This window comes from Talpa occidentalis, unplaced genomic scaffold, assembly GCF_014898055.3.
Source record: "Talpa occidentalis isolate TD23 unplaced genomic scaffold, MPIMG_talOcc4v2.1 talOcc4.8, whole genome shotgun sequence".
NCBI lineage: Eukaryota > Metazoa > Chordata > Mammalia > Eulipotyphla > Talpidae > Talpa > Talpa occidentalis.
The window spans coordinates 16,299,347-16,439,187 of NW_023605194.1; the positions used below are offsets into that span (position 1 = coordinate 16,299,347).

The 139,841-nt window shown below is 37.4% G+C and overlaps 1 long non-coding RNA gene across 1 annotated transcript; it reads left to right on the forward strand.

Annotated features, from left to right (window-relative positions):
• Positions 1-25,267: 25,267 nt before the first annotated feature.
• Positions 25,268-111,600, forward strand: LOC119233837 (uncharacterized). The gene is made up of 5 exons (XR_005122486.2): positions 25,268-25,435; positions 31,837-31,969; positions 107,873-108,009; positions 110,132-110,230; positions 111,307-111,600. It is a non-coding gene; the product is annotated as an uncharacterized LOC119233837 (long non-coding RNA).
• The last annotated feature ends 28,241 nt before the right edge of the window (positions 111,601-139,841 follow it).

A 139,841-nucleotide genomic window follows, 5' to 3' on the forward strand; every position in this document is an offset into this window, starting at 1 on the left:
ATTGTACTGAAAAGAAATGAGGCTTAAAGTAGTGAGGAGACTTGCCTGACAGTTTGCTCCCCACAGCTTAGGAAGAGTGATTACCAGACAGATGTTCAGAGGCAATCATAGGCATATGGCCTCCCACCATCCCTTGGGCTCTGGGACCCATGTAAGGATCCAGGTAGGACCAGATGTCAATTGCGAAGAGAAGGCTGGTTCCAGGTGATGAAGTTATGTAGCTGCATGATGAGGATAAGACTGCCTTGTGATAACATGGTGGATCAGAGGTCTCCATGTCCTGTTATTGAACCCTGAAATAGGTGTGTTGTGACACTGGCCCCGCCCTGTCATAACTGGGAGCGAAGTCCCTGCAGTGTCTGCAGCTCTCTGCTCCTGACTCTTGGTGAGAAGCTCAAGTTTCTTCCTTATATGATGAGACTCTGTAGATCTGGTATGATCACTGCCTCAGAACTATAATCAAGATCGATTGCCTAACCTACCAGTTTCCATGGCGTGGATTTCAATTCTCAAATGACCCTGCTCTGTAGGAGACCAGCTCCCTCCTGGGAGGCCACTTGTCAGGCAATCCATCATCCCTGAGTTACCCTGTACCAGTAATCATTAAAAATATTTGTCCAAGGCCACATATCCAATGCATTTGGCAAGTCAATATTTAAATACAGATCTTTCTGATTCCAGGAATCAAAGGTGGATTTACTATGTAATATTGATATCACATATTTATTCATTCTCTCAGAACATGCTGATTGAAGATTTGGTCATTTCTAGATCATTTTCTAAGTTCTGGGGATACAATAATCAGGTTTGAGAAGCAAACACATGTTTATCAATGCTAGATCAAATGCACACATTTTCATTTAAGCAGATATGAGACATGCCTGAGAGAAAAGGACTGGCAATGTCTGAGAGTAACCTAGAAGAGCAAAGAGGCTTCCGCTGGAAGAGTTGGACTTGTGCTACAAAATGCTCCAAAGTGAGGGATGTTTGAAACTTCTTACTCGCCAAGTAACACTTCATGAATCAGCAGAGTTGAAATTAAGAGATCTGCAGTGGTAGATGGTTTCTGAAGAATATGCAAAAGACCCCAGAGAAGAAAGAGTTAGCTTTACACATATGCCTGGTTCAGAGGAAACATGAAAAATTGCATTAATACTAATCAGTAGGACCAGCCCTCCAACTTTTGGCTTTCCTTCTAGAAGTGAAGGTAGAAACAGGGAGGGGATTTCTATAAAGAAAGAAGACAATGCCAAGCCAGCATTTCTCATTGCAGGTTTCCTCTTTGGGGTAGTTCTATTTATAGAGGGCAGAGACATCAATTTAAGTGCATTTCAAAGTTTTGACCACCATTTAGCATTGAATATTTTCATTTCTACAATGATATTTTTCTGGCAGTAGAAAAAGATTATCTTCTTTGATTCTGATTGATTAAACTATGCAGCTTTCTCCATATTCCAGTTTGGAGTTGAGTTACAACCAGTTTCACAGAGGGCTAACGTGGGGAGGAGAAGGGGAATGTAAAATTTTCTTACATCTGGTGTCTCATTTTATCCATCCATGAGGTTACATGAGCACATGTACAGGCTCATTTTTTAAAAATATAATTAAGATCATGTGATGGCCCCTGTTCTCCAACATAGTACACACATACTTCCAACTCAAATCAGTACACAACTATCTGTCATGCCAGCACTGTTTCATCCTCATTTACAGTCTAGCTTCTCTCTTCCAGAATATCACTAGGGTCCTGGTAAATGGATACAGCCACAAATAACTCTTGCTGAGTTAGTTAACAACAACAACAACAACAACAAAAATACAAAACACGTTATATGGAAAGTAGAACGTTCTGACCAATGAAACTTTTATAATTACATAATTAACTCAAGGTTACAAATAAAGTCATTGGGAGAGAAAGAATTCAAATTAAAAAAAAAAGAAACAGATAAACCAAACCACAACAAACCCTAGAAAGCTAACTATAAAATTGAGGCTATCAGAGGGGATGAGTTAGGTGGGCATCAAAGGGTGGAGGGGCCAATGGACTATGGTAGATAACATACATCTGAAGTGAGAACCTATACCTCTGAATCATATAAAACAATGTCACCTCAATAAAAAATATAGCATACAAACAATAGCATCGTCTTGTTCCATAACCTTTAATTTTTTCTAATGCTAAGTTTTGGCAAGCTGCATCTGGTTAAATTTAAGAAGCATAGAGGACTATAACTGACTGGGGTGGGTCGTAGAAATGCAATTAATGGAAAGTTGGCCCAGAAGTAAAAGATGACTTGGACCCTGTAAAAACCCTGCCATTTCTAGCTATCTGACAATGACTAGTCTCTTAGACTCTTGGGGTCTCTCAAATCTTAGGTGTGATTAGAGAAAACAATATTTAACATGTATAGAGTTATTCTGAGAGTCCAATGAAATAATTTATGTCAAAGCAAGCAATCTATAAGCTGTAAAATGATGTACTTAAATGTATAGTGATATGATAAAATGTATAGCTAAAGATGATTGTCTTTGATTAGAACAAATGAGAACTTGCACAACTGGGTGTGCCCTTCTGAGGATTTTAGGTCTAGATCTTTGCTGGTGTCTTCTGTTCAGGTAACTTCAGAAGTGAGCGCAGTGCCAGGCAGCAGTGAATTACTGTACTTGACTTAGAATTAAGGCTTTCAAGGTATGTCAGGGTCAGAACTTGACTCTGCATCTACCCCTCTCTACCAGTTGCTTCCTCTCTCTAAATCTCATTTTTACTTCTGAAACTGTGTTAATAGTACCTACTTTATAAGTTTATTCTCAGCATTAAAGAAGAAGCACTTGACTGGTATATATTAAAGGCTCAGAAATTTTAGTGGCTACTGCTATTCTACTCCTCTCCATTTCTTCTCCAGTTGGGTGTGACTGGGGACAAGAATCCTGCTTCAGTACACTAGGAGCCTAATCCCAGCTCTGCAAGGACCATGGTTAATGAGCTATCGTCAACAAATGGTTGCTTCTGGGGTAATAGAATGACAGTGGCACACTGCCTTATGTGGGGGCAGGACCTTTGTGATCTATGAGGCTTTTACAATGTTGTTATTGCTTCTGATGATCCAATAGAGCCTTTCTTGGAATTTATAGAAAGAAACACTATGACCCGTAATCCTTAAAATAGGAGGAAAAGAAACTGACACAGGATTTTGCGGGGTTTGTTTGAGTATATCCAAGATCCTTTTACTTGGCTTTAACCTTGAACTTCATGTTAAGCATGAGCATCTAATAATTTTTCCTGTTTACCTGCTTCTAACAGGCTGTGTAAGACTTTGAGAAGGAATTAGCATAAAACACAGAAAAGGAAAATTATGCTTGACTTAACATCATTATGACCCCTTCCCCCATCCAACCTCTACATGGCAACCAGAGGAACATTTTACAAGTGTAAGATTATGTTTCCCAGCCCTTATATTATGGACTTAGTTCAGTCCCCGCAAAATTCATATGATGAAACATTAATGAATTTGAAGAGAGTCTTTAAGAAAGCTATATGAGGGCCTTCCTAGTGGCCTAGGAGTTAAGTCTCAGTGCTATCACCTCTACCACTTGAGTTTGATCCCCAGGCAGGGAGCTAACCCACAAATGGAATAGCAGACCTCTCCTGTCTCATCCACGGCCCCTCTCAGCAGTGTGTTTCAGTAAATCCAGCTATTCTGATCCCCACTCACCCCTCTCACCCCATTTCTATGCATGATGAAAAAAAAAAGGTTATGTTAAATCAAGTCCTAACAGGAGGGTTTTAATACAACAGAACTGGTATAAAAGGAAAAGGAGCCACCAGATGTGGACACACAAGGAAAGTCATGTGAGGACACAGCAAGAAGGTGGCTGCTGGAAGGGAGATCTCAGCAGAAACCAATCCTGGCACCCTTATCTTGGGCATCTCAAAAATTGTGAGAAAATATATTTCTTTTGTTTAAGCCACCAAGGTCTTCGATATGCTATTATAACAGCCTTAGCAGTTCAATATGCTTTGCTTCAAACTTTCCAGTCACTCCTTACTTAATTCAGAATATAATTCAGTTTCTTAATGTGATTACTGACACCCTGTATCTGGAAATATCCGTCTGTCTAAATGTATCTTCAGCCATTCTCACCACTACACCCCATCCACAGTAACTTATAATCCTTTGATATTCTAAGCAGGTAGGGAAAAAAAAAATTAGTCATCAAGGTCCTCATTCTTGAAGTTTGTTGAGAACTCTTTTTCCCTGGTAGTTTTCAAGACTGGCTCCTTCCATCTCTTCTTTCCAGTCTCAGTTCAATGTCCTCTCATCAGAAATGTTGTACCTGATCATTCTATCTAAAGCGTCTCCCCTCATCCCCACCCACAGTAATTAATACCAGATGATTATTTTTTTTTTACTTATCAGCATTTATCAGTATCCAGCTTTATCCTATTAACTGTCTATTTGTTAATTATTCATCTCTTCTCTCTAAAATGGGGTTCCTTGAGAACAGGGCTGTCTATCTTATTGTGTGTTCTCTCTGTATGTCCAGCAACGTGCCTCACACCTGCACTGTGCAGTGTGTGTATACTGAACGTTGAGTGAGTAAATGTTTCCATTCTTTTCAGTCCTCCAGTCTCCATTCTCCTTTATATAGACACTATTGCCTATCCCATAGCTCATGCCCTAGGTTGCAAGTTTAGCTATATGTTCCTATTCACTCAAAGCTTTTACAAAATTATGACAGTTCTTCTCACAGAGACAATTGTATTTCCTCAGGAATTAGACTTTCTATTTTGGAAGTTTATTCAAAAGAAAAAATACTGAAGGATATGACCATTCTACTATATTTCAAATTGAGATCAAAATCAATAACTTTTAGCTCTATTCAAGCCAAAGAACTTACAGACTGCAGACTATTTTGGGGCTAGACAAAAAAGGGAAGAATTGTTGTTTATAAAAGGAAAATTATATATTTTTTAATAAAGTGATCTTATAAGAGTTGAGACATCAGCTGGTTGTGAAGGAATTGTATTGCACTGAGGCTTCAATAGAAGACGGTGATTTTCCTCTTCCCCAAAAGTATGAGCGGCAAATAATGTGGGAATGTAGTGACCCTAGAAATCTAGGAAAGGCTCCACAGCCCAATGACTTTGAAATCCAAGCTTGATTGGTATAAACCACTAAACCCCTGCTGATGTAATTCACAGGTTGACAAGGGGAAAGTGATGTGCCAGATTGAATTCTAAATGCGGGCTTTCTTGTTTTAAGGTGCCCCCAATCTCTTATCAAACCTCTTATCTACCTCTGTTCCTGCAAGTTGTGCAAACTAAAACCTGCTGATTGTAATGCCAAAATGATATTATTTTTATAGCAAGCGTTTACATAGAAAATACTCTCCAGCTTTCACAGAGGAAGACCTGAAGTTCATCTCTTTCTTTACTTCATTACCCTGTGCCTAAGCTCAGTTTCAATATCAAACACAGGGGACTGATCTGAATCTAATAGAATAGACATTGGTCACAGAGATGAATTAGCTAAGCCCTGATGAGCAAACATGGTTTCTCAACCAATATGCTAATAGCTTCTTCCTCCTGACTTATTAAATTATATCTTTTTTTTTCCAACAACACTCAGTTTCTAATTTTAGGACTTTGCAGAAGATTGCATTACATTATATTATAGAATTAGCATTCCTTTTGGAACCTATTGGAGCTGGTTGGAACAGGTTGGGTCTGGTAGTCACCAGTTTAAAATGTTCAGATCATTTTCAATCCATTTGGAGTCAGTGCATGCCAGTTTGGGCTGACTGGAACCAGTTCAAGCCAGTTTGTGGTGGTTGGACCCAGTTGGAGCTGGTTCTAGCCAGTACAAGTCATTTGTATCTGCCATCAGCCATTTGTAGCTGTTTGTGGGTTGTAGCTGATTCTAGTTACAATGATCTGCTTGTAACTAGTTGATCTGGCTTGAGCTGGTTGGAATCATTTGAAGCCCGTTGAATCTGAATGAAGCCTATTGAATCTGGCTAGAACTGGGTTAAGCCAGTTGGAACCAGCTGGAGCTGGTTGCATCCGTTTGGAGATAGTTCAAGTGTTTCATACTGAATTGAGCCTGTGGGAGATAGGCTCAATAGATAGATTGAATCTCCTTTGACCAGGATAGAACTCATTGCAGCCCTTTGGTTATTTTTTAGAACCAGTTTGAACTGGTTAGAGTAATTGCATCTGGTTAGATATGGGTAGTGCTTGTTAGAAACAGTTGTATCTGGTTGGATTTGATTCAAACCAGTTAAACCAAGTTTTAACTGGACTGCACTGGTTGGAGTTGGTTCAATCTGTCTGTAGCTAGTTGGAGCCATTTGCAAACAGCTGGGCTATATTTGGAACTGATTAAATACATATCAAGCTGAATTGAGCTAGTTGAAGCCAGTTGAAGCTCGATAGATAGGGTGGAGCAGGTTGCAGACATTTGGAACCGTGTTTTTCTATTATGATCTGGTTGAAACTGGTTTCAGCATGCTAGAACTGGCTGGAACTATCTGAAACCAATGTAATCAGGGTGATCAGATGAAAAGGTAAAATTCAGAAAGAACACGCTAAATGTGGTTTTTCAGCTAACTGAATACAATTGGAAATGGTTTGATATAGTTGGACTGGTTTCATCCACTTGGTTGGAGTCAGTTTGATTCTGCTTGAAATGACTGAAACTGGTTTGATTTGCTGGAGCCAGCTGGAAGCAGATTAAACTGCCTGACTTGGATTGAACCAGCTGGAACCTGTTGGATCTGGCATAAAACAACTGAAACCAGTTTCAACTGGCTAGAACTGGATTGTTCTGGTCTGGACAAGCTGAAAGTGGTTTTGAAGTGGTCTGAAATGTTTGGTTGTGGCTGGAAAAAGTTTGTTCCTGTTTGAACCATTTAGAACTTTTTGAATCAGTTGGAATCAGTTTTGAACCAGCCTAAACTAGTTGGTTATGGCTGGAACTGACTGGAACTGCTTTTAACTATCTGAAACCAGTTGAACTGATGGGAACCAGTGTGATCTAGTTATAACCTGCTAGAACCAGTTTGAACCCACTGCAAGCTGCTTGACCCAGCAGAAATTGGTTTAATCCAGTTTCGACCAGTTGGAACCAGTTTGATCCAATTCAGACAATCTGGAACTCATTCAGTTTCAACTGGCTGGAAGTGGATTGAGACAGCTGGAAAGGTCTGATCCAGTTTCAACCAGCTGGCGATGCTTTCGTCTGGTTTGTATAGGCTGAAACCAATTTGATCCAGCTGGAACTTGTTTTTTTACTGTTAACTGGTAAAATTTACCTTAATATAAATTGAAGCAGATGGTACTGGAATGAACTTCATATTTTGTGTGTGTGTGAACCATTTTGATCTAGTTTAAACCAGCAGAAAATGGTTTGATTGAGTTTGAACTGGTTGAAATGCTTGTGAACAGGCAAGATTCTGTTTGATAGGTTTGAACCAGTTTGATTCAGTTCTAACAAGGTGGAGTCAGTTTCATCCAGTTTTTGATAATTTGATCTGGTCCCCCCAGCCTTAAACTGTTTAATCTAGATTGAACTGGTTGAACTGGTTTGAACCAGGTTGAACTGGGTTAAGCTGGCTAGAACTGGTTCAAACTGGTTTATACTGTCTAGATCAATTTGTATGTGTTTGAACCAATTTGAACTAACTGGAACTGGTTTGAACTGTCTAGACCATGTTTGATCTGATTTGAAATGGCTGGAATCACTTTGAACCAGCAAAAATTGGTTGAATACAGTTTAACTAAGTCTGCTCTGGCTGGAACCAGTTGGAACTTGTTTCAGTCATTTGTAACCATTGCAGCATTTTGAGGCTGTTTGAAACAGTTTGAGTCTGTTGGAGCTGGTTGGCAGTAGTTGAAGATGGTTGGATCCATTTTGGTCTATTTTTAAGTCTTTTGGCTACAACTAGATCTAGGTGAATCCAGGGGACTAAAGCTATATGGGCTACAACTATTTGGATGGTTTTGTGTTTTGTTTTTTTTTAATAATAAATTTTATTTTTATATTCCCCATACATTTGCAAACCCCAATCCCTCCCCTCCCGCCCCCCACTCCCCAAAAATGTCTCTGGTTCATAGTTTTTTGTTGATTTTGATTTTCACTTTCTTATACTTATTCATTTTCCTGGTCCCTTATATAAGTTCTCTAGATTCCTGCTATGAGTGAGAACATCCGGTATTTTTCTTTTTATTTCTGGCTTATTTCGCTGAGCACGATCCCTTCCAGCGCCATCCATGTTGCTGCAAATTGCATGTGTTTATCTTTTTTGAATGCTGAGTAATATTCCATGGTATATATGTACCACATCTTCTTGATCTTGTCATCTATTTTTGGGCATTTGGGCTGTTTCCAAAGCTTAGCTGTTGTAAATAGAGCTGGTTTTGAACTGGCTCCAACTAGTTCCAACTGCTCCAACCAGCTGAAGTTATCTTTTCACACTTGCACATAGTAGAGAAGACTTTAACTCATAGGATACTTAACACACACAAATATTTTATCTTTTCACTGAATAGCCTTAATATATACCACTTTCTGTTCATTTAAATGCTACCATCATTCCATCCTATTCCACCTTCACATTTTTCTACACATGTAGAAGCTTGTTCCTACTTCACATTAAATTTGATTTGATGAAAGGGATGCTGATTGTATTTTCTTTGCCAAAACACACAAAAATAAAGCTACTGCCTTAGTAATGTCTCTCACCTTTAACAGGGAATAATAGCAGTGTCATCTCATAAGTACAAAAAAGCTGGTGAAACAATGGGCAGCTGATAAATGTGTATATAGAAAAAAAATCTTTAAATTTGTAACAGATTGAGATGAAATATATTTTCTCACTCTGGCAATGATTTCTGTTGAGAAGATCACAGTGTATCTCTATCTTTTTTCCTATCTTTTCCCCTAAAGAAACCATTCTCTAGGAATGGGAAGGGTATTTTTTTCTTATTAAACAGAAAATCATTGCTGTTTTGCAGTAATGTTAAAAAATAAAACTAATAATAGAATGTATTCCATTTGTAAATATGTAATCCTCTTGGCATATTTATAAGACAAACCAACAGTGGTATTTTGCCTGCATTTATTTTCACTTACAGGAATTTTCCCTATAGTGAGTTGATGATAACTTTCAATCCAACCTTTTAAAATAGATGGCAAGACTTTTAAAAGACTTGAATGTTCTTTGTTTGTAAGGAAGTAGAGGTTCTAATAGATGAAAATCATGTTATGGTTTGGCCATTTAAATATATGGGGTATAAGATGAATGCCTGAATCCTTACTACCTATATGTTTCATAATCACTTGTTTATCTTTTTTCCTCTACAAATAACAAGTTTGTTTTATTTTTTCGTTGTGTTCACTTCCCTCCAGTTCTTAAATAAGAAAGGCAAAACTCTGCAGCCGCTTGTTTCCATAATCATTTTTTTTGATATGCTCTCTAAAGTAAGTTGACATAATATTGTCACCATGTGATCAGACCAGATTTCAACCCTATTAGATATTTGTGTACTTCTCCTGAGTGTACTATAAAGTTCTGTAATTGGATATAAAGTAATATTTGTCAGTCTAGTAAAAAAAAAATAAAAAGAACTAACTCTATACCAGTGTGTTATTTTTCTAAAATAATTTAGCACATTGTATTTCAAAACAATTCTTAATTTACAATATTTTTGTTCCACATGTATTTTATGTTTTAGTCTAATAAAAGACTGTAGTGTTTAAAACCTCTAAGTATAATATTTATTCTTTTTTTTCATTCAAACATTCTTGTTTACTACATAGCTTAATCTTAGTAGCTTGTCCTGTATTTACAGACAGCATTCACCCCAGGCACTGATTCTAGAATGAAGTAGTGGTTCTGATCCTCTTATATTTCAGAATTACAATCTTGCTCTAGAAGAATTTGTATATATTTGTTCTGATGATGATCTGTGTGCTTATCAGGAAAGATACAACTTTCATTTTTGCAATTTCTCAAAAAATATAAAAAAAATATTTAATACTTACTGACAATGGATATTCTGCTAAGTGTGTGTTATTCGGGGACCTAACCAGAAAAAGATATAAAAAAGACTCAAGAGGAATTACCAGAGAATTTCGACCACAAGGGATGGTGAAGAACTCCATTGTTAGAAATAGGGGGAAGCTACTACTGCTCAAATTAGAAAGAATTAGAGGTCGATAGTTTAGGAGAACTTGGAAAAACTGTAGCTATGTAAAAGGATATTCAATACCAACTTGGCTTTTGGTAGATGGCTGCAACAATCTATCTGAGTTAATACAGTGGCCATATCCTATGTATAGATAGTATGAGCCATGTTTTCCCAGTGAGGCAATTGATTTCGGTGACTTGTATATAGTAACACAGCTTGTGAACAGCAGAGGTAAGATTTGAATTCAGAATCTTTCTCTACAAACTATTCTGCATCACCACAGCATGCTACCTGAAGACTAGCTTTCCCATTGCTTTTATGGACAGAAACCAAGACACAACACACAGTTCTCTTCCCGGGACTTTTCTTCCCTTTCCTCAGCTCCCACTTTTATACCTTCCTGTAGTTTGAATTAGTCATTTACCATGTAGTATAAATGACGGTTGAAGGACTTTTCTCATGAATAAACAACTACATTTTCTGAATCAGTAACTATTTAAGAAAATTATGTCTTATTCTAACTTTTTAAACCATCATTCCAAATGTGTAAACATAATTATGTGGAGGTTTCTAGTCTCTTGATTAGTGATAAAGAAGGAAAAAAATATTGTGAGAAGTAATAATGGTATAAAGAGCACTACAATTGTAAACATTCTTAAGAAAGGTTTTCAAAATTTTAACTTCTTCTATACTGAAACATCATATTTAGGTCATGTTACTGCTATTTTGAAAGAAAGAAATACCTTTCTATCTCAGAATATCTTACTAGAATGCATTTATCAACTCTGCCCTGCAGCAATCAGGACTTCTGTTGCAGAAATCTAAGAATTACTAATTTAGTGAAGAGGATTTTGTCAGCTCATGAAATTAGGAAAAACCCTGGGAATTAAACATTATGAAGATGTTTCATAGGGATGCTGGCCTATAGAACTGTAGTCTGGAAGCCATTTCAGGAAAGATCTGGCTCTTTGACTTCACCCACATTTCATCTCAACAATTTTGTCCAATCCCCAATGTGTGGGTGTCATTCCCTTTCAGATAGAGAAAGCATTTTCTTTATATGTCAGGGTGGATGACCATTGTTAGCAATTCCTGAAGGAGGAGTTTCTTTTCCTTGGGGTTTCCATATATCACTCCAGAGGATGAATTCTCCTAGATTTGAATGACTAATCCCTATTACCATTAGGATCAGTGCTATGATTCTATAGGCCTGACAACCTGCCAGTCTATCTGATCAAAAGTACAGAACAGACAGGAAAACATGTTGGGAAAGGGAAATACAAAAGATTTGTTACCGAGGTCCAGTAAAATCAGAAAGTTACCTGATGACAGATAGTTAGCATTCTTCCTTCATTGTCTTCTCAACTCTCCAAGATATAACGATACTTTAATTTGCTAGTTTGTTTTGAAAGCTATACATTTCATTTTGAGCTTTTCTAATTAAAAGTCTTATTTAAGAATACATTAGTATATCTTACATCTTAATGACGAAGATAAAAATATTTAGCCACAGATGTTCCATGAGGCATTCACAACTTGCCTTTGCTATATGATTCACATTATTTTTCCTCTCAAATGAAGGAAGGTGGTTGATGGTGATAAACTTCTTAATCAAGTGTTTACAACTCACTATCATATCTTTCTGGAATATTGGCATTTTATTCTGTACTCAGTCAATACTCTGTCAATACAATAAAGCCTATTTATAGTATAACCACCATCAATCTTTAAAAATCTATTACAATTTTTCAATTTCTACTTTAATATTATGTCAGTTTATCTAGCACCTTATCCTCCATTTTCCCCAGAACTTTAAAAAATAGTAGGAGGATTGCATGCATTCATGTTATTGTTTTTGTTTTTTTTTTTCCAGAATTCTGAACTGTTTAAGACAAAATAGTGGGTAAAACTCAGAATATTTATTCTGTTGACCTATAATTCTATTAGGTATTTATAAATCTTGCTGTGGTAGTAATTAAATGTTTTATTCAACTAAATGGCAAATAACATGATGAAAGTAACTTCCATTTAAAAAAAAAAATTACATATGGTAAATGGGAGAGTGAGATATCAGAGACTGTTATTATGGACCAGAATATAGTTATTTATATTGTATAGACAATATCAAATAATACTTCCTTTCTATTTCTCCAAACATGTTGGATGTACCTTCCTTTTACGTTTTAGTACAACTAAACATTTAGAGACTGATTGAGCATCTTTTTATATTCAATCGCTTTACCTTATGTTGTTCCAGAATCATCTAGAATACTTCTCTCTAAACCTAAGGGTAGGAGTAAGATACAGGTGATAAGCATATATAGAAAAATAAATGTAGTAAGTGCATGATTATGTTAGATATTATGTCGTTCTTTGAATATATATAATTATACACAAAACCATAGTCCAAGTGTTCTTATATATCATGTCATTTTCTCTCCATAACAATTGAGTGGGAAAGGAATTAGAATGCTCATATATGACATTGACTATCAAATAAGTGGCAAATTGAGGCTTAATGTGGTTAAGAATTACTTATGGACACAAAATTCAGAAACAAGAAATTTAAATCAAAGACAGAATTATCTATCTCCTGTCAATAAGTTATTTTCTTACTGCTTAAGCTTTAATGAGATTCTATGAATAAGAATATAGGAGCCTTAAGCTGCTCGTCTCTATTCATGCCTGAACTTTGTCTCCCAGAAAACTCCAGACCTTGGCCCTCCACAGGATGACCAAGGGTGAAGAGAGGTGAAAGCACTCACATATTTGGAAACACTGCACACGCCATGTTTAAAATCAGTTGGTTTATGTTTTGCACAGTGTGGGACAGAGGCTAAGCTGACTCTCATGAACTCTGCCTTCTGGTACTGTCATGCACAAAAGATACTGGAGGCTCAGTTCCCCTGCAATGAAGTGAATAGCGAAGAACATTAAGGTTGTCCATATCTGAGCTATTGTGAATAATGCTGCAATGAAGACAAGAGTACAGATAACTCTTTGAGATCCTGATTTCAATTTTGTTGAATATATACTCCCAAGTAGGTTAACTGGATCATGTGGTGGTATTTATTTATGTTGAGGACTCTCCCTACTGTTCTCATAATACTTCTTCAGTTTACATTCCCATCAATGTGCTCATTTCTCTAGAAGCTTGCCAACCCTCCTTATCTTTTATTTGTTGGTTTGTTCATTATGATAATAGCTGTCTTAACAAGTGTGAGGTAATGTTTTATTGTGATTTTGATTTGCATTTCCCTGATGATTGGTGATATTGAACACATTTTCATACATCTTGTGTCCATTTGTATGTCTTCTTTGAAGAAATGTCCTGAAGTCCTTTACTCATTGTAAAATCATATTCTTTGTTTTTTCACCTCTGAGTTGGCTGGGTTCCAATATACCTTATTTGGTTATTACACCTTATTTGAATATTTGGTTTGCAAAGATTTTGTTCCATTTTATAGGCTGCCTTCTAACTCCATTGACTATTTCTTTTTGCTGTAAAGGGGTTTTCAATTTTGATATAATCACACTTGTCAATTTTTGCTTTTGTTGCCTGTGGTTGTTGACTTTTTTCATAAGTATTACTTTCTAAGTGGCATATCGATCACATATTTTATATTGCACCTGCCTCTCCCCTTTTGTTCCTTTTGGCCTTTCTACACTATTTCATCCACTGCATTTATCATCAAGTTGTGCACTATTTACACTATTTTAGTGGCTCACATGTTTAGTTTATATTTCCAAATATAGAAAGCAACCCCTATGTGGGTGAGCATTTTTATCTATTTACACATTCATTTTGTTAGTTTTAAAAGGTAAACACATAAGCCTCCCTCAAGTGCATTTGTTTATTTTTACAACAAACATCTGTTTTAGACTAAACACAGTTCTGGAATACTTTTATTTTGACTGAGACTTATGGAAAATTCCTTTGGGTATTTTTTCCCCAGCAATGTGCAGAAGGTGTATTTGTAGGGTATGTAAAGGATGCCAGATGGAAGTAAAAGTCATGGATGGGTGTGTAGGGAGGGTGTGTGAGCTACAGCGTGATGCAATCCTACAGCCTTTGAAATTCTTTGTTTTATGATATTGTTGTTTCTATAAACTGCATAATCTAGTTTAGTGACTCTTAATTTACTGGTCATTGAAAGCTGTGAGCTTTGCTTTGTTTCTACAGCTTGTTAAATTTAAATATTGAATAGAATACTCATAAGCGTGCATTAAAAAGAAGGTTGTTCATGCAAAATCATGTATAATAAGAGTGACAGTAAATTAGTGTCATGGATGTTATACCTTGTTTTATTAATCCTGCCAGGATTTTGTAAATTGGATTTATATTTCTCCATTTTATCAGTTTGCCTTTTTCATTACTCTCATCTTGAACAATCAAAATAAGATGTTTGTTATATGTCTCTGCTGTGTTTGCACTTCTGTTCAGGCAATAAATAAAGATACCCATATATTGAATCAGATTTAAAGAGCAACTCCACCCAACACGAGTGCTTAGTGCTTTTAACTGACCTCTCATGGTCTTTATCATTCCTAAGGAAGTTTGGGAAAAACTCAATTGTTTGATTAGGAGCAGGGCTATAAAATAGAGTGGGTCTAAGATGAATAATTGCAGAGGAGCCACACCAAGTCCTAAATGCATTCACCTGCTTCCAGTCTTATTCACACATTGATACTACTTATGCACAACTCCAGAGCTTCTTTATTTTACCTAATTCTTATTCCAGTAGAGGTTGTAGTGATGCACTGATTCAAAGTCTGAATTGGTAAGACCAGCTTCACCCAGGCTCAGCTCGACAGCATCCTGCCTCATCCTTCTGCCTCCTCACTTCTCTCCCTTGATATGTGCTGACAGGTAGCCCTGGATACCACTGCACTTTGTGAGCACATTTGTGAAACCCAGGAAATTGTGGGAATTCATGTAATGACCAATGGGTGATGAACCATGATGGATAAATACTCCCCTTATCCTAAATATAGATAATGTGGTATTCAGAGGACAATTGAATACGATACACTTCATGGAATCTCTATACCTCATCCTCAGATTCCTTCCTTTCTTTCTATCTTCATTTAGTTTCCATTAATCCTGCTCTTTGGGATAGCACTCTTGAATAATGCCATAGAAACTGCTTTGTGGGGGACTAAGACAATTGGTATTAGGGGAGACTCTGGAAAGGAGATGATCACTTGTAGCCAGATTACTATCTGATCTGATGACAATAAGGATTTCAATGATCATAATAAGTGGGGTGGCCATTCTCACCCAGGCTTTCACTTGTGAATAATCTGAATAAAGAGCAAGTGGAAGGTCAGATACAAGCTATGCTGCAGTGGAGGACTTTCATGATGTTGGAGGCAAAAAGAATCATAAAGAATGAGATTTTCTTTTTCTTTACTGGGAAATTTAAAATAAGAACACAAAAGGTGGAAGACAGTCAACTGCTAACTCTAAAGCCAGCTGCCTTTGGGGCAGATGTTAAGGAGATTTTAATCTTTTTAAGCCACAACACAGACTGTACTGAAAATCAGGTCCCTTGTAAGGATGATCCCTCCATCTGGCATAATTACTCCAGAAGACCACATGGTGGTGGGGAATTAAGTGATATTCCTTCCACCCAGGAAGGGAAAGACTTGATACTTCTCTCTATTCCCCTTCCCTACCAGCAGTCTTCTACTGCCACCATTTAAGAACTAACAAAGTTCCTGATCTGTTGTCATGGTAGCCTACACAATATTGTTTCAGAACAGGAACTCTTTTTACAGCAAAGCAATCATAAAAATAATTGCCTGAGAATAGACACATTGGTCTTATTATAAACTCCATTATCCAGATAGAACAGTAGAATGTAGTGTTTAGTGAGGTGTTTTAGCACTAAGCATTGAAATGAAGTTGGCTGTCCCCACAACCTTCTGAACAGTGAGGACATGTGAGTGTGGGAACCAAGGAGTAGAACTAAGCTGGGCTCTTCTCTTCTCTGCACCCATGTGCTGCTCATGGCATTTGTGCTGTCTGTCCTCCTGACTTTGCCAAGTTAGTGGTCATAGATTTGGAGAGAAAGCATGCTTCTCTTAAAGACATTATGGTAACTTAATTTTGAAACATCTCCTCTTTTTTTGGTTACTTTGGGCTTCTTTTGCCAGTGGATTAGGCATACAAAAGATTTACCATACTGCTTGGAATAGCAGACATCTGATAAGCTACACTTGGTTTTATATAGTAGATATGGGAAGAGAATATTTGAACCTATGGGGTTTACTGTGGCAGCTTATCCATCTGTGCTCACACTAACGGTGGATGAAAACTTGAAAATGTTTGACTTTAATGGTGAACTTGATGTAAGATAACCACAGTTGATGTCTACCTGCAACTTAGGCAGTTTATAATGCAAGATTCTCTCTGTTAAAATAAAAAGAACTTGAAATGATAAATAAAAAGAAATAAATAGGGCCTTCCCGGTGGCGCAGTGGTTGAGCATTGGGCTACGAAGCTGCCCACAGCCTCTGCAGTGCCAGTTCGATCCCCGGCCACCTGTGAGGGTCCTACATGGTGCGACAGACTTCTCCAGCTGTGTCCACTGCTCCCCTCAGCAGTGTACCTCGGTCCTTCTGCCTGTTCTGCCTGCTTTGCTCCCTGCTCTGGCTCTGGTGAATTCTCTCACCCTCCCACACTTCTGACTGTACCCAGTGCTTGTATCAATAAATAAATAAATAATTTAATAAATAAATGAATGAATAAAATCATTAAGGCCACAGATATAACAGTGATGACTGAGTCTAGGCCATGTAACCAGGTAAGCCATTACAGCATGGAAGTGCTCGCCAAGAGTGAGGGACACTTGAGAATTGAAGGTGAGCTTGGTATTTTCAAGCATAGAAGACTTGAGAGGCTGGGTATACCACAGAGGGATGAGATGACCTTTAGTGTTTCTTCCCGCCCTGAGTCTTGATGTCTCAGAAGTTTTAAAGATTACTTTATTTTCTGAATCTATTCGGAATCTGCCTGTTTAGTATCATCCGCTAAGTTCATTTGGGTAATATTATTAATTTTTGTGATAAATATATGGCAAGGCATACTTAACCCCTCCCCTACATAAACCTTTTTTTATGATATATCAGGTGCACAGAAACTAAGAAAAACAAAGTTCTCAAGCAATGCCTAAGATGATAATTAGGTAATGATTAACTCTCAGGTTCAAAAATACATACACTTCACATACAGTGAGCTGGTAGATAAGCAAAACTTATTACAAGAAGTACAAATAAGGAGCTTTTTTTTTTTTTTTTTTTTTTTTTTCCCTCTAGGCTGAAAGAGTCAAAAACCCCCTCGGTCAGTGAAGTTAAGCAACAAAGTCTGTAAGCTCATGAGATGTTGGGTCTCAATGAAGGAGGATTCCAGAATCAATTATTGCCTATACCAGGCTTTGCTGTATCACCACCTTGGGAAGTCACTAACCAAAGAGTAGAGGAAAATGAGTTGATTTCAGCCCTCAGGTCTGAATTATAGTAGGTCTGACCTAGAGAGTCCTTAGCAGCCTCCCCTTCCGTGCACTGTTCTGCTTCTGCATGATTTTGTTTTAATTGGGATGAAGTTTAGGTTTGCTGTGTGGCCTTAGATGTATCATTCAACTTTTTAGAATTGAGAACCCTCTACTATGCAGTAAAGGACATTTTTTTTTTTTTTTAGCTTTATTCAACTAATCTGTTTTTAATACCTGGGATAGACTATATTCAGGGGATTCCTTTGAGAACAAGATTAACTCTATGAAAGCAGTAAAGATGAGTTTCCAGTATACTAAAATAATCCTCAGTTTAGGGTCTTCTTTGAACCTACTTCCTTCCCTATACATTGAGAGTTGATACCTGAAATGAACTGTATCTTCTCAGATTAAAATTTGAAGAGACCATTTGGTATAAGCCAGGCTTTCAGGCTTACTGTGAAATGTATTTTATTTTATTCTTGATATTCAGCCTTCATCAGTCACTCGTAGCTATTTCTTTATTCCAGGCAAATAAGGCATTCTTCTTAATGTCCCACCAAAATCTACCCTGATATATCCTAGCTTCATTTTCTCTGATTCTATCTTCAAAGGATCATTGTAAAAGATGCTTGTGAAATAGTCATTAGGAATTGGGAGAAATGTCTCATTAGGATGATAGTGCTAAAATAAGTCTATAAATAAAGTGATACTTCTGTCGTATGACTCTGACACACAGGTTCAAAGACCATCGACATTGCTAATGATGTTGCATAAGGCATCACAGCGAATGGCTGGTGTTAGAACTATGCCCGCAGTGAGACCTGGGGTATGAGATTGGGTTTTGCATGGAGGGCACAGACTTTCTCAAAATACTGCCAGTGGCTTGAGCCAGCTGTTGACTTGGTTTGGTACCTCAAGGTCTCAACATTCAGCAGCAAATGGGAGATTTTTTCTGTCTGGATTTGGGAAATTCAGTATAGGAGGCTACTGATGGAAAAAGTGAGATGAATACCAAACTCTCTGAGTGCCCTGAAGAAATGGTAGCTATGAGCATTTGCTGGTTCTATTAAACACAGCTCTGATTAGTTTGAAATTGCAATTATTTTTATAATAATACATTTAAAGCAACATGCAAGAAAAATGATGTTCTTTCTCCTCCCATTTGAAAACATTTTGTAGAGATTAGCAAAAGGCATTAGAGGAAAAACTGCCTCTTTTGCATCTAATCCTGCAAAGACAGGATAGCTGGGTATTTAGACAACTTCATCAAAGTAATTACAGCTCTCTGTAAAGAATTGGACCTATTTAGATATTCTCAGCCAATTATAGGGGGGCTACTACTTTTCTTGGTGATTGTATAAAAATAGAGGCAAAATTTCCACTTGAGAAATGCAGATGAGTTTTATATCTGGCAGTAATATTAATATCTACCTCTCATGGGCTGATTGTTAGAAAATCAAATGATATTACACATTTACACATACAAAGGATTTTCTTAACCATAAAATAAAATCTAATTATTCTATTACTTTTGTCCATACATTTGCTTCTTAAATGAGAAAAAAATAGTTGGTAAAAAATAATTATTTCTCTTTCTGAAAACAACCAAGAGTCTGACAAGTTTTTGATTGTGTTAAACCACATTTAGGACCATATTGTAATTTATCCTTCCATATTTCCTGCAGGTGGGGTTGAAGTTTCTCTTAGTAAAATAATGTTGTTGAATGAGAAAACAGAATGTATAGAATTCTTCACATATTTTGCATAAACCAAAGTATTTATTCTTTGATTAGCTTATTTTGCTTATCATAAGATTCCAGATGTATTTTCAACTAAAATAGTCAATTATCCTGTAGATCCTTTTGGATATTTTAATTCTATCTACAAAAGAATATGAAACCATCAATATATTTTTAACCTTAAATAAAAGCAATTGGACTTTAAAGTTTCATAGTTAAAAAAAATAGAATAGATATTTAATACAAGCAAACTAGGACCTTGTAGTATAGTTTGAGTTTGGGAGTGCAATACCTCCATTCCCTTCTTCTTTTTTTTTTTTTTCAGGAGAGCTTTGGCTATTTGGGGTTTTTGGTGGCTCCATATGAATTTCGTCAATGTTTGTTCTATTTCTTTGAAGAATGTCATTGAAATTTTTATTGGAATAGCATTGAATCTGTAAATTGCTTTTGGTAAGATGACCATTTTGATAATGTTAATTCTTTCAATCCATGAGCAGGGGATGTCTTTCCTTTTCTTCTGCACTGCTGGTGGGAGTGCAAGCTCGTCCAACCACTATGGAAAGCTGTGTGGAGATTCCTCAACCTGCTAAAGATGGAGCTTCCATATGATCCAGCAATTCCACTCCCTGGTATTTACCCAAAGGACACAGAAATATTATTTCAAAAGGGCACCTGAACCCCTATGTTTATAGCAGCTCTATTTATAATAGCTAAGCTATGGAAACAACCTAAACCCCCAAAATAGACGACTGGATCAAGAAGATGGGGCACGTATATACAATGGAATATTACTCATCAATCAAAAAAGATAAACTTATGCAATTTGCAGTAACATGGATGGAGCTAGAAGGGATCATGCTCAGTAAAATAAGCCAGAAAGAAAAAGAAAAATACCGGATGGTCTCACTCATAGCAGGAATTTAGAAACCTAAATAAGGGACCAGGAAAAAAACTAATTATAATAAAGTAAAAATCAAAATCAACAAGCAACTATAAACCAGAGACACACTGTGGGGCAGGGGGAAGGAGTAGGATCAAAACAGGGGGGGTGGGATTTATATGGGAACTATAACCGAGATGAAAATGCATACATTGTGCAAAAATGAAAAATGATGTAAAAAATGTACAAAATAAAAAAAAAAAATCATGGGAAAAAAGAAAAAAGAAAACTAGGACATAGTCACTAATTCCTATATGTTGTTACTTTATCTTACCAACCATCAATTTCACCCTCTGTACATAAGAACTGTGAACTAAATTGTCTTCTAAATCATTTCCGCTTTGTATCTAAGACTTTAGTTGTCTATCAGGTCAACAGATCCAGTGTATCTCAATTTATCATTATTTTATCAAGAAGAAAAGCAAGACCCCCCAAGGACAACCTTGTCTACTTCAAGAGACAAAGCTTTGGTGGCAGAGTCAGAAATGATACCTAGATTCAGTTTAGTGCCGAACATAAAAAATGTCCTTGTTTGACTGTGACCCATCTCTCAAAGCATTAATTAGTTGAGAACATATATCTCCTTGTTTACCAGGAGAAAGCTGGTAAAAATAGATGACCGGTCCTTAAAAACTGGGGCCAGGAGTTGATCATAGAAGCAAATAAAGTGGATCGTGATGCTAAGCTCACCTTCAGGCAAGGAGCACCATGTGATGGGGTCATCAACAGTTCCTAATGTCATCTCCCTGAAGCTCTTCCTCTCTTTGGGTCATACCCCTTTCAGAGAAATTTCTGTTCGAAATGTTTTATTATTTATCAAGAGCAACTTAATGTGGCTCCCATTGCTCTCTCAGCCTGGAGGCCCGAATCCCCCAAATTAGATCCCTGAAATGCTGCCATAAAGCTGAACCCATTTAATTTTGTCTGGTTCTATTCATTTGCATAATGAATACTGAGCTCATTTACAACTCTAGGAGAACACTCCATATTAGCTAGTGGCAAAATAAAACTCATTTTTATAGCCAGGGTTTTCTAAGTTGCATTCACCCAAAATAATGTGGGAAAATATTAAAATTGTGAATTGAATTAAAGAAAAATGTCTTTACATAATTTCAAATACAAAAATTCAGAAATAAAAGGTACAATTTGTTATTTGATGTAATTTAGTAGTAAAATACAAAGGAGGTGATTCATAGAAGACGGCTAATTAATTAGATGTTTCTCATCTGCACTCTTTGATACCAGCTGAGCACTTGACCTCATAAACTAACCAGGACTTACAGAAGATGCCCAGTACAGTCAGATATACAGGGTGATGCTCCCACAAAAGCAAAGAGAAAAAGCAGATAACATTTAAATCCATATAAAATGTATTTAAAATACATTAAGGTATTGAAAAGTTTTAGAAGCAACATAACTTTGGGTTAAAGAACACAGATGCAAATGACCACCTACTAAGTATATCTATTTACATATAATTCTAAAGAGGCAATTTTTTTCATCTTTAATATGTAAAGATATATTAATTTCTTAATAATCCAAATAATAATTTGTTGGAAAGCAGATTTGAACAGAAAAACACAAGAAATTAAACTCCAGTGATAAAATTCAGAATAGAGCTATGTTAATCATGTGCCATGGCTTAACAATCATCACAAATTTAGAGACCAAAAAAATACATTTATTATATGTGTTTGTGTTTATTGTAGAATTTAGACAAAGGGATGAACTTAGAGTGAAGAGCTGAGTTTGGCTTATTTATTGTTCTGCATCTCTCCCTGCCTGGTTATGACATGACATTTATTCATTTATTTATTTATATTTATTTTTATTATTTTTTAATTTTATATATTTTACATCATTTTTCATTTTTGCAGAATGTCTGCATTTTCATCTTGGCTATAGTCCCCATACAATTCCCCCCTCTTGTTTTGATCCTACTCTGTCTCCCCCACACTGTAGTGTATCTCTGGTTTATAGTTGCTTGTGATTTTGATTTTTACTTTATTATAATTAGTCTTTTTCCTGGTTCCTTATTTAGGTTTTCTAAACTCCTGCTATGAGTGACACCATCCGGTATTTTTCTTTTTCTTTCTGGCTTATTTCACTGAGCATGATCCCTTCCAGCTCCATCCATGCTGCTTATGAGTTGGCTTTATCCCTCAGACCAGGGATTCTTTTAGGTGCTCTTTCCTGCGGGGGCCTGGAAACTACTCTCTGCTTCCTCTCCTCCCAACAGGGAGAGGAAGGAAAAAATTGCTTCGCTAATTTTGGTTCCTGCAACCTGACCTCACCTTTATAAACAGTCCTTTAGTAAGTCTTCTACTGTACCTGATGTGGATGTGACACCTTTCAATGTGTGTGGATGTGACACCTTTTCAATGCCCAAATCTTAATCTTAACTAATATAGCCACTCAATTCAAAGAATTTAAAAGTATACTTTTTCACATATCACAGGTCATGTGCCCTCCCCCAACACTACACTCATCAAATACATTATAATTTTAAGGGATAAAACTGTTAAACTTGAAGGAAATATTTGTTGGGGGAAGCATGAAACTTGAGAAACCATAAAGAAACAAAAAAAAAATGCAAAAGCTGTGATAGATTAGGTGATGTTATAATTAAATTTTTTTTCTTGTCTTTTTTTAATTTTTTTTTAATTTTATACATTTTTTACATCACTTTTCATTTTTGCACAATGTATGCATTTTCATCTTGGTTATAGTCCCCATACAATTCCCACCACCTTGTTTTGATCCTACTCCCTTCTTCCTCACCCCACCCCCCGCCACCACCCCCAGTAGTATGTCTCTGGTATATAGTTGCTTGTTGGTTTTGATTTTCACTTTATTATAATTAGGTTTTTCCTGTTGTCTTATTTAGGTTTTCTAAATTCCTGCTATGAGTGAGACCATCCTGTATTTTCCTTTTTCTTTCTGGCTTATTTCGCTCAGCATGATCCCGTCCAGCTCCATCCATGTTGCTGCAAATTGTATGCTTATCTTTATTTGTTTATCTCTATTGATTGCTGAGTAATATTCCATTACTTTGTTTATCCATTGTTTATCTTTATTGATTGCTGAGCAATATTCCATTGTGCATATGTACCACATCTTGATCCAGTCATCTATTTTTGGGCATTTGGGTTGTTTCCATAGCTTAGCTGTTGCAAATAGTACTGCAATAAACATAGGGGTTCAGGTGCCCTTTTGAAATATTTCTGTGTCCTTTGGGTAAATACCTAGGAGTGGAATTGCTGGATCATATGGAAGCTCCATCTTTAGCAGGTTGAGGAATCTCCACACAGCTTTCCATAGTGGTTGGACCAGTTTGCACTCCCACCAGCAGTGCAGGAGAGTTCCTTTTTCTCCACACCCTCACCAACATTTGTTGTTGCTCATTTTAATATGCGCCATTCTCACTGGTGTAAGATGGTATCTCACTGTAGTTTTGATTTGCATTTCCCTGATTACAAGTGATGTTGAACATTTTTTCGTATGCCTGTTGGCCATTTGCATTTCCTCTTTGGAGAAATTTCTTTTTAGCTCTTCTTTCCATTCTTTGACTGGGTTGTTTACTTTGTTTTTGTTGTTGTTGTTGTTGTTGTTTGTTTGTTTGTTTGTTTGTTGAGTCTCCTCAGCTCTTTGTAGATTTTTGTGATCAGTCCTTTATCATCAGTGTTGTATGCAAAAATTTTCTCCCAATCCTTGGGGAGTCTCTTTGTTTTGGTTACTATCTCTTTTGCTGTACAGAAGCTCTTTATTTTTTTTTTTTATCTTTTTTTTTAATCTTTTTATTTATTTATTTATTTATTTATTTATTTAATAAATTTTATTTTTATATTCCCATACAATTGCAATCCCCCCATTCTGACCCCAATCCCTCCCCTCCCGCCCCCCACCCCCCAAAAAGTGTCTCTGGTTCATAGTTTTTGTTGATTTTGATTTGATGTAGTCCCTGCTGTTTATCTTTGCCTTTGCTATCACTACTTTGGGTGATGTGTCTTTGAAGATGTTACTGAGGTGTATGTCATATAGTGTTTTACCTATATTTCCTTCTACATATTTTATGGTTTCAGGTCTATGTCTAGTTCTTTAATCCATAAGAAGACACAAAGAAATGGAAAGACATCCCCTGCTTATGCAGTGGAAGAATTAACATTATCAGAATGACCATCCTACTAAAAGCAATGTACAGATTCAATGTTATTCCAATAAAAATTCCAATGACATTCTTCAAAGAAATAGAACGAATATTGATGAAATTCATATGGAGCCACCAAAACCCCTGAATAGTCAAAGCTCTCCTGAAACAAAAGACTGGAATGGAGATATCACACTCCCAGACTTCAAACTATACGACAAAGCCATAATAATCAAAACTGTGTGATATTGGAACAATAACATACACACGGACTAGTGGACTAGTGGAACCCAATAGAAAATCCAGAAATAAACCCACAAATTTACGGTCAACTAATATTTGACAAAGGAGCAAAGAATATGCAGTGGAGCAAAGAAAGATTGTTCAATAAATGGTGCTGGGATAATTGGGTCACTACATGCAAAAGAATGAAGCTTGACTACTACCTCACACCATGCACAAAAACCAACTGAAAATGGATTAAAGAACTAGGATGTTTGTATGATTAAATTAATCAAGAGCCAAAGAAAATCTTGACATCACATGAAATACACAAAATATTCATCTTTAATATATAAAGATATATAAATTCTTTAATAATCCAAAAGTAAAATAGGCAGAGGATTTGAACAGAAAAACACACAGGAAATTAAATTCAATTGTCAAATAAGCATATAAAACAATGAATTGAAACAGTAATTGTAGCAGTAATATACCATTTTCTTTCTCACTAGGAAAATGGAAGAGATTGATTTCATTTGATGATGAAAAAAATGCCATCGTAGGCAACTAGCGTTGAGTATAAATGTCTGTAACTGATGTCGTTTTGGGAGATGTTGATTTTGGAGTGTGGGATCCTTGGGTTCACTTGGAAAAGCTTTCAGGAGAGCTCCTCTTTCACCAGCACCGGCGAGTTCCCAGGTGAGTTTCTCCACAATGCAGAGACATTAGTTATATCCAAAAGGGCAGGTTTAATATAAAAGGGAGAGAAGAATAAAATACACTTGCATAGTTCAAGCAGGCAGAAAGGGCTGCCCTGAAAGGGACAGATTTGCTAAGAGAGACCTGCATGGTTGCAGGCAGGCAGTCTTGAGGGAGGCTGAGGGAGTTCAGTGAAGAAAAGTCCTGGCATGGTACAGGTCACAGGCAGGCAGCAAGGCTCCTGCCCTGCAGAGGGTTCAGAGAGTTGGTGAAAAGGAGCCCCTGGGCAGTCACAGGTGGACAGAAGGACTGCTGCCCTGAGGCTGTGCAGAGATTGCACTGATACAGTCTTCTTTTCTTTGGGAGGGACTCACTCTGTGGAGGAGAAATGGGTTTGTTTGTTGTTGACTTTGAATAAACTATGCAGAATTTGAAAGGGGCCAGCTTTCTACAGTGACCCTCAATGTCCACATCTTCACCTTCAGATCTGTGCTCCTGACACCCCTACAGCAGTCTGATACCTGCTTGGGTCTTGTGCTTTGTGATCTAGGCATTGATGTCTAAGGATCTAAGTTCCTATAGCTGGGCTCATGGCTATGTTAATCCCTTCTACCCCTACACCCAGCTCTTGGCAGTGTGTGAGCCAGGTTTCTGGTCTTGTGGCACATCCTTTCCAGTTTTTCTATCCTTATCCCCCATCACAACTACCATCTTGAATAGTGAAATGACATTGCCTATAATATTAAAATCAAATGAAGCCATTTCTTTGCTTCTGCATTCCCACAATTAGTCATCCATCATAATGGAACAAAACTATCAGTATCTAAGGATATGAATATGAGGATGTTCATTATTGCACTGTGATAGCAAATACTTAGGGGAAAACAAGTCAAACAGAGGGACAAATTTAAAAAGGTTATAGGTAGACATTTTATGAAATGGTATGCAGCTAATAAAAATAGGTTATGTCTGGGCCTCCCTGGTGGCGCAGCGGTTGAGTGCTGGGTTGCAAAGCTGCCTGCAGCCTCTGCAGCATCGGTTCGATCCCAGGCCACAGGTGAGGGTCCCACATGGCGCGCAGACCTCTTCTGCCACCCGCTGCTCCCCTCAGCAGTGTATTTGGTCATTCTGCCTGCTCTGCTCTCAGCTCTGGCTCTGGTGAATTCTCTCACCCTCCCGCGCTTCTGACTGTACCCAGTGCTTGTATAAATAAATAAATAAATCTTTTTAAAAAAAGTATATACTATAAAAAAATAGGTTATGTCTACTGTGGTCTAGTAGGAGGGCCATAATATTTTTAACAAGGATGAAACACACTGAAGAATATTTATTGTAAAATACTATTTTATCAAAACACAGAAGAATAAAGAAGGGGGAAATCACATATACATTTACATATACGTCAAAACCATTATGGAAGTAAATCATAGGGTAAGTGGACAGCCCTTAAGGTCAGAATAGAATAGGAAAAGCCTCGGAGCAATGAGGAGGACTCCGGCAATAAGGACAACAAATTCCAAAGGGGACTGACTAATCAAGCACCCCAGGACCAAGAGCAACAGGACATTCTGGAACAAGGATGATAAAGAAAAGCATGCTAAGAGAAGGGCTGGGACACAGAGACTTAATTCTGGCATAGAGACTTTGAGACAGTGAGTAAGACCAGGAGAACTAACCAATCACCAGAGACTGGTGGAGTTTAGAATAATTAGGGGAAATTCTCTATTCCCTGAGGCACGACTCCGCTTTGGCTCCCTCACCCCTCCCTGGTCTGGTTTCACCATCCTGGGGATCCCACTTTATTTCTGTTTTCTCCTTAATAAACTTTTCTTTCTCTAAGCAAATCTGCCTCTTCTCACTTGATTGCCTGAGCGTCAGTGAAGTTTCTGCTGTGGCTTGTGAGACACCAACCTGTGGAGGTCTAGTGGCTGGGACTCAGCGCTGCCCCTGCAACATGGGATCCACTCCTGGCTGGGAGACTAGACCTGAAAGCCTGAAATTACAGTACCAGAAGAGAGGCAGTAACCAATATTAATTATATCAATAGATTTGGAATGAAAAGTGGAGAGAGGAGCTATTGCATACTTTCATAGATAAAACCATAAGACAACATTTTCATTAAAAAACAAATACTTTGCCATAAGAATAATGAACAAAAACAGATACCTGCATGTAAGGTGATTTAATATTATATATGCATACTATATTAATGTGCATATATATAACTCTGAGTATAATCCGGATATCGGAAATTTGCACTGAGTGTTCCCACTCATATAGAACGAGCTACCTGTAAGACTGAGCTATTGTCACAGCTTCTACTGTGCATTGAGATCACTTACTGATTCAGAACCTTCCGATCATTGTATACTTAAGTATTCATTAACATATAATTATTTTTAGAATTTAATTGACAGTTTTGGCAATAGAGCTGTCCAAGTTTAATTTAGAAAAAAGTCTGAGTTGGGAATTGTGCTTTCCCTGGGTCTGTTTCAAGGAATTGCTTTCTAAATTAAAAGAACATACTATATTCAATCTTATGTCTCAATCTAATACAGTTTTGTAGCCACAGAGGAAGTTTAGTGAAATCTTTCTCTCATGCTATCAGAATTTTTAATATTTAACAAGCCCTCTCCTGTGGTTTTTCTATTCTAAATGAAGATTTCACTATTTTCCTGCTATTCTAAAATAAACACCATTGAAAAGAAAATAAACAAACAAAAAGTGACCTGTCAAACAAAACCTATCCTCTAAAGGTGAAACCAGAGATAGCCAGTCTATTAGCAATATTGACTGGCTGATATTTGAAGGTCTACTAGCTTATCTGAATTTATTTTGCTAGGAATTCATGAATATTTTTCATACTTACAAGATACCATCTGAATCTAGCCCTCTTCACTGTCTGGCAAGAACTCCCCAACTTCAATTGTACTACTTTTACTACTCAATCCTTGATCAAATTTCACCTCTTTCCCAATGATTAGAATGGAATTCTATATATTTTATTTAATTCTATCATTTATTTTTGATAATGGTGTACATGTTTTAGTGTCTTTCTGCATGATCAACTTCCCGTGACAATTGCTAGAGTGTTGAACAAATTAGCCCCCAAATAATTTTTTATAAGAAAAATGTTGACTAGGAAAAGATATGCCATAATTTTATAACATTTAAGTAGTGCTTAAAAATATTTTTTAATCTGAATTTTGAGGGAACTGCAGATACAGTCCAAGTTTCATAGGGAAATTAGTTAATATGATTCAGAAAGTTAGAAAAGATAATACAGTTTGCTAACTCTGTCTATTTTATAATACTTTGGAGGCCAGAGAATGGTGGAATGAAGAGATTTATAAAACATTAGCCCTGCAGTTTTCCCGTATTTGATTTTCCAGATGGTACATTGCACACTGTGTGTATTCATACAATACAGAGAAGATTAATCAAAAGAGCAAAACACGTAACTGTCTTTTTAATCATAACTTTAATTCTCTTCTTTCTCCACCTCCAGAGATTTGGATAAAATATTTCCCCACATTGGCAGTATTTTTCCTTGGAATGCCTGTGTGGACCAATCATATTTCACTGCAGGTTAAATGTCTCTAAAATGGTTAGCGTATTTGAAAGGCTCACCTAAGAATTTGTGATATGTATTCAGAACCCCTGATAATTTTAGGCAAACACAGGTCTAGAATCCAGATGGAAACATTTACTTACCTTAGACAAACAGAGCCTGAAAGACTTATAACAACATTCATTCCATATTATAGAACTTGCTTGTCTCTGCCTTGGACCATACCCACAAGCATCTCTCTACAAAATTTCCCTCCTCTCTCCCATAGTCCATATGCAGTTGTATTTTAAATTCCATCTCAAAACTAGTTTTCTTCAAGATATCTTCCAAGATTGTTCTCTCTGATCGTTCTTTGTCAAGATTTTCATTAAGTGCATGTTTAATCATTGCAACACATTTATTCCATCTTATGTATGTTCTAACTTGTTAGTGTGTTATTTTGTCATCCTTAGATTGAATTGGGTTTTCTTTCTTCCACTGTAAGTTTCTTGATATCAACAGCTTTATCTTATCAGAGTTCCACTTAATGAGGGTTTAAGGAATGATGATAGAGAATGGTTGGGATTGAGAATATAGGAGTTGAAAGCACTTGGGGTTGGTAATGTAAACATAAATCAGTTCGTGAAAGCCTCTATTCACGAACATGTCATTATTTTCAAGTCAAGATTTATTGAGTATCGAATATATGCCAGAGACTGAAACTACTCAGTTTACCTATAGTATAGTATAAAATAATATATCTCATTTAATCTTTGCCCCACACTAATATAAAGGATTGCTATCCACATACCATAAATGCAGAAACTTAACCTTAGTAAAGCAGTATAGGAATAATTAGAGAAGGGAAATTTGAATTAACAAGCTAAAAAGTTGAAAATAAACACAAAAGGGATGCGTGGATGAAGTGGTTGGATCAGAAAAGTGACAGTTAATCAGGTCTCGATTATAAAACAGACTGAAATTTCTTTGGTTTTTTCAAAGAATCATAATTATGAAGTGCGGGAGGGTATAAAACTTGGAAAAAAGTTTGCCCAGGGGATTTTGGTAACTGCTCTCCTACCCAACTGAGGATAACTGCTTCACGAGTATTGCTTGGCACCACCATGAGAGAAGACTTCAGAAGTATAAACTTCCAAGAAAGAGGATTTAGTGTGTTCTCTTCAGGGTCAGATTATGCTTATTTGCATTTCTAATTATCATCTTGTAATTTGGAATGGATTGTTATTGAAGTATGTAAATTTATAATCACTGAAGTTTAAAAATATAGGTTTTACAACCTCTCATCTGAGATGGGGGTCTCTTTTAATTTTCCATCAAATGTAGGACATTCCTTAATGCCAGGATTTTCTACAGCTTCATTTGTAATCAAACCCATTAGTTTATGTTAATGGAAATCAGGTGATAGGGCTTGCTCCAGGAACATTCAGGAACTGACTCTCATGCACTCTTGTCATCAGGAATACAGTTTTATTTTCCACTCTGGCTTCATTTATGTTGGCTTTGAGGCAGATGGGTCTTGAGTTCATGAATCTTAGTTGGTATGTAGACAAGAAAAGTCTTCACTTTCAATAACGTGCATGGAGTTTCTTTTCCTCCCTACCCCTAATCATTCTGATTGTGTAGGTCTGGGTTCTATTCCAGTTAAAATCAAAAAACAAGGGGAGAGTAGCCTCTAAAAATTCCCCGATTAGACAAAACCAGTTTAATCATATAAACAAGACTTAATTTAGCTTATTTTGCCATGTTGACCTGACCTAGATTATTTCTTGTTTATGCCTCTGGAAATCATAAACAACACTTAAACTGTCTCCCAAGGTTGATATTGAAAATTACATTATAACCCATTGCTGTAAGGAAGAAGAAATCACTGCCTTTGCACTAAGTAAGCTACTTTGCTACAATATACCTCTAAGCTTCATTCTATGTTTTGATTGGTGTATTCCCAGTTTACAAACTGTCCTTCTGAAGTATACAGAGTGAACTTTTACTACTGGTTGATGACTCACTGGATATGCTGCTGTCATTTCTGAATTTTTGACAAGCCTATCCCTGACCATCATCTGTGGGAAAGGGACCTTGCTTATTATGGCCCTAAGCTTGTCATTCTCCCTGAGCAAGGGCTTTAGATCTTTAACGTGAATTAGAATTACCTGTAGTACTTGTTACAGGTTACGGAGTCCCCCTCCCAGTGTGACTGATTCAGTAAATCTGGTGCCCAAATCATTTGTATTTTTAGCATCTCCCAGGTTATGATGATAATGCTGGTCACAGGGTGCCATTTGAGAACCATTGGCCAGACCACTTCTTAAAACAATTAAATAATAAACTCTGATAACTAGATCCAGGTATATGCATTTTTAAATGCACACATGGATCATCGGAAGTCTTCTCAAAATAAAGATGCTGATTTGGTAGATTGCAGGGGTCGGTGGAGATTCTGCATTTCTCATAAACTCTTCAGTGATTCTGAGGCTCCTGCTTAATGAATCTTGCTTTGAACAGCGAGCACCTGGAGTTGATCGTTTTACTTAATTTGGGGAAAGCCAGGTGTTGCTATGTCCAGAAACTTTGTGAATAGTGCTAGGCAATCAGGAACCGGAGGACATACCTAACCACTGTGAGAGAGCAGCAGTGGGGTGGGGGTTCTTCTGGAATGGCGGTTTCTGCTGGTAGGTGGGTGATGGCTTTGTGAGCTTTCTTTTAACTTTTAGCTTCTAGGAATTGTCTTCAGCTCCTTTGTATTAGTCTGCACTTAAGATAACTCAGCTTCACAGTCTTGTTATAGTTGAGAAATCAACTCAAGTGAAAATATTTGTTGTTGTTTTGCCAGTTCATCAAGAATAAGTCATGAAAACCTATTCCTAGGCTGAAGTCATGGTGTGTTTTAAGAGGAAGCCACCAGCATTTTAATTGTCCTGCAGAACAACAGATACCTATCTACACAGCTGTTACCAGGAGAAGAGGTAAGGAACAAAAGTTTTTACCTATAGGAGGGAAATTGAGCACATCCCTGTCCCCCCTAACTGATCTGCGGTATTTACCTTTGCCAGTGTGTCTTAATAAAAACTGCTCGCCTATCCTAAGTGAATAGATTCACTTGTAGGAAAGATTTGCATGATACTCTGTAGGGCAAGTTTATTTTATTTTATTTTATTTTATTTTATTTTATTTTATATCATGTTCTCCCTCCAGGCATAGGTCCCCGAGTCCTCCCATCACCATAGCGCCTGAGAACGGCCATCATAATCCCTTGTGCTCTTCCTTCCCCACTGTGGACCCCTCACCTTCCCCCTCCCTTGCTATTTGCTTCAAATCTATGATCAGCTTGCAAGTTTTCTTTTCCCTGACCCGCTATTTGATTTTCCTGTGTTCCACCTACAAGTGGCACCATTTGATATTTTGTATAGGGCAAGCTGAAATCCTCAAGTGATATGGAGAGAGGAAATAGGACAAAAAAAAAAAAATCCAGTGATTGTTGATAATTAATTGTGAGCAGACAAGTGAAAATAGAATCTAATTTCAAAAAGTATGGTATCAAGTGTGAAAATGCCAGGAAAATGCAAGTAAAACTGTGCTTTAGGTCTCTGCTATAATCCACTCATAAAAACTGATTTGAACTTATGATGGGTTCTGTACATTATAAGAAAAAAAATGGCTTCAACTATTTATTAGATATGCTCTCTGTTTATCAATATGTGATATATGTGAGTGAGATTCGTGTGAGACTACTTTGGGTATGTTTTAAACCATCAAGAAGGGCGGGAAGTGGAGAGCTTTCTATGGAAGCTGATGTTACTGGTGCCCATTTTCTTTGTTTCTGATGCACGTTTGGTAAGATTGAACTAGGTTTGCTAAGATCCTATTTTAAAACTTGGGAGGAACTTTCTCCAGCTATCCATTCAGCTATCTTTTCAAGGCATAATTTATAGTTAGCATTTGCACAGTAAGTCTCATAAAAATTACAAATTTTATCACCCCACATTAGAGTGACTGGTATGATGTGGATGACTAAGAACATGGTTAATAATCTGTCTCTTAAAACTTGTAAGGTCAGTGTATCAGCTGCTGAGAATACCAGTTCTGGGTGAAAAACTGACAAGAATTTGAGAGGTTTTGTGAAAAGATCAGTGACCTTTGTTGTGGAAAGCAAAACAGGCTCTAATAATTCCAGTAGAGGACAGCGATATCTATGTACCTATGCCCTTTTGGGAGAAACCAGCAGCAGATGGAATCGATGATAGTAGGAGCCATAACAATTACTACCTGATTGTTACACTGTGTCAGGTGTTTTACATATACTTCGTGTTCAAACTAGCACATGTGATCTTATTGTCCTCACTGTACTGACAAGAAACTAGTCTTTGAGAATTTAAGTAACATTGGAATGAGTTGACCAAGATTGTATAACAGAAGTTAGAATTTTAAATGCAGGTCTAAGAGGTAGATTGGTACCCTGGAAAGCTATCAGTACTACAACTGACACCCAGAGTACTCAATTATGATGGCCTAATGTGAATTCCTCTATCTGTGTTCCCAAGACATTAATATTTCTGCAAGATGCTACCAGGTGGTTGCAGGGGTGAGGGGGGACTCTAGATAGGTTAGAATGGTATAGGATTTGTGAGAAATCTGGGTTACATAGTTCTAGGCAAGTCTGAAATGTGCACCTTTTTCCTTTCAATGATGTATCTATGTCAGTAACATACTTGTACTGGGATTGTAAACATAAAAAAAAAAAATACATAATCTGTGTTCTTGCCTATGAATCTAGGATGAGTCTACCAAGACAGAGAATATAAACACAAAAGGAAACTTTATTATGTGTGTGTTTGAAATGACCATTCTGTGTCATCGGAACATACTTCTGTGTAGCTTGCCTGGGAAATCATCTTCTTTGAAGGCAGATCAAAATCCATGTCACAGAATCTCTTAAATCTTTAGGAATTGAAAGACCCTAAGCCTGGCATTTTTTCCTACTAGTAAGATTTTTTTTTTTTTTTTGTAACTAAGATTCTTTCTCTTTGTGCACTCTACAGAATTTATTTGAACTATAAATGCCTGAAAAAATAGAATCATAGGACTTAGGTTCAACAAGTTATTTATTAAAGTCCAAAGAGGCCTGGAGAGCTCCTATATTTTCCAAATAAGGAAACAGGCCAACTAGGAGCTGTACATTCTCAAAGCAGATTGATGACAGAGTCAAGGCTTCACGCTTCCATTTCCATTGACACCATCCTTTGAGAATGTCCTCATGTCATTTTATATCTACATCCTAGAAGCTATAATACATCCTAGAAGCTACAATGCATTCTGTAACTTAGAGAGCTTCAGAGTTAATTAGAAGTTAAACAAAAAATCATCAAATGAACATTCAAAAGAAAAAAGATTTCAAGTGGGTATGGAAGGGAAAAACGGCCTGTGTTTCTGCTCTAGATAGTGTTTTGGGAATGAGGCTAAGCACTTAGAGTGAGTTAATATTTACCATGATGTGTAATTACAGGAATTTGAGCTGATGCTCTTGGGTGAAAATGGTCCCCATCTTTTCAGAAAGCAGTTTCTCCTCAGCCATGGGAAAGAAACAAACAAGCCCACTGAGAGATGTGACTGAATTATTAAATGCCTAGTCTGCTTATAAGGATTAATTGTGAGATCTGAATCAATATTTTATTTTAGTTAGTGAAAAATATATGAGACAACCCCCTTTTTTATAAGTACCCAGGATAATTAAAAATGATGTATTCCTTCAATTGGCATCTTCTAATGGCTTATACCTGTAATCATTAGTTTGGTTTTGATCAAGGTGGAAACATTCTCTCAGACCCTCATGCCAGCATCCTTGCACCTCTAACCCTGCCTACACACAATGACTTTATTTATTTATTTATTTACAGTTGGAGAATGTTTATGGAGGACTCAAATGTCAGTGAGAACAGGTGCTGTGAGGTACATAGTAATGAGCGATTTATACTCCAACCCAACAAACAGAATTATGATTAAACACATGTAACCTAGTTGTCTTTTGGCCACATCACTGTGTGTGTATTTGGAGTACTTGTGTGTACACATACATTCAATGGATGTAGCCATTGACTCACAAAACAAAAAAGCCTAAGTAGCTCTGTCTTCTACTTAATATTTTCAGACATATATATTTTCTTTGAAGTATCTCCAAACCCCTACAATTTTTGGATCCTCCCAAGAGCTATCTCATTTTGGAAGCAGGGTAAACAAATGGATGTGAATGTGAGTTTGAATTCTGCCCCACCTAACAGTTTTGTAACCTGGGGCAGGTTCCCTAACCTCACTTTCATTATATGAAAAGTGGAAATATATGAAAATGGAAATATCAAAGCACCTACCCTTTCCCCCTAGATTTATTTTAAGTATGAATTAATATAGATGCACTTGCTGCCATAACTGATGGAAAATAAACCCTCAATGACTGTTTGGTATAATTTCACATGCAATTATATATATATATATATATATATATATATACTTGTAATTGTATATATATATATATATATATATATCTGTTTCAATGACTTAGAGATATATTTTCCCTACTTTAGCATCTTTGGAACTTAGTGTCAATTTGAATTCACATTCTATTTTAAATGCAATGAAAAATTATGTAAAATGCTTATTTACGTACCATGCACATGCATATATATTTAACATTTGTAATATGTATTCCCATGGGTGCACGGACACCCTAACATTCCTATTTTCTTCCTTCTGACACAATTGAATGTGGTGATCTGACATTCAGGTTTTGGTTCATATAATTATGTAAACATTACAACTGGAGCTCAATCAGACAACTTGCCCTGCTAATGATGTTGCTGATACCTGCATTGGAGTAGCTCAAAGCTGAAACTAATGCGTCTAGGGAGACTATTAATTTACATTACTGCAAGAATGATTAGTGTTTATTATGCCAAAATTCCTTTAATTTCTGTTAATATGGGGTAATCTCTAGGATATACCTTATATTCCATTAATCTGAATTTATGGCAAATTTGCCAGGTACTCACACTTTATGGAGTTCAGTTGATGGACTCTTTCAGGTTTGGTTTGCAAACTACACTTCCTAAGAGGCAGGCTTATATCCCAGCTCAGACCGGAAGGAGAAGCTGAGTGATAGGCAAGGTGGAGTCCTTACAAATTGCCCCTTCTCTCAGGCAGGCTGATTTTTATTTTAGGGTGATTGTTTCCTAGGTTATCTGTTCCCTTTCTAAGTTCCTTATGCTTGCTGCTTTTGATGGGAATAAAAACCAAGCTAAAACAAAGTTGAATAATAAAAGTGAGGATTCATATCCTGGAATAGTCAAAAGGATTTGACTGAGAACTGCTCTGAAGCTTGCAAGGTAGAGCTCAGTTTGTATACCTTGTTACAGAGTAGCATCCATATTCAAGAAGAAAAGCATCAATGAGCCATTGACTGTAAAAATTTTTTGTTAAAGGGTTTCCTGTGTTTGTTATTAGGTCTAGATCTTTCAATTTTCTAAGAAATCTTCATATCTAAGAAATGTCAATGCTGTCTTTGCACAGAGGAGGGTGATATTGTTGGGGTTTAATCATTTCCTTGATTTCTAAAGCATATGCGATGGAGACACAAAGGCTAGGTGCCCTTTGTTAAAATCTTGTGTTGAATTCTTGGTCTTTTTTGGAAGGTCAAGTTTGGCTTGTACACATCAGATTCTGGTGGTAGGGGATGTGCTTTATATGGTGTTCAGGGGAAGGGATGGTATTCCAGAAAAAGAACACTTTTAGAGAATACTACTTCCCTCTGAAGTATAGGATCCTGGAGTATAGGATATTGTAGAAGCACAGGAAGGGATATTACAAATTAATAACAATGTTCCAGACAACTAATATTTACTTTGATCTTTGTTTGCCAAGCACTAAGTGGTCAATGTACATTCTGTAATTGAACTTCACAAATCTTTGTGTAAGGGTAGCATTATTAATTAGATAAAATTATGTAGAAATTGATGTGGAATGATTATTGCAAGCTCACCCAGCTAGCAAGTGGTAGAGCTAAGCTGTCCAGTAAGAGTGCTGCCCCATCTGCTCAGCCCACCTCAATCACCAGCCCAGAATGTGCCAAGCTGATTCCCAGTCCAGGGCACTTTATATTTGCTTTCTTCTTCCTACAAAGGTTTGCCCCCAGATATTCATATTTCTCTTTTTCGGGCATATAAAAGAATGTGTTATGTATTTATTTTTATTTTGTCTGTTCGTGCTGTCTGTCTTCTCCAGTATTCCTTGTGCCCAGACAGTGCCAGGCACCTAGAGCTACTAACAATGCTGCCCTGGATGGAGGAAAGGCACATGGAAGGTCCCTGAGGAATATTTAGTCTACACCCTTTCCCAACCCCCCGCTACTTTCCAGAATGCAGTCCTCACATACATAGCCGTTGGGTCTGCTTCCAGAGAAGCACAGCCAGAGTGGTAGATGGACAGCAGGACCTCAGACCACCTCTGCCACTGCTGCCATCCAGGCTGAGCACTGAGTGCCCTTCCCTGCCAGACTATTACTGTCTTTTTTGGTAATTAAAGTGATGGAGTTGCCTGGAGCACAGGCCTTGTGTGCCCTGGCCTCAGGTCTGATGCATCTGCTTTTGTTTCTTACCCCAAGGAAGAGTTTTATGTGGGAAAATCACTAGAGGGGACTCAGGCAAAGCTCTGTGGAGGGCCATGCTATTTTGTATTTCCAAGGGATGAGTTAGGAAGGGAGAAGGACGTGGCTGCCTTCTCTGTTTCAGGCAAGAACTGTGGGTTTAGACCTCCTATTGAGCCCTGGGATCTGGCGTGTGATAAACACACATGTGAAAGAAAAACAGAGATACAGTCTGTTTCACCAGGGATCAATCAGTGTAGCTCAACAGGGTAGGTACAGCCCTGCAGGATGGAACATCAAACGGGAAGCAAAGTGCTCTTTTTTCACAAGACAAACCCTCAGGGGGGAATTTGCCTCTGGTAGGGATAGCTTGAGCTCTGCACATTCTTTTTTTTTTTTTTAAAGATTTATTTATGCATACAAGAGCTGGGGTACAGCCAGAGATGTGGGGGATGAGAGGATTCACCAGAGACAGAGTGGGGAACAGAACAGGCAGATCTACTGAAATACACTGCTGAGGGGAGCAGCTGGCGAGGCAGGAGAGGTCTGCTTCGCCATGTGGGTTGCTCCTTGGCTGGCTGGGGATCAAACTGGTGCTGCAGAGGCTGCGGATTGCTTCATAGTGTGGTGATTAACCCCTTGCACCACCAGGGAGGCCCTTGAACGCTGTACATTTTTTTTTTAAGATTTTTTTTTTTAATTTATACAAGAGCTGGGGTACAGCCCACATGCGCGGGAGGGTGAGAGGCTTCACCAGAGACAGAGCGGGGAACAGAACAGGCAGACTGTGAAATACACTGCTGAGGGGAGCAGCCGGAGAGACAGGAGAGGTCTGCTGCACCATGTGGGATTTTCATCGGCTGGCAGGGACCGAACCGGCGCTGCAGAGGCTGCGGACAGCTTCACAGTGCAGCGCTCAACAGCCTGCACCTGTGTGAGCCACCAGGGAGGCCCTTGAGCTCTGTACATTCTTAACAGCCTCCTCCTTACTTCATGTTCTGCCCATCAGGCAGAAGTCTCCAGGGAGACTGGATCCTTCTTGGATCCTTCCTGGCTTCCCAGGATCCTCTCTTTGCAGAGACCTGCCACAGGCACGCAGGGCAGGCACACATTAGCCATGGCGTATTTATGCTTCTAATCCTAATGAGTCCTTGCCAGCCTCTAGGATGTTTTGGCCCAGCTTCCCCTGCACCTCCTCTTTTCACCCTGTAGATGATCTTCCATTTTGAATTATTCTACACATTCCAATCCAGCAACAGAGAGAAAAGAGATCAAGACTTGGAGATCCCTACCAGGTTGCCCCTTCTTTGGTCCCTTGGGAAGGCAGGGAGGAGCGTTTTCAAGTTTTCCTGCATGTCCTGGGAGCCACATGGGAGTGCAGATTTTGTTGCTCTCCCTGTGCGACTCACTTGGCCAGGCTCACCTTCACAGCTGCCTCTTCCATCCAGGCCAGCTGCTCAGCCCTCATACTGGACAGGCCCCATTGTGCTTTCACACAGCAGGATGGTTTCCATGCCGCTTGGTAACCTGCCTTCTCTTGCACCTAGCTCTCGGCATGCTCTGACCATACTGGCTCCTGCAGTCAATTTCCCAGGGTCCTTGTTGGCATCTGCCCTGCAGGCGCTGCTGAGTTGGGTTCCAGCGCGTCCAGCGTGCATGGGTGGTGTAGTTGTGACTGCTCAGAGCCTCTGCCTGACAATGTGCTAAAATATTATGAATATTTAAAGGGGAGCATCTTTGTAGTGTACCTTGTCTCTCCACAGACTGGAATCTCTTATGAGGCTTCTGGGACAGGACTAGAGGCCTGGCTAGGAGGCCAAGCTGCATAGCAGTGCAAGGGGGGCTGGGGGGGCGTCAGACTCTGTGGTCCCTCTCAATGTTAAATAAGTTACGGTGCCTAAATATAGGTTAGTACTATGTAGCCATTGCTTTTGAATTGAGTAGCTTCTATGCTTTTGTTCTCCGATTCTAGGATCATGGTTTTTCCTGTGAACCTCAGTGGCCTCATTTGTGAATTAGAGGGTAATAATACTACTGAATTCCAGAAGTAGGATCCAAAGTTACTAATATGTTTTAAAGAAATTATTGCAAGGATGCAGTACAAAATAGCTCACAGAATCAGAGGAAGAACTGAGCATGCTGAGAAGAGCAAGAACCACAGCAGAGTCGGGTGTTTCTAACTAGATGCCTGAGCTCTGACTATATAATGCAGCTCCTGTAAATGTTACATTTTGGGGAGAATTTGGTGGTGCTAGTTGGTGGTCTCAGGCTGGTCCTAGATTAAGGGAGGCAACCCAGCAAGAACCTAATGGAATAGGGAAGAGGAAGATTCTCAAAAAAGCCATCTGGCAAGGACCAAATAAAGATGTCCACTGGACCTGAGTTGTGGGGCTACCCCCAAAGTTTAAGCTTATATCAATTGCTTAAGACATGATACAAACATGCCATAAAGGAATGCTTCATATGAAATAATGGTAATGATACTGTAACTAGGATCAATCAGTAGCATTAGTAGCATTGCTAATAATGACAACAATACGAGCAGAACATGGTCTTGAGGCATGTTTGGCCAGGCTGGGTGTGAAGTCAGTGGCAAAATCTGGGATTCATTTCATCAGAAAATGAGGGATGTGGCAGTTTCCTTGGTTGACTGTATTAAATGATAGGGGGTGCATAAGGCTGTTTCTGGCCTATGTTAAGTACTCAATTTTATGTTTGTAGATATGGCTGCATCTGTAGATCTACATCTATATTTATAAATCTTTATCTGTCATATATGGGATTACATCCCAGGACTTCAAAGGAATAAAAAAAAATCCATTATTAAGATAAGTTTGAGGTGGTTTCTATCTTTAAGTTTGTGTTTTGTCCCCCTTCTATGCAAAATAGGTTTCCTTAGCATCCACATGCAGAGAGAACTGACATTTCATTCCACAAAAACATGCTCTCCTGGCATTCTCTGGGCAAGTATATTAATTATCTCTCCCTCAGTAATTTGGAAGGTAACATTAATAATTTATAAACTCTATACAGATTATTTAAAGTAGATGTTAACAGTGGCACTGTATACATATAATCTTGATGGAAATAGAGGAAGAAGCTCATGGGACAGACCCCAGATGGTGACCAAAGCCTGCCACCTGCCCCTGAAGTGTACTACTTTCTGGGAAACCAAGGGCGAAGGTCGATGTCAGTATGAACTAATGGTCACTTTTCTAGAGACTTCTTAAGGTAATTGAATTAAGAAAGATTTCACTACAGAGGAGCAAACACCCGGCAGCCAGTTCCCATTGTGTGTGTCCTTTGGTGGTGTTTCCATAACACAAGGAGAGAAAAATTAGATGGAAATATTCTCCATTAACATTAAATCACCTAGAGGTATAATTTGGATTGGACCCCGTAGTCATGTTCTGGTACTTTTCCCCAAACACTTAGCTTTCCAGTTAATCTAATTTAGAAAATATATCTGATTGCTCCCCTCTCACTGCAAACTCAGAAGTACGTAAAAGTGGTCCCTCTCAATTGGTTAAACAAGTTATGGTGCATAAATACAGGCTAGTACTATGTAGCCATTACTTTTAAAGACTATTCCATGACATAGGGGAGATCTTTGCAATGTGCTGCTAAATGATAAAAGAGTATTCAAAAATATAATATGTAAAATAATATAAGCATAAATACTGTAAAAATATTTATTAATATGTCTGATTTCTAAATTTTCTGAAAGTGTACACTGCTTTATAAATATAAAGAAAATCAATTAAGTGCTCTGTTCTGAGAGCAGTCTTCATTGACCCTTTTATCCTTCCCATAAATCCTGGTAAGGAGTGTCACTGCACCCCTGTGTCCCTGGAAGTCTAGGGCGACTCTCAACCCCTCTCCTCACACATACTCTAGGATTTTGCTTTAGTCCATTGAGCAGAACTCTGAGATGAGGGTCAGAGTTACGCAGACAGCATTTCAGTGTATATGGTGGAGTCTTGCTAGTGCCACGATGAACTCACACTTAGCAACACCGTCATCTTCCCCAATGCATTTGTCCTTGCATTGTGTTCATACGTGGTGAGCGCCCTATATGTGCACTCTGTGGAGGAGATAATGTCAGGCCTCCAATCTATCTTAGTGCCAGGGTCATGCCTATCATACTGTCACCAAGAGAAAAACAAAAGCAAGTAACAACAAAAAATATACATTGTTAAAAATTGGCATCAGCAAGGCATTATGCTTACTGCTTTAGGGTCTGCAAAGGTGACTATAAACCATATATTTTCCTGCAAGAAGAGAATAAGGTGAGATAGATAAGGTGACCATGTGATGATAAAAACACAAACTATTATATAGGATGGAAGACATATGTCAAGTTGTAATAAACAAAGGCTTGAGAAGTTTAAAAGTGATAGAAATTCCCCCTCCCCCTGGGGATGATTCATATAGAACATCACTCAAGATGGCCCCAGAAGGAGATTGAATTCAGTAAGTGGTTAGTAAGGCACTCCAAGTAAAACAAAAAGGCACAAGTAATTGGAAAGCATGAATACTTTCCAAAAAGGAGATATCCTTGGGAACCATGGGAAATTGGATTTGACTATCTCATGAGGAGTAATGTAGATGATGTAGGATATTTAGGTCATGGTCCTATTGTAGAAAGCACTTACTGCCAGAGAAGTTATTCTCAATTTGGTAGGGACTAGAAAACCACAAGTGGCTGGATATTATTCAGCTGTGTGGTGATTTGATTCATATAGAAAATGAAGTGGAAAGGAAACCAATTGGTGGCTATTCCAGTATGTTCAAAGCATACAGAGGGACTTTAGAGTGGTGATGTTGGAAATGGAAAGGAGAGGAAGACGGTATGGGCAGAATTCATGGGTTGAATTCTAGTCTTTGCAAGGTAAATATGGTTCATGGTAGCCTGTATTTAATAGCCTTACCTGTTGTATCAATAGTGTATTTTAATGTTCACCTACTCAGTTTATTTTTGCTGCCTGAATGCATGATTCTTCAAATAATTCTGGATCGTTCTCTATTCTGCTGCCTTGCATATCCTCCATACATCCAGAAGCCCCTTATCTTCCATTTCAAATGCCTCCTCTCATACTGACTCATCCCAGGCAGTTTCTCCCTTCTACTGTATTTTTCATATGTCCAATATTTTACTGTGCATAGACATTTAATTAAATGTATATCTGTCTCTTCCACTAGACTATGAGCTTTAACTTCCAACCTAAAGATATCTGCAAACTCAAAGCATTTCTTCTAGTGCTTTTAATTCATTTCCCCAAATGCCAAATATGATGAGGCTGAGGCCCTGCCATGATCCAAACTGATTCTATTTTAAGATACTTACGGAACACTGGCTGTGCTCAGCCCTGTGATGGATGCTGTGCTGGATTTAGGAGACAAACTCAAGTATATAATCCCAGTTCCTAAGTTGCTCACCATAAAGTGAGGGAATCAACATTAATTCTTGTAAAAAAATTAAAGGATAGGACATGATGACACAATTAAGGGTTTAAGGGTGTGGTAAACACTTATAGGAAATGAAAGGCTTGGAGGGAGATTGATGATTGCTGAAGGCCCTGAGGCTAATTTCATGTAGGAGATGGGAAGAAGCAAAGTGAAAATAGGAAAGTGCTTCCTAACTCAACCCCTTCTCTGCCTTTTTCCCTTAAAATGTGCCTTTGGGCACTGGCAGGGACTGGTGGAAGATGGCTGTGCACAACACAGATTTAGGGAATCTAGTAGGGGAGCAAAGGAGTATGGACATTTCAAAGACACACAGGACAACAGTTTTTAAGAGACCAATCAGCCTAATAAATGCATCTATAGCTATTTCATCTGGAGTTGGAAGAACATTCAACTGACTTACTCATTATCATTTTAGTTGGAATTCAGACAATAGTTGGTAAATCAGGAGGAAATTTATTTATCATAGTTGTTAAAAAGTTCTATCTAAATCTTCTTTCCTCTGAGGAGTTCAAAGCAAACAAATTTGAGAGACAAAATTAAGATATTTAAATAAGAAATTTTTCATTGTGTTCATTGAAGCAATGTTGATTTACAGCACTGCGTATGTTTCAAGGGGATAGTCTCGCTCCTCTACAAATGTATGTTATCACATCATCCCCACCATCAAAGCCCTAATAATGCTCCACGCTGCCCATTGGGACCCTACCTTCCCTGTCTGGAAGTATCCATTCTGCAGTCTGATTTCTAGAATTTCTTTTGTCTTTGTTTCTTTGCTTTGTTTTTTATATTCTATGTATGACTGAAATTAGTATTGTCTGCCTCCTTCTGACTTACTTTGTTTAGCGTAATCCCATTTCCATTCATGTTGTCACAAATAGCAAGTGTTCCTTTTTCATAGCTGATTAGTATTCATCCTGTATATAGACCATATTCTAATCCACTATTAGTTGTTAGGCACTAAGATTGTTTTTATAACCTGGCTACTGTAAATAGTGCTTCAATGAACACAGGACTGCATAAATCCCTTTGAATGAATAGTGTCTGTGTACTCTTTGGGTAGCTATTTAGGAGATGCATTCTGGATTACATGGTAGATCTATTTTTTAATGATTTGAGAAAAGTTTATGTTGTTTTTCATAGAGACTGGACTAGTCTACATTCCCATCAATAGTGGACAAGGGTTCTTTTTTCTCCACACTTCCCCCTAAGCTGGTTATTTCTAGTCTTTTTCTTATGGAACATTCTTACAGGTGTGAGGTAGAGAATTACACTTTGCATTTGTGTTGCCCTGATAATAAGTGAGCAGTAGTTTTTCATGTGCCGTTTGCCGTATATTTTCCCTTCTTTGGAGAAGTGTCTATTTAGCTTTTCTGCTATTTTTTAGATTTGATTATTTTCTTTCTCATTGAGTTGGATGGAAGTTTTTTGTAGATCTTGGATATTAACCCCTTGTTGGATGTATGATGTGCAAGTATTTTCTCCCATTGGGTACGATGTCTTTTTGTTTCAATTGTGGTGATTTTAATCATAGCAGAAGAATTTCAATTTGATTTTATCCCATTGGTTTAATTTTGCTTTTTTCTCACTTGCTGTTGGGATAGTGTTTCCAAAGATATCCCTGAAATGTGCCATGGAATGTTTTGCCTGTGTTTTCTTCAATATATTTTACGTTTTCAAGTATTATATCCAAGTCTTTGCTCTAATTTGAATTTTGTGCATGGTATGAGATAGTAGTCTAATTTCATTCTTTTTCATATGACTGTCCAGTTTCCACAACACCATTTGTTGAATAGTTTTTCCTTTTTTCTGTTGTATGTTCTTTGTGCCTTTGTTGCACATATAAGTGTAACTACCTTTCTGGGCTCTTGAGTCTATTCCCCTTGATATGTTTGTACATTTTTTTTCCAGCACCATACTGCTTTGTTTGTTGTTGCTTTGTAGTATCATTTGAAGTCTGGAAGCATCATACCACCAATTGGTTTTTGGTCAGAATGTCTCTGACCTTTTGGGGCCTTTTGTGGTTCCATATTAATTCTAGTAATGTTACTTCCTTGAAGAAAGCTATTGGAATTTTCATAGAAATTTCATTATAAAAAAGATAAATAACCATAGACTTGAACAACGATACAAATTTTTATTTGGAATCACTTGGTTTTATTTCCAAATTATCATTCTATACTCAAAAACAATACATCGTTTGCAGGTTATAATAATGGGACCAAACCAGCTGTTCCCAGAATTGAGATGTGTTTCTTTCAGCATTAAAGCCCATAATGTTAACATGATGCATTCAATAAGAGGTTTCCAGTTTCTGAAACTCATATTTTTCTTCAATGAAAAGGATTAAGTGATTATACTGAGCTAGGAAATCCATGCAACTGAGAATACATTTTTGTGACAATGTAAAGGTAGAAGGTAAATTTAGTATTTATTTCTTAAATATGGTGTTTAATTAACACCACCAAATTAACATATCTACATAAATGTACATGTAGGTTTGTATGTGTTCCCTCTTTAATATAGTACATTAATTTTCCTTGCATAATGACATTTAAATAGGGAAAAATGATATCTGGTAACCATCAGGTCAATCTGTCACCACTCTCTTAGATAGTGATCTCTGTGATTGAAGAAATGTTTAATTTGTCAAGGTTAATATAAGATTGCAATTAATACAAATAGGATTTACAGCTCTGTGGGCTTTTCCCCACCTACCTCTATGCTTTTTGTCCACAAGGTGGCACTCTCTAGATATGTCTAAATTCAAACCTTTTTAATAAAGATGCATCAAAATAGAAATCTTCCCCAACCAGCCTCTATTGTTAGCAGTTTTCTCAAAAAGCCAAATGAATTCACTAATGACATTTAGAAAAATAGCGTGGTTAAATGTGTCACATAGATCAATAACAAGGTGTCTGTTTATGTAGTAAAGATATACAGTCTTTAATTCTGACTTAGACCATGTAAGTCTGATTTTTTGGTTGCCAGATGTAAACAGGAAAGCAGCTTGTCCCTACCAAATGGAATTAATTGATCATAATTTCATCTTAGGAATTCCATAGGTGCATCTCAGAGGATGGTGTTTATGAAACGAGGAGGGACTTGTGAACTATGGCTGTAGCAACCATATATCCAGAATTTTCCTATACAAATGTAATTTTAGTTTATTTTGATAACCCATATGGATATTCATATTTCTGGAGTCTACCTTTCAATTTCTGGATCTGCAGGCAGTTTACTTTAAAAACAAATCTTGATTTGCTTTCCTACCAAAGATGCATGGCATCTGTCAACAGCATAAAAACAAATGTCCAGCTCCTTTTTAAAGTTGATTGTTTACCTTAGGAGTGGTTCTGTTGTGGTCCAGGCATGTGACTCTGGCAGCTGGATCTTAGAGCAGCTTTTCCTATCTGCTTTGACTGCCTTTCTTACAGCTATCTAAGGAAAGAAGTGTGCTCTAACTTTTGACTTGAGAACTTCCTTTGCAATTGAACTTGAAAAAAAAATCAGAGTATCCCCCAAGAACAATCTCAGAGCTCTATGTTCTGGTTCTCCCAGTCAGAATTTTCTCAGGTCTCTGTTCTTAATTGGATAATGATGAAATAGACAGATTTTCAGCAGAGGACACTGTATATTTTCTAGATCATGTAACTTATGAGTGGACATTGTTTGGGTAATGTCAGAGATCCTCAGTCACTCCCCAATTCCCTTGTATAAAAGGAAATGGAAGTTCAGTGTGGATCAAATCACTATTTGCTGCAAGTTACACTGTCACTACTCACCACTAAGACAGGTTAGTATAATGGAGGACGTAATATAACAGGTTCGTTACAATCTACCTTCATAATTTTTGCCTCTTTTTATGTATGGATAAATCAGCGACATATCCCATACTCTTTTAATGTGGGTGATGTGTCCTGCTTATGTTTCAAAACATTTGTCTCTGCACAAAGAACAGCTAATTAAAATGTCCAGGAGAAGCTCATGTCTGAAATAACTGAATTTAAATTAAAGGAGGAAGAACTTGTTGAAATTCTCAAATACAGAAGAATGTGGAATGGGTGATGATTACCAGGGACTAGCAGTGGAAAACTGATTAACTACAAAATGGACTAGACAGAGAAGCACCCTGTAAAATTTCCATACAATGAGTGTCCTCCCTACTATTATTGTGGAAATAACAACTGGGAGGAGTTATGGGCTTGCAAAATTGAGTAGATGTAATAAAGTAGGAAAGAGCTTTGCTCAGGGAAGCATCTTTGATGCATGTGATATAGCGAAATGCATTATAGTCCCAGCATAAATAATCTGGGTATAAGTATACCTGATAGACATTTGCAGGCAGTAATGTAAGTAGAAAGTAAACAGAGGACTTGATTTGATTTAAAATGAGGGAATTTGATAAAATAGAGACTATGATGGAGAAGTCAAATTGGAGAGCAGGGGTTACCAAACAGAAACAAATCAGCATGAAGAGATAGAGATGAGTGTAGAGATGAGTGAAATAATCAGCCAAACACTAAATATATTATATCCTGAGCTCCTGCTGCACATTAAGAAAAATGTACTGTGTGCCCTCAGGGGCAGTTCTACCAAGACATGACACTTTTTACCATTAATCTTATAATAATGTAGGAAAAAGATGTCCACACATCAAGCAGAATTTTAATACAAGTATTAACAAGAAGAGACAATTCAAGCAAAATATCCCAACGTAATACATGTAGAATTGAGAGACAAATCACTAGATTGTATCTGAAGATTCTCAACATAAAAGGGTAAAATTAAATCACTCAGATCCATTTATTGGGCAAGTCTTTACCCTATACCACTGTTTGAATTCTGATAATAAGAATTGAATTAACAGTCTTAGGTGAAATGATGAAGACATACAGATGATTTTATGTCTCTGATTTTTCCAAAGTGTAGGCTCAATCTTTGATCTCATGGATTAAAATTATAACAGCTATACTTGCTATCTCAGAGAATAAGCTTTCTTAGTCCTTTGTTGAAATATTTTATTAAAACAAAGAAGGCTGCTAAACTGGAAAACAATTCATCCATTTGGTGAATTTAGTTTGAGCACCAAGATTTTTAAAATTAACTTTTGTATCCCAGAGAGAATCACTCACTAGTTTTTGTCTGTTTTTAAACAATTTGTCAATGGTTATTATTTACACTTGATCATTGTGACATTTGAAATATATAAAAACTATAATTCTCTGTGACTTGGGTTGAAATTTTATTCAAGGAAACTTTTAAAACCTTTATTTTAAAAGATTTCTAAAATATTTATTTGAGTGCCTACTTCTATATATACCTATCTATCCAGAGAGATCTATTTGTATGGCCCTTTCTCTCTCTATATATATATTATATATATAAAATATTTTCATGTATAGAGATTTGTCTGTCTATCCATCAATCCTAGCTGACAAATTTGCAGTTATAACAAATTACTCAAAAGATAGGGACCCTCAAATTCAGAGAGAATGTGACTTGTCACCCAGCTAGAAAATGGCTCAGGTGACATGCATTCTCAAATCCACCTGATTTCCAAATCTTTGCTCTTCCCACCAAGTATCCCATCTCCTTAGAGAGAATCATATCAGGAGGACATCACATTATAGGTGGTGTGAGCTTGCACACGTATGTGCACATATGTGAAAGCTTTCCCCTCTTGGACAATTCTTTAGCTTCAAGAGTTGGTTAAAATTGACATGCACATTGGAATTGAGTTGTTTCTTTTTCTTTTCTGATCTCAACTTATACTACCTTATCCTACTACACCTATTACAGGAAAAAAAAATTTTGATTTCAGGGTATGCAATTTGTAGCCATCAGTTCTTGGGTGTCTTTTGCTCCGCTTTGTTTTTGATGACTCATATTATAATGGCTCTTTAGTATCTGACTCAAAGCAGTTACTCAATAAATACCCTTGAAAGACTGATGCTGTTGATTTGAATTTATGCACGCATATACAGAGAGAAAGGGATGGAGGGAGGAAAGGGAAAATTTTAAAACTCACTTGCATTGATTTTCTTGCTTGTGAAAGACAATTATATAATCAAAGAGTTACTAGGGCCCTTAGAGGTAAGGTCCAAGTCTTTAATCTCATCAAAGACTTAATAGTCAGTCTTCAAGAAGTTATGACATTCTGATTTTTTAAAGGTTTATTTATTTATACGAGAACTGGGGTACAGGCCAGAGGTGCAGGAGGGTGAGAAGATTTCCCAGAGACAGAGCTGGGAGCAGAACAGTCAGACAGACTGAAAACACTGCTGAGAAAGGAAAGCGGGTGAGAAAGGAGAGGTCTGCCTCACCATGTGGGTATCTTCCCCAGCCGGCCAGGAATCGAACCTGCGCTGCAGAAGCTGTGGAAAGCCCCACAGGGCTGCTCTCAGCCCACCAAGGAGGCCCGACATTCTGATTTTTAGCATAAGTAATTTTAAGCTCACTCAGGTAATTTAGAAGATGCAGGTAAACATTGCTTTCAATAACTGGAGCGTAGCTTTACACTGGTGCCTGCATCCCCGTGGTGGCTGTGTCTGAGGCAGTTGCAGCCACAAACATCAATCTGGGATTTACTTCTGGCAGGTATACTATGTGACTTAGAGTCTATCACACAATTTTCTCTACCCAGATTTCCTTCTCTATAAATTAAAAGGTTATTTTAAAGGTTAAATGATATAAAACATGAAAATTACTTAGCAGAGTCCTGTTTATAGTAAATTTCAATTAATATCAGTTGTGTCAGTACCGTTGTTTCACAATTACTGCTTATTCGTACTTTGACTTTGAGGATATGTATTTAATATTTATTTAAAACAAGCTGATGTCAAAAATGGTAATAGTTCTTGATCTATCTAACATGTGCTCATAATCAGCCATCCTTCCTTCCCTTTTTTATTGTCCCTCCTTCCTCCTCTTATTATTGACCATCCCTTATCCCACTTCTGGAATTCAATATTGCTACTGAGGGCAGGTCAGTGCACTCAGTGATATATTATCTGAGTTCAGTCCCTGGCCAGGTAGCTGACCCACATGATGACCCACATGTCGCAGCAGACCTCTCCTGTCTCATCCACTGCTCCCCTCAGCAGTGTATTTCAGTAGATCTCCCTGTTCTGCTCCCCACTCTGTCTCTGGTGAATCCTCTCACCCCCAGCAGCTCTGGACTATACCCCAGTTATTCTAAGGAAAAAATAAATAATTAATAAAAGCATTAGGGAAAGAATAACCTTCTCTATCAAGTTGCTTTCAGTTGCAAGTAGCCAATAAATAAGTTGATTGAAAACTGATTAAAACAATAAAAGGAGTTTTATTGACTCACACAAGTAAATCAGAAGAAAGGTGAATCTCCTCGGATTCTTAACCCCTGTCCTTTTGCCGTATTCCAAAGATACTATTTCTCTCCATCATTCTAATTGTACTTTAAGCTGCTTGCTTCATCCTATGGTTGTTTTTTTTCATGCTCTCAAGATGGGTTTCCAGAGTTAGAAACTTTGTTCTTTACATATTACGTGAAAGAGACAATATCTTTATACCAGGATGCTTAGAAAGTCTAAGCTTCACCCTGATTGGATCGGCATAGATTTCATGTGTCTGCCAGTACCAATCACTGTGACCAAGGAAATTAAATAGTCTGAATGTCTTCGATGGCATCCTGAGTTTCACCTGGAGCTGGAAAGAAAGATTGTCTCTTGTGGCCCACATAATAATTTCCCCAACAGATAGTAGGTCTGGTTGAAAGGTAAATAGGTAGTTATTTAGAAGGCTACACGAAATGTCTACTTTATTTCACATGATTGTGGTGATAGAAAATATGATATCTGAATATTCTCTGTACAGCTATAAATTATGGTTGCTATAAAAATGTCAGTAGTGGTTGTTAGCATCTCATTTTCCTTGGCAGGAGTATCTCATGAGGTTCTATCTCTTATCTTTAATGCAGAGCAAGAGTTCATTTTGCAAAATAGCCTCAAGACCTTTTCTGCTTCCCTTTGGTTTTCAGTAAGAGTTGTTGCTATCTTCATGATCGGGCCCCTAGCAGAGGTGTGTGAGAGATTCTGTGTACATACACCTGAGGGGGAAGACACATGTTCCTTTGGGCGTGGATTGATGTACCCTGAAACAGCTGTTGCCTCTCAGCTGCTGCATAGGTTAAAGGGAATAGCATATTTTTAGTAGAGGATATAATAGTTATTTTAATAACAGAACCACAGCACCATGGGCTATTCTGCTATCTAAGACTCTTTAATTTTGTGCCTCACAAGAGGAAATAAATACAGTTATTCCACATAAAATACTGGTCTCACCTGTACAGAACTTGCACCCTGTTTTCAGTACGTTGAGACCTTAAAACAATTTGACACATATGGTTGACTTTTTGGCCATCAAATGTGATTTGTTGCATGATAGCACTTTTAAATCTGAGTTTCAGTGCCATTAAATTAATACCTGTACCAAGTTTGTTTTTAATGTGCTCGTGTTTAGACCAGAGATTCCAAATGGAGTTGGAAAGTCTTGCCCAATAATATGGTGGCCATTCCAGATAAAAACAGAGTTGGTCAGAGTGCAGATCGAGTTTTTCAAACAAATGGCACTGAACAAATTGCAGTGAGGCTGGCCAATGTAAAGTTTATTTTTTTCCTTTTTCCTTAATAAAAGAACATGGGGTTCATGTGCTGAGGCACAAATAGGAGGAAAAATGCACTAATCCAGGAAAAAGAAACAGGTCAGCATTAATCCTAGCTTTGCTTTATAGCGATAAATGTGTTTTTTTTTTTTAATGACTCATTGCATACATGACAAGAAATGACATTCCTGGAAAATAACTAGCAATTGAGAACATATCGCTACCTTGCAGAAACCCAGACTCACAGTAACTCATACTGAAACACAGAGACAAACAGAGTGAGGATTAGTAAACTATAGCAATAACTCAGGGCATTGTGAAATGACTGAGGAAAGAGTCTTTGCTCTGCAAATTTTTGGACATCGAGCTTCTTCTCTAATCCCGCCTACTTTTGCAGGGAATCACAAGTGATGACTTGATGAATAAGAAGTCATGAATATGTCATGCTATTGTAGTTGATTAAGTATACACGGCAGGGGAGGTGAAGGGTAGAGAAATAGTTTCAATTGGATGTTGGCAGTATCTATTTTTTTTTAATTTATTTATTCAAGCACTGGTTATAGTCACAAGTGTGGGAGGGTGAGAGGATTCACCAGAGCCAGAGCAGGAAACAGAACAGGCAGACTGATGAAACACACTGCTGAGGGGAGCAGCGGGTGCGGCAAGAGAGGTCTGCGTGCCATGTGGGACCCTTGCCTGAGGGCCGGGGATCACACCAGCGTTGCAGAGGCTGTGGGCAGCTTCACAGCCCAGCGCTCAAATGCCGTGCCACCAGGGAGGCCCAGTATCTATTTCTTGATGGTAGATTTACAAAACCCCTCAAAGCATCACTTGGTTTCACAAGTTGCATTCTGTCACCTGATGCCATGACCAGTTCTGGCTCAGTGGTATGGGAGAAACAGTTCAGGGAGAAACTCAAGATACCACAAATAAAAGGCATGTCATATACAAGACTGTGAAGAAGAGCAAATGCTACAGAAACTCAGACAAGAAGGTTTAACACATTATTCTGTGTTGCTCTAGAAGGCACATTTAGAACCATGTGGAGAAGCAATAAGGTGGTTGATTTAGCACAATACAGAGAAATATGTCCTACTATTGAAAACAGCCCCCAAGAGTGGGTCTAATCAGATCCTGGTCAGTAAATGTCTTCCAACAGTGACCCCCTTCTGTGGAGATGTTGATGATCAAGTGGATTTGAACTAAATAACTAATAATAAGGATGTAAAGGCTCTAGGGAGAAACAAAGTTCTCACCCACATGTTGTAAACATATTCTGGGAGTATTTCTTTGGAATTTTGGAAATGAAGTATTTTCTGGTGCATTTGAGAAACATATTTGACGGGATATCTAAAAGCTACAGAAATTTCACAAAGAATCTCAAAATTCCTGAACTGCAGAATATATTTATTCACTTAAATAAATGTGAAAATAGTTATTCTCTAAAATGAGAAGTGTGTGTGGATTTTTTTTTCTTTGTGAGAAGTTAAATTTAGAAAGGAGCCATAGAGTGTAAGTCAGTAAAGGCAATTAACAAAACGTAGTTGGCATCATAGACAAATGAGATTGCACGTGATAAAGTTGTAGCACATACACTCTGCTTCCCATCTTCATGTTTTCCCACCACTAACCCTTGTACTCACTTGACCCTTCCTTTCTTCCCTCCCTCTTAACTTAGAAACCTCACTTTCTAGATGAGTATAGGAAATTTTTATAAGCGTTTTGCTATGTCCACTCTCCCACTATATAAATGCTGAATACTTTGTCATTCTCATTTATTTTACTATACACAGTTTCCTTCTGCTTCCTGTTTTGCTTTAAGTGGCAGTATTTCCTCTTCCCTTATGCCTGCATGGAATTCCTTAGCTTGGGATATGATTCCATCCTCCATCAGTGGGTTTTAGGCTGCTTGCATGTCTGAGGTATTGTAAATAGTTCTGCAAAACACTTTGTAGCGTAAAGTGTTCTAGATAGATAGGTTCATGTTTTGTTGTTTGTTTTTTTGATAGATGCACAAGAGTGGGATTGCTGAGTCATATGCTATTTTCCATTTTTATTCTTTTTTTGTTAAAGATTTATTTATTTATATAAGCACTGGGTATAGTCAGAAGCACGGGAGGGCGAGAGAATTCACCAGAGCCAGTCCAGGGAACAGAACAGGCAGAAGGACTGAAGTACACTGCAGAGCAGCGGGTGCAGCAGGAGAGGACTGTGGAGCCATGTGGGACCCTTGCTGGCGGCTGCGATCGAACTGGGGCAGCAGAGGCTGCGGACAGCCTCACAGCCCAGAGCTCAACCGCTGTGACACCAGGGGAGGCCCTCCATTTTTATTCTTTTAAGTAAATTCTGATTTCTTTGCCTGAAGACTACACCAGTTTCCATACCCACCGACACTGTCATCAGGTTCCTCTTTCTCCAGATCCTGCCCAGTCCTTGTTGTGGGTGGGGGTCTTTTCAATGTGTGCTGTTCTTGCAGGTGTGTGATTGTATATCACTGTGGTGAGCATTTCCCCATGTATCTATGGAAAATATCATCTGAAGCATATCTTCTGGACTTCCTCTTTGATGACTTGTTCGGCTCCGCTGCCCACTTATTAATTAGGCTCTTTGTTTCTCTATTGTCAATTTGTAAGTATTTAAAAATATGTAGCTGGTCTATTAACTGACTCTTTGTTGTTGTTGTTTTGCATTCTTTGTATAGGTACTTGGTAGTAAAATTGCTAGGTGATACAGTAAATGTTTTTCATTTTTGAGAAAGCTTCATACTATATTCCACAAGGGCTGCATTCCTACCAATGCTGTACTAAAGGTTCAATTTTCTTCACATCCTAGCTGACACTTTTTTCCTGGCCTTTTTGATATGTTCCATTCTCTCAGGTGTGAGATATTTCATTGTGGTTTTGATTGCATTGCTCATTATTTCATGTGGATGTGAATTACTCTCTGGTAATTCAGACTAAGAAACTCTCTTAGTCTTTATCGAGATGGCTCTGGTGGCAATTAATTTTCTGTTTCTACTTGAGAATATCTTTATTTTGTCTTTGATTTTGAAAGATAATTTAAGTTTGCTGAGCCTGCCTTTTATCAGTAAAATTAGATTGCTGAGATTCTAGTTAATTTTACATTTTTATAATTCAACTTTTCAGTCCAGACTTTCCATGTGATTCTAAGTATTCTTTATCACCCTATCTATTTGAATAAAATGTTGTCATCATAATTTACTTCTGCTTTTAAAGCATTATTCTCTGTAAGTATTGGAATATATTTAGAGTGTATGGCTTGAATTCTATGTTTTCTTTTATACCTGACATTGGGGCTCTCTCACTGGCAGATTTTGTTGCTTTTTTTATTGCTATTTTATGTATAACACTTCACTGTTTGCATTAATTACTTTTTCCACTGAAGACTAGATATGTTAGGTATAATAGCATCACAACTGTATCCTTAGCCTTCCCAACTTTTGTGACTTCTTGTGTGCATGTATATTTGTTTAAAGGCTTCACTACACTATTTAAGTGATTATTTTTTCCCAGTAATTTGAAGCCTCTGATGTTGTTTTTTCAAAATGTGAAACTTTGGACATGTATAGTCTCCCTGAGCAACCTGGCAAAGTATGCCTTTCTTGATGCCACACTCAGCTGTTAGCCTCTTCTAATTACTAAATGACTGATGTTATTTTTGAAACAATACCCCAAGGCATAAATTGTTCCACAGTCTTATATGTTTAAAATAAGATCCTTTGCAGGGCCAGAATCTTTTGTCTTTGAGGCAGCTCTGACTGCCCCCCATGAAGAGTATTCTTAATTATCTCTTTGCCTGAATCTCTCTTTTATAGTTCTGACTTGATCATGGTTTTACCTTTTGGTATTGTCAAGAGCTCATTTATGTTCAACAATGCCCATAGGTGAGAACTTCCCACAATCCCATCCGTGCTAGTAAGTACCCTTAGAAAGGGCTATGAAATCCTGGGCAGACCTATGTGGCACTGCATCTGGGCTGAGGATGGAGATAAAGGTCTACTTTTGCTAGAGTGACCCGCCCTGCTCAATGAAGGCCTGAGTTCAATCCCTGGCCAGGGAGCTGACCCACATGATACAGCAGACCTCTCGTCTCACCTGCTGCTCCCCTCAGCAGTGTATTTCAGCCAGTCTGCCTGTTCTGCTCCCCATTCTGTCTCTAGTGAATCCTATCCACCAGTGTACCTCCGGCCTGCACCCCAGTTCTTCTATGCAAAAATAAATTTTAAAAATATTTTTTAATAAGGGCTCTGGGCAGGGAAGTAGCACCTGAATTTCTGAATGTGCCCTTTCTGGCATGGATGCACCCCCCTATAAATAGGCTGGACAGGGGTGTTTAGACTCTAGTTTTCTTGGTCTGTTGTACTTAAGTTAGAACTTCTGCTATTTCAGTCTAGACTGACTAAAGGAAAAAAGACAAGTCGTCTTTGTCACAATTTTTCAGAACAGTTCTGAATCTCAGAGGGAATGGAATAAGGGTATCCCCCTGGGGTCAAACTGTGGCTCTAGACTAAGTGCTGGTAGAAAATGGGACGACCCATCAAAAGTCTGAAATAATGCTTTCAGTCACACTGAGCTGGGGGCTGGAGGAGAGCAGGGTAGGGATGAGAGAGAGTCACATTTTAAAGTTTAGATTTTTTTTTCTGTTATTACCTTGATTTACAAAAATTGTCTTAAATAGATTCTTGTCTATTTGCTGTATATTTTTAGGATAATTTCCAAAGACTTGTAATGTTTAGGTTTGTCTGTCTGGAAAAAGAATTCACTGTGCTTGTCAGATGGCCAGAAGGCATCTATTGTTTTTTGGTTTTTTGTTTGTTTGATTTTGGCTTTTTGAATAGAAGAACTGGAGTGTAGGCCAGACGTGCGGGGGGTAAGAGGATTCACCAGACACAGAGCGGGGAGCAGAACAGGCAGATCTACTGAAATACACTGCTGAGGGGAGCAGCGGGCAAGATAGGAGAGATCTGCTGTGCCATGTGGGTCAGCTCTCTAGCCTGGAATCAAACTCGAATTGCAGTGGCTGGGATAGCTTCTTAGTGCTGAGACTTAACCCTTTGCACCACCAGGAAGGCCCACTATTTGGCAATTTTTGATGTCAGGTTATCTTTAGTGACAATTACTTTCCCATAGTTGTTTTGTTCATGCTGAGTTATAATAGTTTCTATGTAACTGGTAGAATATCACTTCTGCTTGGAGCTTTACAATCTTAATAAGCCAGACATATCAATAATTCTCATCATGTATCATGCACGTGTATGTGGTATAAATAGGAAACTCAGAGAGAGTGTTGTTTTAATTTTACAACCCAAACTCTAGACAAATAAGAGAGAGGAAAGTTTCCTATTCCCTTTTTGCTGGAAATAGCTTAGTTATATGTGTGTTTGAGGGGGCATACTTTTTCCTAATTCTCCTGCCACGTAAGATCAAGATTTCAAAACTATATCAGTATGAGGAGTGGGCATAGAAAGCACTTGTCACTATCCACAACTAGCACCCCAAACTGAACTGCCATGGGGCTATAGTAAAGAATTATCGTTCTTTCTTAAAGAAGGATCTTTGCTTTGAGTCCAAAGATTTTTCCTGCCATTTACATTTCAGGTTTTAAGTATGGAATCTCTTTTCTTTAAGCTTACATTTATCAATTTCTGCCTATGAATTTAGGGATTAACAAAAGAGCTGTGTTTCACAACAATGGAAAGTTTATATTCATTCATAACCAGAAAATAGATATGTTCATCATCCAAACATGTGCACTTGTGGTTTGTACAGTTGCTACATGCATTCTATATTGTTTAAATGAGGTGTAAAAGAGGTGGTTCAGTGAATGTTCCCAAACAAAAGTGTCACTACATCTCTGGATATCTTCCTCACCCACATGTCACACCAATCATTATTGTTGCAATGGAAATGACCAATTGCAAACTTTCTCCATTTATGAAGGCCAAGCAAAGTTGAATTCACCTTAATTTTTGAGATGCAATAGAAATGACAAAAATTGAATTGACAAGTATGTGCTCTGGTGCCATTTTGATGGATAGTTTCCCCATTCCACAGAAACAATCAGTGTGCAGACTGTCCCAGCTGTCATATTTACTGGTACATTCCAGAACATGCAATAGTGTATGGCATAGAGTGAATGTTCAATAAGTAATTGTTGAGTGACTGCATGAAACTGTTAAACTGACTTAAACCAAGGAAAGAGTAGTGTTCTCTGCAGTCGAAAGCTAAAATTCAGTGTATTAATTTCCAGTCAGAGCCCTAGTCTCTGAGTTCCCTTCATAATGAAACCCCAGAGATAAGTCTAAATCTGCTGTTGATGTGTGGTGATGGCAAGGGTGGGTGTACTTTAGGCGACATTGACTATTTACTAGACCTCCCATAGCTCAACCTCTGCTGAGATATATGTTCTTTCTAACAATACAAGTCCCCTTTGCATGAAAAATAATACACATCCTATTGTTCAAGTTTCAAGTAGTTAGATCATTATTTTCTAATTCCATAAGGAGAGAAGGTGAACTACTATCTACAGGGGGGTTGATTTGCTAATTACTGAGATAGGAAGAAGACTTATTTTACTTATTTATGAACACAAGAGCTGGGGTATGGGCCAGCGATGAGGGGGATGAGAGGATTCACCAGTGACAGAGAGGGGAGCAGAACAGGCAGATCTACTGAAATACACTGCTGAGTGGAGCAGTGGGCAAGACAGGTCTGTTGCGTTATATGGATCAGCTTCCCGGCTGGGGAGTGTAGTGGCTGCTGATAGCTTCATTGAGACTTAAGACTTAACCCCCTGCACCACCAGGGAGGCCCCTAGGGAACACTTTTATTTTTTTAATTTATTTATTTATGCATACAAGGTAGTTTGGTTAAAATTAAGCATAAAAATTATGCTTTAATATAGAAGTAATTAGGTGTTTCAAGTGTTTCAGGTTCAAGTGTTCACTGTGCTGTGAACTTCCTCCAAATAAAACTTGGAGGTGGGCATTATTTTTGCCCCATTATACACATGGAGAAATTGAGGCTCAGGTGAGATAATATGCCAAGTTCACACTGATTTTTAAGTGGTGTGAATGGTAAACTCAACCTGTCTGATTCCAGAAGCGTATAGAATGAGTTTCTCTCTTGGCTAATTAAAGACCAACTAACTGACCAACAAAATTCAGTGGGGGGAAAAGATCTGATGCTTTCCACAGACTCAATGTGATCAGTAAGACCTGCTCCAAAGAACCACCTCTGTCTGTGTTTCTGGGAGTTAGTACCCTCACCTGAGAGGCCTGGGTATGTGAGACAGTTCAGGGCTAGTCCTGCAGAGAACTAAAGCAATTATAAAACAACAAATGTTGTTAGAATACCATTTCTGACATTTTGGTCAAAATATGTATTTAGGGCCTTCCCTGGTAGGGCAGCGGTTGAGTGCTGGGCTGAGAAGCTGCCTGCAGCCTCTGCAGCGCTGGTTCGATCCCAGGCCACCAGTGAGGGTCCCACATGGCGTGACAGACCTCTCCTGCCACGCCTGCTGATCCCCTCAGCAGTGTACTTCGTCAGTCTGCCTGTTCTGTTCCCCACTCTGCCTCTGGTGAATTCTCTCACCCTCTCACACTTCTGACTGTACCCAGTGCTTGTATAAATAAATAAATAAATCTTTAAAAAAAAAAAGTGTATTCACGTAATTGAGGTAAAAGAATTCTGCAAAAGTCTAAAATTTTAAAAAATCAGTTTCTCAAAGATTAATGCTAAAGTTGGTACCTGTTCTTTATCTGTAGGCATGTTAAAATGTCTTCTCTATAATTGGATGTCTTTATTGTCTTATTGATTTGTTATTGATCTGTTCATTTATTCAGCGAACATTATTGAATGCTGCCTATGTGTCCAGCAGATTGTGTTAATGTGATCACAGAGGGAAACATTTAGCATTGTGCCTGACATAAAGAATATGGGACACTTATTGATAACCATAATGTTGATTTAGGATTTCAATTCAAGCCCACCAGAAGTATGATTTCAGCAGTGTGGGGTAGAGGTAGAATGATGTGTACATGGAAGGTTTTAGCTGAGGGATCTGAGGACACACTTAGTAGGCAGATTCTAGCCTCAAGATGAAGGCAGATTTGGTCCCTTGCTGTGTCACTTCAGTCTCTGCTTCCATTGTCACGTGGCCTTTCTTCTGTGTCTGTTTTCAACTTATACAGATTTATAGAAGAGCCATGGACGGCAGTCATGGTACCTATGATTCACTTGAATCCAGTACAGACTCATTTTCAGTTATCACATCTGAAAAGACTCTCTTCCAAAAAATACTGTCACATTTGCAGGTGCTAGCCATGGTTCTCCATGCAATTATGTTTGGGTTAGCTCTCTAGACAAAAATATTCTTGGTGTAAGTTGCAAAAGAAAAGGAAAAATTTTTAATTAGTTGAGGGACAAAATCATTCTCAGATTTCCTCAGGTCAATCTTTTGAGGAAATATTTGCTTTAATCATAAAAAGGAAAGGATGACAAGGATTTGCTGTAACTACACTATACTATTGGAGAAATAATGGAAAATACATGTTATGTGCAGTTTTGAGAGTGTTTTCTCCCCAAGTGCTGAGCATAGTGCTGATACTTAATAGCTGTTAAATGAGCAGGTAACGTCCTGTCTTTGGAATGTCTCAGCATGGTTAGAGGAAACCATGGCACCTCTCTAGTTTAGTCATACTTTTCTATTCATTTAATTATAATCTATCTTGTGTCAACAAACACTTAAAATTGCATAAAACTGCAGGCGGCCAGAAACTATAATAAATGTAAAATAAGAAAGAAATCAAGAAGATTTGGACACATTTTGGGGACAGGATCCTAGAGAACAATGTGGCTTTTTCCACACCTTAATGTCCTATAAACAAGTTGAAATTTGTGTGTTTTAAAAGTACAGTGAGCTGATGTAAATGTAACATCATCTAGCTGTTTGAACTTCAGTGCAGCAGGACTGCTTTAAAGAAACATGGTATATTTTAAAAGGATGGTGGCTTCGATTTGCTTAGGCATTCTAGGCTCTAAGTGCTTTGCTTACCTGCAAAGATTGCTGGTCCTTAAAGAAAGAGAGTTATGCCCACCTCCTCAGGGTAGCAGAGGGCAACAGGACAGTGACTTTCTTATCTGATCTGCTCAGCTTCCATTCAGCTGCTAAATCCTCCTGTTCCTCTTGTAATAACCCAAGTCAGGAATAAACTTCCTTGGTAACCAAGAAGCAAGCAGCCACCACTCTTTCTCCTTTGATGTCAATATCTACCATATCTTTTCTGGAATAATTAGCATCGGTTGGTTGTGGATCCTTTCTTTCTTTCCACTAGATGTAGGGAAAATAAGAGGGAACATTGAAGTTTTATTTTTCTTTCCCTGTGATTTTTGAAAAGGTGATAATCATTGACATCCCCTTCTTTTTATGGGGGGGAACGGTGCCTGGAAGGATATTATTGGTCATTATGCTGGGACTTTAAGCAGCATAATGTAAACATATTGTTTATACCTGAATTAACAAACATGAATAAGCTTGGATTGTTCCAGGTAAACCAGAGCACATAGCCAGACTGTATATAAGGATCATCCGCTTATATGTATACAATCACAGCAAAGGATAAATCAGTAAATCTCATGGTGAGCAGGTAGGAGGGATGGGTTGGATACTATATTACACCTCAGAAATTTCTCTTCTGGGTTGACTAAATAGGAAGTTCTAATCAACAGACATTATAGCTCTTTAAACAGTCTTCCATCAGTCCTTTTTCCCTGCTGAATTATGAAAAGATTGAGATTATATTTCTTAAACTACTTGTTCAGAGGCTATGCTGACCCACAATTAAATGTAGCACCTTACACTTTTGCAATCAAGTTCGCATTTTAAAAAGAAATGTAAGGATACTAATGTATTGCTATAAGAGGCTACACTGCATATGTTCAAAGGTGGACCACATTTGCTCTGTCTTGTAAGCAATTAAATATTTTCAGCTATTGCAAGCACATTATTTTCCTAGGGTATTTCCTAGGGTACTGAATGGACTCTGCCTGTAATATATGGCATGGATGCTATAAGGCATCCCATCACCTTGCTAAAATAGTCATTAAAATATCTCTGGCACTCAACTTTAATACTGACAGATCTGCCTAATAGAGCATCCTCTCAGCTGTCTTGGCTGTGCTGCTGTGATTTCCTACTATTGGTGGTATCATCAAAGGGTTAATTTCATCAGCTTTTCTAGTTTGAAAGAATTCCAAACTTGTATTGAGTTCATGTTGTTGTTTTTCCTTTTCTGGTTAGGAAAATGAAAGTGTAGAGTTCATGAGCTCTTAGTAGCAAAGCCAAGAACAGCATTTAGACGTACTGAGTTCTAGTTTAATCTCCTTATTGCTTTTGTGAATTTAAGGTGATTCCTATGAAAAATATTTTAATCACTTTATTCATGTATCTCACTTGCTTAAACAATTTTTGCAGGTTTATTTTTTGTCATTGAAAATAAATCCTTCTCATGTCTTGACTGAATGTACCAACTGCAGTGAAGTTCAGGGGAAGTTTTCATTTGGGTTTGCAGTTGGTTCACATAAATAGGATTTTTCTGCCAGGCTGGATATCACATGAGACAGAAAATTCAAGAATTTGGCATATACTGGGTTGTGATCATAAAATATATATCACCACCCTAAGTGGTACTTTCTATAGAAAGATCTAGAAAAAAAATTGACTCCTGCCTTTTTTGTAAATAACATATAATTGGTCACTCATTTGTTTGCAGGGACAGGTTTCACTCACTACAGGGGTATAGTTGAATAGTTGTGACAAAATATACTTGGGCTGCATAGCCAAAAATGCTTAAAGTTTGAGAGTTCAGAGTTTGCCAGTTACTCCTCTAAAACTGTGAACATCACTTCCCATAATTGAGATTCTGTTGGTTGGATTCCATTTCATTTTTCATGATTTACAAATAAAGCATTAGGTAATTTTAGATTCATAAGGATTTTAGATAGACACCTTATTCATTGTCTTCCAGAACAATCAATGGGGTTTTTGTTTTTGTTGTATGTATGATTCTTTCTGTGCCCTTGAATATTCATTTTTTTCTGAAAACTGACAAGTAATTATAAATTGAAATGACATGTCTTATATAAACATGTATGGATGCATATCTCCTTTAAATGAAAGAACCTGAAGATACAAATGTGACTTTGATTTGTGAATTGACATTTGCAAGGCTTTAATGAATTATCTATGAGAAGAATATGGGAGAAATAACATCTGCTTTGAAATTACTCTTGAGATTTTGTGCCTACTGTGGTACTTACTGAAGATGCTGAGGTAATAGAATTTTTGTGAATAGTCATAGAATTAGCTCTGCAGTAAGTTGGCAAGTTAGATTATATTTTGAGAAATCTCTAAGCAAATCTAATAAACATCCTGGCAACATTTATAAAGTTGACTTAATTTTGTTAGGTACATTTCAATACTTGGTCCAAACATGTTCTCAACAAATAACAATATCAGAAAATTTACTCTTGGTTCTACCAATTTTTTCTAGGAATACCTATCAGCATTTTTTGTTTTTAAGATTTATTTATTTATACAAGCACTGGGTACAGTCAGAAGCGCGGGAGGGTGAGAGAATTCACTGAGCCAGAGCGGAGGGCAGAGCAGGCAGAAGGACCGAAGTACACTGCTGAGGGGAGCAGTGGGCGTCAGGAGAGGTCTGCGCGCCATGTGGGACCCTCCTCCGCTGGGGAGCAGCCGGGGATCGAACTGGCGCTGCAGAGGCTGCACGCAGCTTCGCAGCCCAGCGCTCAACCGGGGAGGCCCTACCTATCAGCATTTCAAGGGCACTTTTAGGTTGTCATTTACAGCATAGTAGTCATCATGTTACAAATAGTAGTACAGCATAGTAGTCATCATGTTACAAATTTCTGTCATTTACAGCATAGTAGTCATCACGTTACAAATTTCTGCAATGATTAATCACTGGCACTATGAAATAATCCTCCGTTCATCACATTTATTGTTAAATACTATAGTCAAATGTTTTAATCTCTTCCACTAGAGTTTCACAAAAACTATGCGCCAAGTATATACTCTTCACCATTGTGGGCTTACACTTACTCAGTGTGTTTCTGGGTGAATTCTTGTACCACAAGCTGTGTTAATTCTGAAAACGAACTGTATGAAATAATTACATGCCAGTCCTCCTACAGTTTCAGTTAGGTTCCTAGAACGGAACTAAGTACATAAAAATTGCTTAGAGATACTTACTGAAAGAATGAATGAATAAACATTAGCATTTTGTACTAAATCAGAAAGAATAAATTTAATAGCTACAGACATCTAATCTTCATAAGTAAGACAAGTGACAATAAAGAGAACTACTGGATGGTTCAAAACTAACCCACTGTTGAAAAAAGACCACCTAAAAATTAACTACAGTGGGTGCCAAAGAAAGGATTGACTTCAATTTCATCTGGATATTTGTAAGTAAAAATTTATATTGATTAAGTATATGTCAAGGTCTTACAGTGGTCAATAAGAATCCAAGCGATGAGGCTCCTCTGACAATGGAATCTATTTCTTCACTTTCCTTCATTCATTCTGCTCTGGACACATTTTTCTCTCTTCTCTGGTCATGCTGTATGTTTTTGCCTCTGAATCATTGTTGTTTTTTCTTTTTGTTTTCCTGAAACATTCTTCCTTAAGGAACCCATGTGATCCACCTTCTAAATCCCTTTTGCCAGATTTTACTTTACTTATGATACTTTTTCTGAGTTTGTCCGACCTCCCCACTGAAAAATGAACATTGCTACCCACGTTGTACACTATACCCTTTTTCTACTGCTTGTTTATTTTATAATCATATACCTACCTATCTATGTAATCTACCTACATACCTACCTATCTTCATTTATGTATTTACTTTCTTTAGCCAATAATACTACAGATTCAGGAAGTGTCATTTTAATATATTATAAGGAGTAAAGTGACATTAACATGGGATAGAAAATGGAAAATGTATAGGAAAAATACAAATATGTTTCTAACATTTGAAAAACTAGTGATTACAGAATATTTCAGTAATAGATGTGATCTAGTCTGTTTCTTAGTAAAGGACTACTCTGAATAAATGAAAGTCTATGGATGCAAAGCCCATGCAGTCATCATTTCTAAATATTCTGTGATTCATCTCTATGTAATATTTGCATAATGCTGTGTGCAAGTGACTAGTGCACTTTTTAAATCTGTCAAGATGTTAAGATACGATCTTTTCACATAATCCCAAAATTTCAATTGGTGGTGCTCATTAGAGTTCTGACTCAACATTGCCTGGGGTTGAGATAGGTAAAAGCAAAGAGATACGGCCCTTTGGCTTGTTCCTATCTCAATGCAGAAATCATTGCAAGCATCTATTCAATTTCATCAATTCAAGCACTAAGACTTGTACTGTATTCCTGTAAAATGATGTGAAAATTGTTAGTACTCAGAGCCAACTTTACCAATCCTGGAACCAACAACTCAGGTATACAAATAAAACATTTCGTCAGGTATACAAATAAAACATCTCGTCCATCTCGTCCATTTAGTCATATAGGTGCTTAGATTTAAAAAAATGCATTTTTACACTCAATATTTATGGGAGTTCTATGAATTTTGTTGTTTAAAACGAGCTGTCATTCCAAACACAATCATTACTTGTCAATGGTATGAACTACATGCAAGGAAACATCTACATCTTTACAACCAGGAATCACCTTATAATCTGCCTTCCAGAGGAGCCTCTTAAGCACAAGAGAAAATATGACACTCAGAGTGGAGGGAATATTGGACTTTATTGTTAAAAATTTAGCCATTTAGAAAGAGCTATTGTTAATCTATATATTAAAGAATCATGGCATATTTCCAGTCAAATATTTTGATAAAATGATAAGTTTTATCCTAGAAAGTAAAATACTCAAAATCCATGAAGAGGATATAATGTTTTTCTTTGTTTTATGGGAGTAAAACTTTAAGAATTTTTTTTTATATATAATTTGACTTTACATCTTTGAGACTCTGAGCCTATTCTGGAATGCTATTGATTATGGAGCTAGATCTCCTTTGCAGGGTTGTATATTTTTATAGCACTTGATTTCACATCAATCACTGTTTATTTGTATATATAAGGATACTTTATTTCTGAGCATGCCATGGGAAGTTTATCTTTCTTAGTTAACTGTTAGTTCTTTTGTATGTTCCTTAGGCACCCAGTGATTTTTTTTAGCTTGCTGTTAGAACCTTAGGTTGATGCCAGAACCCATGGCCATGTCTTCTCATGCTTTCCCTGTGCCTTGGCTCTAGCTCCATTGCTTTTATTTTATAAAGGTTGTTCTGCTGATGTTAATCGTTTCTCCAGAACCATGGAAAATAAATTGTCCATGGGCTCATCAAAATCTAGTAATGTTGAACAGGAAGAAGCATTCTGATCTCATCATTCCATTGAGTTTGTTACGTTGTCATTGGGGAAGGAAAGACACATGACACCCAATTATGAATACAACGTTTAGCCATAGGAAAATACTGCAAGAAGTTTGAAGAGAATACTTTTATTATCTGGGTGATCTTTCTACAAATCATCTCTACTTCTGCTTCTGGATAGAGTTCAGGAATAAACCAAAACAGTTTCAAATTCCCGTGTATAAAATGGATGACTGAGATACAGGAAAACAGCAGTTTAACTAACAGTGACTTCAGGAAAAGAAGCTCCATCTTAATGGTTTTCTCATACCTGATGAGTTCTAAGTGATGATAACCAAAATAAGCATTTTGAGCATGAAATGCTTCTGCAGGAATAAGGAAAAATCTGTGGAATCCTTGAAATGGCAGAGTAAAGTTCATTGTATTGTATCCCATGGAGGTGTTTTCTTTATTCCTCCAGAAAGTAGGAAACTATCAGAATTTTACTATAGTTGCAGTTAGAGCCCTTCTCATACTTTCAAGCATTTGAATAGATTAGAACAACTGAGAAAACAAAGGCAATAATATGTTACTGATTTGAATTGTAGGCACTTTGGAAAACTGGATTTATGTGAAGTAGAAATGTGATTTTTTCCTTTGTTGGTGGTATGTGGGTGATTCTCCATTTATATCACTGTGGAATCATGGATATTTTATACTTTGGGTAGTAATTCAGTATCTATTTATTGACTTTTGTTATTTACATTACTCTATTTTAATTTATTTATTGCAGTAACACTAGTTTACATTGTTGTTTGTGTATTAAAGTACAGTATATCTTCCCTATAAGACACCACACTTCACCACTGTTTTTGGTCATAGGGAACTCTTTCAATGATTTCCTGTATTGCTTTGACATATTCCCACCAAATGCTCTCTTTGTTTTGTTTTCTGATTATTATGATTGTTCTGATTATTATGATTGTTCTAGTCTGAGTATGTATGAATTTGACCTTCCTGTATCTTACAATGTGATATAACTTTGTAGGTTTGAATAGTTGAAACCATAGCAGATTCTTAAGCCTGTTCTTTTTCACCATAACACTTAGACCAAACAACCTTAAAGAAAATATGTTCTAGTTTGTCCAGTTTTCAAAGCACCTTAAATACAACAAGTTTCAGTTTGTCCAGATTTTTGAAATCTAAGCCACAAATATTGAAACATAAATTTTATCCCATTTTACACACACACACACACACACACACACACACATAAACACACCTAAATTCCTTGAACTTTGAAGGAATACTAGTAACAGCTTTATAGGAATGCAGAATTCCATCCTGATCTATAATACTGAGTAACAGAAAGGTCCAGTTTCCCCTGATTTATCATACTAACATGATCATACTCATGCGCCAGGGTTGAATGATGTATTTCAGCTTCCTCATCAAGCATGACATATTCCTACCTTAGCAGGACAATGGGAAATTTTGAATAACTAATTTGGAAATTAAGTTTTTTGAGGAGGTGAGTTTCAAAGACACCATTCCTATCATTTACTCTGTTTCTGCAGCAGTTATCTCTATACCTCTTTCTTTTGTTTATCAACATCCTTGTACGGAGAAAAGGATGAATCCCTGCGTGGGTTGGTATATAGTGAAAACTGGAGGCAGGAAGAATAAAATGTATTCATACTAATGTACAGGGTTTGGAAGGGGAAACTTTGGTTTGAGGCTGGGAGCAATTCTGTTATATAATATAATGCAAACTATATTCTTTAAATATCATAAGTAACTTCTTAGATTAGTGGTGTTATCATCCCTGAGAAGATAAAGTTAGGATTACAGAATAACAACAAAAATGTCCAAGTAAAAAATTGCTCATGAAAGCTGATATATCTGTTCTTTCCTTCCAACTACCCCCCTCCCCCAAGGTCAGTGTCTATCTTACTTAATCTCAAATGCTAATCAGATTTTTAAAATTCTTAAAAGACCACAAAGTGGTGAACCAACAAATAACTCTGACTCAGGTTTTACTGTAAAAGGCCAGATCAAACAAGTGAGTAGATTTAAAGGAAATGAAAGCATTAAGGAATCAATATAGTTGCGAGAGCTTCTAAAATCCAAAGAGTGAAATATTTTCTAATCCATTATAGCAATATGTGGCAAAAAAAATCTTGAGATTTATGTGCGTTTTTTCACTCGAATGTGTTGCCTGTCCCTTGAGATTATGTTCTAAAGAGATCATTTTTAAGTGTAATATTAACTGTAATTATTGTATTTTTCCTTACAAACTGTTAGAAGTCATTGGCAAATGCATGAGTAAAGAAGGAAAGAATTAATGGTTTTTAACTGAGTGTAGAACACACAAACATACTTGATTTTAATTAACTTTATGTATGGCAGTTATGTATAAATTGTGTTTTATGGAACATCAAGCTTGAAAAATGACTTAAAATAAAAATTAAATGATTGGTAAGCCTATGAGTTTTGGAATCACAGTATTTCTATAGTGAGGAATACTAAAGAACTTCCCCTTTGAAGATAGTGGAACATGGATCTCTTTGGGTTGAGAAATGTATGGCTAGGGTCAAAGAATTTTTCTAATATATCTTGAAGTGTAAATTTAAAGGGCCAGCATAGGTCCCAGAGTGGGTAAGTAGAGAGGTGGCTTAAGGATCACAAGTTCTGTGTATTTGATTTTAATTTTGAAAGAATTTGCTGTATGTATTTAAGAAAAGCCCACAACAGATAATGAGAAACAAATAGTATGGTTATTATTTTTTTTTTAATTATACATTTTTTAAAAGTTGTATTCATACAAGAACCGTGGTACAGGCCAAAAGTGCTGAAGGATGAGAGGATTCACCAGGCAGAGTGGGGAACAGAACAGGCAGATGACCGAAAACACTGCTGAGGAGAGCAGCAGGTGGGACAGGAGAGGTCTACTGTGCCATGTGGGTATCTACCTGGCTGGCCAGGGATAGAACCCGCACTGGAGAGGCCGCAGACAGCATCACAGTGCTACACTCAACCCGCTGAGCCACCGGGGAGGACAAGTATGGCTTATTTAGTGAATGATATGAAGAAAGCTGGGTAAATACTAAAAAACAAAAAAAAACAAACCCTTTTAATAGATAAATATCAACATACTCCATAATGATTTAGACACAGCTTCCTTTTTTTATTTTTATTTATTTTAATTTAAATTTTATTTTTATATTCCCCATACAATTACAATCCCCTTATTTTGACCCCAATCCCTACTTTCCCTGCCCCCCACCCCTCATAGAGTGTCTCTGGTTCATAGTAGTTTGTTGATTTTGATATTTTCTTTCTTATAGTTATTCTTTTCCCTGGTCCCTTATTTAAGTTTTCTAGATTCCTGCTATGAGTGAGACCATCCGGTATTTTTCTTTTTCTTTCTGGCTTATTTCGCTGGGCATGATCCCTTCCAGCGCCATCCATGTTGCTGCAAATTGCATGTGTTTATCTTTTTTGAATGCTGAGTAATATTCCATAGTGTATATGGACCACATCTTCTTGATCCAGTCATCTATTTTTGGGCATTTGGGTTGTTTCCAAAGCTTAGCTATTGTAAATAGTGCTGCTATAAACATAGGGGTGCAGGTGCTCTTTGGGATTGATGTTTCTGTGTCCTTTGGGTAAATACCTAGGAGTGGAATTGCTGGATCACATGAAAGCTCTATGTTTAGTAGGTAAAGAAATCTCCACACAGCTCTCCATAGTGGTTGCACCAGTTTGCACTCCCACCAATAGTGCAGGAGAGTTCCTTTTTCTCCAGAACCTTGCCAACATTTGTTGTTGCTAGATTTTTTTTTTTTTTTAATATGTGCCATTCTCACTGGTGTAAGATGGTATCTCATGGTAGTTTTGATTTGCATTTCCCTGATTACAAGTGATGTTGAACAATTTTTCACATGCCCGTTGGCCATTTGCATTTCCTCTTCCGAGAAGTTTCTTTTTAGCTTTTCTGCCCATTTTTTGACTGGATTATTTTCTTTGTTTTTGTTGAGTCTCATTAGCTCTTTGCGGATTTCTGTGATCAGTCCTTTATCATTAGTGTTGTGTGCAAAAAATGTTCTCACAGTTGGTGGGGTTTCTCTTTGTTTTTGTTATTGTCTCTTTTGCTGTGCAGAAGCTCTTTAATATGATGTAGTCCCAGCTGTTGATCTTTGCCTTCACTATCACTGCTTTGGGTGATGCGTCTGTAAAGATGTCTTTGATGTGCATATCATGTAGTGTTTCGCCTATATTTCCTTCTATGTATTTTATGGTTTCATGTCTAATGTCTAGTTCTTTAATCCATTTTGAGTTGTTTTTTTGTGCATGGTGTTAGGTAGTAGTCAAGCTTCATTTTTTGCATGTAGCGACCCAGTTTTCCCAGCACCATTAATTGAACAAACTTTCTTTGCTCCAGTGCATATTCTTTGCTCCTTTGTCAAAGATTAGTTGACCATAAATCTGTGGGTATATTTCTGGATTTTCTATTTGATTCCATTGGTCTGTGTGTCTGCTCTTGTTCCAATACCATGCAGTTTTGATGATTATGGCTTTGTAGTATAGTTTGAAGTCTGGGAGTATGATGACTCCATTCCCTTCTTTTGTTTTTTTCAGGAGATCTTTGGCTATTCAGGGTTTTTGGTGATTCCATATGGATTTCATCAATAATTGTTCTATTTCTTTGAACAATGACATTGAAATTTTTATTGGAATAGCATTGAATCTGTATATTGCTTTTAGTAGGATGGCCATTTTAATAATGTGTATTCTTCTAATCCATGAGCAAGGGATGTCTTTCCATTTATTTATGTATTCTTCTATTTCTTTTAACAGTGTTTTATAGTTTTCTTTGGATAGGTCCTTTACCCCTTTTGTTAGCTTTATTACCAAGTATTTGATTTTTTTTTTGTTTCGATAATAAAATATTTTTTTTTTATTTCTTCTTCTTCAGATTTATTGTTTGTATATAGGAAGGCTACTGACTTTTGCGTGTTGATTTTGTATCCTGCCACTTTACTGAACTGATTGATTAGTTGAATTAGTTTTTCTGTGGCATTTTTGGGGTTCTCTATGTATATTATCATATCATCTGCAAATAGTGATAATTTGACTTCTTCTTTTCCTATTTGGATTCCTTGTATGTCTTTATCTTGTCTTATTGCTCTGGCTAGGACTTCCAGTATTATATTGAAAAGCAGTGGTGAGAGTGGACATCCTTTTCTTGTTCCGGATCTTAATGGAAATGCTTTCATCTTTTCACCATTGAGAATAATACTGGCTGTTGGCTTGTCATAGATGGCCTTCATGATGTTGAGGTATGTTCCTTGTATCCCAAGAATGTCAAAGGCTTTTATCATTAATGGGTGTTGCACTTTTAGACACAGCTTTCTTTTTTTTTTTTAAAAAAACTTTTTTTTTTTTTATAGAGGCATGTTTTTATTTATTTATTATTTATTTGTTTGTTTGTTTTTGTTTATACATGCACTGGGTACAGTCAGAAGCACGGGAGGGTGAGAGAATTCACCAGAGCCAGAGCGGGGAGCAGAGCAGGCAGAAGGACCGAAGTACACTGCTGAGGGGAGCAGCGGGCGGCAGGAGAGGTCTGCTCGCCATGTGGGACCCTCCTCTGGTGGCCGGGGAGCAGCCGGGGATTGAACCGGCGTCGCAGAGGCCGCGGGCAGCTTCGCAACCCAGCGCTCAACCGCTGCGCCACCGGGGAGGCCCTAGACACAGCTTTCTTAGTGCCCTCCATAAAGGGGAAATAAAGATGAACTACAACATCATTCATGTTTTTGAATAAACTTTTTTTTAAGATTTATTTATTTATACAAGCACTGGGTACTATCAGAAGAGCAGGAGGGTGAGACAATTCACCAGAGCCAGAGCGTGGAACAGAACAGGCAGGGTGACAAAACACACTGCTGAGGGGAGCAACAGGAGAAGCAGGAGAGGTCTGCGTGCCATGTGGGACCCTCTCTGGCAGCCAGGGATATCAAACAGGCACTGCAGAGGCTGTGGGCAGCTTCGCAGCCCACTGCTCAACTGCTGCACCACCAGGGGAGGCCCTGAATAAACTTTTCAAGAACAATTTGAGATTTATAAAAAATTTAGGAAGTTAGTACAGAGATTTCCCATAATCCCTTACCCAGTTTCCCCAATTATTAAAAACTGACATGAGTGTGGCATATCTGTTACACCTAATGAATATTGATACATACTTAGTATTTAGCATTCATAGATTAGTTATATTTTGTGAAATTTTATCTAGTGTTTTTTTACTGTCCAAGAATGCCTTTCCACACTTAGTTGCCATACTCCCTTAGTCTCCTCTTGACTGTGACAGCTTCTCAAAAATGCTCCATGTTTTTAAGAACTATGACAGTTTTGAGTATTATTGGTCAGGTATTTTGTGAAATGATTCTGTTGGAATTTGTCTGATGTTATCATGTTATCTTCATGATTTGACTGTGGCTGTAGGTTTTTTTTTTTATTTTTTTTTGAAAACCACAGAGTGCTATTTCATAAACTATCAAGGATTCACTCTGTTGACATGACTGATATTGATTACCTGGGTGAGGAAGCATCTCATTTCTCCACTGTGTTCTCATTTTAGTCTTTGGAAAGATATTCTTTTTTTTTAAAAAAGATTTATTTTTATTTTATTTATTTATTTATACAAGCACTGGGTACAGTCAGAAGTGTGGGAGGGTGAGAGAATTCACCAGAGCCAGAGTGGGGAGCAGAGCAGGCATAAGGACCAAAGTACACTGCTGAGGGGAGCAGCGGGCGGCAGGAGAGGTCTGTGCGCCATGTGGGACCCTCCTCTGGTGGCCGGGGAGCAGCTGGGGATCGAACCAGTGCTGCAGAGGCTGCGGGCAGCCTCGCAACCCAGCGCTCAACCGCTGTGCCACTAGGGAGGCCCTGGAAAGATATTCTTATGTAGAACCCATGCTTGAAGTGTGAAGTGTTCTCTCCCGCTCCTTGAGGGTGGAATATCTACTTAAAATCTACATAACAGATTTTCCTCTATTCCCCCAGTTATTCAATCATGTATTTGTAACACTACACATTCAAGAATACTTGTTTTATACTTTGGGTAGTAATTCAAAAATACATTACTGACTTTGTTGTTCAAATTGCAACAATTGTGTTCATTGTGTGCTCTTGCGGTTGACACCTGTATTCTTTTGATGAATCCCCATCAAAGTGGGATTTTTTTTTCTTAGCATTTCCTCATTTTCTATTTCTATAAGAATCATCCAGTTCTTCAAGAGGCCTTATTTTCTTTTATTAGAACACTGCATTTGAAATCAAATTCTGGATGCTAGATGTGCTTTATTTTTAATACATGAGGGATATAATAAAGAGCAAGCAGTGCAAAAAAAAAAATCAAAAGAACCAAATTCCAAAGGAATATTAGCCATTTCTAGGTAGAAGACTATCACTCCCCTGAGGTGACTGTCCTATATAAGTTAACCTGTGGAAGAACTAAGTATAGAGTTGATGTGATTCTTTCAAGGAAATTCAGTCCAGATGTTGGACATTGTATGAGACTAGGCATATGATTCCAGACCCTACATCATTAAAACAACTGTAAGAATAATATGGAAAACGTCATGCTATATATTCAATAACATTGATAAAGATGTCATATTAGCAACTATTTTTCTTAGTATTGAAGACATATTTTATTTTAATCTATTACTGGCAACCTACTTTTCTGGCCCAACCACTAACTCACAAACAAGTATTGGCATATAAATCAAAGTGGAAAATTAGCAGTTCCCATGGTAAGTTCCATGCTTGCATTTCTAGCTTCTAACTGTGCATTTTTTATTATTTTCATCTAGAAAGACAACACTTCCTCAACCCTGTCACCAGCTCTTAACAAATTACGTGCAACATGGCTTTTACTCATTAAAAAATGCATTCTTCAGTGGCATCTTGAGTGTCTTTACACTTTCCTATAAAATGAATATAACTTATAAATGAATATAACAGAGCTGTTATTTATGTGCCCATCTATCCTTGTGCTCTGATATTCTCTTGACCAACCTTATTTTCTTAAACATATTTTGCAAAATTCTGGTTTTACAGAATGTTAATCCAGATCTTGAGGAAAAAATGATTCCATGGTAACTAAATTTTGCAATGACTATATTTAGAAAATGTTAAATAGATTTTTGCAGTTACTGATCTCTTGAGTAGTTTATTTGCAAGTGTGCATTATGAATTGTCAAGAGGAATCTATAGTTTGAAGAGATTTGACTTGTTTTCCTGTAGAATTCCTTTTGAAATTTTAAGTTTCCCCCTAAGCATTTTTTCGAGCATTTCAAATATGGGTCTTTATATAATGTTAGGTTTCTTATTTTGTAAAGAGATGATCTTTTTACCAGCAAAATCCCCTCATTGAAATTGATTCTCATATCAGTAGATAAACACATGTGTTTTTCTCACTATATAGTAACTTCTGTAAAGAGTTCAGTCCTTTTCCTATTGTGATACTCTAAGGATAATCATTTTCTTCTTAACTTTCTTACAATGATATCCAGCCTATTAAATTGCCTCCACCCCCACTCCAATCTCTTCTGCTTTCCAAAGTAAGCAGTGAGTTGATGAGGCATTAGTGAAGAATTTTCCATCTCTTGTTACTGGTGAGTAGTGTGTTGTGTGGACTTGTTCTGTACATAAGAGTCAAAACCAATTTGGCAGGTAGACGTTGCCTTCAAGCTCCTGATAGGAAGGAGGGGAGAGAAGGCAACTTGAATTTTTCTCTATCGTTGCAGCATTTGTTAACAGTGACATCTGTAAGGATTACAGAGTCAGAGATGGTGGTTTTAGAGAACAAATGGATTTGAATTTCATATGGTTCCATGATCAAACAAATTGACTAATTTGGATGAAGCCTAAGTTCTCAATATGGACTTAGTTAGCCCTCCTAGAATTCCAATGTTCTGTCCACTTCAAAATGCATTCAGATAAAGAACCATTGTCAGTCTGTATATTTTATATTTTATAATTTTAATCTTTTTGGAAAGGCTTCAACAGAAATCACTTATGTGCGAGGAAAGCCCATGGTGACAACACTGAATTTGGGGAAAATCATTTGTCCCTTTAACATGATTTATTCAGCAAGATAGCAGAGACAGACATTAATTAAAAAGTTCTAGTTTGTACTTGATATCATTGTCTAATTGCCCAAATTTTAAGTGTATTTTTGTCTCTGCCAATTGACACATTTAAAAATAAACTGACAAGGGCCTCCCCTGGTAGTGCAGCAGTTGAGCTCTGGGCTGTGAAGTTATCTGCAGCCTCTGCAGTGCCGGTTCGATCCCTGGCCCCGGCGAGAGTCCCACATGGCTTGCAGACCTCTCCTGCCATGCCCGCTGCTCCCCTCAGCAGTGTATTTTGTCAGTCTGCCTGTTCTGTTCCCCGCTCTGGTTCTGGTGAATTCTCTCACCCTCCCGTACTTCTGACTGTACCCCGGTTCTTATATAAATTAAAAAAAAAAATCTTAAAAAAAATAAACTCACAAAATATGCAGTAGGAGTATTGTTGTGATAAATTGTTACAGTTAAAACCTACTGTGTTTATCTTTTTGATTGCCGAGTAATATTCCATGTGTATATGTACCACATGCAGTTTGCAGCAACATGGATGGAGCTAGAAGGGATCATGCTCAGCGAAATAAGTCAGGAAGGAAAAGAAAAATACTGGATGGTCTCACTCATAGCAGGAATTTAGAAAACCTAAATAAGGGACCAGGAAAAAGACTAATCAATACAAAGTAAAAATCAAAATCAACAAGCAACTATAAACCAAAGACACACTACGGTGCTAGAGGGGAGGGGCAGGGAAAGGAAGGACTAGAGTCAAAATAAGGGGGGAGGTGCAATTGTATGGGAATATAACCAAAACGAAAATGCATACATTGTGCAAAGATGAAAAAAGATGTAAGAATTATATAAAATAAAATATTTAAATAAAAAATAAAATAAATAAATGAAGATATTTTCTAGTAAAAATAAAAAAAAAAAAACCTACTGTGCACTAACCATTTACTAAGTACCAGGGACAAATTGAAATATTTTCCATATGTTGTTTCATTTAATCATCACAATAGTTCTGTAAAGTTAATGAGGAATATTACTTTCTCAGCACATGATGAGAAAGAAAATTAATTTATCTAATGACACATAGGTTTTAAGGGACAAAACTATAATCTGAATATAAACTCATGGTTATAAAATTCAAAAATGAGTTTAAAAACATAAGCTTTAGGCCTCCCCGGTGGCGCAGCGTTTGAGCTCTGGGTTGTGAAGCTGCCCTCAGCCTCTGCAGCGCCGGTTTGATCCCCGGCCGCCAGGTGAGGGTCCCACATGGCACACAGAACTCTCCTGCCACCCACTGCTCCCCTCAGCAGTGTACTTTGTCGTTCTACCTGTTCTGCACTCCGCTCTGGCTCTGGTAGATTCTCTCACCCTCCCGCGCTTCTGACTGTACACCAGTGCTTGTATAAATAAATAAATCTTTAAAAACTAAAAAATAAATAAAAACACAAGCTTTGAATTCAAAGCCCCCCCCCCAAATTCTAGACTCTGTTCTACAATAACTGTTTTATCATGAGTAACCTCTGTCTAAACCTATTTCTCGTTATATAAATGAAGAATAAGTAAGGTACACATTTCATATGGTATTTGTAAACAGTGATGATGTTTATGCCCGTGCACAGTGAAACTAAGTACACAATCAGTAATTGTTACCTGTTACACTATTCTTGTGATTGTCAGGGCAGTTTCTCCAAATAAACTTGATTTTCCTCTGGTGAATTCTGTCAAAGCCTTATTTGTGAGAAAATACAGCCATGTGGTAAAAGTTTACTGTGTTTCAAGCCACAGATAAGATTTCCTACAAGAATTTATTATTTTAAATCACTATTTTTCATTTATTTTTTAAAATGCATTTATTAATGGATACAAGAGCTGGGATGCAGGCCAGAGATCCAGGGGTGACAGGATTCACCAGACAGAATGGGGAGCAGAACAGGCAGATTTACTGAAATACTGCAGAGGGGAGCAGTGGGTGACACAGGAGGGGTCTGCTGTGCCACGTAGTTTACCTACCTGGCCTAGAATCGAACTCCTGCTGCAGTGGCTGCCGATAGGTTCATAGTGCTGTGTCTTAACCCCTTGTGCCACCAGGTAGGCCCTTCAATCAATCTTTAATTAATCTTTCTGTTTTCAAAAAGATAGCAGTTCACTGCGTCATAAATTTCACCATCATTAGCTACCATATTCATGATCAACAAAGACAGCAAAAAAAAAAAAAATGTAAGTGCACTAATCAGCAAAGAAATATCCCTGCTCTCTCTATTAACTGTAGAGATAGCCTCGTACTAGATTCTTAGTGCTCTACCTGGTTGCAATCACCCTCATCAGCCATAACACCAAATCAAGATTTTTACTGATGGAATGGAGTGTCTGATTTGTGAGAGAAGAGTGTTTATATTGACTTGTAATTCATAACAGATCCAAGGCAGATTTACCCCCTTAGAAGATCAGAGAACAATGAATTGCTAATAAATATTCCTGAATTTTAAAATTCTTTCTTTGTAGCTATTTTATGAGAAACAGCCTTCCATGCTAAACAAGTGAGTAAATTCTATGTTTTTCTCACATACTTTTTTTAATCCATGTGCTTGGTTAAGGAAGTGAACTGATTTTTCTCTCTAAAATTCAGACTTAGTGATAATCTGCTTAAAAGCCCCACTCAAATTGTTGTGTTCTGCGGGCCACTTGCTGGTTTCACACATGAATCTTGCTTGGCAGAAACCAGTGCAGTAAAATACATTACTGTACATTTTAGTCATTGCCCATAATTCCTTCTATCCTTCAGTATTTTTCTTCAGCACCTACATTTGTCAGTTGCTGTCTGTTCTTCAATTACCTTCCTTTGACCCTCACACTCTCAAGGTCTGTGGTTCTGGTCTGAGTATATTGTTATGTAACAAGGAATGGGATTTTGTTTTATAACTTGCTTCCATATAACAAAGTTGAGCCCTACAAAATAATGTAGAAAAAGAATAGACAGGTAATTTTGAAATACACTACTCTGACAGCCCTGTGTTCTTCTGGATAATTTTTTTTCATGATGCTGCTATTTTTTGTTGCTATATAATTGACATGTAACATTTGTTTCCAGCGCACAGCATAATGACATATATCTATTAGGAGATGATCACCACAATGGGCCTAATTAACATGTTAGCACACAATTATGATTTTTTGTGTGTGTGAAAAATTTTAAGATCTACCCTTTTAGCCACTTTCAAATGTACAGTACATTTCCTTATTACTGTAGTCACCATACTATATATCTATCACATCTGCAGGGCTTACTTTATAACTAGACATTTGTACTTTATTTTTTATTAACTTGTTTTTGAAGTGGCATTGGTTTATAGCACTGCATATGAGTTAGGAGCAGAGGTCACACCTTTAGCTGTATGTGACCAGGCCATGGGCACTATCAATGCACACATAATTCTCTCCCATCCCCCATTTAAACTCCTCCCCTTTTTGCTCCTTACCTCCCACCAATATCCTCTATTCTGCAGTTAGATTTCTAGGATTTTTTTTTTTCTTTTTTTAGTTTTGTCCCTTGGATAATTTGCTTCTTTATGCTCCACATCAGTAATATCAACTGATATTTCTCTTTCCTTCTGATTTATTTCATTTAGTGCAATGCCCTCCAGTTTCATCATGTTGTTGTAAATGGAAATAAAGAAGGGAGAACAGAAAGATTAGGGACTCGTTAGACTATGGCTACTCTTTTTAGATTATTTCACAGCATCAACAAGATTGCTCAAATCCCCTCTTTAGCCTTCTAAAAGTTAAAATAAAAAATCAAGCAGTGACACAAATGATAACAATATGAGTTTAAACAACATACTAGGCATTTAAGCAGTGTCTGGAGACATCAAAGCCATCTTAGCTCATGGCTGAATGGAGAGCAGTATTTAAGACTAGCATAGGATGTGATGTGTGGGCTTTTCCTTCTTGGAGTGATGGGCTATCTAGTTGACAGCTCCTTCAAAGCAACCGTTGCCATTATGATTTATGGGGAGCTGTCTATAATAATGACAAATATATTTGTGAATTAAGATGGCTTGTGCTAACAAAATTCATGAATAAAAGTGAATATTATAAGTAAAAATATTCACTCTAAACACAATTTTGAGCTTACCAGAAAATAGAAAGTGTTGAAAGCCATAGCTTAGTATAATTGAATGGAGTAGAAACATGTTTGGCACATCTGGAACCAAACCTCTGAATCAAGAATGAACTCTGGCATATAATGTCTTCTGCCTTAGAGGTTAACAAGTCTAGAGGGGAAAGCAAAGAAGTGTTTTTGACAAATACTAATGACTCAGGAAGAAACCTGGTACAATTATCAAGGAGAGAGGTAAGTTGTGTTGGTAAGATGTAAGACAAAGAAGGTAAGATGTAAAACAAAGAATTGCCACAAAAGTTCATGGAAATAATTGTGGAAGAAAGCTGTTTTCCACAATAAGTATAAGTCAAGTGTATATGTTTACACAGCTGAACAATCACAAAAACAAAAGATAAATTGATTGGTTATAACAGGCAGCTAAGGACTGTTGTTTCATTTCTATTCCTCAGATAGTCAATGACCCTTTGCTTTTTCCTTTTTTTCTGTGCTGAGAAGCATGGGAAGATAACATTGTCTAGCATATGTCCTCTGAAGGTTTGAAGGCATTTGTGAGTACTTACAACACAGTGGAACTTGGGGAGGCAGATATTACTTAAACCCTGGTTTAAGTAACTTTATAAAATATTGGTATTACTTTTTTCTGGAGTCAGATAGCAAATCTTTTAGGCTGTGTGGGCCATATGGTCTCAGTTGCAATATGCAACTCTGCCATTATAGGACAAGCACTTTCATAGACTGTATGTAAACAAATGGGAATGGCCATGTTGCAATAAAACTTTACTTACAGAAACAGGTGGAGGGCCATATTTGGCCTGTGGGTCTTTTATTGCTGATTGCTGCCTTTCAGCTACTAAAGAATTCTTAATAGAAATGAAGGCCATTCTGGGCCTCCCTGGTGGCACAAGGGGTTAAGATGCAACCTGTGAAGGTATCCACAGCCTCTGCAGTATGAGTTTGATCCCCAGCCAGGGAGCTACCCACATGGCGCAGCAGACCTCTCCTGACTCACCCGTGGCTCCCCTCAGCAGTGTATTTCAGTCATTCTGCCTTTTCTGTTCCCCACTCTGTCTCTGCTGAAACTTCTCAGGCCCCAAAACTCTGGCCTGTACCCCAGTTCTAGTATGCATAAATAAATAATTTTTTAAAAAAAAAAAAAATGAAGGCCATTCAGGGAGACGTCTACTCCACCCAGTGTTAAAGGAACGTCATTCAGGGCATTCAGCTCATATCAAATTATCCACAAAAGGGACATTTGTAGTAATACGGTAGCTTTCAGTATGAAATTAAATTATAAAACTACTTATAAAAGAAAAAAATATGCTGCTTATATAATCGAGGGGAAGAGTAAACAGAATTCCAAGACCTGAACTTCAGTTTTTAGAGCTGCACTGAACAGATATAAAACAAGTATTTAAATGGCTGTTTGCTATCATCTTCTAGGAACAAATTAAGCCATAAATCTGGCATTTTTCCTGTCAATACTGTTAAAACAGTATAAGCTTGTCTCCAAATTTGCTAAGAAATCTTAGGTCATACCTGAAATCTTGAAAGCTTGAAAACATTCAGGTAAATAAGTTCGCTTAACGTCTAAGGAAGCTGAAGTATGGGATACAAATGCAACTTTCCCTCCTAATTGCATCCTTAGATAAATGTAGCCATATTCAAAAACATCTTTCACCAAAGAATCAGCATTATGGCCACTGTAGAATGGAAAGGGAGAGCTTTGTAAATCAGCCTATATTGTTAGTCAAGTTAAAGCATTATGCAAATTCCTGGTGCAAGTAATAAGCTTATTGTAACAAGCTTGCCATTTTGAAGAAGAATGGTTAAGGCTTTGTTTCAGTGGAATCAAAATCAGAATTTTGTATGTGCCAGGAAATTGAATCCCATCTTCAGAAGCTGCTTAGATTTTAATTTAAAAAATAATGATTTATACGGCAATGAATGTAATCAGGGGAGCACTGGAATCATCAGCTACTCGTGAAGAGGAGGAGCATCTAGATATGAGAATGAAAGTGAAGGCCAAACCCTGGTTGCATGAAGGATTTATAAAAACAGATTCTAAAAATTCCTGTAAAAATCAAATTTAAAAATCGTCTTCCTTACATATAGACAAAAATGTTCTTTAGCTTTAGAAGAGTTTCCTTTAACTTTAGGTCTGAACAATTAAACCATCTATAAAACCATGGATCTGCTATCTAGAAAAAATCTCAATGATTTATAAAGTTAATTTAAAGAGATTTTTTTTTTTTTTTATTTTGTCTGAAAATTTCCCACTGTGGAAACTGGAACAGCGACGATCTCCAAAGGGAAACATCTCAAGGAATGTAAAAATGAATTGTCCTCACATTAGGATTTGAAGAAAGGGAAACAGTACAACTTAATTTTTAGTTAGGACGGGCAGCCCTTCACTTTCACCTACTCACTTCCCTGGTCACTGAAGCCTGGCACGAAACCCGTTGCCAACTGTCTGAAGCACACACGCTACCCACACAGCCCCAGAGCAGCTGTGCAGACTTCTGAATTACGCACTGTGGCTTTAAAGTCCTTAGCTCCAGGCTCTCGACAGCATCCTTACAGAGGATGAAAAGGCACTTTTTTATAACTCACGCTACTGTGTGTCTAATGTTTACTCTCTAGTCCCTACATGGGAGAAGGTGCATTTTCAGTGACATATAGCATACAATGTAAATGAGCTGTGGAGTAACAAATTAAAAAGCTTTTATAGAAACCACTAATTACTATTTATTGCTCCCCTGGTATTACCTAAAGCAGCTACAAATAAATACAAGTCCCCCATGAGTGTGGGGGTGTGCATTGTTGACTAACAACAGATGCAGCAAGCAGTGTGATTTATTATTAAGGCAAAGCCATCAAGGTAGAATTTTTTTATTATTATTTAATGGTGCTTTTTTTCTGTGCATCGTCTGCCAGGCAAACAATAAAAAGGAGCATTTTTTTCTTTTTTCAGTGATGGCATTTTTTCTGTCCTGCAGCTGTACTTCCTGTGTAAGGATTCTTCAACACTGTCATTTTTTTTTCTTTTTTAGTACATAAGATCAGTATCCAAAAAAATGGTCAGAGAAGCCCACCATATCATGTAGTGCTTTTTACATCATGAAGACATACTGCACTTTAGTTATATAACTAACAAACATTGCTCCTGATCTGCTGGCAAAGCGTTATGTGATTGTCTTGTAAAAGTCATAGGAAAAAAACATCCTTGACCTTAAGCAAATCACAATGTAATACATAATTCTTGGTTACACAGCATTAGTTCCTGTGACAAAATGCTCTAAATTTGATTAGGCCACCATTTATTGAGTAGCTGCTATGTGTCTGCCACTGCTTAGACTCTGGCATACTCAAATCAGTGTCCATGCCTTAGAGGCTTATGATCTAGAAGGACAGAGAAAGCAATGCAAGGGACATCTCTAGATGGCAAATAATAGTAAGTGATGTGATTCCCAACTGATATATTGTGGAGGCAGGAGGAGAGACATTAAATTCTAGTGGAGCTGATGAGAAACACCAGTGATAAAGTAGGAATGTGAGCTTGCTTGAAAGAAAGCAAATGCCTGGAATAAAAACTTTCCATGTAAAGTCATTTGATTTAAATATATATATTTAAAAAAAAACTGGCAGAAACATAGTTTATAGGAGCCTGGAAATCATCTACAATTGTTTGGACATCTGTTTGATGGGATAGTATAGATGTAAAATTAAAAGAAAGGGGATAATTATTATTTACATGATGCTTACAGTCTAGCTAGGGAATGAGATCATTATGCAGGATCAGATGTATTTGTAAATAGTTTGGTGTTGTAATAAGAACTTAGATTTTGGTGCACGACAATTGTACCTAGTCTAACTCTTGGAAACTGTGAATTTATAGAACGCCAATATCAATAATTGCTTTACACATTCTAAAATATTAAAGACATGGCAATTTTCTGGCAAGTCATAAGAGAATCCATATGTACTACTTCTCCCAAATGTCAAACAGCTGACTTCCTAGCAACCTAGCAGGCTGCACTGGACAGAGCAGGCAGTACTGACTTTCAGGACTTGTTGACAGTATTTTGTCACTGTTATTCAATGATGCGCTGCCTCTTTGGAAAGCAAGATGGCATTATATTTCACCATGTTGTGAGCCTTGTTTTTGCAGCTGACCATCAAAAAGTCTAGAAAGAATGTTGCTGTCATTTGTGAAGATTGAGTTTCAATGCAGGACCCCTCACCCTGGTTGTGAGCCCTGACTCTGCCTCCATCAGCAAGGTGGAAGAGGTTAGGAGGGGTCAGCAAACATATCCCCAGTGAAAACCACAGCAGCAGCAATGGCAGTAATGGCCAAGAATCCTACACTTGTGACCTAGTGCTATTCTTGACTTTAGTCACAGACATTTGGTAATTGTAGTGGTAGACTTGGATGCTGTGGTTTATTCCTGTTTAGGTGAGTCTAGACTCAATAGGAATGATCAGGAAATGCTACACAATTTGGGATTATAAAGGAAAGGATGACCCCAGTATATAAACAAAGCAAAAAATTTGCAGAGTGAATTTGCAGTCTTGATTGAATATGCAAAAGACAGATCCTTCTTGTGCATGCCAGGCTGGTATTCCAAGATACCTTCCTCCCTCAATATTCATAATTTATGATTTAAAAATCTCACTTTTACTTTTTCATATAAATCATATTAAGTAATTATTATACACCTGTTCACACTCACACAACTGACAAAAGAATGAGCCCTCTTTTTCATCTTTTAGATACTAAACATTGTTTCCCAAGACTCCTGATGTCCTAGACTCTTTAAATATTTGGATTCTTTTTTTCTTATTGCTACATTGTGGATTTTCTCAGTTACCTAGGTTTTCATATATTTTGTATTTGAGCAAGGTTGGTATCTCAGCATTATGTAGTGTTTCTAAAATCAACAAGTATAATGACCACTGGCATTTACTCTAGTTGACCTCTTTGTTGACAATTGTTTTGGCCTCAGGAAGGAGTTGTGGCATGAGAAGTAGACTGTTCTCTCACACCTCTTACACAAAGCCCTAATTCTTAGAAATTTTGAGTTCATAGAAAACTGCCAGCAAGTTTCTATGCATTGTCACTTTTTTCTTAAACTTTAGACAGGACTTCCCAAATTGATGCATGGTGTCCAAAGGTGACTATAAAATGCCAGTGAGGTGGGCACACACTTTCAGTTACCCAGTTTATTATGTTGGGGAGTCTGAGGGATATTACTTCGACTTCATCCAAATGCCTTTCCCCAAATATAAAATGACTCAGATATTCATGTGATTGGAAATTCCAGTTTTAATTAGATTTGTACACTGCAGGTCTCTAAGACCTAACAAAAATCTTTTATTTATGCATGTTAAAAGATTCTGCATTTTCCCATTTTCCATGATGATGTATGTATTTTAAACACTAGAGGATTAAGAAGCTTAAAAAAAAAAAAAAGATTCTCAAGGGCTGACCTTCATAGATAAATAAAAGTGTTAATCTGAGAGAAGGAAGTTTGAATTAGAAATTAGATAATTAGAAGTGAAGATATAATGGTACAAATAAGCAGAAAAGGATGGGGAATTTAGTTGTTCCACCAATGGGCAGAGTCTTAATTTTGCCATACTATCTCATTGATCAAAGCGGTGCCTACAAATTGTCATCCTTAGTACAACTGGTAGACAGTCTACAAGTAATGTGTAAAATAGAAAAGCAAACCAGCACTTTACTTGATACAGTATAATGGGGCCAATGACCAATGAACCATGACAGTAGAAACCACATTTTAATTAATCAATGAATGAATTGCATGCCCTTTGCATGACCCTAGTGTCTTTGTTCTTACTTTCATGGTTCTTTACATTCCAACTCTTGATCATTTTTCACACAGTTTGCATAATGAGTATCAGTCTGTGTTGCTTCACTTGCACACAGACAAGCAATCCTTGCAGTAAAGCAACGTGGAAAACACTTTGATATGGCTCCTTTTGCATAAGGTCCTAGGAGCAAATTGGGGACTTTATTTTTTTTAAATGGAGGTAATAATATTTTAGCATGTATTACATACTTTCAAATGTGGAATGTGTGGATATCCCACTCAATAGGAATGGAATATTCTTGATGGTGCATGGGTGCATGGGTGCCTTAGGGAAGGAGATTCTATGGGGACTCAATCTGAGGGGGTGAGGGATGAAAATGTGGTCTAAAAATGTAAAAAATGATAAATGTTAAAATAAAAAATGATAAATGTTAAAAAATGATAAATGTTAAAATAAAACAAAAATAATAAATAAAATAAAATAAAATAGAATCTTAAAACAAAACAAAAAGATTTTGAGTACTCCCTGGCTATACCAGAGAACTTTGTCTTCCATACAAATACAATTCTTCATCAATTTGGATAGATACTTTATTATTCTGTTTTCAATGATTTGAATCAAGTTACTGATATGTTGATCCAAAAATAAGTATTACAAATTTCAGCCCTACCTGTTTGATTCAATAGTGGTGAAAATACACTGTTCCTATTATTGTCTGCTCTATTGTGTCTCACCCCAGGTGACTTGTCTTAAAAATACAAGCACAGGTGCATACTCTGTCTGGTTCCTTCCATCTGACAGTGAAACTGCAAGAGCAATATATAATATCTATGAAGTGTTTTTGCTATCTCCAGGTAAAAAAATCTATAAGTGAAAATCATCCTTATTATTACAAATAAAAAATATCAAAGATACTGGGGAGGTAATTCTAGAGCCCAGAGCATTTTCTAACCTGCCAGTATTCTTTCTGAGCCATAACTACGATGGAAGAGAAAACTCTCCTTTGAGCTGTAGAAGTGGGTGTAGGAAAAACCCTTTGAATATGTGTTCATTGGACATTATATTATGACAGAAGTCAATTGATTCCCCCAACTGGCTGCATATAAGTGAACATTTACTTTGACAGGTCATTTAATATGCCCCATTCTGTCCAACCAGCATACACTATGGAATGAAATTAGGGAACATGCAATTTAGGTCAGCAGGAATATATAATTACCATATATTTACCAAGTGTGTACTTGGGAGTGCTATTAAATTACTATGTAATTGAAAGAAAGTTGGTTCTTAAATTATTATTTCTCTCAGATAATGTAGAAGTTTGTTGTAATAAAGGAATCTCAGTGTTTCATAGAAGAGTTCAGTAGAGTAGGGTAACCTCGAGGTAAGTGAATGCAGGTTGTTTTCATTAGCCATTCATTGGGTTTCAATTCCCACTTTATTTCTGTTTCTTATTTTATTTTTTTAAAGTTTTATTTATTTGCACATACAAAAACTGGGGTATAGGCCAGAGGTGTGAGGGGTAAGAGGATTCACCAGAGTGGGGAGCAGAACAGGCAAATAACTGAAATACACTGCTGAGGGGAACAATGGGTGAGTCAGGAGAGGTCTGCTGTGCCATGTGGGTCACCTCCCTGGCTGGGGCTAGAACTGGTGCTGTAGTGGCTGCGGATAGCTTCATAGTGCTGCGCTTAATCCCTTGTATTTCTGTTTCTTATTTTAAACAAAAGAAGACTTTGTTCTTTCTAGTGCTCAAATCCTTAGAGTTGGATAACATAATAGATAGTTATAATACTGATAAAATTAGTAAGTCTCCCTCCTCTGTTTTGTCATAGTAGAAATAATGTAGTGCCTTTTGAAAAATTTATTCTGGAAAATACCAGGTTTGTAGTTTACTTTGAACCCTGTTCCAGTTCAGAGATTCCAGCTAAACATAAAGCCAAGAGAACCATTTTTTTCAGAATTGTTCTATATTTAAATTAATAGATATTAGGGAGTGAAGTGGTATAATGTGACAAAAGGACATTCAGTAATAAAATAGTCATAATTCCTATTTTCACATTTGGTTACAACTATAAAGCAGGGATTATGAAGATCTTGTTAACTGTATCTCAAGGTGCTTATGAGTAAGGACAATGTATTTCAAATGGAAATAGTTTGAGTCTAAATTTCAAGTCACCCTAGAAAATATTAAGGACCCAAATGGTTGCAGTAGGCATTTGCAATTCAAATAGCTTCTGTGCAGCAAACTGCATCCATTCAGAAAAACAAAACAAAACCATTCTACTCATGCAGTAAACACCTATATTGCTGGGAAAGCTAATGTAGGTATTATTACATCATATCACTGTTATTTCTCCTGTGATTTTAGTGATGCTTCTCAGGGTGCAGTTAATACTTTAAAAATACTTAGCATGTAACCATTATTATCTGGACTTTTTGCTTACTCTTTTGCAATTCTGGCTGTTAAGTTCCCATAGGTAGTAAAATAGGTGTCAACATTTATTGGACATTATTTCTTTTTATCTTTTCTAAATTCATAATTGAGCCTTCAGTACAGGGATGTAGCATGGTAAAATTTCCTGTAAGGGGTTGTTTTTTGCTTTGGATGAGTTCTAAGATTTACATTGCTCATTTTCTTATCAAAACGTAATGAAAATATTGGATATAAATATTGCCGCAGCATCTCTAGTTAGTAAGTGTTGACTTCAGCCACCTAAATGTGTGTGTGTGGTGTAAATGTACAGGTAGGAGAAATCATGGAGGATAATTTTATAGTTTTGTAAAATGGAACTTCACAGTATCATGGAATTCTGCACATGAGGTGGGACTTATTTCCGAGGCATCGTCCATATTCATCCTGGGATGAAAATCAGTTTATCGGGTGCAAAGAAACTTTGATAGAGGGGAAAACAAATGCTTGGCAGATGATTGAAAATCTAAGACAGAGGATCTGTCTACATCACTATAAAATATGGAAAGTAATAATAAAAATTACTGGGCATTGTGGAACAAATATTAGGCTCAATAAAAATGGTTTGATTACTTTTCTGAATGAACAAGTTGCTCTGGGGCATGACAGACTTTGCCTGAGTGGATGATGAGTGAGAAATATGCTTCCCTTCCTCCCCAGCTTAGACACAAATGGTACCTGCGCAGGACCCAGCTCTTCCCCAATCAGAATATAATTGCATTTAGGATAGTGACTAAAATGTTTGGGGAAAAGGCAAATGATTACATTTTTTTTCTACAGTTAGAGACTAAAATTAGTACACAAGATAAATCCTAATGAGTGTTTCCTATACATGCTTTTAGATTTAATCTATATTTCGCTAGAATCTCCTCCTTCTCTCTTCTCTTCCCCGTTCTTACTGGTCTGCATTTATTGCTTCAGAGGAGGAATGGCGACCAGAAAATGCATTGTCTTCCAGACTTGAGTTTCTGTAAACCAAACCCTGTGGGAGCACAGAACTTTTCGAACCTCAGTAAAATTATGGGGAGAAGCCGAATAAAAAGGATCTAAAAAATAGGTTTCCTGGGGCCTCCCCGGTGGGGCAGCCGTTGAGTGCTGGGTTGCAAAGCTGCCCGCAGCCTCTGCAGCGCCGGTTCGATCCCTGGCTGCTCCGCGGCCACCGGAGGAGGGTCCCACATGGCGCGCAGACCTCTCCTGCCGCCTGCTGCTCCCCTCAGCAGTGTACTTCGGTCCTTCTGCCTGCTCTGCTCCCCGCTCTGGCTCTGGTGAATTCTCTCACCCTCCCGCGCTTCTGACTGTACCCAGTGCTTGTATAAATAAATAAATAAATAAATAAATAAATAAATAAATAAATAAATAAATCTAAAAAAAAAAAAAATAGGTTTCCTTAGTTTATGAATCAAAAAGTAGTACTGAAAGGAAATGGGTTGATGTGTGAAGGAAAATTAGTCCCCCTTTCTCACTAGGTCTCTAGAGAGTCTGTCCAGTGATACAGCCTTCCAGAGATTTCTTGGGTACCCGGTAACACAGCAGCAGCAGAGATAATCCCATTAATCCCGCATTGGCAGAAAACATGAGAGCACTGATAGATCTTAAGCCACAAAGACTATATTTCCAATGAAGATACCGTCAGTCTGTGCAGATCAATGACTAGCAAATAAGTTCATTTGCCATAAAGCACCTTAGCATGATGTATCCCTCCCAGCAACTTGACATCAGTGGTCTGAAAAGACTATGGTTCAATTTCCCCATCAACCCCTCTTTCCCCAATCCTAACAGAGGAGGCTTGAGATGGAAACAATTCGGTTTTGTACAGCCCAATAAAATGCTTACTACCTACCGGCGATTGTAGAATGCTGACTAGGAATTCAGTGGACTCATGTCTCCAGTGATGCATCTTGTTAGATTGGTTTCCAGGAAGGGAAGTCTGAGCGAGGCTTGTTTGCTGGCAGTCTATTAGGAAGGTCATCCTGGGAAACCAGAGTGAGGGAGAAAGAAAAGTGAGTGAGAAAAGTAGGGGAAAACAATATAAAAGGGTGTTATTATGGTCGCTGTCAGGGGCAATAAAGGCTTGATTCTTCTAGGCTTTCTGAGTAGTATGGCAAAAACCTCCAGAAGTATCCCAGGCCCCGGCCCCCCACTAGTTAAGGGTGACTTCTGGGAATTCTCTCTGGTTCCTGCATTATATTCTCACTGGGTCTGACTGCAATCCTTTGGCTTTGGGACAGGCCCAGAAACAGAAAAGCTGGGGATGCTGTCAAAGGGGAAATATCCACCACTGCTCAATCAGAAATCAGACCAGGGCCAAGCCAAAAAAGGATAATGAGCATAAGAAATATCTGCTAAAGTGTCCAGTCTCTAAGAAATTCAGATCCACTGTTGCCCAGTATTGTGTCCATTTCTGACTGGTCTTTGAAGATGAGGGTCAAATAAAATGTCTATAGCAAGTTCAAATCTGGAAGAGTTCATGACATGTTACAGGCTGCACTGCGGCAAGTGTCCCTGAGACTGTGTGAGACTATTCCCTGCCCCGACACTGATTCTACATTCCGTACCTTTTGCTAGTCCTTCAGCTTTTCTGTATTTCTTGTCACTAAGGACTTAGCCTTTGTTCCTAAGGGATCTGAAGACTGGGTTGCTTGGCCCTTGTTAGACTGTAGTTGCTGACACAAAGCCCCCAGTAAATCCTCTGAATTCCAGCTTCTCTCCCAATGCCCCACTCCCAATTGATAGCAGTAACCCTAGTTCCTAGGATAATTAAAGATAAAATAACAATTAGTTTAAAATAATAGCATGAACTGCCCAAAGTGATCAGGGTGCTGTTATAATTTTAGGTGTAGGGGAAAGGTGGCTATTGTTCCCTGGGAGGAGCTTACCCTCCCCAAACTGGTAACAGCAGCCTGTAATCTAATAGTATGGGAAGCAAACCTTTGCAGGTGGCTCACTGGGAGTTATGGTGATGAAGATCAATCCTTCCACAACTTGGCTTCTATACTGTGGAGAGGCAGATTCTGGCTTTCAGAGACCCAAACCTGTATGTCAGCTATTCGTCTCTTATGCGTATTATATTCTGGAAAGCAGAAGTCATAACATGCAGATATTGTTCTCAACCTGTGCTGGAGCCTTTAATAGGCCACTGTGATGTTCTGTTACATTAATTCCAGGTGACATAGCAAATGGCAAGGTCACCAAATTATGTGGTAAGGTGACAACATTAATCCTTCTTGACAGCAAAGCTGGCCAGTTGGGCTGAGGTGAAGTTGTATAATAGTGTGTGTCAGTTGTCAGGCATTCTCTAAATACTATCATCATGCTGCTGTAAGCACTTCAAGAGAAGAAGGGAAATTTATATCCAGAGTAGCTTTCACATCTAATAAGGATGCATAACTGTTCCCTTCAGGGTGGAAGGAATCCAGTGACTTTACTTAACAGAAAGTGGTAAACTACTAGGTAAACTAATATCCTCAAGGGATCCACCATATTGAACTTTCAGAGTTGAATTGTGTCAATGGTATGTCTGGTGTTGAGTACTTCCAGGAGCTAAGCTGATTCTTATGGGTGTCCTTTTCTGTTGGGAACATGGATAAAACCCATCCAACATGGGAACCTATTTTTTGCACCTACTGCACAAGCAGAGGAGTGATGGTGTTTGGAGCCTGGCTCACGTCCATTGGACGAGTGATCATTTCCCTGTGACTGATGCCTCCTTTGTTGTGGCTCCTCTCTGATGTGATCACATTTACCCCTATACTCAGTACCCACGAGCCTAGATTCATGCATCTGCATTTACTCCAAACTTCTTGATTTGCTTTTGCAGTTTTATTCTCTGGTCCTCTGACCACCTAACCAAAATATTTGCACTATTTCATGAGTTCATTTATATTCTCACTTCAGACCAGGTCTCTCTACGAAGCGAACAAACAAGTCCTCCTCAATTCTGCCCTTTTAAAGTACTCCGAAGACAGGCTGCAGAGTGGCAGAGTGACATTTTCAGCTCACCCAGATGAGACATCTGCAGAACAGATCGAATTTTTCTTCATGTCCATCTGGTTGAAGGGATGGCACAGGGTCATGGGTCAGCATAGTTCAAGGAGCATGCAGGGGTAGCTGCTCCACCTGGTTATGAAACTATGGGATACCCTGGACCTGCTTGGGCATATTTCTGAGTCAGTCATTTCCACCATATCATAGATTGCTGTTGATTTGCGTGATGTCATCTAGAAAGAGTTCAAGCATGGTGTTCTACAGTGTATGAAAACGACTTAACATTCCTGTAGACTATTAGAACAGAAATCAGGAGAGTTCACTTGGCCCTCAGTTGAGACAGTATATTGTTATATTTCTCATATATAAGCAAACTGAATTGGATCCTCATTATTGATGGGGATTGAAAAAGAACAATTTGTCATATAAATAGCTGCATACCAAGTTGAAAAGTCTGGGTTGACCTATTCCAGGAAATGATACTCATCTATCAGAAAAGTTTTGATTATAGATTTCACTTATGTTTATAGTAATCATTATTCACCCAAAACAATCCTTTGATTTTTGTAGGAGTCACATATCTTTAAATGTTTGAGGGTGGCGTTAATCTCTGCAAAATAATATGGGGTTCTATAATGCTGTGGATTTTTTTTTTTTTTTGGGTCTGGATAGCAATAGGTTTAGAAGCTTACCCTTGGCCCTACCTGCCAAAGTAGTCATTAATCTAGGCATCATGGAGCCAATGTGAGGATCCTAGTAGCTGTTAAATAAATCAATTCTAATTGCATTCCTGTCAATATTGAATACTATATTAAAATGTGTTTGAAGGCACTAGAGATGAATCAAAGCCAGGAGAAATCTAAGGGATGATTCTTGCAAAAAGAGACATGCACTAGGCAAATTCCACACCTGACTTTCCCTTTGAGAACATTCCCCAGTTCCCCACAGTATGGGGGACAGGCAGATGGCAGCAGTTCTAATAGGCAGAGATGGGGAACTCATAAAAGCTGGAAAAAGGTGTGTGTGGAAGGTTATTCTTAAGAAGGTGAAAATGAGAAAGGAAAATTTCCCCATCTATTGCTGGTCAAAGACCAAATTACAGATGTAGGAGTTGAGACCTCAAAAAACCAAATCAAAACAGCAACTGGCAGGGTTTAGAGCTGAGTACAGATTTATCTAGATGCCTGGTGCTAAGGAAAGTCCTGCCAAGCTAGAGGGTTTAGTAAACACTTCAGGATTTTGGTAAAGCTCCAAAGACATAAGTCCTGGTATAAGGGCCAATCTAAAATAGGTTCTTCAAAAGTCATAAAACACCCTTCTCTGAGGTTGCTGGTCAGATGGTATCTACCAGCCATGGTGAGATACATACTCCTCAGTGGGTTACAGTCTTCCCGCCTGACTGGCATCCAGTGAAAAATTCTGAAGCAGAATAAAATAGAATAAATTCTGAAGCAGGAAAAAAGGGCCTTATTTATTTATTTATTTTAAAGAATTAGTTGATAAGGAACCAAGAAAGACAATAGATAAAAGTAATCACAACTGGGCCTCCCTGGTGGTGCAGCGGGTTGAGCACTGCACTGTGAAGCTGTCCGCAGCCTCTGCAGCACGGGTTCGTTTCCTGACTAGCCAGGGAGAAACCCATATGGCATCACAGACCTCTCCTGACTTGCTCGCTGCTCCCCTCAGCAGTGTCTTTGGTCCATATGCCTGTTCTGCTCCCCGCTCTGTCTCTGGTGAATTCTCTCACCCTCCAGCACCTCTGATCTATATCCCAGTTCTTGTATAAATAAATCTTTCAAAAAAAGTAATCACAATTTACTAAGATATTAGAGTCCAGAGAGAATTTTAAATAATTAATAGCTGGTTAAAATAGAGGTAAAAATGGTTTAAAAAATGCAAGGAAACCTGGAATTCCAATAGTGAATTAGTCATGGAAAATACAAAAAGCTCCTGTATAACTGGACTCAGAAGAAAACAGGGTTAATGAATTCATGACAGGGCAGTAGGAAAACATTTAAGCTGGAGCACAGTGAAATGAAATGGAAAGAAGTAGCCATGAAAGATGTATGCTGTGTGGCCAGACCTTCCTATGTGCACATAACAGGAGCCCCACAAAGAAGTGAGAGGGGATGAGAAAGAACTGAAGAAATAATGACTGAGAATCCCCCCCAAATGGAAAAAAGGTATCACCCCACATATTCCAGACAATCAGTGAAACCTAAACAGGAGAAATAAAAATTATTCAGAAACAGAAATAGCCAAATTGCTGAAAATCAAAATTAAAGGAAAAAACCCTGAAAGTACAAAAAATAAACATTTTTAAAAGATTTATTGGGTCTCCCCTGTGGCGCAGCGGTTGAGCGCTGGGCTGCAAATCCACCTGCAGCCTCTTCAGCGCCGGTTCGATCCCCGGCCTCCGGCGAATGTCCCACATGGTGCGGCAGACCTCTCCTGCCACGCCTGCTGCTCCCCTCAGCAGTGTATTTCATCAGTCTGCCTGTTCTGTTCCCCGCTCTGGCTGTGGTGAATTCTCTCACCCTCCAGTGCTTCTGACTGTTCCCAGTGCTTGTATAAATAAATAAATAAATCTTTTAAAAAAATAAATAAAAGAACTAGGTTGCAGACCAGAGGTATGTGGGGGTGAGACAATTCACCAGAGAGAATGGGGAGCAGAACAGGCAGATCTTCTGAAACACACTGCTGTGGGGAGCAGTGCAAGAGTCAGGAGAGGTCTGCTGCACCATGTGGGTACAGGAAAGTGGGGGTGTCCACTTTGTAGGTAGGGGTAAGTTTTCCCACTCAGCTGTGGGCCATGGTGGCATGTCCTCTGTTGACCACAGCCCAGGGACCAGTTTCTGCTAGGCCAAAGCAGGGTCAAAGTGTGCCTCCACCAACCTGGCATTTCCATTCTAATACTTCCCTGACTTTACCCTGGCCTACCTGTCAAGGTTGTACATTATCTCCTTTGTTCTGCTAACGATTATATTCTGAGCCTAATTTTCATGCATTACTGACTTCATTGAAGGCTTTCTTAGAATTATGCCAAGAAGGTCTTCAGGCTTTTGCCATGCTCTGCTTGTTGGCAATTCTCAAGACTTGCAATTCTCAAGTCTTCTAAAGAATGTTAGACAATGCATTGTTTTAATTTGGAGAAATATTTATTTTTCATTAAAATTTATTATTTATGCTAAAAACAAGAAATTTAACAAAAGCTAGTCTCCTCCTAGTCTTTATAGCTATCATTTTGCCATACCATAGGGTGCTAGATCTAATGCCTATGTTAATATTTCCGCTTCTAATTGTATCTCATTTCAGTCTGCCACAGGTGAGATCATAGGTGATGGCAATAAGGCATTGCACTTTAGAGTTTACCAAAAACTTGTTAATTGGTAGCAGTAATTAATATCTGAGCAGAGAGGATCCAATTTTAGAATCCCATTCTGTGGATATGTTTTCTATCAGGTTAGGCTTTCCCAGTTGTAGAACTTGAAAGAGTGAGGAGAGAAAGATAAAAATGCATACATTGTACAAAAATGAAAAATGATGTAAAATATATTTAAAAATCAGGTAAGTGAAAATATATATATAAATTCAGTATGGAGCAGAATGCAAGGTCTGAAATGACAGGTAGTTACCTCATCATCAAAAGTTAAAATAGATTAAATATACAAATGAACTGCACCCCTATGTTTATAGCAGCTCTATTTACAATAGCTAAGCTTTGGAAACAGCCCAAATGCCCAAAAATAGATGACTGGATCAAGAAGATGTGGTACATATATACCATGGAATATTACTCAGCATTCAAAAAAGATAAACACATGCAATTTGCAGCAACATGGATGGCGCTGGAAGGGATCATGCTCAGCGAAATAAGCCAGAAAGAAAAAGAAAAATACCGGATGGTCTCACTCATAGCAGGAATCTAGAAAACTTAAATAAGGGACCAGGAAAATGAATAACTATAAGAAAGTGAAAATCAAAATCAACAAAAACTATGAACCAGAGACACTTTTTGGGGGTGGGGGGCGGGAGGGGAGGGATTGGGGTCAGAATGGGGGGATTGCAATTGTATGGGGAATATAAAAATAAAATTTATTAATTAAAAAAAATAAAAAAAATAAAAATAAAGAGTAATGAGAGAAAGTAATAGCTGAGAGTAAGAAGAAGAAAAATTTATAGGGTGGGGTTTAAGTTATTGCTGGGCAGTGGGGACTGGATTTCACTGGTATTTCTAAGAACACACTGAATGGGGCCTCCGCTGGTGGTGCAGGTAGTTGAGCGTGGCACTGTGAAGCTGTCCGCACCGGTTGGATCCCGGCCGGCCAGCGAGCGTCCCACATGACGTGGCAGACCTCTCCTGTCTTGCCCGCTGCTCCCCTCAGCAGTGTATTTCCTCAGTCTGCCTGTTATGTTCCCCGCTCTATCTCTGGTGAATCCTCTCACCCTCCCGCGCATCTGGCCTGTACCCCGGTTCTTAAATAAATAAATCTTAAAAAGAGTCACACTGAACTCCTCTCTTGAATACATTTCCAGCTGGCATGGAACTTCTACCAGTTGAAAGCTGCTCTGGAAGTGTATATAGGGAAGTATGAACTCATCTGAACTTCAAAGCTTTGTAAAAATATTTGAAATGAGTCATTTCTGCCATTTTAAGAGAATATCCTATGTTGAAGAGGACAAATAGGTTTTTCAATATGCTTGGAATTATCTACCACAGTTGGGGCTGCAGTCTAAACTGGAACATGAAGCCAAAATTATGCAGAATACAAACTAATCTGCCACATATAGGATTTAGTCTGTCTTAGCCTCTAGAAAATGGAGTTGGAAGTAAAGGTAATATGTTAATGGTGTGGCAGGAGGAGAAGGGAATAGGTGGGAAGGTATGATCCTACTATTTACAAATAAAGAATTGAAGTGGACCGCAGTTTTACAGTGGCATCTCAGCCACCTGAGATGACTTGGGAGAGGTTATAAACAAACTACCACCCAATCACCAAGGAATCTGCTTCAGAGAAGTAGAGGTTCCCCTTGCACCCCAAGTCTCTTCTAGCTCTTTGATCAACATTTGTCCACAGTACTTTTCCTTTCTTGCTTTCCTTTCCTTCTAACTTATAATGAGATGCAATTCACATACCTTATAATTCACTCATTTAAAATGTACACCTCAATGATTCAATTGTTAACTATGGTCACCAGGCTTTGATATACCCCATTTTCAGATGTTCTAGCAGGCTTCTCAGAATATACATTACAAAAACTGGATTTCCTATTTAATGACATGGCTCTTTTCTGAATCAGAATTGGGCAGAATATGAGTCTCTGTGGATATGGTTCATTCAGTTGTAATTACTAAAATTGCTTGCACCGTAGTGGACATAAAAAGCATGCCAGAATGGACTCACTTCAAGGAGTCAAACAAGTTGGGTATATTAGATAATGTGACTTTGGTGACTGAGATTCTTTAATGCCCATGTAAGGCCTGAGAGGCAGGACAAACCAGATAAATAGATTGCTTCTGCTAGCGTGTGCAGTAGTGATAGTCAGCATATGCAATTGATATTCTGTCACTCATAAATTATGAGTTATTGTTAATTTAAAATAGGGTATCAATTCTATTTTATCCTCAGTGAAAAAGATTCAGATAGACTAAGACCATTGATAACTTAAGTTTTCACCCTTTCCCTTATTACAGTTTTTGGCAAAAAATCTATTTTGATTTAAGTATAGCTATCCCTGATATTCGGGTACAATTTTCATGGAATATCTTTTCCATCACTTCACTTTCAATTGATTTGTCCTTAAAGTTGAATCTAGTTGCTTATAGGTGATGATGTTGGGATTGTTTTAATATTCATTCACCACTTTTTTTTTTGGTTGTGGAATTTAACCCATTTGCATTTAAAGTAATGGGTGATAAGTATGAGCTTATTATCTCCATGCTAATTTTATCTAGTTGTTTGTAATTTTTTGGTTTCTTTTCTGGCTTGCTTTTTTTTGTGATTTGACTTTTTACCCCCCAGTGGTATGTTTTGATTCCTATCTATTGTATATGTACTATAAACTTTTGATTTGTAGTCACTATGAGGTCAACATGAAAAAACTGAAAATTTTAACAGACTGTTTAAACTTGATAATAATTTATCTTCATGTACATTGAAAATGTACATTTTACACTCCCAGCCCCACACTGTATGTTTTTAATATCATAATTTGCAATTCCATTCTGTATTCATTGACAAATTATGTAGTTATTTTTAATTATTTTTTAACCCTAACATAGTTACATTAGATAATTATGAATTCCTTATCCACATCCTTATATTTGAAGGCCTCTTCATATTTTTTCTTGTTATGCCAATCTAATAGTGATGACTTCTTTCCGTTTTTGCTTGTCTGAAAAACTATTCGCCTCCTTCAATTGTGAACATTATCATTGCTGGGTAGAATATAATTAGTTTTTTTTTTTTTTTTTTTCCCCAGAACTTGGAATACATCATGTCGTTTCCTTTGGCCTGTAAAGTTGCTGTTGGAAAATATGCTGATAATTTTATGGGGATATCATTGTATATTGCATGTGACAAATTGATTTTCTCTTATTCTTTTAAACACATGCCTTGTCTCTAATCTGTGACAATTGATTATAGCGTTAACTCACTGTGGGTTTTTTAATTTAATCTTATTATTTTTGGGACTTCTGGGGTCTAGACATTTCCTTTCCTGGATTAAGGGCATTGTTAGTCATAATTTCTATGATTAAGCTTTCTGCCTCTTTGCTCCTCTCTCCTTCTGGGACCCATGCAATGTAAATTCTGCTCTGCTTGTTGATATCCCATAAGTCTATGAAATTATCCTCACATATTTCCATTATTTTTTTTTAACCTCTGCACCTCTGATTGAGTGAATTCTGCTAGGTTGTTCTTGTTCAATCCTTCCTTCTGCTTGATCCATTATGCTATTGAACACTTATATTGAAGCTATCAGTTCACATATTGTATTCTTGAGCTTTGTAGTTTCTGTTTGATATATTTTCTGTCTTTGTTGAAGTTCTCACTTAGCTCAGGCATTAATTTCCTAATCTTGGTGAGCATCTTTATGAAAATTATTTTGAACTTTATATCAGGTAAATCATGTATTTCTGTTACATTAAGATCTGGTTTTAGAGCTTTTTTTTTTTTATTTTAACATGTGACTCTGTTCCTTAATTTTCTTTGACACTCTGTGTATTTCTGTACTTTAGATATAACAGCCCCCCATAATTGTAGCCTTCAGAATAAACTCATAGGAAATAAACCTTGTCCATCATTATGACTGATTGTACACTTTACCACTTTTATTTTTAGCAGACTCCAGTATTTCAGAATATGCCCATACCTGTTAATGTCCCAAATAGGAGGAGCATGATCAACATTTTGATGCAGACTGATTTGAAACTGAACACTTGGGCAGCAGTTGGAGAACATAGTTAAACTCTTGGATCTAGGCAGAAACAAAGAAGTGGATATTTTTGCCTATTCCTTTTATTCTGGCCCCAGATGTGTAACTGCACAGGGCTTGACAAATGTTCGTATGTCTGTAAGGACTTCTTTTTTAGCAAGTCTTGTGGTGCACATAAATACAAGACCTATTGGCACCTTAGAGTCAGGCGATCTGGGTATCCATCCTAGTTGCAACTACAAATACTGGGGTGTCAGATGCATGTTTACCCTCTTTACAGGGAGACTATTGCCTTGGTTTTATTATTGGAGCTGGCAGGATGGTCTCATTTCTGAGGAGGATCACAATTAGCCCCTACTTTTTGTATTAAACTTGAAAGGTGACTCTCAGGACGCAGTTTATTATATGCAGGTAAACTACTTTCAGGGAAAAAAAAAAAAAACATGGGAGATGGACATCTTTGCTCCCTCTACATTGATCCAGTTAAGAATTATTTCCTTACTACAGTTCTGTGAGATTCATATGTGAAAGCTGATCAGGGAACCTGTTCCATATAAATGGTCCTTTTAGGGATACACTGGTGATTTGGAGTGGGCAGGAGGGAGAAGGTATAGGAGGTATCCATCAGCTTCTGTGGTCTAGGTGGAGCATCACTAAGTCACTATTTGCATGCTAATTAGAAATCTGGTCATCCAGCAGCATTTTTTAATATGCAAATTTATAAATCTTTCAGGGAATGTTGGGCATCTGAATCTTTATTTGTTCCCTTTATACTGAGCCTGAAGGAGGGATTTAAAGTTAAGATACTGTGTGTTTGCTGCATAAACTAAGGAACCATAAATAGAAGCTCTGGTGGCTAATAGAGCTAGGCAATCTGGGACATGTCCCTTGGAATGAGGCTTTAAAAGCTGAGGTGTAGATGTGTGTAATTTCCTTCCAGGGAGATAGTGGTGATTTGGGGTAGGTCGGAGTGTGAAGGCAGGGGAGGTGTGCCCTGGCTTCCTGGGTCTCTGGAGAGGACCACTGATCTCTAGTGTGCTAAGGTAGAAGTGTAGCCCTTCAGCAGAAATCTTTATTTCTTAAATTGTTTTTTTTTTTTAAGAGTAGATTCCCCCAAAGACATCAGTGAAACCAAGGCTGTGGAGTGTTTTGCCCATGTTTTCTTCTAAATATTTTATGATTTTGGGCCTTCCATCTGAGTTCTCTCTTCTCTACCTCTCTCCATTGCCTCATAAATTTACTCAAACACCAAGTGCTTGTTTTGGGAAAATGAAAAAGAGGATAATAGTTAACACAGTGTTTACCATGTAACAGAATTATTATTACTTGGTAAATATTATAAGAGATAAGCAATTTAGGTATTTCCTATTTTTATCTGTCAGTAGCACCATTTTTTTTAAGATTATTTGTTTATTTATTTGTACAAGCACTGGGTACAGTCAGAAGCGCAGGAGGGTGAGAGAATTCACCAGAGCCAGAGCGGGGAGCAGAGCAGGCAGAAGGACTGAAGTACACTGCTGAGGGGAGCAGCGGGCGGCAGGAGAGGTCTGTGTGCCATGTGGGACCCTCCTCCGGTGGCCGGGGAGCAGCCGGGGATCGAACGGGCGCCACAGAGGCTGCAGGCAGCTTCGTAACCCAGCGCTCAACTGCTGCACCATGGGGGAGGCCCAGTAGCACCATTTTTATAGTGAAATATCATGTATTACTTGCATCATACAGTATTTTTTTAGTTGAGGCCACAAAAATTTCTCACACAATTTAAAATTGCTTTTTGACTATCATATCCTACATCTACTTATTTTAGCATTTTATATACAAAAATATATTTATATAAATGATAATCAAGTGGCCACATGTGTTCTCTTTGCCAAACAGTTCAAATACCAGAACATTATGGAAGCATCATGCTCCCTGCTCACTGCCTCCCTCTCTTCCCAACATGGATAAATACTATTTTGAGCATGTGTTCATCATTTTCCTAAGAATGGTTATAAAACAGACAAGCATTTCCACATGAAATCATCAGGTTTTGTCCTGAAAAAAATGTTGCTGGTCTAGGTTTTCTGCTGTGACTTCATCAAGTAAAATTGTTGATATAATTTATGCATATTGGTACATGTAACTATAGTGTATACATTCCCAAAGATGTATAAAAACATACCTAAAATTACTTATTATTCTTTTAGTGGACGTTTGGTTTGTTTCCAGATATCACACGTAAACAAGGCTGCTGCAAACATTTGTTTTTCATATCTTCTGGTGCACTGATACAAGAATTTCTCAAGTGTCATTGCCTAAGAGTGGAAATAATGATTCCTCTGACATGTGCCTTTTCAGCTTTTACAGCATAATGAAGTCCTTGTAATCATGTACATTTACCTGTACTAATTCTCATTACATCCTGTCCTTATCAACACTTGTTATTGAGTTCTACCTGACATTCATCTGTCCATCATCGAAATATTATATGTATACACATTATCAATATTTATATACATCTAACTAGAGAGAGACTGAGTAATTAACAACGCCTTTGTTAATTTTTTTGGTGTACAAGGGAGAGAGATTCACTCTGAAAATACAAAGAATTGGAAGGGGAGAGGAAGAAGCATTTGAGGGCATAATGCTTATGCACTATGTCCCAGACATACAGAAATATGAAAAATAGTTCAGTGTCAGGAAAAACTGAGCAATAGCCTCTAAAAATCTTCTCTTGGGATTTGGGTGAATACTGAGAATTGGAAGAGTTGGTATTCTTACTGTCTTTGCAGCTGCAGTAAATCATTACTCTCTTAGTGTGACTTTCCATTTTTCTAGCTTTCTAAGTGGTGGGGTCAAAACAAACAAGATACTCAGAAAAAACTGAATGGTTAAATTTTATATGAACCTTTCAGTTCAAATTGGAGAGAAAAACATTTATCTACTTAGATTTTATTTGAATTGCCCATAAGTCTTTCTGAAAATTTGCTTCACAATTTTAGGCAAGTACATATATGAGGTCAACCTGTTTTTGCACGTATATCAATCTTTTTTGCAATCCGGTGTGCCCCGCCTGCCCATCTCCACCCTCTGAGAATCAATGTTTTGGTTATTCTTCTTCCTGATATTCTGTCAATCAGAATTTACCTTTGTCGGATCCAAGTGTTATTGATTACTCTTGACGTGGGCTATTGGATGTTTCTGGCTTGAAAGATAAACTATCTTTTTTATCTGCATTTTTATCTTATAACTGGAGAAAATGTCTTCAATGAAAGAACTTGGAGTTCATGGCACTGGCAGGTGTTAGCATCACTTCACTCTGTTTCCATAGATGAAAATCAGGTGTAGAATCTTCACCTTACATTTGGGGCTAGTCCTCTAGGTGTGGTTTTATTTTTAAGCAAAATTTAAAGAAGTATTACTTAGGGGTATATTTAGATAAAATGCGCATCGTGGTGAGATTGATTAAGATTTTATTTATAACATGTTACCTGAGTCTGGATAACATTGCCAGAAAGTAGGAACTGGTAGAATGTGGGGCTTTTACTTTCTTAAACCAAGTTCAGGTGAAATTCCTACCTATCTATATTTTAGTTTCTTTTAGATTATTTTTACAGAAGTTCAATAGATATCATGCTTTATCCTTTTTGAAGAAAAATTACCTAAAATTTTATAAATGTGGTTTGGATGAAACTATCACACAATATGAGGCTTCTTGGTCTTTGTTTAGCAATGAATAGAAACTACCAATATCCAAGGTCTCTTTGAAATACCAATTCTTTTTTTTTTTTTTTTTGCTTTTATTGAAAAGGATCCCTATGTGAAAAAGAATAGAAAAAGTGTGTAGATTAAAAGATTCTATGTAAACTGATTAGAGTAGAGGTTGGGAATTTTCAAGTAGAAAACTAGATTGTAAATGTTTCCCTTTCAGAAATAGCTGAATGGGTACTAAACCAATTTTTATCTAAACTGAATTTTAATCCACATACAAAATTCTCTGAATCACTGCACAGATTTTATATTTCATTCTGCTAACATTTATGGAACTCTGGGTTTTGCTTTATTGATCTTGCTATTCATGCCTTAAAGCTCAAACATTGTTCAGACCAAACCTATCACTGATGATGTTCAAATGAGTTGGATTGTGTTTTATAATACTAAAGTCTATTGCATCCAGCAGCTGCTCCCTCCCGCCAGTGTGATACATAAATACATGTATAGGCAGACACTGTATCTTTATTAAGGTGTTCTCCTTTTTATAAAGCATTTAGTTGCAGTCTTTATCCTCCACATCCTTTGAACACCTGCACTGTGTGAGCTGTACTTGGAGAATAAACTACCTAAAATTATTGTTAGTGATAACTTCAGTTTTTGACAGACTATTAGGCCAAAGTTGACATATATAGAATCAACTGCTTCTTCATAGACTAATAGCCACGGCCAGTTGAGTGACTGCCTGTGGGACCTCTGCCCTTAGAAAGCTAACATAGGGATGGATCCTGGCAGGGGTGGTGCAGGAATATTTGAAATGTCATTGTTGTTCTCTCTTTGGTGGTGCCACAGGGGTTAGAAACATCACTTATTGAAATTTTTTACTGCAACACAAAAGACCCAAAAAGACCTGTTCCAGAATCTTTAGGTCTCCTTTATTCACTTTGCTGCAGGTGGGAGATCAGGCCTGAGAATGTAATTAGTTGTATACGAAATTTTATTTTACTGTCTTCTGCAGCACACGCCCAGGCATTGGTGCTCCCTTCTAGTGGTGACTGTATTCACTGGTAATAACCACTCAGCAACACATCCAAAATAATTTAGTTGCAAGAAACAAGTTATTTAAACCCTTGGATCTCTTAATATTCCCCAATCTTCCTTAAATATAATGACTTTGTAGTGAGTAATTTTAGAATCAGACTTAGTAAGTTATATCAGCGACAAGCAATCAAGTCCAGCTGATTGATAATTTGGCCTGGAAATACTGTGATTTTCTTTTTTTAGATGACCAGTAGGACATCTGAAGTTATCTTTTCATTCTCTGAGAAAAACATTATCATAAAGTATTGCCCCAGGACTCTTGTATTACATCATTGAGATACAGTTGTATTATCCCACGTGATTGCTAAAATCCCAGATTCCTATGCTATATTCTAGACTTTCTGAGTCAGAATCTCAAGGATAGGGTGAAGAAACTTCTTTTTTAATGTAATTTAATCTGGATTCATCTCTCGTTTTACTGATTGACATTGGCAAAACAATTATCTGGAAATAATAAAAATTTTATTCTAAATATATGATGATGCTGCCTAGTAAATCATCTTTCGGATTTTCAAGTACTCTCTATTCTTCTGCTCCTGTTCGTGCAACATCAACCAGGACACTTCTGGTATGTTTGAAACAGGTTGAAAATTGAATCTGGTATTGCAAGTCCACACTTTATCACATGCCAGCTCAATAAATGAGCATGCCACATATATGAACTTCTCAAATCTCAGCTGCCTCATCAGAAAATGTAGTGCTTATATTTTTTGAGGAATCTCCATTGTGCTTTCTATCAGTTTATACCTAACAATAGAATTTCAATATCCCCTTCTTTCCAGATCCTCTGCAACATTTGTTGTTCTTATAATAGACAATCTTATTGATTTGCATTTCCTTAAAATGAGATGATGGATATCTTTTCATGTGCCTGTTGGCCAATTGCATGTCTATTCAGATACTCTGCTCATATTTTAATCATATATATATATGTGTGTATATATATATATATGATATTAACCCTGTGTTAGATGTATGATATTTAAATATCTTCTCTCAGAAGGATGCTTTTAAGCTTTGATGGTAGCTTCTCATTATGCAGAAACTTTTTAACTTGAACCAATCCCATTTGTTCATTTTTGCTTTTGTTTCCCTGCTGTTGGAGTTGAATTCCAAAATATATCTCTAAGATTGATGCCAAAAAGTATATCTTCTATGTATTTTATGGTTTGGAGTCTTTAATCCATTTTTAATTAAATGTTGTATATGGTGTTAGACAATGGTCTAGTTTTATTAGTTTGCATATGATTGTCAGTTTTCCCAACACTATTTGTTGAAGAGACTTTTCTTGCTCTAATGTATGCTCTAGGCTCGTTTTCATAAATTGCTTGTACAGTTCTGGGCTCGCAATTCTGTTTCATTGATATGTGTCTGGTTTTATTCCAAATACGTGCTATTTTAGTTACTATTATTTTGTAGTATAGTTTGAATTTGGGAGTGTAATACTTCGATCTGTTACTTTTTTACCAGGGTTTTATATTTGAGATCTTCTATAGTTTCACATTATTTCTAATGGCTCTTTATTGAAATCATTGGAATTTTCTACATTTATCATTTGCAAATAGTGATAGTTTGGCTTCTTCCTTTCCATTCTAGTTGCTCTGGTTATGCCTTTCAATACTAGTATTGCTCCTGATCTTAGAGAAGAGAAACTTGTAAGCTTTTCATTGAGTGTAATGTTGGCTGTGAGCTTGCCATATACAACCTTCCTTATGTTGAGGTATATTCCTTTCATACATGCGTTTCACTGAAGATTTTTATCTTGAATCTTGTCAACTGTCTTTTCTATAGCACCTGTTGATGTGTCATAGTTAGTGATTTGTGTATTTTGAAACAGTACATTTATAGTAATTGGTTTACAGTATTGCTGATACACAGGCTTTGAGATATTTAATAGTCAGGAAAATATATAGTCCAACTAAGTTTACTTAAAATATTTAGTTTTCCCTAAAGTGGAAAAACCTAACAAGCAACATTAAAATGGTACTTCGGAAAACTTTAATAAAGTATAGTCACTTTCATAATGAAGGAAGCTTGCACATTTAATAAAGTATAGTCACATTCATAATGAAGGAAGTATTATCAAGGAGCTCTGAATGTCTCTATAGTGTCAACTATTGTTGTATAAGGTATAAAATGCAATGATTTTGCTAATTACTTATAATATGGTTAACAGATGGTGACATTTAAATTTGTGGTAGAAACAAGTGTGCAGGCTTGCATGGTTACCTGGCACTCTATATGAAACTTTTAAGGATATACATATGTCAGGGTGCTATGATTTTAAGAAAAGTAAGATGTATCATAATTATCCACTAATATAGATAACACTAATGAATTCTTTCTTAACTGGGAACCAGAAACTGTGTGTTAGGAATTGCTACTGCTCCTTGGATTATTTACTATTAATCTGTTTTTGTGCTGGCATTCTTGTTGCTCATGTAAAATGAATCTCACTTTAAAGTGGGCTTTGAGGGCTTCTCCTGGTGGCACAGTAGTTGAGTGCTGGGCTGTGAAGCTGCCCGCAGCCTCTGTAGCACCGGTTCGATCCCCGGCCACCTGCGAGAGTCCCACATGGCACGCAGACCTCTCCTGCCTCCCGCTGCTCCCCTCAGCAGTGTACTTCAGTCCTTCTGCCTGTTCTGCTCCCCGCTCTGGCTCAGGTGATTCTCTTACCCTCCCACGCTTCTGACTGTACCCAATGCTTGTAAAAATAAATAAATCTTTAAAAATAAAGTGGGTTTTGACAATGTCCAATGGATATTATGTAGTTAAAATTGTTATAATAACTCTCTATATCTAAAGAAAGAAATCGAGGGGGTGATTATTCTAGTAGACATCTGTCTTCTTAAATATCTAAAAATATGCATGGTTTCTGGTTTCATTTCATTGATGTAACTAATTTCAACATACTATAAAGATCTTTGAAAATTTATAACATTTGCTTTAGTGTCGTTATTATTCATTTTATATTTATTTGACTAAAGAGCAGTATGCAACCAATGGAAGAAGTAGGACAATTGTCTCCTACTTTTGATAGAAAGGTAACATACCTGTTACCCTCCTATTCCTGAAAGAGAACATACCTTTCTCTGTATGTTTAAGAAAGCTCATCTTGGCTGTTGCATAGGTGATCCACAAGGGAATCTGGTTTATTACAAGGTTGTACCTCTCACCTAATTCCCACACATTTGCTTTATGATATGCTTTCTAAAATAGGAAAACAAAGGGTAAATATCTCATGCAAGCATTAGCCTCATCTTGTGAGTTTTTGTGTATTGAACTGGTGAACATTATGGGGCATGTGCCAAGTAATGAAAAGTTTGTAATTCAATTGACTCTAAGTCATGTTGGTCTTCTACTAGTGCAGAAGGGAAGAGGAGTAACAGTGACAGACCTTTTACTCTTTGCCTGAGAAAAAATGTGCATTGTACCTTATATAGTAAGATTTTTTTTGTTTGTTTTCTTAAGTCCTATGAGTTTGCTTTCTTTTCTTCTGGGCCCCTTATTGATATATAGGAACTATTAATATATCTTTTACAGCTTTGGCTATGGCTAATTAAACCACACAAATGGTGTTACACCCAGGGATGAGCAACAGAGTCAAACCATTACCATCCATAGGCATAAGGGAGGAGACTGTACAACAGGAGCCTTTAGAAAATGTTGAACCATGAAAGAGCAGAGGAAATAAACATCACAGTCTCCTCTTGTCTGCCAGTTCCTCCCACTGTCCAGAATCCAGACCCAGCAGCAGAGTTCTAATACGAAAAGGGAACTAGGCAACAAAAGCCATACTTTGTTGTTTTTTTTTTTTATTTTTGCATAAGAATTAATTTGAAATACATGAAACAAAAATAAAATGGGCAAAATCATATTTTTCTTTCCCCCAGGTAACTTGGTCAGCTGCTGATTTTTATAGACTCAGAAAGAATCAAGCAGAGACATGCTAGGAAAACCTGGCACATCTGGAGTGAGTACATCCATTCCAAATGCATCAATGACAAGCCTTTCAAAGTGATGACTTTTGGTAAGTGGAACCTTAACTTTATATTGTAGCTTTAATCAAGGGACTCTGAACTAAGCCAGTTCTATGTTATTTCTGATTGAAATCCAGATGGGAGTGGTGCTTTCCTTTAAAGGCTGGTCAGGCTTTATTGGTGCTATGGAAAGTGGAGATCATCAAATGATATCTTACTTTATCTGCTTCTGACAAGTATGATCCTCTATTTCAGAGCATGTTATGATTTCTGTTCCTAGAAACAAAGGAAGAAAAATTATTAAGCCATTAAAAACCCTTTTGAATATTCATAACAATATGCCCATGCATGGTTATTTAGAACAGGAAGTCACTACCAGATAAATAAGTTGAAAATAAATATTGTTTCTTCCTTTATCCTTAGTCAGTCACTTTTGAGGCAACTACTTGTAGTTAATCTTAATTATTGCTGAATTCTTGCTTTGGAGTCTCTACTAGCAGTAGTGTGCTGACTGCGGGGAGCTGTCCACATTAAAATTAGTATTTGAACAAATAAAATGGTTTACTTGTTATATTAATAATGGATTAATAGTGATGGAAAATCAGTTGGCTAAGTAAGTACCTGAGATTTTCTTAAACAGAAATGTCCTTGAGAAGCCAATTTTAAAAAGATAGATTGACAGACTTTCTAAATGTGATAAACGTATGCCTAAGAGGTTATGATATAGGGGGTTTATAATGTGAGGATGTGTCTAGGTATGTATGTGTGAATATGTGTATGTGTATGTATGTATGTATGTATGTATTTGTGGGGGAGAACGTAACAGTGCCAGCTACAACATATTTAATTGGGAGTACACATGTCTTCTCAAAAATCTCTGCATCAGATTTATTCTTAAGCTTAACTTGACTGTAATTGGATTACTTGGGCATGAACTGAGTCTAAAAATGCTCAGAAAAGTATGACAATAATAGGTTATGTGATAAGACACTGTCTTAGTTACCATAATTCTCATCCTAAATTTCAACGTCTAGCTCAAGCTAACACCATAGCCCTGGTCCCAGATATTTTCCAAGTTCTAGTTCAAATTCAAGCTCAAGATCATCACCATGACACCAGTCCTATATCCCCCCCCCTCCCCAGTTCTAGTTCACATTCTAGTTCAAGTTCATTACCATGATGCCAATTCCAATGACCCTCCCCCCCCTTCTAGCTCAAGTTCAAGTTCATTACCAGCTCAGGTTCAAGTTCACGTTCAAGTTCACATTCAGCACGAGGCTGCTGGTCCCAGATTTTTTTTTTTAAGATCCCAAGTTCTAGTTCAAGGTCAAGTTCAAGTTCATTACCAGCTCAGGTTCAAGTTCACGTTCAAGTTCACGTTCATCACCAGGCTGCTGGTCCCAGACATTTATTTTTTTTGGTTCAAGTTCTAGTTCAAGTTCTAGTTCAAGGTCTAGTTCAAGGTCAAGTTCAAGTTCAAGTTCATTACCAGCTCAGGTTCACGTTCAAGTTCACGTTCATCACCAGGCTGCTGGTCCCAGAAATTTATTTTTTTGGTTCAAGTTCTAGTTTCAAGTTCTAGTTCAAGGTCAAGTTCAAGTTCATTACCAGCTCAAGTTCACGTTCATCACCAGGCTACTGGTCCCAGAAATTTTTTTTTGTTTGTTTCAAGTTCTAGTTCAAGTTCTAGTTCAAGGTCAAGTTCACGTTCATTACCAGCTCAGGTTCAAGTTCACGTTCATCACCAGGCTGTTGGTGCCAGATTTTTTTTTTTTTTTTTTTTCCTCCCCCAAGTTCTAGTTCAAGCTCAAGTTTAAGTTCATTACCAGCTCAGGTTCACGTTCTAGTTCAAGTCCAAATTCATTACCATGCGTGTGGTCCCAGATTCCCTCACACACACACACACCCCCCCCCCAAGTTCTACTTCAAGTCCAAGCTCAAGTTCATTACCAGTTCAGTTCAGGTTCAAGTTCTAGTTCATCACCATGATGGTACCGTGTGTTGCTCTTCCCTGCCCCCCCCCCCAAGTTCTAGTGTAAGTTCTAGTTCAGGTTCAAGTTTAAGTTCATCACCATGCTGCTGGTCCCAGTGTTTGTTTTTTTCTCCCAAGTGCTACTTCAAGCTCAAGTTCAAGTTCATTACTATGATGCTGATTGCCGATTTTTTCCCAAGTTCTAGTTCATCACCATACTGCTGGTCCCAGCTTTTCCAAGTTCTGATTCAAGCTCAAGCTCAAAGTCAACCTCATTACCATAATTCTGGCCCCAAATTGTGAGTTCTACCTCAAGTTCAAGCTCTAGTTCAAGTTTCTAGTTCTATATAGTGGGGGTAGGGTTTGGTGGGGTGGGACTTGGAGAGGGGGGAGGTGGCACTTATGAATGGGAGGAACCCAAGTTGGGAGATGGAGGTACTAAGGAAGCTAATTGTAGCTAAGGAGGATGAAATTGGGGCGGTTGTAATATTGAGGGCATTAGGATGGGGGATGGAAGCTAGGGAGGTCAAGCAAAGGAGCATGGGGGGGGTCAGTGGATATTATGGTGAGGGAGCATGTAGAAGCGGAAATAGGGCATAGGGGAGGGACCAAGGATGGGAAAGGTGGGAGGAGGAACCAAGGTTATGGGGGGGATTGGAAATGGGCTGGGGATAGGATGGGAGATGGCTGGTGGGTGCTTTGGCGTAGTTGGAGCATGGCGGATAGATGGAGATGCTGAGGATGGCAGTAGGAAGGGATGAATTTGGGTAGATGGGAGTTAGTGTGTATTGCAGGGAGGAGTGAGAGTCAGTTGGATAGATAAAGGGAAATTAGAAGGCGGGAGAATGTCAGGGAGGGCAGGATGGAGGAGGAAGATGTGAGGAAAGGGGTAGGGAACTGGAAGATGGGGAAGGGATGATGGATAAGGAGGTAGGTGGGAATGGGAGAGTGAGTCAGGGTGTGTGGGAGGGAAGAAGGAAGGAAGAATGAGGAAAGAGCAGAGAAACCATAATCTAATGATGTAAAGTTTTCATTTTAAAAGTGTTATAATCAGATTTTTAATGTCAAACCCAGAGTGACCATACGGGAAAACCTGTACTATTTACACAAACAGGATACTACAAAATATATCAAAACACTAAAGTTACAGAATTTGAAGTAAGGAATACTTAATCTACAAAATGGTCTGGAATTACTGAACAAAATGGCTAAAGACTAATCTTTCATGTCAATGAAAGTAAAATTACTGCATCAAAAATATCCTGCTCTTCATTGTAAAGTCGAACATCTCCTTTCTATGATAAACTTCAGTGTCCCATGCTTCTGTGAAACATAACACCCTTAATTGCATTTACTCTACCTGTTCTATTTTCAGGTAATACTACTGTTATCAATGGCTAAAGAAAAGAGCATGCCCACATTAATTCTGTAAGCCAGTGGCAGAGAGACATTCCAACTGCCCAGAATTCTGTGAAGTATAAATGAATGTAAGCAGTAATGAAAACAATCTTCAAGAAATCACATTTGTGTTGAAATAGGAAAGATATATAAATAAAAATAAGACTTTAAGGGGCCTCCCCAGTGGTGCAGCCGTTGAGCGCTGGGTTGCGAAGCTGCCCGCAGCCACTGCAGCACCAGTTCGATCCACGTTCACCGGGCGAGGGGGCCACATGGCGCGCAGACCTCTCCTGTCACCAGCTGCTCCCCTCAGCAGTGTATTTCATCAGTCTGGCTGCTCTGTCTCTGGTGAATTATCTCACCTTCCTGCACCTCTGACTGTACCCAGTGCTTGTAAAAAATAAATAAATCTTTAAAAAAAAAAAGACTTTAAATTTGTACAAATAATTTATATGCTTTTTGTCTTGTCTCCTTTAACTACCAGAGCTGCATTTCACATGCTAAATTGATTAGTGCTTATTACATGACAGTGTATCCATATTGCCCCAGTATCTTTCATCATTCAAAAGACTGTCTTTTTGAGGCACACTATTAGGGGTGTCCCCGAATGAGATTAGTTTGCCAGACCCTGCAAATAAGTGACACTGCTTAATAGGACAATGGCACCTGTTTCTAATTAACCTTGGCATGTTCTTTGTAGTTGGTGGGGTTGGGGGTAACCCATGCCATATTCCAGCAAACACTGTCATCTTAGCTGACACAACTGAGGTTGGATACAACAACAGAAGTGTCACTTTAAGCTGTCAGCTCAAGATTTTTTTTTTCCAGGAAGCTAGAGAGTTTGCGTTTCATTGTCTAAGACACACAACTGAGCATGTTCTTGTCAGTGAAATGAAATGTTGTCACAAAGTAGTAGGTTCCTGCAGCTCCCTAAATGCCATAGCCCTGATCTTTCACTGATCTCACGGTGGTGTTGCTTTCTCTCATATAAGGCAATAGGTAGATATAATCACTCACGTTCTTTAACGTCATACTTGGCATCAATTGCTGGGAAATGACCCATGATAGTGCCCTCCAAGGCAGAACTCTGAGCCATCCAAGTATCTAAATCCAAAAATGAAAAGGAAATAATTTTTCATCTCAGAGTCACATGCACACTTATATCAATCTATGGTGGTTGGGCTGCCTGGGGTATGCTTTGGGGAAGTGTTTTAAGTTTGTGCCAGGCTCAGCAAAAAATCAAAATCTTTTACTCTCTCCTAGCTTTCCTTCAACCCTCTATTATCTTAAAATTAAACCATCCTGTTCCTAACCTTCCTCCCTTCAATATCTCATTCCAATCATCTTGATTCCACCTTCATTTATTCCATATTCAACATAGACCTGGACTAATCAATTATTTCAACTACTTTCTTACTTTCCACTCCCTTTTCACTTTATCCTCCTGTTACTCCTGCCCACCCAATGTTCCAGTATCGATATATACTGTTATTTGTATGCCTTAACTGTAATAACCTATGCATTGCTTAAAAATGAAGTTAAATCTGTATGACAAGAAACATGCATAAAGTTGCTACAATGTGTAAGACACCATCCTGCATTTGTAAAGATATAAATAAAATTGATACCTTTTCATTGCATGCCTACTTCATGTTCAAATGAGTTCTCTTTCAGTGTTTAGCAACAGTGGTACTTATGAGTCAAATAGGGCATTCAATTCATATTCTAACCTAATCAAGATCTTCCAAAAGTTGGCATATTCCTATGTACACTTTCAAAGAGACTAGATTTGAGTAGAATAACTTGAATTGGAAATTTTCCTAAATCATTTGGGTCCATATTCCTAAACTATTCTGATTCAAGTTAATCATGATAAAGGATTAACTTAAGTATGTTTTTCTACATAGTTCATTGATTTAGGTAGTTGTTAGATCTTTGTGTTTGGAGCTGTGAGTGTTTGAGAGAGAAGGTAAAAGAGAAGGAGAGAGATATATGTGTTGATCCAAGAGATTGTTATTTAATTATATGCTGTTGGTTTTGTCTGCTTTTTCAGTTAGAGGAAACATAATTATGCAATAGTTTCCCATTTATTATTGGCTAATTTAACATTATTTAAGTTACAATTTTATTTGATATTATACAAATATCCCAGAACTGAAATAACTCCAAGTTTTTTTTTTTATATATATCACTGTATTAATAGTATTGGATGAATCTTCTAATTTTATCACTGTTCATTTTATCTATTCATAGATTTTTTTTTTTTTACCTTAGAGGTGAATTAATATTTCCACTGGCTGTTTCACAGTTGCATTTAAAGAGACATCCACATGCAGAAACATTTTAACCTGGGAAATAGAAATTAAGAATTTGTTAAGTTTTTGAAAGGATGAAATAGCATTCAAAAGGAGAATAATCTTAACAATGGTTAGTTAACTAGGAGCAGTTAAGTCAATGCTGTTAAATCTAGATTTTAAGTTTTATAGATGATGAAAATAAAATAATGAAGTGGAGTGGTATTAAATTGATTGGGTCAGCCATAAATTGATTCTAGATTGCTGAGACACCTTGCAAATGAAACTTCAGAACACAATGAAAAACAAAACAAAAAAAAAAAAAACTGACCAGAATCTTCTATAGAAACAATTCTGTCTATCCTTCCCAGTGATATTTTAGTTATAATATTCTTCTTGGATCAGTTGAATTGAATCACCAGTTTATTGTCAAAAAGCTCAAGATTTCGAATTTAGGTGATTGGAAGATGACTGGTAGAATTTTCCTAAATTTCAGCAGGTTTTAGTCATTATGTTCTTAAAATATCCAATAAACATGGTAACATTTTTCTATTTCATCATTTCATTAAAGGGTTAAATATGGGAGTAAGTAAATATAAAATGTTTAGAGTTTTTATAAATAATCGGTAGGAGAACAAAGAAACAGTGCTGCCTGCCAAAAATGGCTTAGATGGTTATTAACAACTGCTCAAATTTGTAGTTTCCACCATTTATTATATTTTACGTGTATGTAATTTTATAGCACCTTCTATCTACACATATCAAACGTTTCCACAACCACCATTTTCTCAACCTCTTAGTGTTTTTTTTTTTTTTTTTTTTTTTTAAGTTGCACAAATGGAGAAACTGGGGGAGGTTAATTGGCTTTTCACTGCATTAAAAGGTGAGTCAGTGACAGAGCCAGAAATAGACACCAAGGATTCATTTCTCCATCCTGCTGCACATCATGACAAAGAGCTTTCTGCTTATAAATACATTTAATGACATGGTTCCTGGAACTGCTAATTAGGGTAGTTTTAACAACCCACCTGGTTTCAGAGCTTGATAGAAGCTTCCAAAGTTGGGCATGTTTTGGTGAAAAGTTGGGGGGAGGTTGTATCAATCTTGTGAGATTTAGGAACTTTATGATGGACTTAGAGCAACTTAGAAAGATTAAAATGATAAAAATATGTGCATAGTTACCTCCACATACAATAGTAGTCACATACAAAAGACATACACATAAAAAATGGAGAACACAATCTATAAAAGCAAACAGAATCAGAATTGACCTTGTCTGTTTCAGTGCCATATGTGACATATATTTAAGTTTCTATCAGTGATGAGCTTCTATGATCAATGAACTGATAGACATGAGAGCAAAGTGGCTGCTGAAACAAGTAAGAAGTTAATGTGACCATAACTTTTATTAAATGTGAGGAAATCAATGTTTTCTCAATTGTACTAGGTAGAGCATATTTACAGAACTGGTTTAATTTTAGCTGTCATTTTTTAAGAGAAAAGCAATTGTTTATGCTATTAAGCTAGTACAGTAGAAGAGACCTTTGAAATTTTTTGATGAAACATGGGGAATATTTAACTTGGAGAAGATTCATGAGAGTATTAATATTTTATGGGGAATAACACAGAAAGGACATTGTACTCACCCCATATGGCACCAAAAAAACCTAGCAGATGCTATTAGGGTGCAAGTTTAAAAAGCAAAAATGAGGAAGAGACTTCTAGTAAAGAGGTGCAAAACAGGAATGGCTCAGCCATTTCTGGGGGTCAAAAGGTCCACCCTCTATTGTTGAGGGGACTCAAGCATCAGATGCATTGTTGATTTAGTTGGAATTTAAGGTTCTTATGAGGACAGAGAACCCATTATTCTTATTGACAAGATGTGTAGTGAAGCAATAATTTCTATGGGGAATTCAGAGCACAGAAAAGAAGAAACCATTGTGGAGAAATTGGAAGGACTCAAATGAAAATGGAGGCTAGCATTTTCAGAGATAAAGAGGAACATTAGGGTCATTCTAAGGATCTGTAAGAGAAATGGGGGAAAATAGCCTGTGTTTACAAGAAATTGTCAAAAGAACAGCTTTGATAGAGTTGGGTGAATGTAAATATTCAGATTGGTAAGAAAGAAATGAGACTTATATGCAAAGAATATTACATGATCTTAGTTTGATAAATGTGTAGTAAGGAGAAAGGAAAAATGCAGAGATGTTGAACCTAGAAAGATTCTGATTCATTTTTTGGTTCAATAATATTCATTTCTAACAGACAAATTAATAGAACCAAATGGTGGTTACCACTGTCTTAGGGGAGGGAAAATAAAGGAACTGCAGTTTAACCATATAGTTCCAGGTTTGTAAGATGAGAAAGTTCTGCTTCATGATAGTGTGAATATACTTAATACTACTGAACACTTAAAGTGGTTAACATGGTAAATTTGATATTATGTGATTTTCAGTGTAATAAAAGCATACCAAAAACATCTACAAACCTGTAGTTAGGCACTTTGGAAACTCAGCTTAATGCAGCAACTTTGCATACTTGTTGGGGTTATTAAATGAGATCATGACAACATAGAGCAATGGCATATGAAGGAAAATGTCAAAAATGTTTTTGTTGATTTCCATTTTTCCATAATCCTAACCTGTCATGAATTTTATCCATAAAAATACAGGGAACAGTTACCTGAAATTACCTTTCATCTACATGATGTTGGTAAATTTTGATGACAGTTGCTAAGACAAAAATTGAATATATTCAGAAGCTCCCTTGGAAATCCTTTTAACTGTATAGACTGAAGAATAATAGTTTTTCTCAGTAACTGTACAGTTATTTTCTTCCCTAGTATTTAACACTGTTATTACTTTGTTTGAATATTTCTTAAAATAATTTACGATTGTCAGATGCAGAATGACATTTAGTCAAACAATGAGAAAATGGAACCATTAATGAGATAATGGTGTGTTTACATCTTCAATAACATGCTTCCTCCAAGCCCTAACTCTCAGAATCATGTGGAATATTCGCTTGAAACCCAGATTGCTGGTCAAGATACCTCATATAATAGTTAATAATCACTAAATAATCACTACTCAAACATAATCACTGAGTACAGTATTCCTAAAATATTAAAAAATCTCATTCTTTCTGCATAAATAAAATTATACTTATGATCTGAAATAAATGACTTTGCAGAATGTACTTGTACCTAACTCATAAGCAAATTAATTGCAAAAAAAATATATTTAGGGAAAGAAAATTTAAAGGGATAAAACAAAAACAACACATCCTTGAAGTTTCTTGGCCACTTGTGAGGAAACCCACAAATTCCAGATCCCAATTCCAGTCAAAGCAAACTGTAAAAGCCAGCCTCCAGTTGATTTAACTCATCATCAAGTTTCAAGCAGAGTCAGCCTGGGAAGACTGAGTAAAAGAGCCAACACTATGATGAAAGTTGGAACTGAAGGTTGGACTACTGAAAGTAAAATTTTTTGAGTTAATATTCTATGCTGAGGGTGCTCTCCGGAATTTTAGATCCCTAATATCAAAATGCAGATGGATTTAAAAGACACTCACTTCCCTTAATGACTGTAAGATTTAGGGAAATAAAAATCAAGGCATGGGCTGACATCCCCTGCAGTGAGTTTGGGGATAATAGAAAAAGTTGTAGCTCATCTCTTTACGTAAGCGATCAAAATTGAAACCACATGAGACAAGCCTAATTTATCTGTCCAATATACATTTTTATCCTGAACACCATATCCATTTTTCTAACTACTTTATTCAATTTGCTTCTGTAAAATTCAGTTTAAGCTCTTGTTTTAAATTGCTTTTAGTATGCATTGCCCCAAATTGTTTACTCAGTTCCATTTGATTCAAAGCTCTGCTTTTTCTTTCAGTGCTCTTCATTCCTCTATCCATTATGCCTCCTCTCCCTAAAAGAATCCTCTTGTGGGAGGGTTATTATCATGTCTCTCATAATGGTGTATTAAGGTTGTGTCAAAAGGGTACTTACTTGGTAGGATTAACTATTCTTTTGTAGGATTTGCTGAAATCAAAGTAATTATTTCCAGTTAACAATGGTATCCTGGTGAAGCTACTCTAAGTGGCAAGCGGCAACAGAGTACTTAAGCTCACTGGTGAGGTGAACCCAGCCTCAGCAAGTAATGGAAAAAGTGCCACATCTTACCTTCAACTCAGTTACATTACAAAAAGTATAAGGGAATTGAAGAGGATTAGCTTCTAGATGTGTAGTAAGATCGTCTTTCCTACATTTCATGTTTGTATACTGAAAACAGAATTAAGGAAGTATTCAATTGATCAGGGATGGCAGATTTTAAGGATAAAAAGACAGCAAGGAGGTAACAAGATGCCTCTTTCAGGCTTTTGGGAGAAGATATGGATCCCAATTTTATGTGTCCTCCAATTGTTGTTCACAGCATTAAGGCCATCCCTACTTTAAGCAAAACAGAGGGGCACATTTCCATGTTTTACCATTATAATTGCTTTCTGAATTACAGTGTGAGACCTTATTCCCTGTGAAGAGGAACAGAGGAATAGAAATCTAATTGTATTATTTCCTTACTCCCCACATGTAAAACGGTTGTGCCAACACAAATTTAAGAGAATCTAGTGATAGGATACATGTTTAATATTATATGCAAAACCAGCAAACAAACACACACCCTCTATCTAAAGTCCTTATTCTACTGAGTTGGATGAGAGGGAATAGCTAATGCTTTAGGAGTTATGAAGTACATAAAGATTATACTGATAATAAGACCCAGCAAAGTGATATTTCCTACATATTTAACATAGGAAGTTTCATTTGGTTGTCAATAATTCAGTTTTAACAGTTTATATTTCCATATAAAAGGCATTTGACAGAATCAAAGAAACTCAAGTCATGTTAAAGTCCACATCATTTTTGGCCCTTTTAAGTGATTTCCAAGAGTTGCCTCATTATAATATGAATATGTGTACTTGTCAATCTTGTGGCAAAAGAAAAAGAAAAAAATTGGTATTTGGGTGCTACCAACTCTACCTGGCATACTAATTGCTTTGAAAACTGAAAAAAAAAAAAAATCACTACATCAGTAACTGCTGAATAATTAGCCCAATGGAGACAGGAGTTGCATGGATAGAGAACTAGCTGAGGGTCACAGGGAGGGTAGACCACAGTCTAATTGGCAGGTCTGTTCTGCTGAGACATAGGGGTGAGGCTGTAATTGCAACAGAAAGGATTATTTTGGAGACTTAAGATCTAAAAGAATTTGCCTATCAATATTGTTTTTATTTTTCATTTTTTTAAGATTTATTTATTTATGCACACAAGAGCTGGTGTGCAGGCCAGAGGTGGGGGTGTGTGTGAGAGAGGATTCACCAGAGACAGAGTGGAGTGTGGAACAAGGCATAAGTATTCTTAGCCATAGCTTTGTCATTTTGTGTGTAACTGCCATTTTAGAATTTTAGGTTTTGCTGTTCCAGGAATGACGACCGTATTCCAGAGATAGTTTTGACCCTCACGCCACCACCATTGCCCTCCGGTCACCAATGAGGGTGAACTTGCCATAACTGGAGCTGCATCTAGGCTGGACAAATCAGTTTAGAATTAATTTTTAAACTTGCTTGTAACCCTATAAAAAACCCTGCTTCCTTTGTTCGGGGCTCTCTGAATATCTGCCTCGTCGTAGGTGCTGTGAGCCCAGACTCAGGTCTGTAATAAACTCCTCTTTGTGTTTGCATTGGCTGTCTTTGAGTTCTTGGAGGCTATGCTCGCCGAGTCCGCCAATCTTGGGCACAACAGAGAACAGAACATTGCCTGTCAATTTTGAACTTGTGGTCTGTTACTTTCTTTCCTGTTACTTTGTAAAATAGGAATGCCTATTCTATGACTGTTTCACCTCAGATTTCTAGAGTCTTAGGTCATCCACTCTATGGAATTTTTTTTTTATTATTGCCCTGGAAGACTAGGACAGTAATTTTGCACTCTAGTTTCTACCTTCAAACACTGTGCTTGTATTTTTCTGTTATGTGATTTATGGGAGGGTTAGTTTGATTAAGCCAAACCACCATTATCAAACAAGAGGCTTTAATTCATTGAAAACATGTCTTACAATTTTGATGAGTATATATTTTCTATTTCTGAACAAACATAAAATAAGATCTGAAAGGATTTTCCACAAAATATTGAATGCTTATGTTAAAATGGTGAGCTTTTATGTCTTATTTCTTGTACTTACCACATTTTCTGCTTGCTTATATTGATTATGTTTATCATTCAGTTTTCAAAGTAAATACAGAGTATGTGGGAAAGAAAATTTTAAGAAAAAAAAGTTAGCATGTTACCTTACATTTATGTTTTCCATGACTTAAGACTAACCAAAATCAAATTAAAATTTGGTTTTTCTTTTTAATTTATATACCCCCAGTGGTCTTATTCACTATTAAAATTAATAATTGGTGAAATATGTTAAAATTCCTTTGGCATTTTTCCACAGAAATAGAATAATCCTAAATTGTGCATGGAATAACAAAGACCCTGAATAAGCATAGCGTTGTTGATACAAAAGAACATAATTGAAGTCATCACACTCCCTGATTTAAATTTATATTACAAAGTTGTAGTAATCAAAACAGTAGGGCACAAAACAGATACAAAATCAATGGAATGAAATCAAAGCCCAAGAAAATGGAACTGGAATACCATCTTGCATCATATGTAAAAATTAGCTCAAACATGTATTAAAGACTTGAGTATAAAACTTGAAGCTATAAAGTCCCTACAAATAGAGGCAGTATGTTCCTTGACTCAGTCTCAGCAAAGACTTTTTAAATCTGACAAGAAAAGCAAAATACACCACTAGAGGGATAATATACAACTGAAAAGCTTCAGACAACAAAGGAAACCACCAAAATGAAAAGCAACCTGCCAAATGGTAGGGAATTTTTGCAAGTGATTACCTGATCAGGGCCAAATAGCCAAAATATTTAAACAACTCACACAACTCAATAGCAAAATATCTGAAAAGTGATTGGACTTTTTAATGGTGAACTTAATGTGTAGAATATACAGATGCTGATTTTAATGATACACACTTGAAACTAACATACGGTTATAATGTGATGTTATTGAATAAAATAGGGCAGAGGATCTGAGTAGACCTTTTGCCAAGATGGCTAACAGGTGTGTGAAAAGATGCTCAACATCACTATTCAGAGAAATGCAAATCAAAACTACATTGATCTATCACTACACATGTTAGAATGGCTATTATCAAACACAAGAAATAGCAAGTATTGGCAAGATGTTAAGTGAAGGGATGTGCACTGTTGGTGGGAATGTAAATTAGTGAAGTCTGTATGAAAAATATAACGGAGGTTCCTCAAAAAATTAAAAAATAGAATCTCCATACGATCTAGTGATTCCATTTCTGTGTATATATCTGAATGAAACAAAAATACTAACTCATAAGATATGTGCATCCTCATGTTCATGCAGCAGTTTTTGTAATAGCTAAGATATAGGTAAAACCTGTATCCAGTGATGGATCAATAAAGCAAATTTGTTATAAATACACAGACATTGAAGGGGGTAGACACACACAATGGAATATTATTCAGCCATAAAATAATGAAATCTTGACATTTGCAACAACATGGATTGAACTGGAAAACATTATGCTAAGTGAAATAAGTCAGAGAAAGACAAAGTCTGCTTGATCTCATTTATACACTTGTATTTGGAATCTAAATAAAGCCTCAAAGAATAAAGAGAATAAAAACACCCAAGAAAAGAGGTCAAGGATAGAACAGATCAGTGGTTGCCAGAAGTGGAGTTTAGGTAGTTAAACTAGGTGAAGAGGGCCAAAAGGTATAAATTTCCAGTTATAAAATAATGTCATGAGAATGTAATACACAGCATTAGTTACTACTGTTATTGTATTGTATTTTTGAAAGAGATAATTTTTTAAGATTTATTTTATTTATGCATATTTTATTTTATTTATGCATTTATGCATATAAGAACTGGGGTACAGGCCAGAGTCATGGGGAGAAAGAGAATTCACCAGACACAGAGTGGGGAGCAGAACAGGAAGATTGAAATACACTTCTGAGGGAAGCAGGAGGCGAGTCAGGAGAGGTCTGCTGTGCCATGTGAGTAACCCCTGGCTGGGGAGAGAACTTGTGCTGCAGTGGGTGCAGATAGCTTCGTTGGTTGCATCCTAAACCCTGTGCCACCATGAAGGCCCAGAAGAGACTAAATTTTAAAGGAGCCATTTGGAACAACATGGATACCAGACACAGTCCTGAATAACAGAATCCCAAGTCTGAAATCCTCATCACAAGTCCGAGACTGCAATGGGAAATGCTGAAATTCCCAAGATCACTATCCCCAGGCAGGGGTGGAGGAACAGGGGAAGAAAGTAATCTAAGAGGGATAGAGCTATGAACTGGTCAACTAGTGTGTGTTCTGGTTGTTCAAAAGGAACAATCTCTGGAATTGTCCCCTTGCAAAAGCTCAGTGTTTAAGGCAACTGCTCTGTGAAGGGCTAGAGTTGAGAGGCTTATTCTCACTGGTACCTCAAAAACTTAACATCACTTGATGGTTGTGGTCAAGTGATCAGCCTTCCAAGCACAGGGTCACCTAGGTACTATTCAGAAAACCCTCAGACCCCCACACCTCTTAGAATACAGATGCAGCGAGTGTTTCTGTTCTCTCAAAAACATGCCCTTTCCAGAAAAGGTCAAGAGATGTCTGGGGGAATATTTGGGTATTCACTTCTCCATCATTCCCTTCCAAGGATTTTGATTTTGTGGACTTTGACATTTTGGAGTGTGGGATTCAGGATCATGCCTTCTGTGATTATGACCCAAGTCTAATCTCAAAAGTACTTATGGTGGTGAATAGTAATGAGACTGATGGTAGTCATCATTTTGCATGCATTCAAATATCAAAGCATTCCTCTGTACACCCAAAACTAATAATGTTATATGTCAAGCATACATGAATCACTTTTTTTGTGGTTAATAATTGGATCTAAAGTTAGCAGTTATGGCCATACTTGCTAGATGTTTTATTTTGTAATCAAGAAAATGTTTTTACATATTAAATCATCCTTCGCTTAGCTTATTTCAAATGTATGTTAACTATTTTATTTTCATCTTGAAAATTAGAATTCTGGGGCCTCCCTCATGGCGCAAAGGGTTAAGACACAACCTATGAAGCTATCAGCATCCACTGCAGCACAAGTTCCATCCCTGGCCACCAGGGAGCTACCCACATGGTGCAACAGACCTCCCCTGTCTCGCCCGCTGCTCCCCTCGGCAGTGTATTTCAGTCAGTCCATTTGTTCTGCTCCCAACTCTGTCTCTGGTGAATCCTCTCACCCCCCACACCTCTGGCCTATCCCCCAGGGATCATGCTCAGTGAAATAAGCCAAAAAGAAAAAGAAAAATACCGGATGGTCTCACTCATAGCAGGAATCTAGAAAACTTAAATAAGGGACCAGGAAAATGAATATAAGAAAGTGAAAATCAAAATCAACAAAAAACTATGAACCAGAGACACTTTTTGGGGGGTGGGAGGGGAAGGATTGGGGTCAGAATGGGGTGTTTGCAATTGTATGGGGGAATATAAAAATAAAATTTATTATTTAAAAAAAAATAAAGAGATTTCAGATTCAAAAAAAAAAAAAGAAAAAAGAAAATTTGAATTCCCATTCTCTAGATAAAATATCAACTAATTTTTCTTTCCTTTTCTCTCTTCCCATTTTCCTTTGTTTTTTCCTCCCCTCCTCCATTCATCATCCATTTCCCTTTTTTGATTTATTTCCTCTCAATATTAGCCAGGTTTATACCCTGCCTAATTCTGTGCTGGTCCCTCTAGATCCAGAGTTGAATGAATGGCCAGGAGGTAAATTTGGGAACACAGACAAGTGTATGAGCTACATCCCTGTGATGTGATGACGGCTGGGGCAGTGAGCTCCACCCACAGAGGGCAGAGAAAGGGTCAGTGGAAAATGAGGCAAGAAAAAATGCACTGCTTCTGGTTGAGATTTTAAGAAAAGATAGGAAAAACTTGTTCAGGTAGTGTATCTCCATTTTCTCTCTCACAGACTCATTTAAATTATGAATTTTCATTTTAAGTTTTCTTTTACTTGGTAGAGACAAAGCTATTTAAAATCAGTTTTTAGTAATTTTTAGAGTAATCATAACTTATGTTTCAGAGCTTTCTTGTTTATTTTTAAAGTACTGAAAGAACTTTATAGATACATAAAGGGTTGATTTAGTCATGATTAGGACAATAGTGACAATCACATTTCTACAGCCCAGAGTATCTACATGAAAGTTGAGGAAAATTGGTGGTTTTTAACTGGTAAGAGATTTATAAGTATCAAATTGACTTGAGTGTTAGCATTTAGGTCAAGTTTCATTTAAAGAGACATAAAATTAAAATTTTTCACAGTAGTCTTAAATGACTTATGATGAAGCTGATTGATCTCCCCCATTAGGCAGAGAAAACCAAGATCCCCCAAGGAAACACTTAACATGAATAAAAAAACAGGGCATATTAATACACAATGTCTATGGTCCCTGCATATTTTATTTCTGTCATAGTTCATATAATGATCATTGCAAACATAGTGACTTCATGCATATTTGAAGCAAAACTCCCCTCTGACTTTACTGGGTAAAGTGTGCAAGATAACAAATGCATCTAGCCTTTAAGTGAACTCAACTTATCAAAAATAATTGATGCTTTGCAGCTACTGGGCAGAACTCAGGAATCTGGGGAGGTTGGTACAAGTTTGAAAACTTTATCTGAAGCTAATATGAACTATTTGATTCAACATTATGGGACTGAATGTCTCACAGGAACAGGAATTAGAATAGCAATAAAATGGAAGGTAACATTTGTTGGGCAGATGGATATTTGGTGTCAAACAGAAGAATATGTTTTTTTTTTTTCCCTGAAACTGACTATAGAGACCCATGAGAAACCATAAATCTAAAATATTGTGAATTTTGAAAAGTGAATGTCAAAGATTAATTACTTCAAAGAACAGCACAGAGCTTTTTGCATGATTCACACTGACAGAGAAGAGATTATTCCCTATAATTTGAAAGGGAAAATATATTTCTTTGTATATATTCAGGTCAGGAGAAAAATCTTAAAATATAAAGTTATCATTCTATTTGAAATACGAATGTTTAAGGATATTTATCTTTCAGAATATATATATATATATATATATATTTCTTATATCCCCACATGTACTTGTTAAGATATGGGAAATTCACCAAACCAATTTGGAATTTAGTGATAAAATGTGTGAATTCAGTGGGCACTAGACTCTCTTAACTACTATCTCCCTTAACACCAACTATCTCAATATGTAAAACCAGGAAGTAATAACTCTAAATTTCTGGAACACAGATCAAGGTTATGTTCATTTCAGTGTTCCATATATCCTTAGGGACTATAAATTAGCCAAAGTGAGGAGGTGAACAAGGTATATAATGAAAAGTTGAGCTCAGTTCCAGTCAAGAATATTTATTTTATTGTAGTAACTCTTCTGACAATATTGGTTATTTCCCAAGCTATAGAGAAAGTTTGCTATGGTGCCATCGAGATCCTTGTCTTGATTCATACCTACATTTTTTTTTTTTACATTATGCTTTGGGCTTTGAGGAATTTCTTGGGGTACTTGAACCAAGCCTGAATGAGCTCACAGGGAAAAAGTTGCCTTTTAAGTCACTAGCAAAAGTGGGAGATTCTCCCACCCAACAATATAGTGTTGACTAGCATTTTGAAGTTTCACTTCACCTAGGCAAGGAACAAGAAGAAGAAGGGATTGAGTTAGGGATGGTGATCACTCTTGGCTTTATTCCTGCTCAGGAATGAATTTAGAAGAATGCTTTTGGTGATAATGGGTGAGGAAACAAGGGAAAATTGAACAGAGAAGGAAAAAGGTAGAGCAGTTAAGCACTTAGACTCCGGAAGAATGCAGCCTGCTTTGTACTCTGCACATTCAACTTTGGGCATACCTCATAAGCCTTTTAACTTCTAGGATTTCGTTATTTATCTCTATACTTGGCACATTTATAATATTTTTTCTATATGGTTACTATAAGATTTAAAATGAACTAACAATAGTAACAATAAAACCACACTACAGTACTTAATTATACATTTAACATGGTTATCACATTCCTTGGCAAATATGATCTTTAAGATCTTTATTTTTATTAGGCCGCTATGCTGATTTTTATATCAGCTCTGCTTTTATCTTTGCAATACTGGTTAGATGAGTCTTCTTAATTCTCTAGACCTTGATTTCTTATCAATGAAATGGCAGGGATAGGTCAACCAGTCTCCAGGCCCCCATCCAGCTCTAACAACCTATGGCTTGGTCCACTACTACAGACTGCAGTTGTGCACTGACCATATAGATATATTCACATCGAATTCTAAACTGGGAGACTTTATGTGGTGAATAGAAATGGAGAAAACATCCAAAAAATAATTACAGAAAGAACATAATGATAGAAAGGCCCTATAAAAATCTCTGCCTATTTCCAAAATCTGTTTTTATACTTATGCATTCCCCACAAGATTGCCCAAAATGCAATTTAGAGAGACACTGAATTGGATTCAGAAAGTTGAGTGTTTTATGAATTTTTGTCTCTAAGTGACATATGCCTTTCTGCAAAATCAGAAAATAGATTTGTTCAGTGCATGGAGTGGAGTATTACTGATGTAATTGGGTAAGGCTGGCAAAATATGTTCAGTTTTAGTTGATGACACTGAATAAATCTCCTGTCAGGAATAAATTGAGTATTCATGGAAGCTTCGATATACCTATGAACACAGACCAGCACAGAAATCTGAGAACTTGATCAGATTTTCTTATATGGATTCAAAAGCATTATGAAAATTGACTCGAATATAGAGGAAAATGCAATTGTTGAAATCTAACCTTTCATAAGACAACAGTTTCCCTCTAGAGATGAAAAAGGAGCCTAAAAACACCACATGTGTATGAGCCTATGAGCAACACTATGACACATGATCTTGCCACTGAGCCTCATTTCCTCTGGATCTCATATTAAACCCAGCTTGATAAATTTGTAACAAGAATGGAAGACAGCATCCTGATCCAGCATCCTGGAGGAGCTCTATAATCTGTAAATGCATGTGCTGCAACTAACTACCTGACTGGATTGAGTGGTTGGTACTACATTTGAAATGACAACCATAAGCTTTTGAACCATACAAAATGGCTTACAGCTCAGAAAGAGAGATAAAAGAAGATGACATACAATCTAAAATGTTAAAGGAGAATTCTAGTCTTTCTTACTCTAAGTAACAGAAACGTCAATGCATTGGATTTGCCTACGTTTATAGAGGGTGGTATGATGCTCAACATCTTATCTCCACAGACTCAGCAGGGGACTAAGTTTGAACTGGTCCTTCTGATTGACTCAGGATAGACACAGAACTTAAAAAGACCATTTTAAAATACCAAAATAGATCCAGATTGATATGGCAGGAATTAAAGATTTCACTGATCTCTAGGATATAATGCAGTGACTCTTCATAGGGTTTATGAATCCACACTAACCATTTTCATTTCAATCCCCCAAATCATAATTGGAGCTAAAAGAAAATATCAGAATGTCTTTCTATGCTCAAGAATATGTGCTTATTAGATTGGCCATATACCGGAGAAACAATTTTGGAGTTTATGTTTAACTTCCTAGTGTTAAAGACCACTGTGTCTAGGGAGCATACCATGATAGATGCATTAATTTTGAGGGTGAGTGCTCAATAAATCTTGTTTTGATGTCAACAAGTGCACAGGTGTGATATTTCTCCTTTTACTTTGTCCCTCTTAGTCTGTTTCCTTTTCTTCTTCACTTAATATTTAATATTAATCCCCCTATTTAATATTTTCATTTGTTAAATTCCCTTTCTCCAAACCGTCCACATTGCCTCATTTCTATCTGTGGAATATGCAGGTGCCCTTAGCTTCACCAGGACTCTCCTGCTGAAGACTCTTGGGCAACAGAGATTTCTGACTATGGAATAATGTGTTTAGTGCTTTGACCCTTGTCTTACCAAATGGAAAAATTCATATGCAGTAATCTCTACAAGTATTTACTTATCTAATCAATAATGAGTGTTGATAATATTTCAGAACATATCTCTCCTTTTGTGTTAATTAAAAATAAAACATGAAGAACTGTAACAGTAAAAGGGAATGCAGAGAGCAACAATACTGAGGCATTCGCTGTGCTTTTTTTTTTAAGATTTATTTATTTATTTATACAAGCACTGGGTACAGTCAGAAGCATGGGAGGGTGAGAGAATTCACCAGAGCCAGAGTAGGGAACAGAACAGGCAGAATGATGAAATACACTGCTGAGGGGAGCAACAAGCACAGCAGGAGAGGTCTGTGCGCCATGTGGAACCCTCGCCAGCGCTCAACCACTGCGCCACCGGGGAGGCCCTTCCTTGTGCTTTGAGAGCTTGTATTCTGATATAGCAAATGCCAGAATATAAATGCTCAGCTACCTTAATCAAGGAAAGGACAAGGGGAAGTGTTCTTTTTTTTTTTTTTTTTGATTTGTCCCCTGTGTTTCTTTCTCCTTTACTGTTTTCTCTTGACAATTCTTTCTTAATAAGACTTTTTAAATTATTCTCATTTCAGGCTCTATTTATGGGGAATCTAACTAAAGTGTCCAAGAAGAGTGAACAAGTTTATGGATATAATTTCATATATAGGTGCGATAAATGTTGGTAAACAAAATTCATTAAGCATCAGCAAACAGGTTACCTTAAAACTTAGGAAAAATTGGGCCTCCCTGGTAGTGCAGGAGATTGAGCACAACACTGTGACGCTGTCCACAGCCTCTGCAGTGCTGGTTCGATCCCCGCAGGCCTCGGAGCAACCCACATGGGGAGCAGACCTCTCCTGTCTCACCCGCTGCTCCCTGCAGCAGTGTATTTCATCGGTCTCTCTGTTCTGTTCCCCGCTCTGTCTCTGGGGAATCCTCTCACCCTCCCGCACTTCTGGCCTGTGCCCCGGCTTTTGAATTAAAAAAAAAAAAAAAAAGGAAAAATTCCCTGGGTTCTATATTTTCATTGAATTAGAGGGTCAAAAATTTTAGTTCTAATATATGAGTTGAGTCCCAGATAGTAACAGTCCAAGAATGGTAGCACAGTTGTAGGGAAAGAGTCTCCTGTTGTTGGCAATGGAATAACTGCCTCCTTCAGAATCAGTCTTCCATTTCAGAAGATAGTGATGTTTAACTATTAAGAATAGTAATGGCAAACATTATAGCACTTACAATAGCAGAATTATTTTTCTAAGCATTTTATAAATATCAACTCACTTAGACACCTTAAAAGCCCAATAACTATCATTACTCCCCTTTTACAAATGGAGACAAAAAGAGATAAAGTAACTTGCTCAAACTCACAGCGAGTAAGTGGCCAAGCTAGGATTTTTAAAAGACAAATTGGCTCCTGAGAATATGCTCTTAGTCACTACATAATGAACAGTCTCTCAGTTAAGGAAACAGCAGGATGATAAATAGTAACGCGGTCATCAACAAAACAGCAACAACTGCATTGAGTGTACACCAGGTGTCAAAGAGGTCAGATACTGTTAGGATTTGCATATCTTACCTCATCCTCATTAAGAATTAAATGATATCATTATATCCATTATAAGGATTTGGAAACTGAACCAGAGACAGGTTAAGTAATTTACCCAAAGCCACAGTTAGATAGAAACAGAGAAAGCTTGAAAGTAAAATAATCATCTTAAAGTTAGAAAGGAAATGGATATTTTGTACTTTTGCTTAGAAGTAAATTATAGCACCTAAAACTTTTTACTACTTTTACTTACTACAAAAGCAAAGGAGGTTCCTCCCTGGTGGCACAAGTGGTTAAAAAGCAACCTATGAAGCTAACCACAGCCACTGAAAGACAAGTTAAATTCTCGGTCAGGGAGAAACCCACATGGCGCAGCAGACCTCTCCTGTCTCGCTCTCTGCTCCCCTCAGCAGTGTATTTCAGTCAATCTGCCTGTTCTGCTCCCCACTCTGTCTCTGGAGAGTCCTCTCACCCACCAGCACCTCTGGCCGGTACCCCAGCTCTTGTATGCATAAAAATAAAATAAATCTTAAAAAAAGCAAAGGAGAACATTTTCTACATTTAAAAATTCATTTAAATATATTCATTTTTTTCTAGATTATTCAACTTCCTAACATGATTTGTTGGCAAATAATTGCTCATAATAATCTTATGAGCCTACTTATTCCTGTGGTATCAGTTGTATTGTCTACTCTTTCATTTCTGTTATCATTTGAGTATTCACTTTTACCTCTCTAGGTAAATGTTTACCTTTGATTTTTTTAAATGTAATTCATAATATCATTCATCATTTCTATTAATTTAATGGGATCTGTTTTGAAAAATTTGGTTCTAATCTTTATTTCCTCCTATTTGCTAATGTTTGACTTAGTTTCTTTTTCCAGTTCCATGAGGTGCAAAGTTAGGTTGCTAATTTGAGATCTCTCTTATCGAAGTTTGCCAGGATCACCACTGAAACTATCTGAGCCTGGGGTTTCTTAGGGATTATCATCATCATTATCATCATCTTCGTCATCATTATAAATTCGATGTATTTGATAGATATATAGTTATTCAAATTTGTTTATTTGTCCTCACTTTAGTTTTTGCTGTTTCATTTCAACTGCTTTGTAGTTCTGGCATTAAATGAATGGATGATTAAGACTTTATATCATCCTGTCTTCTCGCTCTTTTTATCATAAAATATTTCTTATGATAATACTTTTGTCTTGAAATCTAGTTAGTCTGCACTGATATAATTATGGCAATTTTGTGTGCTTATTGCTAGCATGACATAGGTTGTAAAGATATAAAAACAAAAACTATCTGTATCTTTATAACCAAAATGTTTCTGATAGATACATCTGGTTTTTGTCTTGATTTAGAAATGTTGCCCAGTTAAGTAACATCTACTTTAAAATTAAAAATATTTCATTAACATTTTATATAGTCATTAAGAGCTTAGATTTAAAACTACATTTTAATATTTTATTCTTGTTTATTTCACTTATTGCTAATTTCTTGACTTAATGGATTAAATTTTTTAAAATATTTCATTTTATTTTTTTCTATTGGATTTTTAGCTGTGCCTCCATTTTTGTGGTTTCTCTGTTACAACAATATAAATCTCTAACTTACCTAAGTATTTTTGTTTCACATTTTGCAGTTCTTAATTATAGTACACATTTCTTTCATCGCAAATATAATAAATAACACTATTAAGGAATTGAAAAAACAAGTCACACTAGAAAAAATACTTGCAGAATATCGGACAAAGAAATATTTAGCTGAACAATAAGAAAACACTTCAATCAAAATATGCGCAAATGATTTAAGCAGATACTTCTCCAAAGAAGATATAAGCACATGAAAAAAAGATACTCAACTTCAATAGTCATTAGAGAAAAACAAATCGAAATCATCACATACAACAAGAAGTCCATCATACTGCTTAAATGTTAAAGCTATGAAAAAAAATAGGAACTTATGACAATGATATGGGACAACAAAAATCTCATACACTGTTAGTAGGAATATACACCACACTACATTACCACTCTGTAATGTAGCCCTTAAAGGGCCCCCAACATCCTAGTCCAGTACCATTTACTTTTCACTACCAATAAAAAGTTTTTTTTTTTTTTTTTTTTTTTTTGCTGAAAACTCTAATTTCTGGTGCCTCCCTGGTGTGCAAGGGGTTAAGCACCATACTATGAAGCAATCCCCAGCCATGCCAGGGAGCATGGTGCAGCAGACCCACATAGTGCAGCAGACCTCTTTTGTCTCACCCATTGCTCCCCTCAGCAGTGTATTTCAGCCAGTCTGCCTGTTCTGTCCCCCACTCTGTCTCTGGCGAATCCTCTCAACCCCCACATCTCTGGCCTGTACCCCAGCTCTTATATGCATAAATAAATAAATCTTAAAAAAACACTTCATTTCTCTTTTTCACTTCAGTGTTGCCAATTATACAATTTTATCTCTTGGCCCCCAAATATCATTCTCATCCATTTTTTTGTAATTAGCACATTTGAACCACAATATTCATAATGATTCAATATGTCCCCTTTATTTTTTTAAGATTAGAAGGAGCTCAGTCCCCTTGAAGGAAAGGAACTGGGTTTGGAGGATGGGAGTACTTGCCTCTTTCAAACATCAGGGTGTTTTATTCCCTAATACAGACAACTACAGTAGCAAAAAAAAAAAAAAAAAAAAGGACAAAAACAAAAACAAACAATAGTATAATAGCATCACTAACACTAGATTGAATGCTCACATTTTCCTATGAAACATTTACATGAAATAAATTGACTTTCCTTAGACACAATTTAATACGGAAGTTTTATCGCATCACTTTAGAGATTTCTATTTTACACTGGACTTAAGCTACTAGAAGTGCCTTAAATACAGTTCTACCAATAATAAAGGAAATATACTAGATGCCCTACATATCTTTCAAATGCAAGAGTCATAGAAAGTTGAATCTAAGAAACTATTTGAGTCATCTAATAGAAAATATGTGATGCATCTTTAACTAGAAAGAACTAGTTAAAGAACTAGGATGAGAATAACAATTCCCAACCTAAATGGAAGATTTCTTCAACTTAGCCTGGGGCAGAATCTAATCTCAGTACAAAAGTATCTCAATGCCTTTGGAAGGTTGGATATGGTCCAATTTTCGAGTAGAAACAAGACAGTGGATATGGTTATCTCAGCAATAAAAAACAATCATGCATAAATGTACTCTATGTTAGATTTTACTGGGAATTCTGATTTTTTTAATGTAAATATGCCTTCAACAGGTTGATAATAGATTCAAGTAAAGCACCCAATAAGATGTAGAATAAAATAAATTTAAAAGATACAATTTTTATCTGAACTGTTGCATATATGCCTTAGTCTGAGTTCCCCCAAAGTGGAGTCTGTGGCAAAGATGTGCATGCAAGCAATTTTTCTCCTTTGGGGGAGTAAACATTGAAATCATGGAATAGGAGCAAGGAAGCCATATATAAATCAAGAATGATAGCTATATTTGATGCCCTCTCATTTTAACTGAGCTAAAGAAAATCATTTACTAATTTCATCCTCTGGACACTGTGGGAATTTTGATGTTATGCTTGTCCCATAGGTAAACCTGAGTTTTATTTTCTTGGTGTACAGCATAATTATTCTCTCTGTCCACTCTACACTGCAGTATTTTTTCTCTCCTATAAATGTTTGGTCAAATCTACAAGTATATTTATGTTACTTTTAGAATTTTTTCAACCAACAAAACTCTCTCAATAACAACATCTGCATTGAAAATAGCTCATTGTAAGCAATCTTCATTTTAGTCCATTTGATACTCTGTGAATGTTTCTTTTGTTCTCTGGGAATTTGGGCTTCTGTTTTTATGAAACACAATAAATTATACATACAACATATTTCATAACTTTAGAGCTTGAAAGTAAACCTGTCACCGTCCAATTGAAAATAGGTCCCTGATTGATATAGTACTTTGCTGAGTAGCCACCATGAAATGACTGACCCTCTTGTGATTTAAAAATCCGTGTATCTCAGCAGCGATCATTCATCTGTTCATGCATCCTTTTTATATGACATTATTGTTTTTGTGTTTGATTTAATTCAACAAACCAATATTGAATATATTCTGTGCATCCAGAACTGCGCTTTGCTCTGAAGATAACTGATTAAGTGAGGACACAATGGATGTGTCCTCGCAGAGCTCAGTCTACTGAAAGAAATATGTAAAATTTCTGTAGTATATGTAAATATATACTAGAAATAAACAGTTAGTGTAAGGAAATCTAACTGCAATAAAAATCATGTTTGCCTGAAGATGGAGAATGAGATATAGTATATAAAAAGAAAAACAGGAGAGTGCACTGATCCTGATGTTGAAGCTGTAGCAGTTTGCCAAATGCACGGTAGACCTAGAAGAGGACTCAGATTTTTTCTGAAATAGAATATTATAGGCATAAATACACTGGGAAGTAAAGTGACCTATTGCTTTTGTGGAATAACAAGTGTGTTGCTGAGAATGGATAGGAAAAGTGAGTGAGGACTAGAGAAAGGATGAAGTCTAGTAATAAGTGCCTCTGAATTCCATGTCAGGAAATTTGGAATTTCTCATGAGATGCTAGAGATGATACAAAAAAAAATATTACCTGCCAAGCATGTGAAGTATCATGCTAAAATTAAATATTTTCTTCATACTGCCTATCAATTGTCCTAAAGTTCAGGAATTAACCACAAAGACTCTGGATTTTACTCTTGGGAAGGAGAAAGAAATTTCAGTGGGGTAGACTTTTGAATATTAAACTTCCCCATTGGTCAATACCACTTTTGGTATTGGATGAAAATAATAATTGACCCTGTCTAGTATCATAAATAGATTAGAGTAGCAAACCTACCATTAATTTTTAATGCATTTACTTACCTGTAAAATAATGGAATATTTTGGTACTCGCAAGTTTGTGTATGAGCCCGAACACTAACTGTTGGAAGAAGAGAGCTTCTAGACAGATTTTCCCAGAAGGGATAGAGAAAATGGAAAAGACATAAAATCAGTAAACAAACACATGAGTTTTGCCAAGTGATTCTGTTCCTCCCTTAATGCTATATATACATTAAAAACACATTGATGACAAATGGAATGTCTTCATTTACTGGCAGGTCCATCCAGAGAACCCACAATTTCTGATGTATGGCTCTAATTTCTGTATTCTGAGGAAACTTTCTTCTCCTTCTAAAGCTCTTTAGAACACCCCTTGGGTTTATTGCCTACAATGATTAAAAGATAGACAAAAAAAGGAAGTATCAAATGGAACCAAAATGAGGAGAATAAACATAAGGGGAAATTCCAAAGACCATTTGCTGCTAGATGAATATAGTCATGTGCTATTGTGCATATGTCCTGTGATCCAGTTTCAGCCTAGTCCCAGAGATCAATATGCATTACTAATCAGAGTGCCATGAGAATCACAATGCCACAATCACCAAAGTGACAACAAATGTCTTTTATTATAGTTTTAACATTGTCAGCCACATATGTGCTATTAAAATATTTCTAAGGCAAGAGTTGGTGAAATGAGAAAATCTCAACTCATTTTGGCAAAGTGTTTTATTCTCCAAACTAATGTTTTTCCATGCATAGAGATTTCCCACACATGCCCTAGCACTCTACCTGTTTCAGTTCTCCACATCTACCTACCTACTGTGTACAATAAATACTGCAAACTTTCTTCATTGGAAAGAGAAAATCTCTTATAAACCAGTATGCACTGAAGTCAGTCTCTTCCCTGTCTTCCCTGGAATATTTAAGGATAGAATCTCTTCTTTGGGATAGAATCCCTCCTTCTGTGGACTGTCCAAAATCTAGATTGGAGAATGGGTACGGATAATGACCAAGGACAGGAAGAAAGCTTTAGGAAGCTCCTTAGCCTCTCATACCAAGACACATAACCCTATTAGCATCATCTATCACATAGGGGGTATTTCAATTTTTATTTTCCTGAAATTTCAATCTACCCTTATAATCTGAACCAATGCAGAATCCAGGGGTTGGTTATAGAGGACAGAGGATCCCAGTATTATGATTTCATTTTAGAAGTGGTTCTATCTTCCTGCCTAACACTGTAGGGTGTAGGCATCTAACTATGTGGAAGTTACTAACTTTATAAAGGCCGACGTAGTATAGTATACCAGTATACCAGATAGCACCATACATTTGGTCATGTATATGCAATTAATTAGCTGGGGAACTTAATTGAATGACAAACTATTTAAGTTTCTTCCTCCCTAGTATTCACTATGATCCAGCAATTCCACTCCTAGGTATTTACCCAAAGGGCACAGAAACATCAATTCCAAAGAGCACCTGCACACCTATGTTTATAGCATCACTGTTTACAATAGCTAAGCTTTGGAAACAGCCCAAATGCCCAAAAATAGATGACTGGATCAAGAAGATGTGGTACATATATACCATGGAATATTACTCAGCATTCAAAAAAGATAAACACATGCAATTTGCAGCAACATGGATGGCACTGGAAGGGATCATGATCAGTGAAATAAGCCAAAAAGAAAAAGAAAAATACCGGATGGTCTCACTCATAGCAGGAATCTAGAAAACTTAAATAAGGGACCAGGAAAATGAATAACTATAAGAAAGTGAAAATCAAAATCAACAAAAAACTATGAACCAGAGACACTTTTGGGGGGGGGGGGGGGCGGGAGGGGAGGGATTGGGGTCAGAATGGGGGGTGCAATTGTATGGGGAATATAAAAATAAAATTTATTATAAAAAAATTAATCTTGGGAATATAATGTATAGCACAGTGACTGTAGTTTATAAATTCTGAATTTCGTATTTGAAAGTTGTTGAGTAAATTTTAAGAATCCTTTAAAGAAAAAAAATTGTAATTGTGTATGGTGACTGATGTTAACTAGTGTTCATTCCACAATATATACAAATACTGAATCATAAAAAAAAAAAAAAAAAAAAAAAAAAAAAAACAGGAATCTCGATGGGGGGCGGAGCAACATGGCGGTGAGGAGACGCTGCGAGTAAGATCTCCCATTAAAAAAAGTGAATAGGGAGGAAAAGCGGCAGGTCCCAGTGAGAAGTGGGACACGGAAGATAAACGGGTGACGCCAGCGAACTGCCGAAGAAGAAAGTGGCCATAAAAGAGGACTAGAAGGGAGGGAAGCGCAGAACCCTGCTCCCCTCCCCCGCCCACAGAGGCGGCACTCTCCGACCGGCAGAGAGGAGGAAACAACAAACCAAAACGGCCCACAAGAACAAACGACGCAGCAAGCGGGACTGGGAGTGGAAAGGAACTATTGCAGCCACCACACCCCGTGAACGGGAGCTGAGGCGAACCCTGCAGGATCCGCGGCGGTGAGCGAACGGCTCCGGGCGCCATTAGAGAAGAACAAAGACCCCGGGAGAGGCGCACACAGCCCGGGCTGCCGGTAAGCTGGCGCGGGAACGCGGCGCGCTCGGGGAGCTTGAAAAGCAAGTGCAGACCTGGATCGCGGCTGCCCAGGTCCCCGCGCCTGCGACCTAGGCTTGCGGGGAGATGACCTAGGCTTGCGGGGAGACGCACGGAGGTCCTCACTGAGGTGAAGGTCCCTCCCTGAGTGAGCAGGAACCAGGCGCCCAGGCACGGGAGCTGCAAAAGGCGCCATTCCCGCGCCACTGAACTGGGCTACAGCCCGCGTCCTGGAACTGAGGGCTTTGAACTGAGACCCGGGGCACGAAAATTCGGGGCGTGGTTTTCTCCACGACGGTGGGGCACAAGGCAGACACAGCACCCCAAAGCTGTTGAGGTGTACCCTACCATTCCCGCTCTGTTCTCTGTCCCACGGGGTGGGGGGAGGCGAAAAACAGCCCCCCAAGGACAATAGGAGAGATCTCTGGCGCCACCTAGCGACCAGGAAAAAAAAAGTCACTAACACCCTATAAAACAGGACATTTCTTAAGACTGCTTGAAAAGGGCAGAAGGTTTCTGGAGGACCCAGTGGCCAGCCGGGAAGTTATTCCACGCCAGGCCCCTTCCGACCAGCAGTCTGAGCCCACAGAGGGAGCAGGCACCCACGTCCGGGGCAGACCGGGTGCGCAGAAGAGTGTGCCTGAAACCGGAGGCGCAGGGACTGCATCCCGCTTCACCATTTGAGAACAGGGACATTTCTTCAGTAAAAACTGCCTAAAACCAGCAGAAAGCTCCCCCAGAAGACAGAGATGGCTCCTGGAAGAGCCAGAGGGGAGCGGAGAAGTTCACCCAAGATGTCAGTCAGTCCGAGCAACACAGTGTCCCAACGCATACGACAAATTAGAAAACAGACAGTAGGGAGTAGAAGAACCACACGCAACCTAAAACTCCTCAGGAAAGAAGCACACCCAAAAAGAAAACCACTCCCCAGATTGCAACGACAGCAACTTGGAAGAACTTCTGAGCCTTCCAGAAAGAGAATTTAAAATTGCCATGATTAAAAAAGTGATAGATCAGAAGAAGGAAATTGAGTCCCTAAAGAGGGAAGTAAGAGAAATGCAGGAGATCAAAGAATTAATGGAGGAACTAAAGAACTCTGGGAAAAGCAATGAAAGCAGAATAGATGAAATGGAAGAACGAATAAGTAATCTTGAAGACACAGAAATAAAAAGAACCAAAACAGAAAAGGAAAGAGAAGTACGAAGGAAAAAGAATGAAGAAAGACTTCGGGAACTATCTGACTCCATGAGGAAAGGAAATATAAGAGTTATAGGAATTCCAGAAGGAGAGGAGAGAGATGTAGGAACAGAGAAAATATTCATGGATATAATTGAAGAGAACTTCCAAATGAGAAGAAGGAGCTGAAAATTGATATACAAGAAGCAAAGAACACCAAACTTCCACGACGAAAGGAAAAACACAGCAAGACACATAATAGTAAAGCTCCCAAGAATCCAGGACAAGGGAAAAATAATGAAGCTGACAAGAGGGAAGAAACAGATAACATTCAAAGGAAAACCAATCAGGCTGACATCAGACTTCTCTGAAGAAACACTACGGGCAAGGAGAGAGTGGAGGGACATAGTCAACAGACTCCAAGAAAACAGATGCCAACCAAGAATACTCTATCCCGCAAAGCTCTCTTTCCTCCATGAAGAAAGAATATGGACCTTCCCAGACAAAGAGAAACTCCGGAATTTCATTGCGACTAAACCCCCACTCCAAAAAATACTACAAGGAATCCTAAAGCCAGAACCTCAGGGGACGAATAACAACGAAAGAAGACCAAAAAAAAAAAAAAGTTTTAAAAGAATAAATAAATAAAATCAAAGGAAAGACAAACATAATGGCAAATACAGATGCTAACATATCAATATTAACTCTAAATGTAAATGGACTAAACTCTTCAATAAAAAGACACAGAGTTGCAGCCTGGATTAAGAAACAAAACCCAACCTTTTGCTGTCTCCAGGAAACACATTTAGCTACAAAGATAAAAATAGGCTCAAAGTCAAAGGATGGAAAACAATCCTACAAGCAAATGGGCCAAAAAAGAAAGCAGGAACAGCTATACTTATATCAGATAACAGACTTCAAACTCAAAAAAAAAATAAAAAGACCCCAATGGTCACTACATTATGATTAAGGGGACAATACTTCAAGAAGAAATAACACTCATTAACATATACTCACCAAACGAAAGAGCACCAAAATATATCAGACAACTGTTGTCCTCTCTGAAAACAGACATCAGAGAAAACACATATGTAGTGGGAGACTTCAACACACCACTATCAACAATGGATAGATCAACAAGACAAAAATAAGTAAGAAACTAAAGCTCTAAATAAGGACCTAGAGCATTTGGGCTTAACAGACATCTATAGAACACTAAACCCAAAAAAACGGAGTACACATTTTTCTCAAGCGCACACGGATCATTCTCCAGGATCGATCACATACTGGGGCACAAGACAAACATCAAACAGATACACCAAGATTGAAATCATACCAACCATTTTTCTGACCACGAAGGCATCAAACTAGAAATAAATCATAAAAAAGAAGGCAAGGAACTATCCTACCTCATGGAGATTAAAAGCCACACTACTGGAAGACCACTGGACTAACGAGGAGATCAAAGAAGAAATTAAAAAATTCTTTGAATTGAATGACAAGGAGGACACCAATATCCTAAATGTATGGGATGCAGCAAAAGCAGTAATAAGAGGAAAATATATAGCAATAGAAGCTCACATCAAAAAACAAGAAAGAACTCAAAGAAACAACCTAATCTCGAAGCTCAAAGATCTAGAAAAAGAACAACAAAAAAACCCCAGAACCAGTAGAAGAAAAGAAATAATAAAAACCAAAGCAGAAATAAATGAAATTGAAACTAAAAAAACAATCCAAAAGATCAATGAAACCAAGAGCTGGTTCTTTGAAAAAATAAATAAAATAGACAACCCCTAGCCAGGCTCACAAAGGAAAAAGGAGAAAGCACAAATACACAGGAATCATAAATGAAAGGAGAGAAATCACAACGGACACAGCAGAAATCAAAAGAATAATCAGTAAA